The sequence below is a fragment of the Podarcis melisellensis genome (assembly GCF_964234715.1).
Source record: "Podarcis melisellensis genome assembly, chromosome: 1".
NCBI lineage: Eukaryota > Metazoa > Chordata > Lepidosauria > Squamata > Lacertidae > Podarcis > Podarcis melisellensis.
The window spans coordinates 113,897,336-114,039,308 of NC_138528.1; the positions used below are offsets into that span (position 1 = coordinate 113,897,336).

General features: G+C 45.7%; 8 protein-coding genes and 2 long non-coding RNA genes across 18 annotated transcripts; 1 reads left to right on the forward strand and 9 right to left on the reverse strand.

The window, feature by feature from the left end:
• Positions 1-17,933: 17,933 nt before the first annotated feature.
• Positions 17,934-69,934, reverse strand: HOXD3 (homeobox D3). Of its 6 annotated transcripts, none has more exons than XM_081891830.1 (4): positions 69,822-69,934; positions 53,638-53,664; positions 24,441-25,074; positions 17,934-20,786 (listed from the first exon to the last, which is right to left on the reverse strand). In XM_081891830.1, exons 3-4 carry the CDS (start codon positions 24,994-24,996, stop codon positions 20,038-20,040), a joined length of 1,305 nt encoding a protein of 434 aa, XP_081747956.1. In that variant the 5' UTR covers positions 24,997-25,074; positions 53,638-53,664; positions 69,822-69,934; the 3' UTR covers positions 17,934-20,037. The 6 variants fall into 6 exon arrangements, with proteins under 6 accessions (XP_081747956.1, XP_081747957.1, XP_081747958.1 ...); XM_081891831.1 differs by lacking the exon at positions 69,822-69,934 and adding an exon at positions 54,770-54,930; XM_081891832.1 differs by lacking the exons at positions 53,638-53,664; positions 69,822-69,934 and adding exons at positions 36,575-36,762; positions 37,750-40,361.
• On the reverse strand, positions 47,233-49,779 carry HOXD4 (homeobox D4). The gene is made up of 2 exons (XM_081899018.1): positions 49,030-49,779; positions 47,233-48,455 (listed from the first exon to the last, which is right to left on the reverse strand). Exons 1-2 carry the CDS (start codon positions 49,457-49,459, stop codon positions 48,145-48,147), a joined length of 741 nt encoding a protein of 246 aa, XP_081755144.1. The 5' UTR covers positions 49,460-49,779; the 3' UTR covers positions 47,233-48,144.
• Positions 69,935-70,076: 142 nt separating the features above from the next.
• LOC309363484 lies at positions 70,077-72,056 on the forward strand. Its single transcript, XR_014165365.1, has 2 exons — positions 70,077-70,254; positions 71,130-72,056. It is a non-coding gene; the product is annotated as an uncharacterized lncRNA (long non-coding RNA).
• A 2,702-nt stretch (positions 72,057-74,758) lies between these two features.
• Positions 74,759-78,840, reverse strand: HOXD8 (homeobox D8). Its single transcript, XM_081921274.1, has 2 exons — positions 77,925-78,840; positions 74,759-76,943 (listed from the first exon to the last, which is right to left on the reverse strand). Exons 1-2 carry the CDS (start codon positions 78,508-78,510, stop codon positions 76,642-76,644), a joined length of 888 nt encoding a protein of 295 aa, XP_081777400.1. The 5' UTR covers positions 78,511-78,840; the 3' UTR covers positions 74,759-76,641.
• A 3,706-nt stretch (positions 78,841-82,546) lies between these two features.
• On the reverse strand, positions 82,547-88,685 carry HOXD9 (homeobox D9). The gene is made up of 2 exons (XM_081907953.1): positions 87,035-88,685; positions 82,547-86,608 (listed from the first exon to the last, which is right to left on the reverse strand). Exons 1-2 carry the CDS (start codon positions 88,029-88,031, stop codon positions 86,367-86,369), a joined length of 1,239 nt encoding a protein of 412 aa, XP_081764079.1. The 5' UTR covers positions 88,032-88,685; the 3' UTR covers positions 82,547-86,366.
• Positions 88,686-91,086: 2,401 nt separating this feature from the next.
• On the reverse strand, positions 91,087-114,583 carry HOXD10 (homeobox D10; the record flags this gene model as incomplete). 4 transcript variants are annotated; one of them, XM_081895991.1, is made up of 3 exons in its annotated part: positions 91,087-92,793; positions 94,381-95,165; positions 114,442-114,583. In XM_081895991.1, the coding sequence occupies 3 exons, from the start codon at positions 114,456-114,458 to the stop codon at positions 92,516-92,518; spliced, it is 1,080 nt and encodes a 359-aa protein (XP_081752117.1). In that variant the 3' UTR covers positions 91,087-92,515. The 4 variants fall into 4 exon arrangements, with proteins under 4 accessions (XP_081752117.1, XP_081752118.1, XP_081752115.1 ...); XM_081895992.1 differs by lacking the exon at positions 114,442-114,583 and adding an exon at positions 109,932-109,935; XM_081895989.1 differs by lacking the exon at positions 114,442-114,583 and adding an exon at positions 104,356-104,459.
• On the reverse strand, positions 100,759-107,048 carry HOXD11 (homeobox D11). The gene is made up of 2 exons (XM_081898618.1): positions 105,946-107,048; positions 100,759-104,874 (listed from the first exon to the last, which is right to left on the reverse strand). Exons 1-2 carry the CDS (start codon positions 106,706-106,708, stop codon positions 104,639-104,641), a joined length of 999 nt encoding a protein of 332 aa, XP_081754744.1. The 5' UTR covers positions 106,709-107,048; the 3' UTR covers positions 100,759-104,638.
• A 480-nt stretch (positions 114,584-115,063) lies between the features above and the next one.
• On the reverse strand, positions 115,064-117,101 carry HOXD12 (homeobox D12). Its single transcript, XM_081900377.1, has 2 exons — positions 116,385-117,101; positions 115,064-115,886 (listed from the first exon to the last, which is right to left on the reverse strand). Exons 1-2 carry the CDS (start codon positions 116,995-116,997, stop codon positions 115,648-115,650), a joined length of 852 nt encoding a protein of 283 aa, XP_081756503.1. The 5' UTR covers positions 116,998-117,101; the 3' UTR covers positions 115,064-115,647.
• Positions 117,102-126,904: 9,803 nt separating this feature from the next.
• Positions 126,905-131,458, reverse strand: HOXD13 (homeobox D13; the record flags this gene model as incomplete). Its single annotated transcript, XM_081926699.1, has 2 exons — positions 126,905-128,983; positions 130,435-131,458. 2 exons carry the CDS (start codon positions 131,456-131,458, stop codon positions 128,733-128,735), a joined length of 1,275 nt encoding a protein of 424 aa, XP_081782825.1. The 3' UTR covers positions 126,905-128,732.
• Positions 131,459-140,093: 8,635 nt separating this feature from the next.
• LOC309367840 lies at positions 140,094-141,736 on the reverse strand. Its single transcript, XR_014167378.1, has 2 exons — positions 141,416-141,736; positions 140,094-140,780 (listed from the first exon to the last, which is right to left on the reverse strand). It is a non-coding gene; the product is annotated as an uncharacterized lncRNA (long non-coding RNA).
• Between the last annotated feature and the right edge of the window lie 237 nt (positions 141,737-141,973).

Consider the following 141,973-nt stretch of genomic DNA (forward strand, 5'->3'; position numbering starts at 1 on the left):
TGCATATATATAATGCTTTTATTATTTTACTGGATTCTTTACCCCCCAGCCATCACAACTGTGGCACTGCAATCTGGTAGGACTGAAGTGTGCTCTAATTTTAACAGTGTTAAATGTGAAATTGAAGAACATTTGTATTTTAAAAAATGAGCTTCGTATATAGGTTAAAAACTGTGTATATCTCACCAGATATACATATAGCTTAGAAATTAAGCTGTCCTCCTTAATGATGTTGTGGTATAAATTTGATGGGGGCTGATAGAAAGCTAACATTTATTTTCTCTTCAATACAGGAAGCTGATATACTCTGAAGAAGGAATGATGAAGCACGTGGATTAAATTTTTAAAAGAAACAGAAAAGGTGGAGGACAAATGGCTCACCATATGGTCAGCAAGCCCTACTGTGAGGGAAGTAGCCATTTGTTCAGATTTTCTCTGGAGTGATAAAGCAAGGCCTCAGTAAGGCACACATACATACAGGGGCGCCGACTTATAAAAAATATTGGGGGGGCCCAAGACCTCCAAACCGCTGCTGCTGGGGGAACGAAAGGGGCGAGCCCCGGGCTGCCCCGACCTTAAGTGAACCTGTGAGGGCCCGCCCTTTGCGGCAGCCGATTGGCTGCCGCCGTGGGCGGTGAATATTAATGAGCTAGGGGGAATCCCCGCTTCTCTCGGGGCTGACGCCAGCCCCGCGAGACTGTTGATGGGTCGAGAGCCCGCAACCCCACCCCCTCTCTAGATCGGGAGTGGCTTTGTTTTAACTCATTACTGAATGTATTTTAAAAGGTAACTATCGTCAAACAAGGAAAATAAAAATTACCAACATAATTTTGTGATTTTACAAAGCATAATATAACTAATAATTTTCTTAAATTATTGGGGGGCCGAGCCCCCCCAAACGAATTTTTGAGGGGGCTCGGGCCCCCTCAGGCCCCATGGAGTCGGCGCCTATGCATACATACGAACTTCTAAAAATATCCTATATGGTTTGAAGGAAGAGGAAGTATGTGTCCTTTGACACAACTGATGTAGAATAGAATTCAGCCGCATGGATGCTACTAGCCCAGAGATGGAAGGAAGAAACAATCCCAACCAGAGAAGAATGGCAAATCAAGTTGATGGACTATGCCGAAATAGCAAAATTAACTGGGAAGCTCAGAAATCAAGAAGACAAGAACTTTAAAAAAGAATGGGAAAAGTTTCTAATTTATACAATGGTACCTCAGGTTACAGATGCTTCAGGTTACAGACTCTGCTAACCCAGAAATAGTACCTCGGGTTAAGAACTTTGCTTCAGGATAAGAACAGAAATCGCGTGGCAGTGGGAGGCCCCATTAGCCAAAGTGGTACCTCAGGTTAAGAACAGTTTCAGGTTAAGAACGGACCTCCAGAACGAATTAAGTTCTTAACCCAAGGTACCACTGTATACAAGATCACTGTAAGCACATTAAAACATTAGCAGGATTTTAAATACACTTGTAATTAACAGAATGTATGGAAAACTTAGAAAGACAAAAACTTGGAGAAGCAGTGATATGCAGCTGAAAATAGATTCAAAAGGACCCATGGAAGTGGGGGTAGTCAGGAGATTCAGAGTAATCTTGACACTTGAATTTAGAACTGATTTTGTTGTATGTGTATATTTCTGAAAATCAAATAAAAATTTATTGGGGGGGGGAATAGAATAATAGAATTATAGTGTTGGAAGGGCACCCTGAGGATCATGTAGTCCAATGCAGCTGTCCCATATGGGGATCAAACCTGCAACCTTGGCATTATCAGCACGATATTCGAACCAACTGAGCTATCCAGCCTCTATATCACAAAAGCCAATATGGAACTAGAGAAAGGAAATGGGGCTAGACAGGGTGGAAAGCTTTTTCTCCCCGGCAAACCATTTTTGCCCTATAAAAAGTGTGAGAAAGTAAGTTTCCAAAACAAAACATCATTTCAGTAACAACAGTTGCATTGTGCACAACATCTGAGTCACCACTGTGAGTGTCCTTCTACAAAAAGACAGTTTGTCCATTGTGCAGTCCAGTGCGCAGTCTGATCCTTCACAAGTTTACTTAGAAGAGGACCCCATTGCATTCGGCGGCCTTTGCATCCAAGCAACTTTGCATAGGTTTGCAGCCTGAAAGTGCAAAGGCACATCCAGGGCCTGCTCACCCATGAGGCCAGGTGAGGCGACTGCCTCAGGCAGCAGGGTTCACAGGAGAAGCAGGTCCCGATGCAGATCTTTCTCCACCTTCACCCCTTGTTCCTGATGTAGATCTTCACTCACCCCTTCTTCGCTGGGCACCATTTTGTGGTTCACCTCAGAGGGGCCAGAATGTATTGGGCCAGCCCTGGTCGCAGCATTAAGGTTCCCACAGAGGAAATGAGCTTAGACAAGACTGGAACACTCAAGGTTGCAGGTGCAGATGCACAGAAGAGACCAAGAGTGAGAAGAATGTCTGGGATATAAAAAGCTTGCAGAACACAATGTGAGAAAGCCACAAGAGCCTGGTCTCCATGTGTATCACAGTGAGGTAGCAGAAAGGACAAGAAAGGGGGTGTTGCTTACATCCCAGCACTTCCAGCAAAATTAAACCGTTTGTGTGAGTGCTCCCTCTTCACACACAAAGTAGCCTGATATCAGGGCCGGATTTAGGCTTGATGAGGCCCTAAGCTACTGAAGGTAATGGGGCCCTTTTATATGTCTCACTGTCCTTTCTCAACAACAAATTGTCGCTGTTTTTTGTGTTGAATTTATGCTATATGGAAATTTATGGACTTAATAGGTATCTAAAGCCATTTGCACATGTTGCCAAGCAACCAGTCCATGCAGAATGTAGGTACCCTATGTATAGAAATGAGCAAACCAGTGATATTTTAGGGAGCAGGCTAGCAGGCAGGGCCCATTACTTATATTACAGGAGCCTACACAACACAAAACACTGTTGCTGTATGTAGGTTTTATTTGTTTTTTATCTTATATTTTGGAAATGTACATCCAGGTTTCATTTCCTTTAATTTTGTGGGGGGGCAAGAGAGTGGGGCCCTAAGCTATAGCTTATTTTGTTGTTGTTTAGTCGTGTCCGACTTTTCGTGACCCCATGGACCAGAGCACTCCAGGCACTCCTGCCTTCCACTGCCTCCCGCAGTTTGGTCAAACTCATGCTGGTAGCTTCGAGAACACTGTCCAACCATCTCGTCCTCTGTTGTCCCATTCTCCTTGTGCCCTCCATCTTTCCCAACATCAGGATCTTTTCCAGGGAGTCTACTCTTCTCATGAGGTGGCCAAAGTATTGGAGCCTCAGCTTCACGATCTGTCCTTCCAGTGAGGACTCAGGGCTGATTTCCTTAAGAATGGATAGGTTTGACCTTCTTGCAGTCCATGGGACTCTCAAGATTCTCCTCCAGCACCATAATTCAAAAGCATCAATTCTTCGGTGATCAGCCTTCTTTATGGTTCAGCTCTCACTTCCATACATCACTACTGGGAAAACCATAGCTTTAACTATACGGGCCTTTGTTGGCAAGATGCTGTCTAGGTTTGTCATTTCTTTTCTCCCAAGAATAGCTTGTTTAGCTTATTTAGCTTATACGTAAATCCGGCACTGCCTGATATTGTGGAGGAGAGCTGCAGTAGGAAACAGACAGTATATGATACAATCAGGGGGACTCACAATTGTGACAATATGGAAAGGCGTGGCTGTTCCCACTACCATTCATGAGACTGACAGAGGATTCCAAGAAGCAGGTAGGAATGTGTGTATGTTTACTGCTATTGCATAAATCCTCTGCATATCTTCCCAGGAGTTAATTTTATTCACTGGGACTTACCAAAAGTGTGCATAAGAGTGTATAGGATTTCACCTTCAAATATTTATAATCGTTCAGCAGTGCCTGACCCCTCTAAACTCCGGGATCCAGTAAATGTTAGAAGCTAATCAAGCCAGATAGCTTCCCGCATTCAGGTGATCACCTGGGAGATGGGTCATTAGGAGAACAAAGGAAAGGGGGCTCTGGGCCAGGTGGAAAATGAGTGGGGGTTCCTCCTGCAGCTCTTAGTTTGAGGGCAGAGCTTGCTGTGATGTGGGGGAGCTTCATGCTCGAAAGGCAGAGAGAGAGCCATGGGTGATTTCTGCTTGAATCCAAGGCTGCCAGCTCTGGGAGAAGCAGGACAATCTTTGGGCTGTTAATGCTGTGAATCCTTCCATCATGGCTCAGGTTGTATTTATGTGTAAGTAAACCATATATCATAAAGACACCACAGTCTCTGTTGTGCCTCATTCCCAAAAGGAAACATAAACCCTGGATGATCACTTGGAACCCCTGGAATCTCACACCACTTGGAGATTGGGGTGGCGTGCAACAATAGCCTTTTGTATTTAACTGATTTGCAGATAGATGATAGATGATAGATAGATAGATATAGATAGATGATAGATAGATAGATGATGATAGATAGATAGATAGATAGATAGATAGATAGATAGATGATAGATAGATAGATAGATAGATAGATAGATAGATAGATAGATACTTAGATAGATAGATAGATGATAGATAGAGGATAGATAGATAGATAGATAGATAGATAGATAGATAGATAGATGATAGATAGATAGATGATAGATAGATGATAGATATAGATGATAGAGATAGATAGATAGATAGATAGATAGATAGATAGATAGATAGATAGATAGATGATAGATAGATAAATAGATAGATAGATATAGATAGATGATAGATAGATAGATAGATAGATAGATAGATAGATAGATAGATAGATAGATAGATAGATAGATGATAGATAGATAAATAGATAGATAGATATAGATAGATGATAGATAGATGATAGATAGATAGATAGATAGATAGATAGATAGATAGATAGATATAGATGATAGATGATAGATAGATAGATAGATAGATAGATGATAGGATAGATAGATAGATAGATAGATAGATAGATAGATAGATGATAGATAGATAGATAGATAGATAGATAGATAGATAGATAGATGATAGATAGATAGATAGATAGATAGATAGATAGATAGATAGATAGATATAGATGATAGATAGATTAGATGATAGATGATAGATAGATGATAGATAGATATAGATAGATATAGATAGATATAGATAGATGATAGATAGATATAGATAGAGCTCCTATTGTTGTCTTGGTTGCTTTACTGGTTTATTATTTAAACCGCTTTGGGCACTTCACATTCCAATGTGGCTGCAGACTGAGGTATATGCCCCTATAATATAAATAAAGCAAAACCTTTATGTGAATCATTGGTCTTAGGTGTGATTCATTCTGGATAATTCAAAAATTTGCTCTTTCCTTGTAACATGAATGTTGGTCCTACTAAAATTTCCTCTACTGTGGCCCTTTGAAATTTTACTAGTGTTTCCCTAGCATCAGCTTCATGGGACTCTGAATGGCATCTTTCGGAACCTATTGTTTTTAGGCGTCATTTTGAAAACTTAAAAGGGTGTCAGAAATAGGAGAAAATGTGTGCTACATCAATTAAAAATAAGCCACTTTTTAATGCATTTTATTTATTTGCAAATATTTCCATACAACCAAACTGAAACAATTTCTACATAAATTTCTACATAAATTAAAACAATTTCTACATAAGAAGATCTAAATATAAAGAAACAAAAATTAATATTAATATCAATAACAATAAAACTCAACAAAGCACCGTAAACAATGCCACAACACAAGTCTGTTCAGCAGCTTTTGTAGTTGGAGTCAGTCAGAGCCCCACCTTCCCAGGCCTGGTGGGAAAAGGCCAACAAGGCAGGGATCAGGTCTTTCAGGACTCACAGCCAATATGGTTTATGGCCATGTCAGTAGCTTCAGCTTTGTAGCTGGAGTCAGTCAGGGCTCCACCCTCCCAGGGAAAAAGGCCAGCAAGGCAGGGATCAGGTCTTTCAGGACTCACAGCCAATATGGTTTATGGCCATGTCAGTAGCTTCAGCTTTGTAGCTGGAGTCAGTCAGGGCTCCACCCTCCCAGGGAAAAAGGCCAGCAAGGCAGGGAGCAGATCTTACAGGACTCACAGCCAACCATGCCTCAGGACATAAAGCTGATTTCATAAAATGATTATTTTTCAGGCTTATTGGGAAGTCCCACTCAGCTCAGTAGGACGGTTGTGTAAACATGTACAGGATCATGACCCATGTCTGATTTTGCAGAACTTCGTACACATCCTCCTTAAAAACATCTCTGAGAAGATAGGTGTTTCCATTTAAAAAGTGTGTGTGTTAAAAAAAAAGTGACTTAAAAGAAAGATTGTTCACAATTTCTTTGGTAAGATCTCTTCCTTCCCTCCTTTTCAAAATCCTGAGTGTTTCAGCGTTCAGAGAAACATTCAGCAATGCTAATGCTCCGGTTCTAAGAATGTGCTCTATCAGTTCATCTGCCTTCAATGCTGTTGTTATAATGACACATTTGGCACCCATTACACTGAGTCAGCAGTTGGCAAACCCCACCATAAGCACACACATGCTGGTGCAGCAAATTAGGGACTTCAGTAACATACATTTCCCTTATCCCTGTACAGTTTGGATGAGCAACAAGAAAAGGAACAGGCCTATTAACCAAGTGCCTTTTTAACCAGCAAATCTGTTAGTTAACTACATTAAATCATATTTCCATTCGACCATTGACTTATTAGAAGACTGCATGTTAGAAGCATGTTTCCCTAGAAGGAAGTCTCACTCAGTTCAGTGGTCCTTACTCCCTAGCAATTGTGATTAGGACTGCAGCCTAAAATGTGATCCTATGCCTGTCTACTTGTATTCAGTGGAACTCAGGCCAAGATTTGTGTGCGTAGGGCTTCATTATTCAAAAACTCCGTTTTTGAAATGCAAAAGGAAATGCGAGATAACTTACAATGTCAATTAGAAGGAAAGGTCACGGTTAATATTTTCTTCTTAATTCCCTATTTCTGTTAGCGGGGTTTAATGGAATAAGGTTTAGGGATTGTGATGCCGCCGAACATTTAGAATAGTTCTGTATTTATTTTATTTTTTATATGGTGGGAGGCTGTGGGTTGGGCTGAACACCTAAAGTGATACAACTTTTTGGAAAGGTGAGCCGGCAGAAATTATGTCACATCTCTCTGGAAAAAGCATATTCATGGGCATTTTAATGAATGATAGGCAAAAAAAGCCTATTTTTATTTTGTTTCTTCACACGTGGATTTTGTTGACATGTATTGGAAATCCTGTTAGTTGAAGCTGTACTTCATGTGGTATTTGGATTTAAGGGAGGAGTGGTATAGTGGTTAGAGTGACAGACTAGGACTTGCGAGTAAAGGTAAAGGTAAAGGGACCCCTGACCATTAGGTTGGCAGGAGCAGGGACCGAGCAACGGGAGCTCACCCCATTGCGGGGATTCGAACCGCCGACCTTCTGATTGGCAAGTCCTAGACTCTGTGATTTAACCCACAGTGCCAGTGCTCAAAAATCACTGCTCATCCATAAAGTTCAGTGGATGACCTTGAGTCTACCCTACCTCATATGGTTGTTGTGAGGATAAAATGGAGGGAGGAGAAGAACTACATACACTGCCTTGATCTCCCTGGAAGAAAGGTGGGGCAAGTTAATCAATAATTATATGTGTAAGAAAGAAGTATTTGGAGTAAATTGGATGGTGACAAAGCTTAGGGAGTTTCTTCTTCAGGGCTTAGTGGAGCTAGATGTGCCTTTTTATACCAAACAGAAATACCTTGAAACCACATTTTTCCTAGAAAAGATGGAAGTGTGGATCATTAAGCCAATAAATCCTTTATTCGGCTGAGAGTTCTAACTTTGGGAAAGGAAGAGGCAGGAAAGGAGGGCAGAGTCTCTAGTGCTTCCAGTGTACGGACCAAGGTACTGCAGCTCTCATATTCACCAGGGCTGTTGCTTCTCCTGTTGGCCTGTGGACTGTAGGCTGGGGGGTAGAACAGCCAAGCCACTTCCTCCTCTTAGTCTGCTGAGCATCATGGTGGTTTCGGGAAGCCCAACTCTTCATGAAAATCCAGACCTTTGCTGGAGCCAAGTGGGCTATGCCATATGCATGGCCACAGCCAAGCTGCACCCCACAACCCCGAACAAGAATCCTGACTACGCCCATGGCCACACACGCACAGGTTGTGTGTCCAATGAATAGATCTCCTTGGAGGTTACGTTCAGTATGTTTTCTCCCTACTCAGCAAGTCCTGAGAAGCTGTCCGGCCCGGGTTTGCAGTTTACAGTGGTGGAAAGTTCCCTGGGTGGCTTGACTAAGTCTGAAATTTCTCCCCTTTCTTCAAAACCACCCACCACCCCGCCCCGCTTACATCTGATTGTGTTAGCAAAAGAATCCGGTTGTACCTTCGCTGCTGCCTGCTGGCAGCCCAGGAGTCAAGAGATTAAAGGTAAAGGGACCCCTGACCATTAGGTCCAGTCGTGGCCGACTCTGGGGTTGCTGCGCTCATCTCGCTTTATTGGCCGAGGGAGCCGGCGTGCAGCTTCCGGGTCATGTGGCCAGCAGGACTAAGCCGCTTCTGGCGAACCAGAGCAGTGCACAGAAACGCCGTTTACCTTCCCTCCAGAGTGGTACCTATTTATCTGCTTGCACTCTGACGTGCTTTCGAACTGCTAGGTTGGCAGGAGCAGGGACTGAGCAACGGGAGCTCACCCCTTCACGGGTATTCGAACAACCGACCTTCTGAGCGGCAAGTCCTAGGCTCTCTGGTTTAACCCACAGCCACCCGCGTCCCAGTCAAGAGATTCGTAGGTGCATATTAGACGGCGCGTTCGTTTCTCCCTGGCTCCTCCTGGCCGTGCTTTCTGGCTGAATCCCATCTGGCCCCGGACGCGAGCGGGAGGAGGAGGAGGGGCTGCTGTCGAGTGAAAACTGCACACACTGAGTGATTGATGAACTCTTCATAGAACTAAAAAAAATATATATATTTTTAAATCCTCCCCATTGGCCCTCCTGTCTCACCGCGACTGCCCTGCTCCCAGCAGTAAGGAAGAGCACGCAGCCCTCCTTCTTTCCCACTGGGAAACGCGACTTCCCTTGGTAATAACCAAAGAAGAGATTTGTTTCTTGCTGGCGATCAACTTACCATTCAGTCTCTTTCCTGATGAAAGTATCTGAGGCCCCCAAAGTAGCGGAGACCTGGCCAAGCTCTCGCGCCTTTCCAGAGGCGGCGCTGGGTTAATGAATGAGCGCAGTGCCTGCCACGTGGTCGCACAAAGAGGCTCCGCCAACTCGTCTCGGGCCACGCAGCGAAGCGAGAGTGGAAAGAGCGATTCCCAACCCCGCACTCCTGCGCGCTATTGTTCGGTTTCAGGCTCCCAGCCCTGGGATTGCGCGAGGAAGAGACTCTTTCCAAGAGTGTGCCTGGCCTGGTGTTGTTGCTGGCAAACGTTTGCCATTCCAAGCCAGAACCTTCTTGATTTATTTATTTTTTAAACCATTGTGCCGTGTGTGGTTAGGGGAGGTTGTTTGGTTTTTGGAAAGAGGCTGGTTTCTGCGCCTTGGAAGGCAAAACGGAGCCTGGTGAAAGACGTCGGGGGCTTCCTTTTCTTAAGCTGCAATGTTTCTGCCAGGGTGGTTTGGGAGAGGTGACTGCAACTGCCACCCTAATCGTGGACTGCTGTATATAAGAAAAAGCAGCCTGAACAGGTTTATTGTGGCACAAACTTTGTGTGCCACAATAAATCTGCTTTCCAAGCACAGAAGCCAACTCCTAAGGGCCGAGGTCCCTTTGCCCCCCTAAAATATTTGAGGGGTTCTCCTCCCCCCAAAAAGTTGGTGGACACTGCCATTCAAACAGTGTGTGCGCCCCACGTCATGTGGGCGGGGCTTACCTGAGGGCCCCACCCCAATATTTTATTCAAGTTGGCACCGCTGCTTCCAAGGGTTAGAAGGGTAGTTCTGCCACAACGTTCTAGCGTAGCACTCTAGAAAAGAATTTTGTTGCAGCAGCAAGCGCGGAAGACCAGTGAAGTATCCTAACTCTGCACAAGGCCGTTGCCTTTACTGTATTTCTTCTCTGCACAGTACTGGAGCCTCTTCTTTTCCTTCTGTCACACCACAGACCAGCACGGCAGGGTTTTAAATGAATGGATCTGGGGTCCAGACCTCTTTTGGTTCCTATAGCAAGCTGACTCTGTTTTGCATGAATTGTATTAATTTGGAAATAATATGCATAATTTGTATAACTGGGTTAAAAACTGGAAAATCAATAAAAAAATAATTGGCAAAAAAGAGAGTTTTGCCTAGTCTACGTACGTCAGTGGTGTCCAAACTTTTTTCACCAGATTTGATGAAGTGAATGGCCGACCAAAGGGCCAACCAAAGTTGCTGAGGGTTTTTTTAAAGGATTTAACCCCAGGTTAAATCCTTAGGGACTGCCATAGGGACCCGATTAAACCGGATTAAACCGACCAGCGGGCCGGATTAGGCCCCCGAAAGGGACTTTGGACGTGCCTGACGTAGCTGATCCGGATTGGGACCGGATGGGTGGATTTCCATCTCCTGACATTAAGTGGTGTTGTGGTGCCCCTGATCAAAGGCATCTTGGCACCGATGGCTTTGCCCCACCCAAAGCACTAGACAATGGTCCTCTCTGCGCTCATTAATCACCACCACTTCATGACCACAGGAGTCCAGGACAGAATCCCCACGTGACGAGGCCCCAATGATTGGCTGAAAGGACAGATGAGGAGGTGGTGGAATCCATCTATTTACCACCCTGATTGAGAGTACACCCGGGCAGAGGTGCCAACTTGAATAAAATATGGGGAAGAGGGCAGGTAAGCCCTGCCCCGCATCATCGATCACAAGACGCTCGCGCCCTATTTGAATGGCGATGTCCATCAACTTTGGGGCGGCCACCCTCAAATATTTATTGGGGAGCTCGAAGGTACCTCAGCCCCTAGGAGTTGGTTCGTATGCACCTGGGTGGGCACCGTGCACATGATTTAGTATAGGCGCGAAGGCTGGAGCAGCGCGTAATCGTGGTCTTGCGCGGTTGAGTTTGGGAGAGGGGTGGGTGGGTTCGGTTTCCACGTTCTGCAGAATGGAACGCTGAAATCTAACAGCTAAGGTTTGGCCTGGACTACAGCACACCGGGGAGGAGGCATTCTTCAAGCATGCATTCAGAAGAGTGCGGGAATAAAATAAAACAGACCCCATCTGCAACCTCAAGTAGTGCAGCCTAGAAAAAGTTTTAGAAACAAATAAAATGCCTCGCATTCCTCATTACCGAAGAAGCCCCGCTTAGAAATAAATCATTCACTTGGAGGATTTAAATACGCGCGAACGCAATTAGACTCTTTCCTCCCCCCCCCCCCGCTCCGCCTACGTAAATAACTTTATAGGAAGGGTTACAAGTATTTACACATCCAGCCCTTTCAGCTTTGACTGAAGCTCTTTGGCACAGCCCAAATGAATGCAGTTCAAAGAGTCTTTGGCAAAGGCAGCCTTCCTTCCAAGAAGCTAAAAACAACAACAACTACTGTGCTAAATGACTTGGCATTTATTTTCTCTTGTTATTTTCTCCCCATTTGCTCGAATGTGCCGTGCCCTTCCCTCCTGCAACCTCCTAGCCCGTGCCAAAAATCCCCAGCGGTCCAGCTTAGCTCCACAGACTTTCCAGGACAGAAAATAATAGAAGGCAGCTGGCAAGCTAGAGACCGTGCACACAGCAGAGAGACGGGCGAGGGCAAAGGGGGCTGGGCTGGGGGTTAGCACTGGAAGTCTGGACTAGGCGATTGAGGTTGACTCCGACCTGAACACAGGCCCCTGTCAGTGCCACCCGTGGGACTTAACTTCCAAGGAACGTGCTCAGGATGGGTCATATCAGTTCCCCGGCCCCACCATTTCGAAACACACTAGATGGGAACTAGTCAGGGGGAAGCACTTTGGCACCCATATCCTATGCCTGAGTGGGCGTCAAGTAACTTCGACACAGAGCAGACCCAGTGAAATAAATTTACTCAGGTTAGCCATGTGCATTTTTTTCCTAGGGCCTAACATTGCATAAGGGACACGGGTGGCGCTGTGGGTTAAACCACAGAGCCTAGGACTTGCTGATCAAAATGTGTGGTTCAAAACGCCACGAAGGGGTGAGCTCCTGTTGCTCGGTCCCTGCTCCTGCCAACCTAGCAGTTCGAAAGCAGGTCAAAGTGCAAGTAGATAAATAGATACCACTCCAGCGGGAAGGTAAACGGCGTTTCTGTGTGCTGCTCTGGTTCACCAGAAGCGGCTTAGTCGTGCTGGCCACATGACCCGGAAGCCGTACGCTGGCTCCCTCAGCCAGTAAAGGAAGATGAGCACTGCAACCCCAGAGTTGGCCACGACTGGACCTAATGGTCAGGGGTCCCTTTACCTTTACCTAACATTGGATACAACCTCGCGCGTCTCTACGGGAAAGCATGCCCTCCTGAGTTCAAGTGAGCAGCTTTCTCTATAGCTCACCATGTCGTGACCTTTTGGTTGGTCCTAACAGACGCAAAGATTTTGGCATTATTGTCAAGCAAAAGGCTACTGCTTTTACGTGTTGCTTGTTGAACTCAATTGAATTCTAAATCTCTTGGGGTGGGTGGTTTTCAATCACTCTGCTCAGCCCCATTGCCTTTGGTGGAACTCTCCCACGAGAGGTATGTGACGATTGGGTGCCAAACCAGTACTTTCGATGCTAAGTACTGTACGCTTACTTGGCAATAGGTCATATGATATTGGACTCCGGTGGGATTTCTTCTGAGTAACTACGCGTAAGATCAGGTTAGAACAGCCAGAATGCTGCAATACTAAACGGAACTGAAACCCACTCTGCGCTTGTATCCTGTGGCGCAATGGGTTAGCGCGCCTGGCTGCTAACCAGAAGGTTGGTGGTTCGAGGCCACCGAGGGATGGCTGTGGGCAGGATTCGTCCTATTGCACAAGGAATTGAACTAGATGAACCTCGGGGTTTCGTTCAACTCTATGACTCTATGTTTCCCTGTCCCAAGCAAACTGACCACTCTCCGAGCCTACTTCTGATCTTTACTCTTGTGTTTAAGATAGGATGTTACAGTGGTACCTCGGGTTACAAACGCTTCAGGTTACAGACTCCGCTAACCCAGAAATAGTGCCTCGGGTTAAGAACTTTGCTTCAGAATGAGAACAGAAATCGTGCTTCAGCGGCGTGGCGGCAGCAGGAGCCTCCATTAGCTAACGTGGTACTTCAGGTTAAGAACAGATTCAGGTTAAGAACGGACCCCCGGAAGGAATTAAGTACTTAACCCGAGATACCACTGTACTTGGGTTTCACCAAGTGAAACATCCTTCTACATAATTGCGGGGTTTTTTTATTTAAAAAATTAAAAATATGGGTGTCTCCTAACAGCATCTAGTGCACATGCGTCTATGTCCTAATGCCTCAAAATAAGTGCTATTTTGAGAAGGGAATTTAATGAATATAGATGTTTCTACTGATTAAAGGACCACGGAGGGGCATTCATTACTGGGGACGTTGTCTTAAACGTGAATTGGGGGTGATATATGTCACTTGTATTTTGAATCAATAGAAACGTTATGATTTCTTTCCTTGCCTGTTTATTTTTATTGCGGGGGCAGCATCAAGAGATTTATTAGAAAGCTGAGAACTACCCTCACAGCACTTGCACGTGGAAAAAAAATCCAGAAAGGAGACCACATTTAATCTGCAGATGGACCAGTGGTCATTTGCATGCAACTAATTATTACCCCCAGTGTTAATCAAGATAGCGTTTAGAAATAATATTACTGGTGTAAACAGCCTTGTGAACCCTTTACAGAAAACCGCTTTTAGCTGCAAATAATGAATTTGGTTCGGTAATGTAAAGTATGAAGACTCCTGTCAAAGCCCCATTATATGCCACTAATATTTTCCCAAAGTTGCCTGGCTGCGAACTAGCGAACTTCGAACTGGCCCTGAGTCCAGTGAGTGATATTCCGATCCAGGCCAACTTTGCTTTGAAGTATATCCCCTAGATTTTAGTAAAACTGACTTCCAGGTTTTGGATCGCGATGTCAATCGTCTTAAATGACACGGCGATACTTCAGTTTATGTCCGCGGTGGATCGGAGCGGGTTTTCTCAAGCCGCCTTTCTTTCCAAGAGGTCGGCCACGTGACTAGCTGAATAAATTCTGGAAAAGCTGAGGAGACGCTACAGGGTCTATTTAAGCAGAGCTATTTTACCAATGGGAGCAAATAAAGCCGCACATTCGGTTACCATTGCAATTGATGTGAAATTTCAGAAAGGCTTATATACACCTTCGTTCGTAAACGGATGGCGTGATCTGCGTCTCGATCATTCATCCTTCCTAACTGAACACGCTGCCACTTACTCCTTGAGTAAACATGCATAGAATTGCGCTGCAATTTATTTATTATGCTAAAAATCGAAGAAATATCCAGCTATCTTCCTGCGCAGCCCGACCCCTATATGTGTTTATCCTGCTATGTTCAATGGGACTTAACGGGCACATTTACTTGGGAGTGAGCCCCAGTGAAAACAGGGGGCTTGCTTCTGACTAAACATGTACAGTATAGGATAGGAGAGCCTCGAATTACCTGAAACCAAAGGGGGAAGAGGGCTTAAATTTGACTGGGTTGTACCCAGTAATAGAACCCCTGCTTTAAGGGATTTTAACGTCCTCATTCACGCCCACCCGATCCAAAAGACATTGGGAAGAAGAAGCATTCTAAAGGCAGGATCCTCTCCAGCACTCCTCCTCCTCCTCCTGGGTTTCATGCTAGTTAGATGCTACTGAAGCCGGATCGGCGGATCCTGTGTATTTGACAAGGAAGGAAGCCGAGCGGAGTTCAATAGGACTTGATCCTAAGGAAGCGTTCGCCGGAGTGCAGCCTTCCACGAATCAGAAAGCAGTACTAATCAGCCTTGGCAAGTATCTGAAATGCTTTGTAGAACCCAAACCTAGGCATGTACACTCAGAATTAAGACCTACTGGGTTCAGGAAGCCATACTCTAGAGTAAGTACACAAAGGCAGGAAATACGCGGTCTATGCATGTATTCTCACTGGGTTCAGTGCGGCTTACTGCTAGAACAGTGTGAACGGGACAATGCACGCTTAGACTCAGGAGTAAGCAAGTATATAGGACTGGAGCCTAAGACTCTCTTCTGGTCGCGTCTTGGCTACTTCAGCCCTGTAGTGCGCACTATCTTCTGGAGGGCAAAGAGAAGGGAGAGCTGCCTTATGTGTGTTTTAAGTTCTTTTCACCGGCGGCTCCTTTCTTTTATTTTTATATTTTAAAGATCCTCCGTACCACAAAGGGAGGCCTCCCACTCTAACGTCTAAATGCTACGCCCCAAATAAACCGTGCGCGCTTTTGTGCCTTGCAAGCGGACCTTCTAAACCAAAGAGGCGCCTCTTTGCTTTGTTCCGTTGGCGACCTCTGCATTATTATTCCTGTGCAAAAATGGCTACCAGGCCCCTTTGTTTGCACACAGCTCTGTTACAGTTGGAGAGGGAGAGAGGGAGGGGAGGGGGAAGGAGCCAACGAGAGAAGGCAGGCAGGCGGGCAGGCGGGCAGCCTCTATGCAGCGGGTAGGCTGCTGTATCATCCACGTCGCCTTGCAAATAGCTTCAGCAAAGCGTATCCCCCACTGACCCCGTCGAGTGGTGTCCTATCCGACGGACGTTGCTTAGCTACAGGGTTTACTCCAAGCCAATGAGGAAGGAGACCCGGGAAAGATGCAGCGCCTCGTTTCTTTACCTAAGTGTGGGAGTATCAAAGCCCGTCTAGGCACAGGAGGAAGATTAGGGAACGGACTGAAGGCCCCTCTCCTCCCATTCGGAGGGGCTGATATCTGCGAATAAAAATGGGGAGCTAAATCTAGTCTAAATGTTTGCTCCTCGCTCTGCCTTCCTCCCCTGCTTAGAACAGCCGGAGCCCTGGAATCGCCTCCGAATCGACGGGCAGGAGGCTACTACGGATCCGTGTTGGCTGCTCCTTGGGTGTCAAAACATTAGGTTCAGTCCCATGCCCGCTTCTTTCCCGGGAGTAAGTACCACGAAATGGTACTTATTTCTGAGTAGGAATGCCTAGTCCAGGAGGGTGGGGGTGGATGCCTTTCTGAAGGGAATGAAGAGGAGAACAAATGGTGACTTATGTGACTTGGTGACTTATGGGGCCGATGCCAAGCAAGTTCACTTAGAAGTCAACCCAGCTGACTTCACCCAATATTACTTTCCAGAAAGCTCTCTTAGGACTGCACCCCTAAAGAGAGAACTGGGGTTGTGGGGGGGCATGTGCCTCTGATTCTCAGGCTCTCTCGCGCCCACATTCACACCCACGCGGATCTTCCCTTGTCGCCCTAGCCTCTTTCTGCCCACATGCAATACCACAATAAGCCACAATCGAGTTGACCACTTTGGGGTGCAGTGGGTAAGTCTAAATTAAAAGCGAAGGCGCGCCACGCAATAAAGGGCAAAAGAGGAAGACTATTTCAAAATTTAGACTTTGTTTCTCTTTAAGAAGGGAGAAGGGAGTTTGTTAGGGTAGCCTAGTCCCTGTTTTTCTTTCTTTTCACCTTAACCATTGAAAAAATGGGAGGGGGATAATGCTGGCGTCCTCCAAAAGCACATTCTTGGCTTTGGCCAGGAATCTGGCGCAGCTAAAATGAAGATGAGTTACATTTAAAGGCAAGTCCCCGCGACCTACCTCCTGGTGTTCTTGAAAAGACGTGGGCTTAGATGCTCCTGGGGAGAAGGACTGTTGACTCTTTGGAAAAGGGGTGCGGGAGGGGGAGAGAGAAATATTCTTGGACCCGCTTACAACACATTGTATTTGATTCAGATAACACCCCAGCAATTCAGGAAGCTAAACGGAGCAAGATTTATGTTAGGTGTGGAAACGGGTTGTATATCATTTATGACGATCCGAAATGCGCGCCAAAGCCAAAGGGAATGTTGTGCCAGAAACGTCTTTGAGCTTAAAGCAGAGCCATTAAAATCCGTGGGAGAGTTGCCATTGACTTCTATGAAGAGTCCCTCCTCTCCTCCATCTCTCGCTCTCGGGCACGGATCCCACAGCTGTTTACTTGGAAGTAAGCGCCAATTTAATCAATGGGGCTTTCTGGCCAAGTAATTTGCTTAGCCTCGGCGTGTTCCTCCGGGGCTGGCCTCCCGAGTCAAGGGGGGGGGGGGAGCCAGAAATAGAGCCAAGAGGAGACGTCGCTGCCCAGTAATTGGGTTACGCTTTAAATGGAGGCCTATGCCAATTCTAACAATATACTCCTACACAATCCCTGAAATGTACGATTTCGAGACTCACTTATGAAGGCTATAATGTATATATGTATAGCGCAGTCTGTTCAAATCCCCATTGAGAGGGTGCCAATTGAGTGCTATGAATATTTTGAGAAAGGCTATCCCAATTTTTCTACGTATGTACAGAACTGTGTGTGTGTTAGTTTATAATCCCTCCCAGCGATGCTTATAAATTATCGTGTCCCCTTTACTTGACTTTAAGAGGGAATAATAATGCAAGCCAGCCAAGGCACCATTTGAAGTCGAGCCCATTAAACATTAAGCTGTGCATAACACGTTGGGCCTCCCAGTCCCGCAGACTCAGCGGATGCCTTCTGAGTGACACACCAGACCATAAAAGGCCCACAGGGTTGGACTCTTTGTGCATTGTTTTGATTTATAGTACTATGTGAAATATGCCCTCACATGAAGAACATAAAAATAAAATCTACATGCACTATTTATTTATCAATTCAGTTGCCAGGAATTCCCTAGAAGACTTATTAGAAAATCATTTTGTTGTGGTTGTAGCAGCTCACCAGTTGTGCGTATTATTAGTTATTGTATTGTGATTATTGTTTTTTTTAATGCTGGAAGAAATAGAAACTGCCATAGAAAGCCACTTTAGATCTGGAAGTGGTTAAAATATTTCTTCATTTGAAGCTGTTTATTCTGTTTTGTTTACAGATCTACAACACTTGGGTAAAAGTGAGATTTAACAAAACGATACATTTCCCCCTCTTCTCTCAGTTAACAACATGGTATTTTTTAAAAAAGATAACGAGGTGAATATTATATATATATATACATATGTTATACTATATATATCCATATCCATCCTCGTTGTCTAGACAGACACAAATGTAGGAGTAAAAACCTCTCACACACAAAAAGAATTGCAGTAGTTGCCATCATAGGACGTGGAGAGATGGAGCTGCATTATTAGTCAAACTGAAAAGTGAGGTTTTGCTACTGTTCTGTGGGACTTCAAAAGATCTGAATCTTAACTGAGTGCTTTTTAAAGCGATAAGGGATGCTTCCTTCTGAATTAATGGGCATGTATCGCTTCTAACGTGTACCTAATGCCACTTTCATGTTGAGAAAAGCTTTATAAAACCCAGTAAGAGATTAAATGCAACATACAAATGAAGAGGAAGAGTGGGGCGGGGGAGGATGTTTGCGTTTCCTGTCCCTTCTAGGCTCGGGGCAGAAACATTAGTTTACACAAGGATTGTACCAATGTCTGCTACAGAAGAACTATATTAAATATTGATAGACCTAATTTCCTATCTCGAAAGCCATTCTGAGCATTTCAGAAGGACTTCGTCTCCTAAACCCTACCGCAGTCTTTCCTTTGTAGATACTTGATTGTCAATATTTCATTCAAAGTTTCTTCTTCTTCTTCTTCTTCTTCTTCTTCTTCTTCTTCTTCTTCTTCTTCTTCTTCTTCTTCTTCTTCCCTTCCCTCCCTGTTCAGCAAAAGTAAGTTCGCGTTTCCAGTGACTTGTACAAAATTGATTTATGGTTAGCATAAATATCATATCATATAAATAATAATAATAATAATAGTAACAAAAATAATAACTGAAACAACAGTTTTAGCCTGAATTGCTAAGAAAATCCTAATTACATCAACAGTATTATATTGCTCCTAAATGTCAGTCTGAAGGTGTTGCATATTTTAGACTTTAAAATTATAAACAAGCAACCAGGCGAAATGGTGTGTGCAACAGATAGGAAGGAACCCATTTATGTATGCAGAAGTTGGTCAAAGACCAAACAGTCAACTGGCCACTATATAGCAGAATATAACAATATATGAGATATAAGGTAGCTTTTAATGCTAAGTAAAACCATACCAAACAATCTGAAATAAATAAACATGTGATATATATAGATAGATTATATATTAAAATAAAAAATGTATCGGCTCTTTTGTGTAATGTTTCAGTTTTTGTATTAATCTATGACTTACAATTTGCTTAATCCTTACATAAACTACAAACACCAGCCACTGTTACAACTGTTCAAAACTACTCTTTCTATTTCAGACCAAATATACTAAATAGGTGAAAATGTATAGTCACCAAAGACCTGAATCAATCTTCCCAAGTTAAGGGGGAAAGGGGGTGTGAAGAAACTCTACAAATATCCACATAAATACATTGAAGACCAGGATTAAATAATCAATGATACAAAAAAAAAGAGTTCCTCTTAAAATAATAAATACATCTTATTTAAGTCCAAAGCAATCTTTCACATTACTGGAGAAAAAAAATCTTATAAATTATAACTCTCGAAGTAAGTCTCCGTTTTGGTCCCAAATGTTGTAAACGCCTCATCAGGACTCACTTTCGCCGAGTTCTAATGGATTTCTACAACTTACCTTCCAGTACATCGTTACCAATTATTACTCCCTTAAGGGAATGTTTAGATTTATTTATTTTTGTTAAGGATATTGCACTGCCATGCTTTTAAACGGCTAAAACATTTAAGAGGACAACAAGGGGTGGGGGATGGGGCGGAAATAATTCTCATGGACTCGGTCGCCAAACAAAACAAGAAATAGGTAGCTTCTACCGGGGACACACAAAAAAACCCACTGTAATACTCAAAGTAATACTGCAACGTCAGGGGCAAAGTGAGGTAATTTAAACGCGAATGCATTTCAATCTCTCTCTCTCTCTCGCTTTCTCTCTCTCTCTCTTTCTTTCTTTCTTTCTGAACGCGTTCCAGTCTACTACAGATGCGTCAGTTTGGGCGCCTCCTGAATCCTTCCCTGAGATGTGTGGTGAGAAGTGAGATCTGTGTACGTGGGATGGGGGTCACAAGGTCCATGGTGATGGTTGCCTGGGATCTGAGCAGCGCAGCTGTAGTCCACGCTGGCAGATGAAGGATGGGAGAGGTGGCCGATGTTGAACATGGGGCCAGAGGCTGGCATGGAATCAACGAAGTTCCCTCCGACATAGACGGGGCTGCCCTGCAAATTGGGGTTGGCGAAGCCGCCGTTGCTTTGCATGGCGTGATGGTCGTACTCGGCGCCTGGGTATCTCTTCTGTTGGGGCAAGCAGCTGCTGAGAGGCGCCGTGTAAGCCGCCAGCCCGTACATGTTTTGCTGCGATTTGGCAAAGGACGTCGGCGACGGGGCGTCGTAGCTCAAGCTGTTGACGGTGGGCAGCTGGCTGGAGTATCCTACATGGTTGGGCCCGCTCAAAGGCGGGCTCCGGTCTGGGGACTGCCCTACCGGGGAGTGCATAATTCCTTTCGCTTTTTGGTCTTTTTTGTACTTCATCCTCCGGTTCTGGAACCAGATTTTGATCTGGCGCTCCGTCAGGTTCAGCAGGTTGGCCATCTCCACCCGGCGAGGGCGGCACAAATAGCGGTTGAAGTGGAACTCCTTCTCCAGCTCCACTAGCTGCGCGCTGGTATAGGCGGTGCGGACCCGCTTGGAAGCGGGGCCCGGGGGGCTTTTGTCCTCGCAGTTCTCTCCTGTCCAAAAAGGAGAGAAAGAAGAAAGAGAGGGGGTTGGCTGGCTGGCTGGCTAATTTACAAAGCCTGAGAGTATTAACATTGCAGCGGCCGGGGGAGGGAGGGACGGCGGAGGGAGGGAAAATGCTTTGGCACTCTGGGGCAGCAGAGGACTAGGTGCCCATTTTGCGGGGCGCGGAGCGAAAGAGGCGCACAAATCGCTATTATCACGCAGTTCCCACACTGCGGGAGACCTGCCCGAATTGGTATTATCCTCTATTTGTTGAACATCTTTAGCTGTTCACGATCTTCTTTTTCCTGAAGGTCCCTCTCTCCTGAAATTCTAACCCACCCACACCCCACAATTCCACACTTTCCCTAAAGTATTAAATCTGGACATTCAAAACGAACTGAAACAGGATGGGAAAAGGACCAGGATATGTCTTCCCCGTGCACAATTGCCATTAATTAGCGAGGGTCGCTGCCTCATATCCGCACGGGAGAGGCGTGATTTAGGGACAGGGTGATCCAAACGACACTTCCCCCAAATCCTTCGATTTCATTGGATTTTATTTTATTTGCTTGAGACGGGCGGTGCTACAGTCGAGGTTTTCAGCTGCGGACAACACTCCCTCCCTCCGTCGCCCAGTGTCTACAATGAGAATGGGGTTCGATCTCTCAACTCCGGGGTTCTCAGAGGGTTAGGAAAGTTACAGTTCCAGATGAGAGAGCTGTAAATCATCTAACTTAATTGGAAGAATCGATCGATCCCTGACAGAGCCCAGGAAGGTTCTCTTGGCTGGTCCCAAATAGGAGCAGGCCCCGGCCTCCAAACTTGGAAGACAATGGAGCCGCCGCCGCCTCTGGTACAGCTAACAAGAGGAAATCAGGCGCGTTCATTAGCTCCGAGGCGGTGCTCTAACTAGCAAGACAGCAGAAGTGGGGATTCCCATAGGAAGAGCGCCGGGCGCGCGGGGTGGGGGAGAATCTGGGTTTACAACTCTCCACGCTGCCCTTCCCCAGGAAAGTTGGCAGCAGCCATTTCAAGACAAGGGAGAAGGTCGCAGTGGTTGGATCTGCGACCACGTCAGCGTGTCTGCATAATAAACACATGTTTTGTTAGACTGCGTGTTTGCATTTTGTACACACCTTTGACATTGCTCGGGTTTAGACAGTCTGTAAACTTTCTGCATGCCAAATAAGGGGAGGAATGCTTGGGTCTCCACCCTGTCACCACCAAGATGGTTTCAGGGGACAGAGTCGCCAAAAGCAGGCCACACACGCTTGGGGACAGAAGGTCTCAGAAGGTGATGGACCGCTACTGTTTATTTGTGATGGGGGAGTTATAACTGATTTGATACTTTTATTGCTTTATTGTGCTTATTGTAAATCGCTCTGTAGTTTTTTTAGAATGAAGAGCGGTCTAAACGCTAAGTAAGTAAGTAAGCAAGCAAGCAAGTAAGGGACAGAGGGAGGGACGGAGGGAGGGTGGTCGGTCCACTCTGGATCTGGAGAACAGCCCGGGATGCTAGAAAAAGATGGGGATTTATTGGTTCATTGTTTCTTGGAACCTGATGTAAAGCACCATGGATAAATTGCAAAATGGTGGGAATTGTGGGAAGAAGGAAGCTCTATGGTCTGTGGATGACTGCAATGTGCCAGAGGAAAGCTGGACACTTGGAATGCAAAACAAAAGAAATTCCTTCCAGTAGCACCTTAAAGACCAACTAAGTTAGTTCTTGGTATGAGCTTTCGTGTGCATGCACACTTCTTCAGATACCAATCTGAAGAATCTGAAGGTATCTAAAGAAGTGTGCATGCACACGAAAGCTCATACCAAGAACTAACTTAGTTGGTCTTTAAGGTGCTACTGGAAGGAATTTTTTTTGTTTTGACTATGGCAGACCAACACGGCTACCTATCTGTAACTTGGAATGCAAATTGGTGATATTGTATGTTGTATCGATTTTCATTTTTTATTGTGTTGTGCATTTGCATTTTGTACACTTTTGGGATATTTCTTATGTTTAGCAATTTTTAAAGTTCTTAAACAAATGACACTTTCAATAAAGAAGACACCTCTTAAAATAAGACTTCTAGCAATGCGTTTTGCAGTGGGGATCCTTGCGAGCCTAAACTTTGAAATGACAAAAGAGCGGGAGTTTGTCAAATTCCATTCCCCACCCTTGCACTTTTATTTAATTTTTCTCTTCCTACCACAGACTAAAATCCTTACTGAAAACCAATTCCCATCTATTTAAATGAGACTATACCCCTTAAATGCAGTTGGGTAACTAACCTCTTTGAGAAGGGGCAAGGGAAGGGCAATATTAAAGGAGGAAATCTTTCGGCTGGTGCAATTTCTATATGAAATCATCAATGTAGGCTTTGAAGTCGCACAGAATTCGCCCTCTGGCTGAACGTTCAAATGACAGCTGGAGGGGGAAGGAAATAAATGTTGCCAAGACAAGTCATTCCATTTACATGGCTCTCCCCAAGACCAGCAAGATGTCTTCAACTCACTTGTATCTTGCAGGGCTGGGGGAGTCAGATGAACGTCACAGCCTGGTCTCTGATGTTCTAGATGGATCTCCTCCCTTCAATATTGGGGAGGTGGGGAGTTAAAAAGGGGGACTGGGTACACCAATATTAATGACTACTAGCCATGAAGGTTCTGCACCACCTCCAAGTTCAGGAACAGTTTGCCAATTATTGGGTAAGATGGCAAAAGAAGGCTCTTGCTGCTCTGTGCTGCTTGGAGGCTTCCCATTGTCATTGGTTAGACACTGCAGGATGCAGCATGCTGGACTAGATGGGCCTTTGGTGTGCTGGTTGAGGGGAAGGGGATTAGATTCATAGACCCATAGAGTTGGAAGGCACCCTAGGCCAGGGTTTCCCAAACTTGGGTCTCCAGCCATCATCCCTTACTAGCAAGACCAGGGATGACCAGTGGTCAGTGAAGATCCCTGCAAAACAGGAATATGCAGCTGTCCGATATACGAATTGAACTTGCAACCTTGGCATTATCAGCACCATGATCACACCAACTGAACTATCCAGGCTTGGCCTTTTTTGTTACTGTTTTCAGGGGTTTTTTAAAATGTATGTTGTGCTTTTACGTTGTTGTTTTTAGCTTGTGAACTGCCCTGAGCTCTGCAGGTGACCAGTTTGGTCCATCCAACCCAAACCCAGACCACTGGGGTCGATCCACTTCATATAGGAGCAAACTCCTAAGGTCCATAAAAACTCCATAAAATATTTGAGGGGGCTGCCTTCCCAAGTTGATGGACATTGCCATTCAAATGGTGTGTGTGTGCACCGCATCTTGTGAATGATTATGCAGGGTGGGGCTTACCTGGGTGTCTCCCCCCTCCCACCCCAATATTTTATTCAGGTTGGCACCCCTGAAATTGCCTAAACCCTGATTGGCAGCAGCTCTGAACAGCACCACTGAGCGAGGCACTCGGGAATCGAACCTGCGACCTTCCGCATGCAAAGCGGAGCTACAGCCCCTCGCTTGGCAGGACTCCTGCTGCTGCTGCTGCTGCTGCTCTCTCTTTCCTGCCTCTTGCTCTCTGATTCGCGGTGTGTCTGGACTGGAGCAACCAAGGGAACCTCCCTTGAAGGGCACAGAGGGCCTTGCTGCTCCCCAGGAGGTGGAGCTCGACTGGGTACCTGCGGGGGCGCAGCTGCTCTTCTGCTTGGAGTTCTGGCGGGACTCCTTCATCCAGGGGAAGATCTGCTTGCTAATCGTGGCTGCCGAGCCGCCCGAGGCGTTGGCCCCGCCTTTGCCCTTTTTGGCGGGAACCGAGTGGGCGGAGTTGCTGCTGGGCGGCGAGGGCGACGGCAGCGCGGGGGGCGGAGCCTGTTGCTGAGGCGGCGGTTGCTGCTGCTGCTGCTGTTGCTCGGCTAGGCCCGGCGGCTGCTGAGGGCCTCCCTGGGCGCCTCCGGCGGGGCGCATACAGCTGCCGCTCAGCTCGGCGCTCTTGTGGGCCGCAGGCGCCCGGATGGCGGCGGCGGCGGCTCCTTGGAGCGAGCAGGCCGAGCCTGGGTAGTCGGTGTCCAGGGCGGGCTGGGCGTAGGGCTGAGGAGGGCCCGGCGGGTAGCCGTAGGCGTCCGCTTTGCTGTAGCCGCCGTAGGCCCCGAAGAGGCCCGCGTTGTCGTAGTAGGCGGCCTTCTGCATGGTGGGCTCCGCCGTCGCCAAGGCCTCGGCAGCCCGCTCAAATAACATGGGCCGCCGCCCACCCCGTCACGCGGCCTGGCCTCCCTCGCGCCGCGGGCCTCGGCCAGTCGCTGCCCCAGAAGCCACCTGGAAGAGAGAGAAGCGGGATGGGGGCGGGTCGCAGAGACAAGAGAGAAACGAGACAACCGTCAGTGAGGGAGCGGGGAGGGCGCGCGCCTGAGGGGAAAGCGGGAAGCGGTTTCCTCACACGTTGGCAACTACCTAGGGGGGCAAAGGCCCAGGAACAGCTGCCCTCTTATACAAACACACCGTTGCAGTTTCACCTTAACGACACACACAGACACTCCATTCCAGTTTCACCTTCTCACACTCCTTTCCAGTTTCGCCATCACACGCCACACAAACTGGTCCGACTTCACCTTCACACCACACGCACAAACACATGCCAGTTATATGTTCACAAGGCTACCTCATAAAACACTTCCGTGGCCTCATTTGGCACGCCTCTCACAAGTCTTATTAATTGTTTATTAATCAAATTAATACACTGCCCTCCTGCAAGGTCTCAGGGCGGCTCACAGAATAAAATACAAGATAAAATGCGAGTAAATAATCAAACCAAGACATCAAAACGATAACTCCGCCTTTCCATAGACATATTTAAAAGGCTGTGGAATATTAATCAGCCAAGGACCTGGTTGAAGAGGAGCGTTTTAGCCTGGCGCCTCAAAATATGTAATGAAGGCACCAGGCGAATCTCCCTGGGGAGAGCCTTCCACAAACCGGGAACCACTACATATTATATTCATACGTTCATGATCTATACTAGGGCCAAGCGCACAGGCTCGGGCACGTTCTGATCATATGGAACTCTTGACCGCGCCATGAAAATCACACACACGTGTACACTTGGATGGAATCCAGAGGCAATCCGTGCATCCTCTCGCCCCTTCTCAAGCGTGCACAAAACGGACAAAACTAGAGGGCTCTGCGAAGGTGCTGTCTCGGAACAGGTGCAAACTTATTTATAATGCTCACAGAAACAGTGGTCCAGCTGTGTTCTGAGATTCGAGCGATCTCCCCAACAGAGGGGGAAAGTTGCTTTGTCGCACACATGCATACACACGATCTTCGTACCCGTTCTCCCTTGCCAGTAAGGGTCCATAGGAACCAACTCCTAGGGGCCGAGGAGGTCCCTTCAGCCCCCCAGTAAAATATTTGAGGGAGTCAGCCCTCCTCCCAAAGTTGATAGACATTGTCATTTAAACAGTGTAGGCGCGCCATGTCATGTGATCAATTATGTGGGTCGGGGTTTACCTGCGCGCCCCTCCCCATATTTTATTCAAGTTGGCATCCCTGTTTCCAGGGATCTGAAGAGTGGTTCGGCTCTAGCGTAGCACCCTAGAAAAGCATTTTGTTGTGGCAGGAAATGCGTAAGGCCAGGGAAGTAGCATAACTCTGCACAGAACGGTAGCCTTTATATTTCTTCCCTGCACACAGTTCCCCATCCCCCACGGTTTCTTTCACACATGCACCACGTGGTAAACAACCCTCATACAGTATCCTTGCATCGCCTCTTCTGCTTGGTCCCTTGTCGGAAATCCTGCCCAGCCCAGACTATCATATGATTCCCCCTCTCCCTCATCACTGCTCCTCCCCCTCCCCTAGCAAGAAAGTAACTGGGTGCCCTCTCCTGCCAATTCCCACGGACGGTTTTTGCACGCTCTCCAATACAGTATAGTGCATTTCACCATTGGCCTCGATTGCATACAACCAATCATCTCTCCCTTCTCTCTCTCAAGAAGACATTCCAGAACAATTAGCAATGCACCCCGCTCTTAAACACAGTTAACCGGGGTGCAAGATCCATTGGAATCAATGGTTTTCTTCTCTTCCAGGTATAGGTTTCGAGAATCGGGTGTAAAAAAATGAGTGGTCCAGAGCCATTATACCACAGTGGCATGAGTTTTGAACTCTTGCACCTTGATGGAGAGCACAGGCAGCTGGAAGTGTACAACTCTGAAATAAATTGTACCGGCCTCCAACTAACAGTGTAGGGGGTGGGTGACTCTACAACTAAAGGGAATGCCCAAACCAAGCCGAATACAGTAATGGATAAACGGGTCTCTGACGAGTTAGGAAGCCATAGATCCTTCTGTACAATGTTCCCTTTGTCCAGCTAGGGTGAGGAGGAGTGAAATGTTTGCCCCTGATTTCCCAAAAACAGAGTGTTAAAGGATGGCTTTTCATAACTTTATTTTACTATTGCAATAAACTGATGTTATTCCCAATGTAATGGGTGTGGATGTTTGTTTTTTAAAGGAACAGATATTTTGCAAAGAAGGAAGAATTATCATTTAGCTTGGCGTGCTAAATTACCTTGGATCTGCTGTTACAAAAATAAGTTTGTTCAAGTGATTTCATTTCTAGCCTTCAAATTCTTACTGCTTTTGCATATATATTTTTACGGTGCTCGAAAACCACTTCTACAATATTATTTTCTTCTACCATATTATTATATATATATATCTTTATTTTCCCGGAGGCATTTTTTATGTGATCTACATTCGATCCCTGTGCCGTTTTGGTGTAAATATTAACCAACATTTTGTTGTTGTTCCTTTTTTGTCTCTTCACTCCCCCACCCTTGGGGTTTTATTTTTTTCCTCAAGTCACGCATGCGCGCGACTATTTGTGAGCCAGGAGTGACATGATGGATTGAACCAGAACTGGAACCTGAAAAACCAGAGAAAATTCCATCTCTATTGTAAATCCTGTCTCTTGGTGTTTTGCTTTGTTTTTCCTGGGAAGATTTCTACGAAGTTAAAGTGTAACTAAGGGCATTCAATAACTTTCATTTGCAATATAAAGAAGAAATACATAGGTCAGCTACCTTAGCTCCTAGTCTTTAGAGATATTTCAACTAAGGTTTCTTGCAGATTGTTTTGACGCAAAAGCTATCTAAAGTAGAGAGAAGAGCTTCCAGGGCAGGGTTTTTCGCTGCAAAGGTCTCTTGTTTGTTTACTACCATGCAGGAAAGATTCCTGGTTGGGGAAATCCCTTATTATTGTATTATGTAGCATTAGATCTCCACTATTTCCTGTATATAAAACCTGCATTTTGTGGGTGTTGGAAGAAGGGATTGTTCTTCAATTATGAGGAAAGACCACTTCCCACCCTTATTTTCTAGATTCTGATGAGTGTGCTTAGACATATCTGTGGCCCCAAATATAAAAATATGTGTGCGGTGCTCAGAGTTATGGGCTTAGACTGGAAAAACATGGGTTCGTTTCTCCATTAAACCCAGAAGCACCCTGGGTAACTTGGGCCAGCCACTATATCTCAAACTAAACTACTTTATAGGGAAATTCTGGAGATAAAATGGATTGGGGAATGTATGGAGACCCAAGCTTTTAGGAGCAGAATTCAATAGATAAATAGATAATTGCTTATCAGTGTATAGTTTGGATACCTTGTATGAAGCATACAGTATATTTTTAATAGGCCAGTCCATTGAATTTACATCTGTGCTTAGAACTGAGATGTCTAGGAAATATTTTCTGAAACTCCTAATTTCCAAAGATGAAAAGTGTCATTTGCAATTAGTGATCATTGGGTTCCTAGCACATCACTTATAAATGTACTCCTCAGAGAGATAAGACCGAATTAATTCAAATTAAATTTATTCACAAGTAAGTGATAAACAGTCCAATCCCATCCTTGTTTTATTTAGAATCTCTACTGAGTTTGTATGGGACTTTCCCCTAACAGTTAAAGTATGCACTGAATTGCATCTTTTAAGATCACAACCAGCACGTAGTTGTCAGCTCCAAATGCTGTGTGAAATGGTACCCCTCAAGCAAGTTTGCTAAAGGATGCAATTCATAAGCCTTTGAGCCTGAAGGCACAATTTCCAATTATTTAATTGTGTGGTTACAGCTTTCAACCCCTGCATTTTTGGTCCCCAAATAATCCTATGAAATTAAAATCTCTGTGGGAGCTGACTGAGTGCTGGTGAATCTGGATGTTTACATCCGAATAAATCAGCTTATGATCACAAAATGTAGTGTTCTGATAATGATACCAGACAAGCTGATGTCTGTCACTAGCAGCCTCCCCAAAACAGTTTTGCATTGTTTGTATTTATAGGATATCTCTTTTTTTGCCTTATATGTTTTCTGACTCCCCAATAATCATTTATGGATGTCATAGCTACAACTTAATTTATCACACAACATATTTATCATAAAACATTCCTAATTACTATGTTTTCTCATCTTTGTCATAATCTACTACCCTCACTTTAACCTACAAAACATTCCAGGTGCCTGCATTTTAAATTGGAGAACAATAGTTGGGTGGGTTGGTTGGTTTGGACACATTTCAGTTAGGTTTCTTACAGTGTAATCCTATACATGTCAGCTCAGAGGAAAGACCTTTTTAGGATAAATGATAAATGGTTCCTAGGTAAGGCAGTATTAATTTCAGCCTAAGAGTGGTGATTTTTTTAAAAAGGCAACTTTAAATAAAATACAATTTAGGACATATTCCATATATCCATGCCACCTCCTTCAGAAATCTAAAATATAGTGAGCACTTCTAGAAGGGGTAGCAGTGTTAGTCTGTTACAACAAAAACATCAAAGTCTCATGGGACTTTTCAGGCTGACACATTTATTGTGGCATAAGCTTTCTTGGTCTTGAAGTCCCCTTCATCAGATGCATGAAGTATTATCCTCAAACACTGGAAGAAATTTATATCTATAAACACACACGGTTTGTTGCAAAATGCCATGAAATACAAGAAGGATACGGGTTTTTTAATTTTTAACAAAGATGAAGAAAGACCAATAAGGAGTTACATGATTTCCTTCCATATATCTAATCACGTTGAATCACTTATTTATTCACGAATGATCATCTATAATCAGAAAGTTCAACCCTCAGCCATTTACAAATTCACTGGTAGTCTGCTCTGAATTGTTTTTGTTTATTCCAACCCAGCACCCTATCGCTGCCTCCTGCTTCATTCACCAAAACCAGGTTTCTCCCAAATAGTGCACGAAGCCTTCAGAGAGAATATTGCTGCAAATCTGAGGAGCTTTATTTCTTTTCTGAAATACCAACTGCTTGTGAACTCTGCTTGAACCTAACAAGGAGGCAAAGGGCCATAAATCACATGGACAATGCTCTACTGTTTGGTGGCTCATCTTTTTAGATCTACACGCGCGCGCACACACATTTTCTCCCTCTTTCCTTATTTTCTTTCCTTCCCCTCTCTCTTTTAAAACAACAACAACAACAACCCTAATGGCACGTTTTGCTTTTGCCAGGATGTCACAGGCTAAAAGCAATGGGGTTCTTTTCGTAGGTAACACCCAAGCACTTAGTGGTTTGGCCCGAACTGTTTACAAGCTGCGTGGGAGGCAGAGCAGAGAGCAGAATTCGCTCCCGAGCCCAAGGAAGCCACAAAATATCCGTGCCCGTGTTTCGAATTTCCTTTTGCAAGCATCTAGAGAGGTTAACCTTGTCTGAACCGTTGTGCTATTAGGCAGAGTAATGGATCCCATTGTTCCCTTACTACTACTCTCAATCCACTGCGAGGAGTAATCTCTCCAAATCAAACAGACTACGGGGCGTGGGGGCGGAGAATGAGAGTCTCAGCAACTACCTACCCCCTTCCACACACCCCTCTCTCTCTCACACACACACACACACCCCACCACCACGCACAAAACACCACGTGCCACAGAAGAGCCCCCAAACTCCGCTTCTGACAAGTTCCCGGGCGCTGACAATTGCGTTCGATCGGATCCCCAACCCGCATATTCATACGGAGCAAGTCCTCTACTAATGCGTCCACTACACTTAATTCTGCTGGGGATCAATACCTAATATGATCCCGAATAAATAAAAAGCAGTAAGATAGAGAGAGAGGGAGAGGGAGGCCGGAGGAGTGGTTAATAAGCAGCCGGAGTTCTCACTGCGCATATCAATGCACCTGTCACGGTGTTGTGTAGCAAAATTTATGACTTGCTGGCGCTAGGGCAGTAAACGCTTCAGTAAGGAATGAAAGCAGCGAAGGGGGGAAGAAGAAGTAGGAGAAGGAGAGAGAAAGAAAAAGAAGGGGGCTGGTGGGGGGGAGGGGAAAGACCTGGGCACCGCGGAGTGTAAGACAGGCTGCGTAGGAAGGGGAGACCGGCGAAAGAATGCCCCAGTCTGCAAAAAAAATCCCTTCTCTTGCAGCCTACGAGGGGGCAGATCAGTATATAAAAGGGCCGAGCCGTTGTCCTTTTGGCGCTTTCCCCGCTTCTAAAGCAAGGCTGATATTCACACCGCGCCGTGGCAACCTCTAAGTATGTTCGGAGTCCAGGAGAAGCCCTTTTCTACCGACGGAAGGACTCTCCGGGTCTTTGCTGGGAAGAAGTGCAGGGTTGAACCGAGCGATCCGCTGCGGCCGGCAGGAAAGAGCCTGAGGAAATGAGCTATTCTTCGAGGGAGGGGGAGAGAGAAATGGGTGATGGATGTAAATTGACCATAACTGCCATATTCTATCACCGTCCTACTGGATCATTTTGGCTATCACCGCCATGCTGGCAGAGGCATTGTGTATATTCGGTGTTATGAGCTTGTACACAGGAGCTCATGCGTTATGATGATATGTAGATGCTTCTCCTCTTCCTTCTGTTCATCTGTTTGTTTCCAGTAATTCGCAGTCTACAACATAGTCATGCTCTCTCAGTACATTGGCTCGAAGGGCATATATATACAGTGTGTGTGTGTATGTATATATATACTATATATATGCTTTCGTAGATTTTCACGGGTACAGGAGTGCAGGTTTTGGTGTCCTCGGGTGTCTTCCCGTGTAAAAGTTGGGGTGTCTAGGCGACGTTTCGACGAGGTCTCACTCGTCATCTTGAAGATGACGAGTGAGACCTCGTCGAAACGTCGCCTAGACACCCCAACTTTTACACGGGAAGACACCCGAGGACACCAAAACCTGCATACTATATATATATATATATATATATATAGGCATAGACTTCATCTGTAGCCTTGGGGAAGATACGTCGTGTTGGAAAGAGAGCTAGCTTAACACTATGTATGCTCCTTGAGTAAATCTACTTCGAGCGTAACTGTGTAGTAAACCTCGAGTTGGGGGGACGGGGCATGATCCATTAAAAAAAACGGAGCACGTTAAAACCTAACAGGGTTCAACGGCAGATATCTGAAATGCTTAGCTAGTGCGGAATCATGACTACATTTTCCTCCAGCCTTTGGTTTCATGTCCTTAGACGGTCGCTGGCATCTGCGTTTTGTGGGACCAAGCAGGATTCTTGTGGTACAGCTTCATCAAAGGCTTTTCCTAGCCCACCACCATCTTTAATAATGATCTACTGAAGCGGCATGATAGGATATCAATTCTGTTTAGGCAAAAAAAAATAACCTCCGTGGCAATAACCTTTTATCTATGTACTCCAAGTATTTGTTTGAGGCCACTGCATATTAACAATATATATTTTTTTGAAAATCGATTGTCAGTTACATTATATGTATTAGTGCTCCTAGGGGGATGAACTGCCAGGATTTCCCCCCCCACACACACACACAAATACACGCTTCCTGCTCCATTTAAAATCCATCATCTACTGGTAAACCTCACGTGGAGAAAGAAAAGTAACAAATGTAGCCGAAACCATATTTTTAAAAAAACAAACACTCACCACAGTTACGTTTTTTCTTGTACTGTATTTTATCTGTAACACTTTTGATAGGATCTTCAGATTCCTTTGGAAAAAACGTGGAGATGTACCTGGAACAAAGGGGAAAACTCAGTGGATCCCCCCCCGTCGCGTTTTTAACTAGGGGCATCATAAATAATGTATATATTAGGTAGAGCTATTCACTCTTACATGTATAATGCAATAGGACATGCTCCCAGATAGGTGCGCAGAGGGGCTGCAGTCCTCTTTGACTTTATGGTTTTAAGCGGGTTTCTTTTTCTTTGTTAAAAATGATTTCTAACTTTCTTTTTATTGAAATATTATACCCAAAGTGCTGGGGCAACTTTCTGAGCTTGGGATATACTCTGCGTGCAAATCTACACAGAATCAGAGTCACACGCATCCATGCACACATACATGCCTTTCTCCCCCTCCCCTTAATATTTAACCATTTGGGGAAATAAGGAATTGCAGAAGCCCTGAACTCAAACTTTCAGAATCTTTTTCACACGCACACATGCACAGGGCTCCATAGCATCTCTATGTGCCCGGCTGAGAATGGAAAAGGAATACCTCCCCCCAAATTGTAGTTGTTGTGAGCTGAGCAGGAACTTTACAAGCACCCACAAAAAACGGGTTTGGTGTACTTCAGCGCCAGTACACCCCGCGCCCCAGAAAGCCATATGCATCAGGCGTATGAAGACAAGGAAAACAGGATTGAAGGCAACAGCATTCTACTCCGAAGAATGGAAAGCTAGCAGGGAGACCCCCGCGCCATAACCCGAGGCTCATGCATTATGTATGGATGTAGTGAGCTTGGGTATGTCACAGGGAGAAAAGCCCGGCCATCACACACCCCTTCCAGAATCTTAGCAGCCCTTCTGCACTTTTCACACGAGGGCTGCTCCATGCAAGACGCAGCCAGATTATTATTATTATTATTATTATTATTATTATTATTATTATTATTTTGCTGATGCTAAGGAGTGATTTACCTACCCTCCCTCCCCAGAAAACCAGCTCGCGCCATTAATTTGGGGCTACCGTTACCATTTCGCATCGGAAATCTGCCAACTAAGAACTTTGAAGAACATTAACAGAGCTAGTAGGTAGGGCAAGTGGGCAGGCGGGGGGGGGGAATCCCTCCTCGATGAAGCCTGGGTCATTATAAAGAGAAATATCTAACAAGCATAAGCCTTTGAAATGACCTTTGGCTTGTATAGCAATAACTCACCACTTAATGAACAACCAGCGGAAGCCCCCTCCAAGAGCTGGCAAGGAATCGAGATTCCAACTTTTCTTCTCTTATCCCTCTCCAAGCCCAACTGGGAAGCAAAGCAGCCCCTTCCTTCCCTCTTTCCCCGAGCCACCTCTAATTTATGCCGACAAAGTGGAGTTTGTGGGGAAGTGGAGCTGGCTGGTCACACACGATGCTCTAACCAGGTCTTTGGTCTTCCAAGGCCTGTGCCCAGCAAACGTCTTATATAATACATCCACGTGGGCGGACGTCAACTTTAAGTGGTTTTATTTATTTTTTTCGCCCTAACCCCTTTAAAAACGCAGTCCATTAGAAATAAGCAGTGCCTCTGTGCGTGTGTACAGTATAAGAAGAAAGCTTAAGTTGAAGGGGGAGTGTGGTCAGCATCAGAGAAGCCCCTGAGTTGAAGGATCATTATTTGCACATACAAAAAAAGGCAGACATTGTTACCCGCTGTTGATTAACGTGGTAAGTTTTCATTTTGTGTCTAATTAATTATCGACTTCTGAATCCTTCTACAGCAGCAATAAGACAAGGCAGAAAGATGCTGATGGGAAACTCTCTCTCTCTCTCTTTAACAAAAAAAACAAAGAAAGAGTAAGCAAAAGCAAATGTTTAACATGTTAGTTTGGGGTTTGTTTTGATGCGCAAACTCTCGCCCGAGTTTCCTGTCTTCTGCCGCAGCCTTGGGCGCCTCCTGAGCAGAAGCGGCTTCCAGAAACAGAGACCTCAAGCCTGAGCTCTCCCCCAAGGGCTGTCAGGGATTTGCTGAGACCCCAGGGCCGATCTCTGAGGATTCCCCAGCGCGCGCCCACTCCAAGATAGAGAGAGATGATTGAAATTTTAGGTGAAGTTCCAAGCAGGAGACTCCTCCGCCTCGTAAGGAAATGAAATGCCGCTTGTCGTAATTGGATTCAGCGGACTAACTTGTCAGGCCCGCAGCTTGGAGGCAAAAGGGACTCGAAAGGTGCGTGGAATGGGGCGGGGGTGGGAAAGTCGCTTGCTTCGAAACCTCTTCTGATAGAGACCAGCGCAGAACTTTTACCAAATTGCTGCTTTCTTCCCCTTTCCATTGTTTAGCGAAAATAATACGAATTAACACTATGTGTAGGATGTGCGGAGTGGTGGAAACTTGCGTGGGGGAACGACATAAAGATCATGTGTCTATTCATTCCTTTTCTACATGATCATATGATGAGCAAGTCCCACTGAACTTAGTTGGACTTAACTTCTAAGTGAACGTCCATTAAGACTGGACTGCATGAGCAGAACGCTGCACGCTTACGATGCAGCATGTTTTCATTGAAATCGGTTCGATTATTCCAGGTAAAAATGCTGTGGATTCAAGAATACCGGGATGCTATTCGCAGTGCTAGTTGTAAATTCCCACTGAAATCATCTAGACTGAAATCCAAGTAAGACAGCGATCCTTTCCTTACTTACCTGGGAGTGATCTGCATTGAGTTCAATGTGCAAGATTGCTCTCAAAGTGGATTTAAACCGGAGTGGCTTTTAAGGCCCCTGATTTTAAACAGGATCGAGTTTCTTTGGATGTAAAGAAACGGAGTAAAAGACAAATGAGCTATCTACCCACTCGATATTTTTAATAATGTGATCCCTGCTTGATGGCAATTGGCCGCAGTCCAGCACAGAGCTCGGTACACCTGTGTTGCAGTCCCAAAGGCACCTAGGGAGTAAGTCCCGTTGAATCCAGTGGGATTTACTTCCGAGTAAACAGGCGGCGCAGATGCGGCTGCACTGTTTGTTACTATATGTGGGATTGGTTGCGCCTAACTCTGATGAGTTGTAGCTCTTATTTCTTTCGATTATGGGGTGATTCATACACACAGGCAGATACACAGACCCTAGGAAACGCCGCTGTAGATGGAGCCATGAAAAATATTTCAGAAGTATGACAAAAAAGTGGTTCCCCCCCCAGCATTTTGCTTTTGTTTGTTTCTTGCGGAAGGGAACAATTCAGAGAAGGTGGCAGATTCATTGTAAAACAAACGCGAAGTATGAAGGGCGAGTCAACGTTTCCAGAAAGAGCCACCAGAAGCAATAGGCAGTGACACGATTCCCACTAGTTGTGTTTAGAATAATATATATATATATATATATATATATATATATATATATATATATATATATATATATATATATATATCCATGTGTATATATACACACACACAGTGAATGAGAGAGAATTCCATTAAGTCTGACAGTCCCAGGCTAACAGAGCTGTCTAGAGCCATTGAAATACATAGGATGCTTGCCATAGGACATGAATCCAAACCCAAACTGTTACTTTTTGGTTTCTTGTTTGAACACAAATATATGTCTTCCTTTGAAGTGCCTAATGGAAAATCCTTTTTTCCCCCACTTCCAGGTCTCCCCAGCACTTGATGTCTTGGGTTGGGGAAATGCAACGCAGAAAAGTCCTAAGTTTACTACTACTACAGCCTCCACAACAACAAAACGTATTATTACGTCTATACATGCATATATATAGTTCTATAGACTACTAGCACGTTCTATTTCATCTCCCATTACCTTGGTGGTGGGGAGTGGGGGGCGGGCAGAAAAAAAGGGGACCTGGGATTCAGGATTCCATCTTTGTTCAAGCTCATGCAGTCGCTTACCTGTATCCTAAAACTGTCCTCTTCGGTCAGAAATTGCGCGCTTTCAGCTTGGAAGATATATCCTTCCTCCTTTGTTCTGCAGACAACACACTCCTAAACCTGATCTTGCGGGTCTGCTCGAGCATTTCCATAGACCAGTATTCCCGGTAGAATATATTTTTTTCAAGAGCAAGCCAAGATTGCAGCAGCTCCAATAAAAGAGGGCGAATGGATTCTGAGTTCGTTAGGTTTAATAATAATTTCGGAAATCCTTCACAATCAACCCCATGGAATAAAAAATAAAGCCAGCTGGTCAAGCTTATCGTTTTGCTTTGTTTGTAAATAACAAGCGATGAGGCCACATACGCAGCATCTTTTCGATTATAGCTATATATATTTTATCTTTTTAAAAAAAAGAGCCGCCGAAGAAGAATTCGGTAATAAGAAATACAGGCGCTGCCTTAAAATATAAGCATATTTGTTCACGTGATCCTGAGAGAGGAGATGGTTCTGATTAAGGCTGGAACTTTCACTCGGGTTATCCTCTGTAAATCCTCCCCCATGTATCCTCGGTCTAGGTGGCTGCGGAGCTGGGGTGGGCTAACCCACAGGGCCAAAGGCACCCACAAACCTTCCTAGGTGGGGCGGGGAGCGAGTCGTAATAACCTGCTCTAGTCAAGGTGTCCATTCACCGTCCAAGTGCCCAGGGGCATCACACACACAGCGTGGTTTTCAGAGCCCCCTTTAGAAATCCACATTGGCTTCATCACCTTAGCAAACTATTTCACAGAGTAGGTAGGGATGGTGATGAGGAGGAGCGGGCGTGGGGGGCGGCGGCGGCGGCGGCGGGAGGGAGGGAGAGATTGGGGTTGAGGTTGGGGAGGGGGTTTGCAGACCTTGTCGGATATTCGCGGCAAGTTGAACCAACATCACAGCAAATTTGGCTCCAGGATCTCTATAGGGTTATAATAACCCGCGATCAAAACGAATTGGGGGGGGGGGAGCCTCATGTTAATAGTAGGGGTGGGGCTTGTTCCCCATTGCTCCTCAAAATAATTATTATAGTTTCATAATGAAGGAAGATGTGTGGGCTTGCCTTGCTTTGCTATTTCTGTAAAATCCACTGACGATAGAGGGTGGCTGTAACTCTATCCTAGTTACCCTTCCATTGTATAGAATAATCTCGTTCTTTTCACCTTTCTTGTTGTTGTAGGGGACAAACAAATTCGGCAAAGTTGGGTTTGGTCTACGATGAAGGTTGAAGATCAACCTTGTCTTCATGGCTTAATAGAAAGCTCCTGGTGTTGGGGAAGCATCTGATCTCTGTCCTACTCTGTCCTAACTCTCGCTTGTATTTATGTCTGTGTAGAAACCTTCTTCAGATACAACCATCTCGCGAGTTTGTCACACAAATAATGTCCGAAGCAAGTCAGATTATTGCGCAGCGTTGTTGTTGTTACTATGATGATGATGATGATGATGATGATTACTATTACAGCTCTTTTGTCTAGTGTCTCTAAAAGTAACTTGGAGCTATAAAAGCGCCCAACCTAATCTAGAATCTCCTAAGATTTCATTACCATCCAAAGCATGGGGAACTTGACAGTAATGTATTACCTTACAATACGCACCATAAGTGTGTGGTAGCATTTATCTAAATTACTCTGCTTTATCCTGACTTTGCAAACCAGTCTTTTTTTTTAAACACAAACACACACACACCACACACACGGGGTGGGTGGGTGGTGGAAGAGGAGATAAATTGTAGTCCTGTTATCAAAGCTCAAGCAGAAACTCATATTCAAGAATCTGCTGTCACTTAAAACCTAAGGGCACAGGATCCAGCCGCGTTTTATGCATTTCTGGAGTCTGACTACATGCATGCTCACAGGGGAGTAAGCACCTGAATGTGAGACATAATTCCAGGTAAATCCCAGGTACTCAGGATTGCATCCCATTGCCTCCGATGGTTCCAGTGGGAACGAAGCATATGAGCTGAATTGGGAGCCCTCTACGCTTTCCTGTCAGATGTCTCTTCGTCTAGCTGTAAAACCTGTCGGCGTCGGAAATAAAAGCTGGTTCCAAAAATAATTTAACCTGAGAAACGCATACTAACAAAATCAAGCAGAGATAAAAGGAATAAGGATGCTGAAGAAGAAGCGGGAGAAGCGACTTCTAAATATTTTCAGGGGGGTGGGGTGGGGTGGAGATCGCACCTTCCAGAAGGGCCACCTATAAATTATGCGGCTAAAACAAACAAGCAAGCAACAACCCCACGAAATTAAGGCTGAAAACGCTCCAAGCCAAGTGTGAAGCTCACCGAGAGGGCGGGAGGTGAGGGGGACTCCCAGTTTGGCCGAGATGTGCCTCCGTAAAGGATCTAAGGCTTTTTCAGTCCAAACATATGTTCATAGAGCAATAAAATGGAAAGATTTACAGTCCTTGCTGGGCCTCCTTCTTTCTCTTTCTCCCCCTTCCACGTCGTACCACCCCTCCATCATGCACACACACAAACGCAGGCGATCAGCATCGCACCCTTCCAGGAATTACTTACGATGATTTATAACAATAAACCCGGCAATTGTCAAACGGATAAAATATACTGGGCGATACGCAGGAATCAGCGTTATCATTAAAGGGCCTTTTCCGTTTAGGTTCGGAGTTTATTTGCCTCTCTCCCTCTCTGTGTCTGTGTCTCTTGTTCTGTCTCTTGTGTAGTTTGGGGTTCTTTCTGGGACAAACCAGAAAGATATATATAAACTTTGCTCGTGTGTGTGCGCGCGCGCGCGGACGAATTCGGAAAGAGCAAATCTGATTCTTAAGTCACTATCCCAAACCAAAAGCATTTGTCATCTTTGAATAATTGAATTAATCTGTTATTGTTTGAATGTATAATTCATAACGCAGGAAACTCTGTCTTTGTCCTGACACATAGCGGAAGTAATAAAAAAAATGTATTATTATTATTATTATTATTATTATTATTATTACACAAGCTCTCCAAGTAACGCGTAAGAAAGACCACAGACCGCTTGCCAGAAACAAAACAAAGCGTTTCCAAAGAGCCAAAGGCTTAGGAAGATAGCTTTTGGCTTTGTGATATACACACCCATATATGTATGTGTGCCTTTGTATTTGCGTGTATAGTTCTATCTATGTGTACGCACACAAATGCATAGACAGACACACGCACTGCAGTTCAAAATTCCCACTTGCTAAAGCGAGTCTTTTCCCCGCCACCCAAAACAAAACAAAACCCAGACTGGCTGGGTGTCTTCTACAAAATAGTCAATGCCGACTCCAGTGGGACTGTCCCCATCTTCAGGTATCCCACCCCTCAGTGGTTCCAGAACGCCATCCCACCCCACAAATATAATGCCGAACGGAACATCTGAAATCACCCACGTCTTTGTGTGACGGCACCAGTGTATAGCCTAACCGGGTCGGGAGGGTGGCGGCGGTGGAGTGCCCTTAGAATTCATTATCTCTTGGTTAAAGTCTGCCTTGGGTAAAATTTCAACTCCGTTTTATAGCCTTCTATTATGACGCAAAGGGGAAAAAAATTTACGACCCTCGCTTGAAAAGAAGATCAGGGCCTTTTCTCACCATTTAAGAATGGGGCAGCAGATGCCCTGACAGCTATCATTGTTCCCAGTAAGATATAAACAACCAGTAAATCTTCACCCATTTCCCCACACAAGCAGCTTTTGGCCAGACCTCCCTTCTCTCTCTCTCTCTCTCTCTCTCTCTCTCTCTCTCTCTCTCTCTCTCTCTCCTCTCTTTCTCTTCTGCTGTGGAACATAGAAAGATCCTTTCCTTATTCAGTACCAGAATATCTCATAATAAAGAGTAAACATTGGGGTGTCTCTCCCCCCCCCAATATGCATACTACAGCTTCTGACTAGGGAAGAGTTGCAAATCAGGAGGAGAAGGGCCCCTATTTGTCAAACATTTGACAGCTAAGTTCATTAAGGATTTCGAAATATAAAAGGAAAGAAAGAAAATGTGTACCTACCAAGCTCCGCTTTCTTTCTTTTATTATTGGTAATTTCCCCCCCTTCGGCTGTAGCCAAAGAGCTAGGTGTGCATAGAAAGAGCCTGCGCCCCTTTGTATATTATATTCTTGGGATCTCTTCAGTTTTCAAGTCTGATAGAGTCCTTTGCTTGGCAGATTAATGACGACTCCGTGTTTCTTAAGGGACGCGCTGAATTAATTATTTCGCCCATCACGTGGTCAGGACTTGGAGAAAAATCTATTCTTATCATCTTCCTTGCACTTTGAGAGGCTGTCTGCTGTGACTCTTCCCTAGCAAAAGATGATTTGGGTCTACATGGTTAGATTTAACCCTCTCCTCCTCCTCCTCCTCCTCCACCTCCTCCACTACCACCATCTTCCTGACACACACACACGCACGAAAGAAAATAAAAGAAATCGGGGGTGGGGGGAGCTTTGGCAAACATGGCCGATGGAAGCTACTTGAGGCGCTCCATTGAAAAGTCCCTGTTTACTATACTGTAGAGAGGATTTGTTCTGGATCCTGCCTCTTCCCCCCCCCCAGCCCCGCCCCGCTTCCGCACCATAAGGACTAGCGGCGAGGCAATATACAAACTGGAATTGATGGCAACGGGAGGAGCACAAGGCAGCTGAGAAGCCTTCAGCGTAAATTTGTGTCCTGAATCTTTACCACTCGTGGCTGTGGCGGTGCGCTGACAAACAAACACACAACAATCCCTCATCAGTCTCTCCTGTCTAAAGGGGGAAAAAAATCATACTTCGCTCTAATACATGGATGGGGGTTCCTTGTTTTCATTCTTCCAGGCTGGATGATTTGGTTTTCGACTCCAGTTTTGGCTGCTCTTCCAAGAGAAGACAAGTCAACATGTGTAAAAGGGGGAAGAAGGCGGGGGAGCGAGGGGAAAACAAATCAAAATATATCCGATAAAAATAGCGCCATCGACCTCCTAGACAGATAAATGTTTTATTGCTGTCAGGGGTGTTTATGTCGGAAGGAAGGAGGAGCCTTTCATGTTAGAAGTCTACAGGAACTTTCTGAGTGCTCAAGTCGTCTACAGATTGATTCCCAAGGAATATAAGATAATAGGTTCCTAGGAACAAAAAAAGGGGGAGGCCTGTTTCTATCTGCAGAGTGTGGACTTCAAGTTTTGGCGGTTATTCCTCCACAGAATGATTCTGATTCATATACAGCAGGCTTTCCCAAACTTGGGTCTCCAGCTGTTTTGGACTACAATTCCCATCATCCCAGACCACTGGTCCTACTAGCTAGGGATGATGGGTGTTGTAGTCCATGTTTGGGAAACCCTGCTATATAGTAATACCACCTATCACACAGAAACAAGTACCATGGGTCCAACTGACCTTACATTCTATCAGTTAACACAGCAACAATAATGTGGGATAAGGCTATCAGTGGCTACTAGTCAAGATGGCCATGGGCTATGTACTATCATTGGTGTCAGAGCAGGTATGCCTCTGAATACTAGTTGCTGGGAATCTCAAGTGGGGAGAGTGCTGATGCAGCCAGGTCCTATCAGTGGGCTTCCCATAAGCCTCTGGTTGGTCACTGTGAGAACAGGACGTTGGACTAGGTGGGGCTTTGGTCTGATCAGCTATTATTGTGCTCTTAAGTACAACAGAAGGCAATTGATATCAATGTGTTGAAGGCCTCCATTTTTGATTGTGACTCCTCTGTTGCCAGCACATTATTAAGCCACATTAATTCTGGAACTACTCCATTCATCAACTGAGTGAGACTAATCCCAGCACCATTAAAACTGTTAAAACCATTAAAGCCAAGGTGAGTTCTGCCATACTTTTCAGCGACATGTAGGTTACATCTCAGTTATGTGGATTCTTTTCTAAAGTTGCAGTCCAAAAAAACCAGCTAGAAAATAAATTCCACTTATTAGTTAATTTTGCTAGAATTCTAATATCCAAATTCTGTGTGTGTGTTTACTCTCAAGCAAGTGAGTTCAGTGGTGTTCAATTAAACATAAGTCCCAAGTAAGCAGGCATTGGATTTTCAGCTGGAAAAAAACACCTATTAAAATCCATTACTTATAACACATCCACTACCCAGTTACCTGGGAGTATGTACAAATGAACCCAGTGGAACTTACCTCTAAAAAGACATCTACACTATAGGATTGCATTTCTGGGAAGCAATTCACCTGAGAGCAGGGAAGGCAAACTTTTTAAGTCTGAGGGAGTGTGTTTGCATCTTTTGCCAATCAAATATGAGATGTGGTGTGTAGAGCAATGTACCATAGTATTCAAAGCTTGTATCAGCCATGAGCTCATCAGGAGGCCTTAGGGATACCATCACCTTTCATCCTCAGGCTCCCATCTGTGACATTTAATAATGATATTGGGCTACCCTTACAGCTACTTGTGTGCCTTACAGTATATCCATACCGAGAATACAACCACCCACCCACTATACTCAGAAGTAAGGTAAGTGAGTATGGGTTTTCAGACTGAGACTTGACGCCCTAAAAATTGACTAAAAGGGTTTAGCAATAATTGGCACTCTAATCTTCAATACACTGGACCAGATCCAAAGAGCTTAATTAATCTCACCTAGGTGCTTTGTTGAGCTGGAGGGAAGTTGCTGTTTTTAAGTTGGGAGAGTTTGCATACAAACACACACAGAATGCTTTCAAAATCCCTATCAGCTTGTTATGAGATTGGAGGAGGGCCTGCTGTCTGAGAAAGGCCACCCAAGCTGCATATGCACTTAAGGAATTAGTTGCAAGTTTTTTGGGATCATGGCGAAAACTTGGAAGTAAGTCCCACTGAAATAAGTAGGATACTGTCAAATATATCTGATAATATTAAAGGCTTAGGAAAGAGAGTGAAAGGAGGCAAAGTCACAGCCTATTTTAACATGCTGTCATCTATTATATATTTTTATTTCCCCCCCTTCCTTTCTCCTATTTTTGTAAAACATCCTGGGAGCCTGGCTGAAAGGTGGGATAGAAATATGTAAAATAAATACACTTAAATGTAAATGGCGGTTGCCACAGCTTTTGATACCCATGCCCCCTCCTCCCTATCCACAATTAATCAGCCATAATCTCCACTGAAAACAGTGAGGCTTCATTCCAAATCTGACTGTGTCCCTAAATAAATTTATTTGGAAGCAACTGCAGCTGGGATTAGTGAAATTTACTTCTGAGTCAATATGCTTGGGCTGAACTATAAAAGGTCCTATGCAAACTTACTTGAAAGCAAGCCTGTGGAACCCAGTGGGTTTAATATAAACATAATTGGGTTTCCAATGTAAGGCAGCAAGCCTTTGCACCCTTACTTGGAAATGAGCCCTATTGAAATCAGCGATACTTAGGTACTTCTCAATACAGGATAGGATAAGATAGGTTCTTCCTGCATACTTCATTAGCTACAGTTTGTAGAGTTCTACTATGAGATGGCAAACATGTCAAGGAAGGATATTAGAAGATAGCATGCCTCTCTTGGGTCGCTATCAATTCAAAGCTTTTTTGATCGAGGTACAATAGAATACCAGTATTTATTTCGGTGTGTGCGTGTCAAACATGTATGCTTAAAAAGGACTTAGACGGAAAACAATTTGTATAAATAGTTCTTTAATCAGAGGCAGCAAAAAAAATTGGCAAAGTCTAGAAAACATCTCAGGGTCACAACTGCCGTAGAGACAACGCAGCTTAATCACAGGGGTCATGGTAATAATATACAACTTTGTGTCTCCAAGGGGAAAAGAAAAGATTCCCCTACAATCTTCAGTGTGGTAGCAGGACGATCTCTGCATAGTTCAAAACAAGTACCATCATTATAATTACTTTCATCAACAACTCCACTCACCCCCAGAAAAGTGAGAAGAGTTTGTAGGAAATGAATGGGATGGTAAGGTTGTGTGCGTCGTTTTCTTTTAAAATCATTTTTGGCCAAATGTTTACATCAAGCAGAAACCCTTTGATACTCTCCCACTTCCATCACTCTCTTTCAAGAGTGGACCAACATCACTGCGACCAAGATTTAAGACTTCAAGAAGAAGAAGAAAGAGCTCAAAGGGGTTTTTTCCCCCCTAACACAACTTTAAGAGTTTGAACCAAACATTTGTCCAGAGGACATTTACATTACAAAAGGACTTTGGCCGAGTTCTGCCCCCACCCCTTTCTTCTTCACACGTTCTTCAGTTCACGTCATTTGGGTTGGGGATGGATGAGCTACATTGTGAAGTCAAATTTGTCCTACTGACAGCCCCACTGGAAACATGTTTACTCGGAAGCAAGTTCCACTGGGTTTAATAGGGATTGTTTCCTTGCAAGCAGTGGAGCATTACTGCCTCTTCCCTTTTGCTAAACCAACCTTCAGCGGCAGCGTGGCCATATTTGCCATAGATTGGGCCCCATTGAAATCAGTTACACCTACTTCTGAGTAAATATACAAAGGATTCGCGAACGCAATCCGAGCACGTTTAAGGAAGAAGTCCAGGCCAATAAAGCCGATGGACCAGAACTTCCTAGTGAAACGTGTTCAGGATGGAGAGACACGCAGACACACAAAGGAAATCCATTTTCTCCTTCCCTCCCGTTTCCCAGCTTATCCCCACCACCACCAACCTTACTTACTTTCTAGGATATTACTCTGCGCGGTTACTAGAGAATACCCCACTGAACGCAGGATTTACTTCCGAATCACCGTGCCCAGGGACCAGACGTTTACTAAGCCCCGCGAAGCTCAGGCAGTCTTGCCTTGGGCTTTAGACTGCAAGGAAGCTTGAGTTGTTGACTTCTCTTTCCCAAACAACACGCTTCCATGGGACAAAACGACTCAACACAGGCCATATGTAAACAATGGTTGGTTTCCCTGTTTTTAAATCAATCTAACCTAGAGCTTCTGTTGAAAAGAAGATTTCGAAAGGGACGTGATGAAATCTGAGCACAGTGAAAATCTGGGGTTAGGAAAGATGCTTCCCCCCTTTAAAAAAATGATTTTAGGGTTTAGATCTCCAAATTTGAGGCTAGGTCTTGACAACAAGCCCTGTTTTTCTCTTGGTACTTTTTTCGGTGCCAGCAGAAAAGGAAGGGGAACTCCAGGTCCAAGAGGTTAAGGGTTCAGAGGTCATTCCTCCCGGCTGAAATACGGCGAATCGAAGGGGGAAAAACGTGTCCTCTGGATGAACCTGTTTCTACAATTTAGCCCGAACTTCAGTAAAATACCTTTTCAGCCTCTCAACGTGAAGGCGTCAGAAAAGAAGACGTCTCCACTATGTATGAACTGGGCGCTTTTTGTCATAGACAATGACGCGCAGTGAATGCAGGAATATCCATCTTTAATATCACGGACGGGCAGATATTCAAGGGGAGCCCCCGTAAGAGTCTGAGAAGTAGACTCAGCTAAAAAGAGAGAGGAGCGAGAGAGAACAAAGAAGGGGCTTCAGGACCCAACACAAAAGAACACAGTCTTCTAAGACCCCGATCCTAAATACCTCAAAGTAAGCCCTACTGATCGTCTAAGGACTGTCTTCCAAATAAGCCTGCTTGGTTACTTTGGTGGGGAAAAAGCACAAAAGAAACTGCCAAACTGCCGTGACTTCCATGATCCACTACATTAAATATGTGCCTCTCGTCCTATTATTTAGACACATCCATCTCTCTTCTTCTCTCCCCTCCCATCTCTTTTTCTAATCAAGGAAAGCCTTCAGAACTTGGGCTATGCGATTATAAGATGAACCCAATGTGGCTATTTGGCATGGAGGAAACAACACAGACCCCATTCTAGAACACAGAAATGTCAGTTCTTGGAATTCAGAATTCTCTTGCAACACTCGGTAGGCTGAGTGGGTTGGCGATCCTATGCACCCTTACCTGAGAGTCAGTCTTATTGAATTCTGCGGGGCTTACTTCTGAGTAGGCAGGTCTAGGGTTGTGCTAGAATTCTCGTCGAAATCAACATGCCTGGGCAATGGCTGTTCATTTAAGAGGGATGCGAACTTAACAAACAAGCTGATCTACCTTTCTTCTTTTTTCTTAGCATACTGATTGCGGGGAGGCGTGTTATAGTTACTTCGTTCCTATCCAAAGTTGTAATTGGAAAGGACGGCGGTTTTAGCATCGTTTATGTAAGGTTTGCATTGGTTCAGATACTTTCAGCCAAATCTGGGTTGATCTACACAATAGTATAAAAGGTATGGATGGATGCCGAGGTATGCTATTAGAGCATATTCTTCCCTCACTAAGCCTACCCGCTTCCTCAGAAATTATATTAAAACAGATCCAATATTTCCTATTTAGGTGTGAATAAAAAAGAAACACAAGCATTTCCATCCGAAACATGCAGTTGATTCCTGGGCTTTTGTTTCCTCTGTTTTGCTTTGAAAAACCAACACGATGGTTTAATTCAAAACATTATAGTAATAGTAAGCACCATGCCATCTTGTTTGTTTGTTCCCCATATCACAAATTCACTTCATTTTCCCCGTTTTGCTTTCCTTTTGTTTATAATTTGCTCTGTCCCTCCTCCCACACAACACCCCTCCCTCCAACCCCGCCTTGGCTCAAAGTATAACGCGTGAACAAAAGGAAACGTTTTTAATCCATTTCATTTAAAAACGATAATAATGCTTTGCTCCTCGTCTCTAAAAGCTAGAAAACATTTGCCTATATACAGAAGAAATTAAAAAAAACATGGGGTCAGGGAGTGGGGGGGAGAGAGAAAGATCTCTATTTTTATGGGAGATAAAAACACTGAATAAAATTGAAAGGAAGGGAGAGTACACGCTTGCGTTCTCTCTTTCTCTCTCTCTTTTTGGTTTGTCTCTCTAACTTTTTCTTTCTCCTAAACAAGAAATAAATAAATACGCTAATACAGTACAAAAAATAACAATAAAATAACCCGTTTCACATCATATTTGTATTAAATATTTCTGAAAAGTTAGAAGGATGGAAACGCTTTCCCCTCCCCTTAAGAAACAAACAAAAAAATTAACGGTAACAGCGGAGATGAGCGGGGGACGAGGGGAAGAGTTCACAGGTTTTCAGAGACTTCTGTTTAGGATTTTCCCAAATGCACAACCCGGAATGGCATTGGGGTGGGGTGGGAGGAAGAAATAACGAAATTAAGAGAATCAATTCCACCACCACCCAAAAAAACCTCTCTCCTTGGAGATCCCAGACGAAACAACACAATACGATTCCGTTTGTAATGGTGCAATAGCTGTGTGTCGGCAGAGGAGTTTTATTTTAAAAATATTTTTATCTATCTTTCTCTCTCTTTCTGTATATATATCTATATATATATTTATAATTATCACTTTCTCACCACCTGGATGCAGAGTTTGTTTGAGTGTGAATGGTTGTGCTGTTTTGCATTATTCCTACGAAGTCCATAATATCGTTGGGTTTGTCTTCAGTACCTTAAAGCAGGATGAGGACAATTTGGGAGTTGTTGGCTGCTACGTGCAGGTTTCTGCTTTTAGCCGGCATGTGCGTTTGTTTGGGTGCTTGTTTGTATATTTGTTTGTTTGTTTGTGTATCCTGGACAGTTCAGTTCCGAATCAACCGGGTCTGAAACGGACCATCTTCCAAGTTCCCTACAAAGTTGTCAAGTCTGTCTGATGCTCCTTGGAAACAGTCTGTGAGTGTTGGCTGGGGGCCGAGGAAGAGCTAGAGGACCGGCCCTTGGTGTTGGGCAGTTTGTGGTCTTTTTTCCACTTCATCCTCCTGTTCTGGAACCAGATCTTGATCTGGCGTTCGGAGAGACACAAGGTGTGGGCGATTTCGATCCGCCGGCGCCGAGTCAGGTACCGGTTGAAGTGGAATTCCTTCTCCAGCTCGAGGACTTGCTGCCTCGTGTAGGCTGTCCTGGAGCGCTTCGGTTCTCCTCCGGTGTAATTAGGATTCACTGAGCGGGGAGAGACAAATCACAGGCAGGACTTAACAACCAACCCTCCAAAACAACAACAACAACAGCAAACCCACAGCCTAATCTTGACTTTCTCATTAGGCGTTAAGGAAGAGAGCGAGAGAGAAATGGGAGTCTCTGGTAACCATGTGGCCGTTATATACACCATTACATTTGCTAATAACAGATGGCCATGCTTTCTTCCTCTCTCTCTCTCTCTCTCTCTCTCTCTCTCTCTCTCTCTCTCTCTCTCTCTCTCTCTCTCTCTCACACACACACACACACACACACACACACACAAACACTAACCCCCCTCCTTCCCTCATAGAAACAGCGGACCTTTAAATATCTCTAGCATCTTTCTGAAATGGAATATTCTCATGCCCACAACCACATGACCAAGAGGCCTATTTCCCCGGCCATAAAAATTTATGGCGAGTGTAATTGGCTACCTCAATTTCAACCCGCGTCGCGAAGCCTGGAAAGGACTTTGGAGGGGTGGGGTAATGAATCAAGAAGGGGGAGGCGGAGTGGGGTGGGGTGGGCGAGGTGGGTAGCAGAAGGGGATGCTTACCTGAGTTAACGTGGACTTTCTTCATCCAAGGGTAAACCACCGCTGGCTGCTTCATTGCTCCTGCTGCTGTTGGTGGCGATGACCCGTTGGGGCTTTTGAGGCTGGGCTGCTGGTTGCAGGTCCTCGTGGCGGGCATTGGAGGCGGGGGGCAGTGCTCAGGCTGCCCGGGGAAGTGGCTCGCTGGGCCGGATTGCTCCTGCCCGTGACCCCGCGGCTGCACTGCCGAGCCCTGGGCATTGCTACAACCGTAGGGCTGCTCGCTGTAGTTTGACCGTGGATAGATTCCCTGGTGCTGGAAGTCAGAGCCTTGCGAGGCACCGTAATAGTCTGAGCTTTGCTCAGCAAGGTAGCTGTTCTGCAGATATTCCTCGCAAGGGGGGAATTTGGGGTCCACATACTTAGAGTTCACCATATACGAACTCATGGCCATTAATTTCGGAAGGTAGAAAATACTAATTTTTCTCGTGTTGTCTTTTTTTCTCCTTCCAGAGAGCCCTCCTACTTGCTGTCAACTGAATAAAGTTAGGCGCCCATGTGACCTGCTCAGCCAATCGGGAGGCAGAGAGGTTTATCACCGGATTTGTGTGTGCACCTCATAATTTCCACAAATTTCACTAAATAATATACGGGTAATCAAGTGGACCCACATGCTGTCTGATGATTCGCGTGGTTTCCCCCCTCTCCCTCCCTCCAAAAGGAGATATGAATACCATAAAACACGATTCATCAATAGATGGCCGTCTCCCTGACACCCACGCCCCAACCCCATCTGCCCTCTTCCCCCCTCCCCCAGGTAAATCAAAGCCTTTTGTCTCATCTGACTTTCGTAACCTTTGATGCCCCTTAGTTTACAATTTCGGGGATCCTATGAAAACATTAGTTGGTTACATTTCAGCAATCAAGAGCCAAAGCGTTAAGTTCAGGCAAGGGGAGCGAAGGAAGCGCCGAAAACCAGGGAAAGGACAGAAAATCAGAAGAAGACATCAAACAAGAGGGCAATATGATGTACAATGGATCTCCTCTGCCTTTGTTTGGCAGGGGTCAACCAAAAGTTACCAGCATCTAGTTGGGCAGAACAAAATTAGGCAATAAGTAACTAGCTTCGAATTTACATTGCAAGTGTCGAAACAATCTGTTTTTGTAAACTCCATACAGATAACAAACTATCCTGAGACCTCTAAAGTTCAACCTAAAAAAAGATTTTTTTTTAATGGCTGGTTTTTTATTTTAAAAAATGGCTGGTTTTTTTTTTTAAAAAAAGCTTTAATAAGATAATTCCAATATTCAAATTGTTCATAGCCTTATTTCAGAGTACAAGAAAACGAGGCGACTGTTTCTCTTGGCGTCCAACGTTAACATAAAAATCTGGAGAAAATTGGGGCATGGGAACGAATACAGAAATCGGTATTATCAAAGTTACTTTAGCCACCCTTTATTATTATCTGCAAGCACATATTAACTGGCCAATTAGCATTTTCACAAATTATTTGCAGACTAATTATATTAATACGAACAGGTTTATGGTGAGATATAAATAACTGTAATATTTTTTAAAAAAATAAGCAACAAATATAGAACTATTCTTTTTAATGTCCTAGTATACCAGAGTGAGGCAATAGCATCCAACATGCATGTGTCTTTGAGCATCTTCTATGTTTATAACTTATAACCATTTGCAGAAAGGTGAAGTTTTTGCATCGACCATATATTCCCCTAGAATCGAATCTGTGACTATGTAAACACCACACAAATTCGGTTCTACAGGGTATATATAGACAACGTAATAACATTTTGCTTTCGTCTACAGAGGGTTGGTAACAAAGGCAGCGTCACTGTAGCGTCCTGATCCCTCTGACTCGCTCGCGAGGAATTCATACTACTCTCTGTTGGGGTAAAGGTCTGAAATTATGGATTTGAAAAATATAATGATTTCATAGGAAAGCATACCAAAAAAGTGTCATTTTTGTGACTTTGGTCTTTTTCAAGATGTAACGAGTTCTTACGACGGGATTTTCAGATAATCTACGTGACAATCGCTCTGGATTCTTCAGCATTTAAAGCACTTGCGCTTAAAAAACACACCATTCAAATAATAACTGTACACTTTCAATAAAAAGAAAGGCTGTCAGCTAATTTATTTTTGTCAATAGCATGATGTTGATCTAAACAACAATCCCATAATAAAAGTCTTGGTGCAAAGAGACCTTTATATAGGAGAAAGCTAACTATTCGTTTCTGAAAACAACTAAATGGAATTATTTCTATTTTTGTATTTTTACCTTGATGGCACTAGCATCAAGCTGAATATTCGCCTAACTGCGGAGAGTATCTGAGCCTTATAAAAAGAAGGGGGGAAAAAACCTCCACACCACTGTCCTTTGGTTTTCATGCAGTAGTGTTGATGGTGAAGGGCAGGGCAAGAGGTCATTTTAAATCATTTACAAACATATCCCAGCGTTTCATTATTTCTACTTTGTCGACGGCAACACACAGGATTCCAAAAGTTCATGCATTGTGGCTGACCCGGTTCCTCTGTGTTGTCTTGCGGTCAGTTCCCTTCCATTCTCCCTCTGTTGGGTATTCTAAGCAAACCAACTTGGGATAAATCAGAACGAGAGTGAATGGGAATATATGTACGTGTCTGCGTGTGTGTGCATATATGTATATGTGTATGTGTGTGTGTACACATATATGTATCTATAGACATGTATGCATATATATCACTAAGCATCTGGCTTTTTAAGCAACGACCTGCTCCTTTTCATGGAATTAAGGGTGGCTTTTTCTTTCCAGAAGGTGGTCTCCTTGGAACAGAAATGGAAGAACAAGTGGATCACTTTACGGATTTCTGAATCAGTACCTGCTCTCTGAGCTGGCTAAAGAGGCATTCTTATTTCTAATGAGAAGAATGCGTGGGTACTCCCCACTCTTGCTCCCTTTGATGAGTAAGTATTTGAGCAAGAAATGCAAAACGGTCCAATTCTACAGAATATACGTTTTCAAATGTTACTTCTAGGGGAATGCGGAATTAAGGGGTGGCCTGGGACAGGACTAATCGGAGAAAGGGCTTTCTTTAATTTAATTTAAACAAAACAAAACATTTTAAAAAAAGAATCGTTCGAATATTTTGTGCAATAGCCCAGATTTTCATATTTGTTAGACGCTGTGACCTGCGTTTCACCTTATTGCGCGACTTGCTCAGACAGGTCAAAGCCAAAGGAGTTATTGATGAACAAAAGCGTTAAACATTCACCTCGTGCTCAACTGCCCGTACAAATTCTTTTGATCCACCAGGCCGTTTTTGTATTCTGGTTCATAATCAGTATGCTGCAGCTAAGTTTAAGGAATATTTTTTAAAAGAAGAAGAAGGAAGGAAGGATAGAAAATGAAAAGGTGGTGCTTATTTTCTTGTTAAGGCTGGCCAAAGAAAACTGAGGCAAGGGCAACAAAAAGGGGGGGGGGTTTCAGTAGGAAGGAAGAAAATGTGGGAAATCCCAGTCACCCTCTTAGTGGTTTAAAGCCATCCAAAAGCAACACACAGCACAATATTGTGATTTTAAAACAGGCAGATCGATGTATCAGGCTGGGATTTAAAATTAGCAAAGTAAATGGCTCAGAGCTAAGGAAGGAAAGCATAAAGGAGACAGAAAGATGTTGTGCCGAAAATAATCGCTTTTAGAGGTTGAGTAACATATGGTTATATTGGTTTCCCTTTTTCTCTTAATAGGGAGGTAATGTATTGTATCCCAGGACAGCAGGCTAGAACTCATGCTCCTCATATAATTATGCCACATATACTTGCAACCATTGAACTAATCATAGCCTTTCTTCCTTTCCCCTTTCTTGAAATCTAGCCATCCCTCTCGTATTATTTTTACCTCCTGTTTCCCCTAAGTTCAGACAGCAATATTATCTGTATCTGCTTTCTTCCAGTATTTCATAATGTCAACCACTCTATCTCGGGAACACTTCACTGACACCTAACAATAACGTCATTAACACAGCCTTGGTTGCGATCCTATGCGTATTGACTAGGAGTGCACCTTTCCCTTGCAGGCAGCAGGCCTTTATGCCCAAAATAAAAGGGGAGGAGATACAACAGCATTTAGAGCATAACTCCTCGTTGGAGCATTAGTTCACCCTCAAAGGCTGCAGTACCGAGAGGGCAAGCGCAATCCGCATTTTGGATCTCCACCAAAAGAGGAGCCAGCCAGTAGAAGTGTTTGCCCTGGTACATGATAGATTCAACATTTGCACAGGGAAACACGGCATGACTTTATCCTGTTAAAATGCTAATCCTGCTCGTTAGCTGGAAAGCGCTTAAGAGAAGCACAAGATGGGCACCTTCACCTGCAATTATCTTCCCAGAAACTGCACAATCAGCGTTTGCTGTGATCTGCAGCCACAGACCGCAGGAGGATGGGAGAGGGAGACAGAGAGAGAGAGAGCAAGCTTGAAGCCCCACGAGCCGTCCAGTACCAAACAGCCTTGCAGAAACATCAGAAACACACCATCTCTGTTTACAAACTCAAACGTTGACAAGGCGATGTTTGGAAGCCCCAGCACATTTTGCACACACGAAAAGGAGAGGAAAAAAAGTGCACTTACTGTAGACGCCCTTCCATTGTCCCGAACCTGTTGCAATGGAGGGAAAGAGGAGAAAGAAAATAAACAAAACCATTTCGTATTGTTGTTTTTCCATGTATAGATGACACTGATCATAGTTGGGGGGGGGGGATGCACGCGTTGGATCTCTATTTAGCTATGAGAATGTTAAGGACACAGGCAGGCATCGCATATAAAGGTGACAAATCAACACACTCCCCCCCCCAATTGCTGATTTGCCTCTTTTGTTAAATTCTTTTTGTAATAAAAGCCAGCCCGATTAAATATTTCAGTCAGAGTTATCATGTAATTGTATACGATCATCCTTACTGCTAGTTTCAACTATGTTTCTATAAAATGTTTTATCTGATAAAGATATAAAGGATTCTTCCTCCAACTGGGTTAATCCCAGAGTGACAGAAACCTTACCAGCGTATCCCTGAAGCGCCCTGGCCAGTATTTAGTCAGTAACCCGCTTGCTTAAAAATCCATACCGTTTCCCCAACCTGAACTTATAAATATCATCATTATTACAGTAAATCTATTTTATTGTTTACTTAAACAGATTTCCCTTTTTCTGTCCGTGTCTTTCTTCTCTTATTGTAACAAATGAATTCTACATTATCACCCACGTGGAGAGAGAGAGACTGCTTAAACAATGTTTTCAAAAAGAAACAACCAAGGTTGAGCTATTTTGCAAAACATCCCCTTCACTTTTGCCTGCGCTATCCCTGAGAAGGGCTGTATATACACCCAGACCAGCTTAAAGCAGGGAGCAATCATTCCATCGATGTATCGTCTTATCTCTCGTTCCGTTCCTCTCTTCACTCTCCTTCTAGAATAACAGCCAGAACGCAGTGCCCTTGAAATCTCTGCAAATTAAACACTTAATGAAGGATCTACCGGCTTAAACCGAGGTTGGTTTCTTTCACAAAATTAAAATTAAAACCGTCGACGTGCGATTTACTGACAGCTCTCTTAAAACTTGGAGCAAATCCGAAAGAAATGCTATTCCTATAATACTTCCGGGCTTCCCTGGATCTGATCTTTTCATTCACATATACAGGGAACACTCAGACACACGGTCACTGGAGAGAGGGACTCGGTCACATATGGAGCGCAAGAAGAGACTTACTGTGAGCTTTGCCAAAGGGAAGAGGAAGGTACCCCCGGGAGAAGCAGAGGTCCTGGGCGCTTGGTTTCAGCCAGAGGTCTCCTGCCTAACACTTTCCCTGTCACTGCTCCCAGGAACTAAAGCATCTGCACTTGTATGCTCTTAAACTAATTTATGGTGGGAATTATATTTTGGCTTGTCAACTCTCAAGCCATAAAACAAAGTTTATTGGAATCACGTGCTTCGAAAGAGCCACTCAGGACTTATCTCGACGGAACAATAAATAACCTCTAGCTTTAAACTTTTATTCACTTATATAAAGAGGGCCTGGAAGGAAGGGGGGTTAAAGAGAAGGGGGGAAAGGGGGTAACCCCGCCACACATCCTGCGTTCTATGAAATTTAAAGTAGTCCAAAATAGCGAGGGCCAGGCACTGGAGGCCTTGCGTGTCTGTAGCGTTTAGGCCAGGCTCTTTTTTAAATTAAAAATAATAATAATGAGTTGTGCCAGGACAGGCCCCAGTGGCAGTTTAGATCTCCCCTTTAATGAGGAAAGGAACGTGTGAATTTCGCTGTGAGTACCGATTCAAAATTTATTTGAATGAATATGTATGCGGAGTGGTAGGAGGGAGGGAGGGAAGGAGGGAAGGAGGGACGATTTTAAGCAGCACCAAAGGCCATCACGTTTGTGGGATCCTCCCAGCTAGCCCACGCCCAGCCTCGTCTCTATGGTCAGGCCCCAGGCCCCAGGTTACGCGACCATCCAGACGGCTGCGATGCACACACAACTTTGGAGCGAATGGTGCCGTTCTGCAGGATAAATGGTTCTGTTGTCTAGGGTTTGTCAGAGGAAGAACGTGTTTATCTATGTCTGTTTGCTAAGCAGCTACGGAAAGTGCTGTGTGTGTGTGTGTGTGTGTGTGTGTGTGTGTGGAAATGACCGATAGCAAAACCTCCATGTGCAGGAGCAGCGCAGCAGACGTTGGGTGGGCGCAAAAAGAGAGGAAGGCCATCATTTTCAGCTCCTGCTTGGGAACTTCCAAGAGGGATCTCGCTGGCCACCGTGAGATCCAGAATGGATCTAGCAACACAGTTCAGCAGCTCTTTATCAGGCGGCCTCTTCTGGGCCCCTTCACACTAACCAAACTGTTTCACAGCGCAAGGAGATACACGGGACTTGTAAAAGTGACAAAGCAGCTCAGCCTATTCGTGTCGTCGTCCCCCTCCGCCGCCTCCCGAAAACTTTGATAGCTGAAGCTTTAAGTAGAGGAGTCATAAAGCAATAAAAAGTAGTCTGGTGTGAAGGAAAGGTAGGAGGGAGCAGAGAGAGAAGGGGGGAGAAGGAGCGGGTGAGTAAGTCAATTTGGATTTTAAAGAAACTAAAATTCTGAGACACCGGAAGTCAAATGTCCCTGGGAATAACCTTTTGGATGCAAAGTTGTGTGTGAGAAAGAATCTGTATAGATATATAGATATAAAACTAGGGGTGGCAGGGTTAAATGCTTTTCCAGTTGTGTAGGTCAATGGACAATTTTTTTTGGTAAACAATACTCCAAAATGAAACAAATAAGATAAAACGGCAAGGCAAGATAAAGGCAAGTCCCTTCTGACATTTAAAAGGAGCAGAGCAGAAATGTTTGAATGGAGAAGGCCCCGCCCGCCACTTGGCTCTCCTGCCATGTGAATTGATCTTATTATTACAGGGAAATGATTTATGAAAATGACTCCAAAGCATGGGTGTGCATGCGTCGCTGTAAGGCTGTAAGGTTCAGCCGAGGTATCCGAAGTCATTAGGTGAGCAGGACTTTTGTCATATCCTCCAGGGGAGGCCAGGATTCTTAGGAACAAATGCAACTGACGTTCACCTGCTGGAAAGGCTAGATTCTTTCTAAGGTTCCTCGGACCAGAATAACTTCCCTGCAACTAGTTCAGGCAAAGTGTTTGGAAGTTTCCATACTATTTTAAAGCAACGTTCTCTCACCCCCACCCCCTCGTATATACATTACTTTAAAATAGTAAATCTCCCAATGGAGGTGGGTGGGAATTAAGAGGGATTTTCATGTGTGGAGGAAGGGTGTTATTTTACTGCAATGTGTGCAGAAATTCAAAACATAAATTAGGTCTCTCGGTTTAACAGGCTTACCAACCACTTATGTTGAAAAAGTAGCCACACTCAAATCCTAATTTTACTTTACGTGACACCTTCGGTAATATCGTGGAATAGGGGTTCAGAATTTCGGGCTCTCGCAGTTTTCTAAGATGTTGTTCAAATTGTATAAATATTTTTTAGAAAAAAGTAAAAAAATATCGTTCCAATCCAAGCGAAATTCTGCTCAGCTTTCCAGAGCAAATGAAGACTCAGATAAGCCAAACGGGACAAAATTATAGAAACTTTTTCCAAGGGACGGGGAACACAAAAAGAAAAAACACAAGCAAATATTTATGGGGCACGGATTCGGATCACTAAGCCGCCACGAGGCTGCCTTGCAAATCAAGCTCCCTGTTACACTCATATCCCCCAAAATGGTAATCTGGAGTACTTGAATTATAGACAGTTTAAACACGATCCATGTGGATCATGTGCATTAACGGACATTATTGATTGATTAGACTTTAATTTTTATGGAAGTTGCCTTCAGAAAAGTGTGCTTAAAGCCTTGCGTCTGCCGTTTAGTTCAGCTGCTTTAGCTATCAAACTGAATTGAAGCTCCAGTGACTTGCATTAGTATCCTAAGTACCTCTCTTGGGGTAGAGTCCTACAACTGGACTTAAGCAGCCCAACTGCGAGAAGGACTAACATTGTTCTCAGTGTGTCTGGTTTCAATGACACAAGTTTAGAATACACTTTCCATTCAAGTACTTCCTCTTACCTTGGTGATTGATTCTGTGTGCACTCCTGAAGATGAGGATTTGTTCTGAGAACATATTATTGACATTATCACTAAGGTTTCTACTATTGGACATAGATTCTAAATGATGGCCCCCTTTCCTGATCTTCATTTGGATAGTGTGTCCCAACCACTTAACAAAGTAGTATTTTGTCCCTTCTGCAAAAAATCCTTCTAGCTGTGGTCCAGGTCCCATGACATCAAATTTCGAAGCCAGGGTGCTCAAGGTGCTGCTCTCCATATATTTTGGGCTACAACTCCCATAAGTCCCAGCCAGCATGGCCAAGGGTCATAGATGATAGGAGTTCTCATTCATAACACATTGAGGACACCACATTGGCCACCCCTGTTCTAAGTGGACACATGGACATCTGAGGTGCTTGATTTCTGCTTTACTCAATGCTCAACCTGTGTCTGGGCTGTACTACTTTAGAGTCCTAATCACATGGGGGCTCAAGTGATTGAACATACCTCCATACCCTCCACCCAAAACCTGCGTAGAAATGCTAGGACCCAAAAGAAAGTTTGCTGCTTTCTGTGATAAGTAGAACAGAGTCAAACGGTACAGCAGAACTGTGATAAGTAGAAGAGTCAAATGGTACAGTCTGTGAATACAGAGCCAGTAAGATTCATTATCTAATGCACAAGGCTAGCAGCTGGTTTGTCTCCTGTTTTTGCACACCACAGAGACTGGTCACTCATTGTATGGTCTCCCATACAATGCACTGCAAAACACCTTAATTAGCCAAGACATCTTCATGCCTGGTGTGCACAGCAGCATTTTGCCAGCTCCCACTCCCCCCATCCCAGTGAAATTACTTAATACCCAAGACCAGCTATGGTTTTTGGACCTGAATCAGGAAGCCCACTTGCAATAACACCCCCTTGCACACACACCCTTGCAATAACAGCAATAATGTAAATAATTTAAATAAACACTTTGCTGCACCTTCATGACATCCAAAGCCAGCTGCCTGAGGCTGCTGCATCATTGTATCCAATGGCAGGCCGGTCCTACCTTCAGTGCTAAAATTAGAGGCGCCGGGTTTCAAATCCCTTTGAAACTTACTCGCTGCCCTAGAATCACCTCTTCCTAAACTCATACTTGTACTGGTTAGTTGTTCCTCGGTGATTCAACAAATGTGCTCTGCACATGTTGAGAGACATTCAGGTCTTCACATTTTCCTGGCTCATCCAAAAAGAAAAAAAAATTCCTTCCAGTAGCACCTTAAAGACCAACTAAGTTAGTTCTTGGTATGAGCTTTCGTGTGCATGCACACTTCTTCAGATACACTGAAGTGTGCATGCACACGAAAGCTCATACCAAGAACTAACTTAGTTGGTCTTTAAGGTGCTACTGGAAGGATTTTTTTTTGTTTTGACTATGGCAGACCAACACGGCTACCTATCTGTAACTCATCCAAAAAGCTCTGTTTTCCAGCCCTGGAGACTGGCCTCAAATCAAATGCTTTGTGACTATAAAATAGCATTTAGACGTGTTTCTGTTTTCTCAAAGTTATAGGAAGCACATCACGAAGCTAGTAAAAAGTTTTAATCCGCAAAAAAAGAAGAAACAGGAAAAAACATACATTTTACATTGAGTGCCACAACTAAGGAAATGACCTGCCATTTTTTAAGTGGCCATCAAAGATAGCATAGGCTTCACTGGTGACGATATGCACCTAGAAGGGAAATGAGCATAGAAAATCAGATTAGGAACGGAGGGGTCCAGTTCACAGGTGCAAAGCCTTCTTTAACAGGCAGGAAGAAATACGGTCAGAAATAGATTCCCCCTTTCTTCTTCTTCTGTACAAACTTTGCACTAAATCAAAATAAACTCGTACTGGACCGTGATCAAAATGCCAGCACAGATTACTTGGTTATTTCTCAAAACGAGAAGTACAGAAGAAGTCGGTTTCAGCTCCTTGGCGCTAGCCCATACAATTTAGGATAAATGCATCCACTGGAAATTGGCAAGGGGTTTAATGCCCCGAAACCACAGAAAGGAGGAAATAAGGCAAATGAGCTGTAGGAGGAGATGACGTGGCCTTTCATTAAATGTGGTCAAGGATACATCAGCAGAGAGGGAAAACGGGGAGCGTTCTCAGGTGAAAAAATAGACGTTTGCAAAATGGCTCGGTTCAAAGCGGGTTAGTGCTATGCGGAGCCTTCAAAAGTCCTGGCCCCAGAGAAGGCGCGTGCAAAGGAGAGAATAACTTCGCTTTTATCCCGATTCTCTGCAAGGAAGCAGAGCAGAAGCCCCTCACCCCCGGATATGAACACAGTAAGGTCGAGTCAAACTCAAGCCGATAACTTGCATTTAATGTAAACAGGACTCAAAGTAAGAACTCTTATTCAAGAGATTGATGCATTTATTTACCACTCGGTAGCTCCATCCCGAATACATTTCACCTGGAAAATAAGTCCTTTGGTTTTAACTGCCGTCAGAAACCTGGGGTTTTGCACCTCAGAACCTGCTCTTTTGCAGCGGTGGGTGGCAAACAGGGGTTGTAGCCAACTAAGTCATACTCCGAGTAGAACCACTGAAGTCAATGCTCTTAACTTACTTTAATGATGTGATTTCAAGCCGTCTATTCTTGGGATATCACCCCAGATCCAAAGTGTGCATTCATAGCACCATAGAATTGAAGAATTGGAAGGGACCACGAGGGTCATCTAGTACAACTACCTGCAAAGCAGGAATTGTTTTTGCCCAACGTGGTGTTTAAACCCATGACTTTGAGATCCTTTGCTGACGAACTTCTACAGCTGCAAAGAGGGATGAGTTGAGTGAAAGTCCTACTGAAGCGTCGTTTGCTTTTTTTTGCCCTTTGTAGGACCTGATTTCACCTCAGGTAGCTGTCATTCCCCTGATTTAAATTCTACAATCTGATTTCATCAGCTATACACATAAAACGTGTGCTGCCACCCTAATCTTAGCTACTAAGAAGTAAACTCGATGGGTTTCAATTCTTAGGATGGTGACCCACGACAGGAATGATATGGGAATAGGTTCATTTGGGGAAGTTGGGTTAGCCTCTGATTGAACGTGCATGGCTGATTGGGCAGGATTCTGTAGCCAGAAGAAGGAGACAGGTAACCTTTCTTCATTGGAAAACATTAGGCAGGTTTGGGGCTTCACAGAGCTCTTTCTCATTCCAAGAACTTTTGATAAGAAGGCAGCATAAGAGACATAAGAACAGAATGCAAGTCTGTTGGATCAGGTCAATTGGCCCATCTAGTCCAGCATCTTGTTCTCAAGGTGGCCAACAAGATGCATGTGGGAAACCAGGAAACAGGATTAGAGCACTTTGCCCACCTGCAATTCCAAGCAACTGATATTCAGAAGAACCCTTATACAAAAGCCCTGTACAGTATAGAGCAGGCATAGGCAAACTCCAGCCCTCCAGATGTTTGGGACTACAATTCCCATCATCCCTAGCTAACAGGACCCGTGATCAGGGATGATGGGAATTGTAGTCCCAAACATCTGGAGGGCCAGAGTTTGCCTATGCCTGGTATAGGGAAGCTTTTTAAGATTTAATGCTTTACTATGTTTTTATATAAGCTGGAAACCACCCGGAGTGGATGGGGTAAACCAGTCAGATGGGCGGGGTACAAATAATACATTATGATGATGATTCCTCTGACAGTGAAGGCAGTGACCAGTAACCGTTGACAACCTTCTTCTTCATGAATTTGTCTATGCCTCTTTTAACTTCATAACTTCAAAATGTACAGTGGTACCTCGGGGTTAAGAGCTTAATTCGTTCTGGAGGTCTGTTCTTAACCTGAAACTGTTCTTAACCTGAAGCACCACTTTAGCTAATGGGGCCTCCTGCTGCTGCTGCTGCGCTGCACGATTTCTGTTCTCATCCTGAAGCAAACTTCATCCTGAACCAAAGTTCTTAACCCGTGGTGATATTTCTGGGTTAGCGGAGTCTGTAACCTGAAGCATATGTAACCTGAAGGGTATGTATCCCGAGGTCCCACTGTAGTGTATTTGACCAACAAGAATTTGTTTTGATCACCCAGTCACATGGCAAGGAACCTTGCATTTCTTCAGGATACTGTAGAATCATGTCTTGACTGTGGTGGCCATTCATGTTGATCAAGACCACTTTCTCAGGACAAATGAACTGCATTGCTCAATTAGACTAAGGCGTTCTGTTTCCAACAGTGACCAGGCTATGAAAACTCATAACCAAGGGATTAAAATCTTGGCATGTCTCATAGGCACCTGGTCCAACACCTGGTACTCAGAAGTATGCTGTTTGAACATGAAGAGTTTCACATAGCTAGGAAGATAGCTGTGCAATGCCTACCCAACTAAATGAAGAGAGAAAGCCAACTTAGTGCGAGATGTGACATTTTAAAGATCTAGGGGCTGCAGTCCTATGCACCCTGAAGTAAGCCCCATTGAACTCAGTCTAGCTTACTTCTGAGTAGACACAGGAAGGCAGGAAGCTGCTTTATATTGAGTCATTCCAGTGATCCACCTAGCTCAGTATTGTGTACACTGCCTGGGAGTGGCAGAGGACATTCCTAGCCCTTCTTGGAGATGCCAAGGATCTTCTGGGTGCAAAGCAGATGTTCTGCCACTGAGCCATAGCCTTCCCCTGTGTATAGTATTGTGTTGTATAAGTTTGTGTTATGAAGGCAGGTGCTCTGACTCAGGAAAGAAGAAGATGGCACCATGGATGGAGACCACAAGTGTGAAGAGGATCTATTGCACATGCCAATGGGAGACAGGGAGACAGAGAAACGGGGGGGGGGAGAGAGAGAGAGATGGTTGTGTGGCACAGAAGGTCAATCTAGGCCAAGTACTTGTGTCATGACTGTGGAAGGTGAACCTTGAAAGAGTCCAGTGAATGAGGTTGGGAGTTGTGGGGGTAGGGAAGGCAGACAGAAATAAAAAGCTAGACATGCAATTTGCTTTTATCACCCACAATTGGGAAGACTACAAGCCAATGGACTGGATGCTTTCAGCCCTGTTAGAAGTAAGAGACTTTTGAGAGGAATGGCTACCATTTTAGGGGCCATCAGAGATCAAAGGGAAAGCAAAGGAAGCAGGAGAAGAACAACATCAAAGATCAGACAGATGATGGTCCCCTGAAGTAACTAGCTGTGACCACTTGTTTGCTATGATACAAAAGGCTGTCTATACAGCCCCATAAACAGGGACTGCACTTGAGGGTGAGGAGGCTGGCTGATGGTATTTTAAATAGCACTGGTCTGTGGGAGACCCGGGGAGTGTAGTGAGATGATTATGGGCCATTTCAACTGTGGTTTTTAATAGGTAGCTGTAATATGTCTTTTGTCTGGTCTAAAGAGGTCTGGCTGACTGGCTGCACCCACAGGTATGTGCATAAGACTGAAAAGAAGGGGTGGAATATGAGCACTACTTGTGGGGCAGTCCTGTGCACCCTTGAATTCATTGGGATTTACTTTCAACTGAACATAGATAGGATCAGGCTGTGAAGTGCATGAAGGAGATGAACAAATATGTAGCCCTCCATTGACCTCAATAGCTTGCCTTGGTAGATCTAGCCTTAAGATCTCAACTCTGACTGATCCTATCATAGTTACTCAAAAGTAACTTTCATTGGAATCTACTCTCAGTGCAGTGTATGTAGGATTGTAGCCTTCCAGCTCAGTCTTGCAAACTCAGTGAGATTTAGGCTGCAATCCTATTCCCATTTACTTGAGAGTAAGGCCCTCTGAGCTAACTATTACTCACTTCTGGATAAAATGGACAGAAGAAGGGGACCAGGATAAACATGTGTAAGGTTGCCCTGTTAATAATACAACTTCCTTGAGTAGAGTGCCGCTGGCTTCCAGTTTCAAATGTTGGGTCAGAACTAGCCAAGTGAAATTCAACAGAGATTGAAGTAAAGTCCTGTATTTGTGTACCAAGAATGAAAGACACAAATATAGGATCGAAGCAGCCTGCCTTGGCAGCAGTACATAGGGAAAGGATCAATAAAGGATCAATAAGTTGATCATAAGCTAAACATAAGCAGTATGATGCAGTTGCTAAAAAAAAACGCAAAACACCTAAATGCAATATTAGGATATTTTAAAAGAAGCATAATGTCCTGATAAAAGAAAAGCAATAGTTCCACTATATTCCATGCTGGTCAGGCTACAACTGGAGTACTGACAAAATGGAGCATGGACAGAGGAAGGGGACCAGGATGGTGAGTAGCATGGTATCCAAGTCTCATGAGGAACCATAAGAGAAGTTGCCTAGTTTTAGTCCGGAGAAAAGAGAATTAATGATCACAGCCTTCAAATATCTGAAGGACTGTCATGCAGAAGAAGATGTAGCAGGCCTGTCCTCTGTTGGTCCAGAGGTCCAGACTAGAACTCATGGGTGGAAATGGCAAGGAAGTAGTCTTTATCTAAACATTAAGAGAGAGTGGCAAGTGCTGTTCAAGAGTGCCATGGGCTGCCACCAGAGGTGGTAGCATCTGGGGTAGCCCCTGCTGGAGGTCTTTAAGTAGAGGGTGGACTGCCATCTGGCAGGGATCCTGTCAATGAATCCTGCACTGCAGATACTGCACTGACCAGGAGACTGGACTGGATCACTTCAATATTCCCTTCCAATATTATGGTTCTATCAGGGTCAAGAAATGTAGAGCGTTCAGAAACTATTTAGGCTCCTCCCCTTCCCTAAAAGGGTTGTGGCTTGCTTTCCAGAATGCTGAGAGTCAAGAAAATCAAGAGTGCCTTAGCGCTCATGAAATTGTTAAACGTGTAGTTTAAGCATAAGATTACATTAGCCAAGTATAGGGACTGTTGTTGTTGTTGTTGTTGTTAGTATTATTTCATTTGATCTCTTGTGACAATTGCTTGGGGAGGGCAAGAAAGTGTCGCAGAGACTAGAATTTCGTGAATACTTTCTCCCTCGAACCTGCTTGCGCGGGGCGGGTTAAGAGAGGCTTTCTGGGCTGCCCTTGCAGATTGCGGGTCCCTGCCATGAAACAGATCAGCAGAGTCGCTGCAGCCACTCTCTGGCTGAGGGCAGGTCTTAAGATGCACAGGGCTGCGAGGCTTGTCCTACAGCGCCTTCTCCTGGACGAGCGGCCAGACGACAAAGTGACTCTTCACATCACAGGGGCGGGGAGGGGGAGGGAGGAGAGGGGCAGGGTCTCCATGTGACATCTGCTCCCAAATCAGATAGAAGAGGATTAAGGAGAGGGGGAGAGAAAAGGAAGGAGTAGGGAATCCCTTCTGGGAAATAACAACAAGGATGAACCGCACCTTTGTGGCACCCCTCGACTCAAATATCAGGTGTGCAGATTACTGTATAGATGGTGTCCCTTCAGACTCTGAAATGTTCCTACCATCCTGAGCGCAGTCATGCGAGTGTGCGCGCGTTTGCACAGTCGCAGGCTTCACTCTCAAGGGATCTCCTTACGTAAAGCACGTATACGTAATATTAAACAGTGTTTTGATGTTGAAGAAGGGGAGGCATCCCGCCTTAAGTCAATATTAAAAGAGCTATTTATTTAACTGCTGAAACTGAAAGGCACGCCCGCCCCCACCGCCTCTGAATATGTTTGCTGGACAGGAAACGCGGAGCTGAGCTGTTTTGTTCTTGGCCCAGGCTGAGGGTCTGAGAAAAGCAGCTGAGAATAAGTGGAGGTTGTTTAAAGGGACGGGAGAAAAGGAAGCTGGCAGTGTGGACGGAGATCTGAGGCTGCATGGGGGAGACTGCGCTAGCCAGGCTGTTCTGCGTCCAGCACAGGAATGCAGAGGGACACACAATAAGAAGGAACATAACGAGCGACTAGCAAACAGGAAGGCAGAGTAGGCTGGCAACGTTTCAAAGGCAAAACGAGCCTCTGACACCACTCAAGGCGAGACCCCAGACTCTTCACATCCTTCCTGATCCTTGGCTGGTTCTTTGAGCAGAACCATTGGCCTCATAGCAATGCGTCCAGGCACGGTCGGTGACTAACAATGTGGGAGTTCTCTGTTCTGCTCAGAGTGAAGAGAGGCCTGTTGCTTGGCCGATTTCAGAGCCAGTCGGCCAGGCAGAGACAACAAACCAGTTGCCAAACAACCAACAAGCCAGCATGGATGGCCCATTTTCTCTTTCTAGCTAAAGATCTAGTAAAATCGGTCTGGCATCCAGGAGTTTTAACCCAGGCCTAGCCTTGTGCCGGATTGTGGCTAAGGGCTGCTCCATGAAACCCGGTGACTGCAGCCTGGAAGCCACATGGATTTTAAAGGAACTGCGCCGACCTTGTTCTTAACCCCACATAGCTCCTGCCTCCACGTCTTCCTGGTGGTGCTTTGAAAGGGTCCAACATAAAAAAGGTCTCCGATTCTTCTTCTTCTTAAATCTCAAAGCTGGGCTGATTCATTCCCAAAGCGCAGATTGCTATCAGTTTGGAAGAACTGGTGACTATCCTGATAGCCAACCCAAACCCGCAACTCTACCTTGATACAGCTAACCATTTTTCCATTTTCATTTCATTTTTTCATTTTTATGTCTGCAAACAAGAGAAAACCGGAGGGCAATAATGTTCTCCATAGAAAGCTTTAGCTAGCGCCACAAAGAGCTCTAAAACAATGCGTTGCTTTTCCTTCTCCTTAAAGTGCTTGGACCCTCCTCTCACTTCCACCTTTTTTTTATTTAATGAAAGCCCCTCAACCCATTTTTCCCCTTCCCATGCTGAGATCATGCAAGTGTTTGTGTCCTCCCCACGCACCCCCCCTCAAACACTTTAACTCACACATGTTTCATGTTTGCTGCCCTCAGCTTCCTACTTGGAAGATTTTGAAAGGGGCGATTTTCTCCCTCGCATCCAATTAAACTATACTTCCTCTTTAGGAAAAAGCAGGTTTTTCAAAAGCCACTCGGCGTAAGGATTTTTAGGGAGATATTTATCCCCAATGTGGTGTTATTTTCTGTCTTAAGCTCTGTCCCACTGACCAAATGAACTGTTTATGGCGATTCCTTTTTCCTTTCCCCCTCACCACCCCACACTCACTTCCTGTTTTTTAGCTCTTAACACTAGCAGTAGCAGCATTCAGTGCCGCAATGCAGTAGAGCTGTAAATACCTTTAACAGCTGCCTGCCAACCAAAGAGTGAAATACTGTCTTTGTTCGGATTCTCTCTCCCACCCCTAGCTCCAAGCACTCATACAGCAGCCCCTGAGAAATATAGTTCACTGGTGTGTGTGTGTGTGTACACACCACGATTAGATTTTTAGAGCTTTGGGTGAATGGGTATTTAAGGGCACTGAACCCACCACCAATGTACAAAAGATCTAGGCAACATATGAACGGGTGGGTTCTTCTTCACTAAGAACATGACCATTTCTGGGATGATTTTTCCTTAAACAAATTATTGCCTTGTTCTGCATTTTCAGCTAGAAGTGATTAAACTATCCACGTTTGACCACTGGATGAATTCTCCTTTCTTGAGGGGGTCCTAACGTGTCTATTTATGAACTCTCTCCTTTTTTTAGGGGGAAATGAAATGAGCAGCCCCAAATACAATACCCCCCAATCAATTTGATTTCAGTGAGCTTGGGGGCAAACTCTCATAAAACTCAGTGGAATTCACAATGGTAGGGTGGTCGAGCCTAAAGCTGTATGCCTAAAATTGCGGTTTAAGGTGGGAAAATGCGCTGAAATCAGTGCCCCTTTCTTCCAATGAATCGAATGCATTTAGAATCAAGAGTCTGGGTTTTTCAGCACCAAGCACTCTGGCACTTTAAGTCGAAGAACGTGAATATATTCTGTAAAAAGAACAGTCATCCAGCAAACGTGATTTTGTTTTGTTTTGTTTTATTTCTTTAAATCCACGTACTTTGTAATGGGTTACGGATCTACGATGGGTTAGATCTTATGGTTAAAAAAAGAAGATGTGGAAATTAAGATTTCAAGAATGCAAAGGCAAACAAACCAATCAACAATGTGTCTCCAACTTAGCTATAATAAATGCAGTCTAACTGGGAGGGAGGGAAAGGGAGAAGCAATATACCAGAGGGGAAAGTGGGCGGACTTATATATGCACACATGATTATTTTTATTTAGGATGGTTTGCGACTTTCTGCTATAAACTGTAGCCATTAAACTGTAATCAACAATCACCTTGCAAGATTGTGATGGTATTTTACTCCCACCCAGCACCCAGCCCAATAACTTTCCCTAGACTGATTGCTAGAAAACCAGAACTCCACATTCTGTAGACTTGATCGAAAAAAGAGGGGAAACCGGATTCGAGTGATTAAGTGTTGACTTCCAACAAGTCGCAAAAAGGATATACGAAGTAGTCATTCTTTACAGAATAAAATTTGAGTGCATTAGCAAGATTGAAATTTATTCCTATCACCGATAAGTTATTTTAAATTGTGGGGTGATCAAATATTTATGCATAGTAGTACGGCCTTTAAACAAAACTGATGTATAAGCAACATTACATTAATATATTTAATGCATGTATAAATCACATTATGCAAACCAGTTTTCAGGAAGACCATAACATAATAAACATTAACATAACATAACATAATAATATACATTCCGGAAGAGATAATCGACCCTTTTTTAAAAAAAAATATGATTTGTCTAGACCGGACAACAGCCCTGCTTTAAAAATAAATAAATAAATGGGGTGATGATTCAGCGTAACATTTTAAATAGAAATAAAGACGCCTAAGGCTACATAGCAACAACAGCAAAGTTATAGGGGAAATATATTAGATATTTGTATCCAGTCTGAAATCTTATGCCATATTTACTTAGCAATTGATTCCCACTGTAAGGAATTTATTCACTGCCAAGTAAACATGGATAAGATTGGACTGTCTTGAGCTATATGGATTATTCCCCTTCCCATAACTGTTGCTATGAAAATAAGTGTATTGAATCCTCATGTCACCCCGCTCACAGCCAGAAAGACAGACAGATAATCTCCCTTGGTTCAATTAGGCCTGATCGATATAAAATATATTTTTGAAAACGTCTGAGCACCACGGTGATGTCATCCTCGCTCTAGACCACAATAATCCTCAACGCCTTTACTCCAGAAGTCGTTGTCTTGCTACATAAGAGTAAGTACCTGCTATGTTGCAGCCATATTGGTGTCTGCTTAAACCTTCCACGCGTTAGCTACCGTGGAACATGCGTCTGCTCTTTATGACAATGCACACTAGGAAGTGTTTTGACCGCCCTAGAAAAAACCATCTAGCCGCTGCTCGATCCATTCCAAAACTGTTATATATATCCGACAGTATGACGCAAACATTCCTTGCCATCCCTCCCGCAAGGTACAGTTTTAACAATCCCCTGATGTTTTCACGACTGCAAACGACTGCTTGCTTTGCAAGCAAAATCCTAAAACAGGGTCTTGTTTTCTGTTTAGGATTTTCCCCCTCCTCCTCCGCCCTCCCAGTCATCTTGGTTGGATTAATCGGATGAAAAGTCGGACTCCCCAGCACAGAAGAAACCACAGATCGTAAGCCAGTCTCCCTGCAGCAAATCTGGTCGTAGGAGCGCTCAGCTTTGCTCATTATTAGTGACCCGGATGGGGAGACACACACACACACACACACACACACACACACACACCTGTTGATAATGAAAGGCATGCGGATGGAATCCTGCTGTTAAGAAAAACCACTAAAGGGGGGGGACGAGGCAACAGCGCACAAGTAGAAATTGCAGGACATCTCGGTCCAAATAGCTTTGCTAGGAGTTTTTGTTTGGGAATTTTTTTTTTAATTCTGCTTCGGCAGTTTCTCTTGCTTCCAAACCTACTCTTGCCTCCCCAACCTCAGAGGCATTCAATTCCACTAGCGAGCCACGCTAGTGGGGCGGGGAGTGCCTATCTCAGCCTTGTTCTCCGTGGCATGGAAGCCTCAAAAACCAGGCAGGTGGCAGCAGAAGGCGGCGAAGCGCTTCCAAGCCTAACCCACCGCACCACCTCGCCTCTGTTGCCTCAGCTTGGGCGAAGGAAAAAAACCACAGGCGCTTTCAGTGATGGTGGTGATGGTGATGGGCGCCCGCCTTGCCCACTTTCTTTTATGACTTACGGAGTCATTCTCCGGCGCCTGAGCGAAAGTAGGAAGCCCTGCAGCGATGCAGACGAGTGAGGAATAAAATGGGGGGAAGGAGGAGGAGGAGGAGGTGGTGGTGGAAAAGGAGAGCTGAAAAATCCCTTACCCGTTCGCTGCCCCGGTGGAAGGGCGTGGAGCCCAGCCGCATCCCTGTAATCCATTAGGGGTCGCGTTCGGTAGCAATCCGAGTCCCATCCCGATCGGAAAAGCCAAAGGAGGCAGGCAAGGCAGGCAGGCAGGCAGGTAGGGCTGGGAGGAAAGAGAGCTCGCTAGATAAACAAGCTGCCTTGCTGGCAAAGACAAGGGAGCTCTGCCCCCCCCCTCCCAGTCCCTCCCCGCCCACCCTAACCCTTCACCGCACTCCGCGTCTCTGCTATGACTGGAAACTGGCAGGGTAGCAGCGGTGGAGGGTGGGCGTTTGCGTGTGTGCGCGCGCGTGTGTGTGTGTGCGAGCGCGTGTTGTTTTTAAAACCCTTGGACCGGACTGGATCGGTACTCAAACATCATAGCGAGCGCAATGCACCTTATCGGAGACAAAGGTTAGAAAAAGAAGGGTTGAGGCTGTGGGAAAGACAGAATGCAAAAAAAGCGGGGGGGGGGGGATTCGCCGGGGAAATCAGGAAGGGGAAAGGAGGGGGAAGGCCGTGAAAGCCATCAGCGCTCGCACATGACCAGGCGCAGCCAATGACGTGCCCAAATAGGTCATAAAAGGTCTATTACGAGTTGTAAATTCTCTTCAAACAAAAAGGAATTTACTGCAATTCCTTGCGGATTTTTTTTTAAAACCCAGGCTGCTACAAACAGTGGGTTTTGTTTTCCTGGGTTCATTTCTTTCTGCCTTCTCTCTCTGCTGTTTGTCTTTACGCGCTACCAAGGCTCACCACCACCTTTCTGTTGCCTTGGCCTGTCTCAGGGAGCAGCAGATCGGTGGGAATCTTCTGAATGATTGACGCAGCCCAGTCCTCAGCCCAGTCCTCAGCCCCCTTAACCCGGAGGCCAAACGCTGCCGAGTAGAGGCCCTGATTCGATTCGGAAGCGTTTAGCCCAAACATAGGGGCCTGAACCCACACCCTACCACTTGCCTGTGAGCAACGCAACAATGCGTAAAAGTCCATTTGCTGCGGGGGCGGGAGAAAGTCCAGCAGGCGAGGCCCCTTTTGCTAGGTCTACATTATGTCTAGGCCGCTGGGCTTTAGAATTGCACTGCCTCACTCCGACCCTCCTTGCCCTGCGCTAGGAAGGCTGAAGGGGTTGGGAACGGGGAACATCGCAATGAAACTCAGCTCCTGCAAATCTCGAATCTACTTTACTCCAAAGGCTCGTCACGTTCCGGAGCTCCCGAAAGCTCCGTTTGGAGTAGCAAATAAAAACCACCCGCTTGTGCGAATTAATGAGCGTCTCTTCCTTGTTGCAGGAAAAAGCCTCCCCAGAAGCTTTTCCGGCCCTGGCTGCGGATGGAACGTTGACGAGAGACAAAGCCTCCCTTGGCTGCCGATCCATTGATTTGTAACGTTCTAGAACGCGCTGGGAGTTCTGCGCTCTGGAGGAGTAACCAGGCGTTCTACCGGATCTGCAATGGCAAAAGAATTCGAGACATGGAAGGACGGGTGGACGAGGGAGACAAAGCATGACTCCAGTGTTTAAAACGGCCTCCCCTTTTTGAACGTAAAATCGAAACCGACATAGATACACCCAGGGACGTTTATTCTGGTTCCGTTTTCTTTCATGCAGCAATTGGGACTGACTGACTGCACACTTAAGGGTACTCACTTAAGGCCCCCCTGGACTCAGTTGCGCACTTACAGCTGAGCAAATGTGTGTACAAATTGTATTATTTGGATGTTCAGTGCGGTTCACTTTCTTCCGCTGAAGATAGGCTGGAAGTGGTGGGGAAATTTGCCGCTGTCTGTAGTGTGAGATCCAAACTCTGTTCACTTGAATTTTGTTGCTTCCCTCCGTAACCCAAAGGCCGTCTTTAATAACTGGCGAATTCATCCGATTATTTATGGCCATTTATGTGGTATTAGGGTTTAAGCGCCTTCTGTTGGAAAGCGACGTTCCGGGCGGCTTGACAGGTTCAGACTCACTTGAGATTTGCTTCCAAGTCAGCTATGTCACTGGGGCCGGTTTGAATATCTAAGATGTGGGTTTCTCGCCTTGAAGGACCGCATAGCGACTCCGCAAGCTTGATTTCCACCCAATTCCAAAATGGCCGCTTCCTCGTAAATAATCAGGATCGACAAACTCTAGGACAGTGTTATGTTTGATGGTATTAATTAGATTCGTCATTCATGATGAATTGTGGATGTTAATATATTGATTAAATACATTATAAAGCATACTGCGTTGCAATGTGCACGTATATATAAATATATTCAGGAGAATGTGCGCAGCAAATATTCGGATTTCCCTCCTCCAGAATCAATTGTCTTCAGACATTTTAATCCAATTTAGGAATTAGCGTTGGATAAATATCGGATAATACTTTTTTCTAGTTGAAAGGGATTATGGTTTAAGATGTTCAAAATGACCCCTCCCTCCGCTAGGGCTCAATTGAACTAAGGCTTTGCCCTTCGTTGCAAAGGTATTGCTACTTTACCAATAATGTCTGCAAATATTTAACTTGTATATTTACATTCAAAATAAAATAAAATCACCATCCCTTCTATATAGGTTTCTGGAAGTTCGCTTGTCTTAGACCCGCATAACCAATCCCAGACTGACCACTGAGACGTTTTGCCGCATTTATGCAAATCAATGCACCAAATTGTTTTGCTTCACAGTTTTTGCCGCAGTTCCTCTACGTGAACGGGTTCCCAGCCCACTATGGCGCTTGTAGAGGAATGCGGTGGCCAAGGAAGGCGTTTCCGGCGGGGAGGGGCTATTTTCTGAATTCGAAAAGAGCCTCGAAAATTATAGGCGCTGAAGGTATATTCTGCTTTCTTCTTAGCTAGCTGATTTCACAGCTAACATAACTGCTGAAATGTACATATATACTAAGGAAATAATTAGACCAGAGCGAATGGTAACATACACATGCACAAAGCAAGCAAAACAAAATGAACAAGACCCTTTCTCTCTCACCCTCCGTGTGTGCGTATGTAGGTGTGTGTATGTCTATAGAGGAATCTTCTAGTTAAGGCTAAATCCTCCGGATTCTGGTTAGATGAGAGCAGACTTTGACCTGGTATCTGTTCACTCATTTCGCCTTATTCCACTTCACCCTCTCTTTAAAGATTTAAAGTGAATTTGTTTCAGGGGCTTTGATATGGGCAAACAAGAAACTATTGACTGTCTCCAAGACTGATAATAAGAACAATGGGAGAGATTCAGCCACAGGACTTCAACACATTTCAGTTCTACTGGTCTCGCAAGCGCAAGCGCACAAACACACACACACACAGAAGTCCTTAGGACTTACAGCGACCTAATTTTGGTTGATAAAAGTGTTCCGAGTTAACACGACTTGCAGGGAGAAAAAGGCTCGATGAACTGGTGGACAGGGTACCAAAACAGTGATGGAGGATTGATGCAAATATAATGCCTGTCAGTTTTGAGAACTCTGTTGTTCTACATGTTACATATAAAAGGAGCTACCAAGAGGTTGCTGATTTCCTGCCCTTTGGGGTCTTTCGGGGTTTCTGTCTACAGCCACCCATCTAACAGGATTTGGTCCCGCGGAAAAGCGACAGAACTGCGCTTAGTTGTAACTAACTGAACTCGATTTCTTACCCACTACTAATTTTTGATGAAGTGTGGCTTCTTCTGCATATATGGGCCACTTCATACACAATTCCTCTGTGTGTGGTTTCTGGGGGCTGCGGGGGGAGGGCTCCCCACACCATTTGAAGGCCGTTATTTCCAGCGACAGACAATTTGAGGTTTCTTGCGCGAGAAGGCTCTACCTTTTTAATTATCTGCATGATTTAAGATTGAGAAGCCACCTCTTTGAAATTGCCAGGAGAATTCTGGTGGTTTCCTTGCACTTTGATGTGGAGATATGATTACCTGATTCAAGCCAGCGCCCGTGTGAAAGTCCTTAATAAATCCCGTTGAAGTGAATGGGGTTTGATAGCATTAAGGGCAGGCAAGATCACCCAAAAGCCGAGAAATAAAATCACACACACACCTTCAGTTTTCTCACCAACTAAGCCATGTGTGTGTTATTTTTTTATTTTTTTTACTGGGGAGAAAATGTCGAAAATAAAGCTAATAAAGTTAATGTGTAAAAAAAATGTGTAAGCCAGTGGGAATCTCACGCGTTATTCAGAACCTGGGACAGTTTTTTGTTGTTTTGCTATCGCTCCATGAAGTTTTTTCAGTCATCTGCAGGACTTCCATGCTTTGATAGTCTTAAATTGCCCGTTTTCTGCTGAATAACACCTACAACAACAAACCTACCACAGACATTGGACAAAATCCATAGAACGCTGGCACGCCTGGACCCCACTGGAATCAATGGAGTTCTGGTCGCAAGTGTACTGCACACGCGGACCACAATCCAGCGATGAATTAAGTACTCTTGCACAGGTGCCTTATTTATAGTGCTTAAGCACTCTGATCTTCATCCTGGGATTATAGGCATTAACAATGCATAGGCCCGTTATATCTTGGGATTCTATGAACTAATGAACCCAAATAGCGGTGTGTGTGTGTCCCGCTCGCAAGTTATATCCATCTGCAGCGATTTCAGAGTTGGCTACTGGAGCCGCGCAGGGTTGAATCCCATCCCTGCCGTTAACTCAGACCTCGTTCCAATCCCGTTGCAGCCACTAATACCGCTCAGTCTCATCTCCTTTTTACTGTGGGGATAACACGGACCTGCTGCCTTACAGTGCTGTTGCATGTATGGCACAGACAGCATGTGAAAGCCTACTGCTCAGGGTGATTTTTATTACTCCTGTAAACACTAATTATCGCAATAGCTAAAGTCTGACCAAGGTGAGGATGAGGAACTGCACCTCTCCAAATGATGGGAAGAACACGAAGACAGTCACTGCTGCACACACGATTTTTAAAATAATAATAATTCAGCCATAGTGCTAGTAGTAAGAACGGCAAGTTTTTTTTATAAATATAGCACAGGCACCTCTGGGAAATCCTTCAAGTTTTAGATGGTCAATTGACAAAATAATGCTACTAATCAAACTTCCGCTTTATTTCCAACCCAGACTAGAGATCCGCAGGGATGTTGCACGAATGACATAACATAGTGTGTGTGTGGGGGGGGTGTCTTGCTGAATCCTGCTAGCCCGCCATGCTTTCTTCAGAGAGCGGCCTGAGCAGCTTACATCAAGCAAGGCATGAAGAAATGGAAAGAGGCATCTCGTGCTGTTTATCTAGTAATATGGTAGACTATGACGGGGATGGGTGGGGAAGGTTTCTGCAACACCAGGCTAGGACTTTCCATTAATTTTAAACCTCCTTGCTTTGATGGGTGTCACACTGTGCTCACTGCCGCTTCCTCGCAAGTGTCCGTAGGACTGCAGCCTCTGGAACCCAGAGCAGAGAAAGCTGGTTGCCCCCTTAAGCCCCTCACTGAGACCAACATTGCTCCATTGCTTCGTATTGAATTTTTTGCGATTAATTTTAAACTGGACTGGGACCGTGCCATATTCGGGATAGAAACATCACGTGCCTTGTAGCACAATCCTAGGCATGCCTACTCAGAAGTAAGCCCCGTTGGATTGAGTGGGGTTTACTTCCTAGTCTAGGATTGTAGCCTGGACGACCTGATCCGGCCTTCTTCTTCTTCCTGTACTTGGCAATGCAACCACTTCCAAGGGTCAAGCCTAAAACATGCTTCCTTGAAAGAAACCCGGTTGAAAACTGAAACACACACGTCTGTGGAAGTAAGTGGACTGAAAACAATAGGACTCCACTTCATGTGCACAGGGCAGGCGTTTTCCACAGAGAACCGAATAAGCCTCCCATAGCAGATAGCAGCTAAGCGCTCGAATACTTTTCATTTATTTTTTCAGTAGCTACCACAAGGCTAATGCAACTCGGGGAATACTGCAGCAAATGCGTAATGAAGCTGCGCGTTAGAGCTGTACCCAAATCCTGCCCGCTGAGCGCCGAAGGAGAAACCTTCGTGCAGTCAATGCAGGCAAAAGCGAACGCTGTATCCTTGAACGCCTCGGCCTCATAGCTGTTGGACGCTTGGGCTATTCTCTCAGCAAAACCGCGCAAGTTTGCTTGGAGTAATGTGACCTACGTTTTCTAAGTCCCGCTGCACTTTTGGGCTCCACAGAGAGGTGGTTGTTGTCGTTTTTATTAAAAACAGACCAACCAGCCAACAACAGGAACGTAGGAAGAAACCTGACCATGGATATTACAGTGGAATCACTTTTGTTTTATTTCGATCAATTACCGATCATTCAGTATCAATGTGCCATTAAAATATCTCCTTCTTCTTCCCCCTTTCCCACACCCCCGCAAAAAAAAAATCATTATAATGTCAAAATTAATTTACTTTACAAGAAATAAGTTGGAAGGAAAGTTTGGAGATTACAAGTGCACTTGCTTGATTCGAGCATTTGGGTTGGGTTTTGGCTTTTCTGTGCTTGGGAACAGGAGAGGAGAGGAAGAAAGGAAGAAAAAGACCGAGGAGGGGACGCGTACAAAATTGCTATATAGTTTTCGGTATCAAATTCCACGTGAAGGGCGAAATGGAGAAAGATGCAGCAGCAGCAGCAGCCAGCTGGGACTCGGCTTAGGGCGCCCCGGGTGCAGTAACAAATAAAATAAAACTCTCACCTAAGTACAGAAACATCATAAGGTAGCTTTAAAAAACAAACAGACTGACAAGGTCGGGCCCTTGTGAAAAAGGTGCCTGAGTAAGACCCGTGAAGGCCGGGAGGAGAGGCCGCTGGTGCCCTCGCGCGCCCGCTCTCCCAGGCATTGTCTTTGGCCAAGGAGAACCTTCAATTCGTCGGGCCTTCTGCTCCTTCTTCTAGAAGGTCCTCCTGGGCTTCTGTCTTGGCCTCCTCTCCTTCCTTCCCCTCCTGCCTGCCGGCTGGGAACTTGTCTTTGTTGTTCTCCTTTTTCCACTTCATCCTCCTGTTCTGAAACCAGATCTTGACCTGCCTCTCCGTGAGTCCGAGGGCATGGGAGACCTCGATCCGCCTTTTCCTGGTCAGGTAGGGGTTAAAAAGGAACTCCTTCTCCAGCTCGAGAGTCTGGAAGCGGCTGTAGGTCTGTCTCCCTCTCCGCCTACCAGGAGCTGCTATTTGAGACGAAACAAAAAAGCACAGCGTTTCTTTAAAACGAAACGAAACCCCACAAATAAACTGAAAACAAGCAGGACTCCCCCCCACCCCGCGCGCACACGACGCGTGCTTAGAGATCTGGAGAACATCCTAAACTGGTTTACTGGGAAATAAGTCCCACGGGGGTCTTCGTGACGCCCTAGGGAATAAATGTCATCTAACTCCGTGGGATGTGCTTTCTACTGCATGGCCAGAGGCTGAGGCAAGTCTATTCGATCCAGCTGTATTCCAGCGAACAAATTTAGCGCAGGCACGTTTATCCAGAAATAAATCCCACTGCACTCAGCAGGGCTTCCTCTCCAGGGAGGAGGTTGAGGAATCCCCTTTAAATCAAAGTACTCCGAGTTATCTGGTCTAGGGTTGATTGCCTCGCTTGCGCTTAACGCGCCACAGCAGCGCCTCCCTGAAAGGAGACTGCTTCTAAAGACTGGTCGAATTATTTGTTTGTTTGTTTCACCCCACGATTCATAACATTTGTGGCTTAACGGCCTCCAGTCCGTGGTGGGGCTGATTATCGGAGGGGGTGGAGGGAATCGTGGAAAGTGTGCTGGAATCTGGAAGTTATAACAGCACCGCAATAATTGCATGTCAATTATAGGTGAGGGAGAGAAAGAAAGAAAGAAAGAAAGAAAGAAAGAAAGAAAGAAAGAAAGAAAGAAAGAAAGAAAGAAAGAAAGAAAGAAAGAAAGAAAGAAAGAAAGAAAGAAAGAAAGAAAGAAAGAAGCAAGCGGGGATCTGAATTTAGGGATAGATGCTGGGTTGTAATTTGTTTTGGAGAGGAAAGGCTTGAGACGCACAGAGGGGAAATGGGGCTGCTGTAAAAAAAGGCAGGAGAGGAAAGAAAGAAAGAGAAGAACGAGAAGAAAGAAAAGGAGGCAGCGACTGGGTTGCCGCGGCGCCAAAGCCAAAGGGAAGCGGGGGTTTCGCTCGCGTCCAACCTTGTGGTCTCATCCAGGGGAACATTGGAGAAGGAGACGCGCCCTGATTTAAGTGCTCTGGGTCCTCGCCAATATTAGCACTGGACGATTTACAGTCAGGATACTGGACCAGCTCGGCCTCTTGGTGTGTCGTAAAAATCGGCTGTCTCTGTAAGTTATCGTATCCGTAAAACTTGGCAGGCTCTCCCGGACAAGGCAGGCCGGCGCAGGGGCCCTGCGGGGCCAGAGGAGGCGGCGGCGGCGGCGGCTGGTGGTGGTGGTGGTAGGCTGAGGGGCTTCCTCCGGCTAGGTGCCCGTGGTGCCCGTGGTGCTGCTGGTGATGGTAGTATTCCGGGCCGCTGCCGCCCGAGCCAGGCCCAGGTGGGAGCTGCGGAGGGGGGAAGCCCGAGGCGGCGGCGGCGGCCGCTGCAGCAGCGCTGTTCCCGTAGAGCAGGGCGGCCGCGGCCGCGGCGGGCGCAAAGTGACAGTCGTAGTAAGCGGGATTGATGGGCTGCTCGCCCCCTCCTCCTCCTGCAGCTCCTGCCGCCGCCGCCGCCGCCGCCGCTTTGTACTTGGAGTAGAGCGGATTGACGAAGTAGGAGCTCATCGGAGGGCGGCGGCAGGGGGGGCGGCGAGCGGAGGCGCCACCACCAGCAGCAGCTGCAAGAGAAGGAGGAGCAGCAGCAGCAGCAGCAGCTGGGCCAGCCGAAGCCCACGAACCACTGCCTCGCTACTCCTTCCTTACTCCTACTTTACTCAGCCGGCCCGCCGCCGCTGCCCCGGCCACCACTGCGGACGGCAGCGCTGGTGAGGTCCGGAGCTGGGATCTAATCGCTGCCCGACTGACTGACCTGCCTCACTGCTTTTACTATTTCCTATTAGGCACACACAGGCAGCTCCGCCGCCGCCGCCGCCGCCGCCGCCACACACTCACATGGGCCGGAGTTCAGGGCAAGGCAGCAGAGCCTGTTGGCTTCGGTTTACACTCACCTCCCGGAGGCAGAAAACGAGCCCCGGGAAATAAATAAATAACAGCGCAGCAGCCCCATGCAGCCATCCATGCAGCCGAAGCTTGCCCCACCGGCTGTTCAGGCAAGCGGCCTCTTTTCCTTTCTTTCTTTCTTTTTCTTTCTTCCTTTCTTCCTTCCTCCTTTCCTTTCTCTCCCCACCCCCACCCGCTTCAGCCTCCACACCCGCAGCCCTATGCATATTTTCTCGAAAACTCACCAAGCAGAAAGAAAGTAGGAAAGATCAGGGTGAGATAAAGCGCAAGCACTGGGCTGTTGGATGGAGAGGCCTAGTGGAGTCCAGCCTGGGGTGGAGGGGAGGGAGAAGAGGTGATTTGGCTGGTTTGGTGACAACCCCTGCTGTAAGTTCTACTTTTATTTTTATTTTTAAACAGAGGCTATTTCTAGGCCAAGCCTTGAAGCATACCCTCCAACATTTCTCCGATGACAATAGGGACATCATTTTATTTTATTTTATTTTATTTTATTTTATTTTATTTTATTTTATTTTATTTTATTTTATTTTTTATTTTATTTTATTTTATTTTATTTTTACCCTGCCCATCTGACTGCTACTTTAGGAGGCTTCCAACATACATTATATAAAAGCATAATAAAACGTTGAACACTGAACAACTTCCTTATGCAGGGCTGTCTTCACATGTCTTCTAAAAGTTCTATAGTTCCCTTACTTCTCTCCTTGGCTGGGGGAGGGGTGGTGTCGCATAAGCCATCATTAGGTCCTTAGAGCCCTGAGACATGAAAACATCATGAAGGAGGACATGTGTCTCTGGACGCGTACAGAGTTTTGACCCAACTTCCACACACACCAGAGCTTCCACTTCCGGGATCAAAGGGCATGGCTTTTAGGCAAGCCCTGAGCAGTGGGGCCGCTTCCTCACCCCCATAAAGCCATTATCCACCGGCATTGGAGGAGTGGGTGTCCTTCCTGCGCTCAAATCCAATGGTATTGGTAAAGTCCAGGCCCAGAAGGTCATAAACCATCAAAGGCTGGAGGGGGCAAGGGCAGGGGGAGGCCCAGGCAAAGGGGGAGATGCTGGGCAGCAAAACTAGGCGGAATCAATGGGTGTTTTGCCATTGATCTCAATGGAATGTGGATTTCCATGAGACAAGCAAGTAAATAAGTAAATATAAGTAAAATAAATGAGGCTGGGAGAAGCGAGCTCAGGCCAGCAGGCCGGTTTCAAACGCGGTGCCCATTTACCCTTGACGCACTGCGCGCCTGGCTGCAGATCCCGGATTAATTGATACTTAATGGAAGTCATGTCCATGAATATGCTTTCCATCATTTCACCCTTGGTGGACGTCATTAGCCAAGCCGAGCCGAGCGAGGGAGAGTGGCGGGTGGATGGCAGTGAGTGAGTGAGCAAGTATGGGGAGCAGTACCGGCGAGCGCTAGCATAGCTGGCGGGGCTGGAATCCCAAATAAATGAATGTTTTCCGAAGTGGAGGGGACGCAGAGAGGGAAGAGGCTGAGGGGGAGGAGGAGGACAGCAGCAGGATCGCGCAGTAGCCTTTCCCCAGCTCCCTGGATAGTACAGGCCGCTGCGCCTTCCTTTCCAGAGCGGGAGGCCGAAATTTTGGGCAAGGCTGGCTCCTCTTTTCTTGGTTTTGGTCAGCCACCCGAGAAGGTCGCGTGGGACTGTCCTGTTTTCCCCTGATGCTTGGGGTGGACCGAGGAGTCTGGTGAAAGGGACCGGGGTGATTCAGCCTGTTAGATCCGAGGCAGGAATTCGAATACACACGACCTTTCTTTTCAGGGCAGTTTCCCTGTGGTTAGAACCAAAGCGGCTGAACAGGGGTAGCCCCGTGTGGAATGCAATCGTGTGGACAGATTCCAAGATGCAGTCGCGTTTGCCCTCATTGTTTTAGGAAGGGGGAAAGGGACGGGACGGAGGCTATTTTTTATTTTTATTATTATTATTATTATTATTATTATTATTATTATTATTATTATTAACCGCACACTTCTTTATCTCACAAAATAAATGCCATTGCGTTCTGGACTCACTGCAAAACTAAACTAATAATAAATTATATGGGTGAAATAGTGTACAGAGCCGGACAGAGAAGCGTGAGAAGACAGAGACGACAGTCTGGTGTGAGTTCAATAAAATTATTGTGGTTACATGACATGTCTCTTTGTCGTTGTCCTTTCACAAGAAGTTGTCCTCTTTTTTTCTTTTACAAATACTAGCATCTCTCCCCCGCCCGCCACGTTTATTCACGTAACCCAGCCGCATAAAATGTACGCTGTGTAGTTTCCATTTTGCGTTTCCCTTTTGTAGTTTTATGTTGTGAACCGCCCTGTGATCTTCGGGTGAAAGGCGGTATACACATTTTATTAATAATAATGATTAAAATGTACAGCATTTAACTTTAATAACAAAAGACATGGTGTGGGGAACAGAAAATTCCATAATAATTTAAGGACTCCAACATTGGAGTGTAACTTGGGAGACGCGAGAAGAAGAAGAGCGCTTTGAGGAAGCTTCTCCATCCAGTTGGGTTGAGGAAAGAAGGTTGCAGTATTGCTGAATCACTGCTGTGGTGGAGCTTAGACCAACCAAGCTCTGCTACTTACGCTGTGAAAATACGTTCCCGTCTATGCAATAAAACAGGCACCCTACTGATACAGATGGAATCATTTTTATCTGCAGAAACAGATCCGGGCCTTATAAGCTTTTCTCCAGCCTTGACAGTGTAGAGTTCGCTCGAGTGGAGTTACCTGGTCTCTTCAGCTGTTGCAACTATTTCAGATTCATCAGAGCGAATGTTGAAGCGCGGAATGAAAGACCAAATCCAGCGCTTTCTTAGCGTGGTCTCTTGGGATACAGGGAGGTCCAAATTCTCCAGTGAATTCGTTTTCTCCTATTGACTTTCTATAGTCTAAAGAAACCCCCTTTCTGTTTATTAAGCATATCTGATAACACCCTTTTGAGATGTTTTGTTAAGATGCATAACTGCGCGCGCATCTTTTTAGATTCTGAAATCCTACCTAGGGGGTAGGAGAGAGGGATGTGTGCGTGTGAGGAAATCAAATACAAGTTTAATGGCAATGCATTGGAAAACCCTTTTGTCGCAGCTGAGTCTCTTTTAGAAAAAGAGAGGTCCCATGTACGTTCCCACGTCCAAAGAGAGGCCTCCTCATTGTTTCTCTTCTTTCCTTGTGCAGTTCTTAAACCTAATCCGAATCTATATTTCCTGGGTTTGAAAAAGGAGGGTAAGAACAGACGAGAAATATACTAGAATACCTTCCTGGATTTAGAATACTTTCTGGTGGTAGTTAGAATAACAATCAGAAAACAAGCTGCGGCCGTAAGATGTTCGATCAGCGTTAATTCTTCCTTTTTTGTAAAACGTGCTTTCTATACGCATACATATTTATAATTGAAATGAGGTGTTCTCGTCGAACTTTTTGTAGAAATTCTAATCATAAAAAGAATGAATTGATTTCGCCTGTAGACACAAATAGCCCCCCGCGCGCTTTTATTTTACATGCCCATACTCTGCAGAAATTAAATTTGGTGTCACTGGCAAATTTATACGGGTGGATACTTTTTCAGGTGCTGACTGCGTACATCTCGCCACTTAATTAGTTAGATCATAGTAAAGGACGGTCATGTTCGTTTATTTTTAGCTACAAACACAAAATTCATTGATTAAAAGAAACAGCCTGTACATATTTTAAATAAACAAATAATCCTGGCCGAATACAGAAAATTATCAGAATATGGAGCAACACCGCCCTCTAGTGGTGAGATGAAATCTTGTTCGGCAACCGGGTTGACGCCACATGTTTATGCTTTTTTCTACGATGAATGTGAAAGAAAGATATTTGCAAGGAACACTTGGTTGTTGTTTCTAATAAAATATTTCTTTTTCGTTGGCTAAAGACGATTAAAGTCATGCAAAAAAAAAAAAATTCAAAGGAGCGTGCAATTGTTACAAAGAATGAGAAATATCCTTCATATTTACAAGTGAGAAGGGGTATATGCCAAGTCCTATATCTTGAATGACGGGGAAATGTTTACAATGACTACACAATGCTGCCTTTTGTTATCAAGAGCATAGGACTTTAATCATAGGGATTTTGCTTAACCAAAGACACAACTTCTTTCTGCCTAATGAAGTCAGATTAAGTGAAAACACGAACGAGGAAGCACGTTGCTGTTCCAGTGCAGTTTGCATAAAACCAAACCTCCCGTTTCTGCTTTGTTTCTGTTCTATGCTTCGATTTCAAGCTCAGAAACCTTCCTGCCTTGAACTTGCCTTGTCATTTTATTTCTCCCTTTCCCCATCGGAGAGCTGGTCAGTTTCGGCTTGCGCACTTACACTTGGAATCAGAACAACATCCACGGTTCTACTTTATTGTGACACTCAACATATCCAAAAAAGAAACGGACTCAAGCAAATGTTACTCGGCTTATTGGAAGCGGAGGGCTAGTGGTTTAGGGATGGCAGCGTTTCCATGTTTCCAAGCAGATCCAGCTACATAGCTGGGCTGCAATGGCATTTTGAAATAAATAAACGTGGACTTGGGTTCAAACCTCGGCAAGTTTAGATTCGGTCCCGTTCCAGCCAAGGTGGACCTTCCCCAACGCTAAAGTCTCGCCCGTTTCAAGTTCTATGTATTGCCCTAACCTTTACGGGTGTTGTTGCTCTTCCACTTTTTGCACACCAAGATCTTCGTCTTGTTTTTTGTTTTCAAAGGAACCCCTGACTTTCTAATATATGGCTACTTCCAGGTCCATTGGCATACCCAGCCGAATTGGCCTTAATCTCCTCACTTTTCAGACTTCAGCGGCGTCCAAACTGCTGTCTCGCCCAGCCGGGGTGACATATTGAAATTTATAGTACGGATTTTAAGACCTGGTTTTGTCTGCATCGGTGTTCTGTCCTAACAAACGCAAACATCAAAATAAGATGGTCTCAAAGAGAGAAAAGCGCCATCGCATATCGTAAACTCATTAGGTCCAGACGTCTAGCCTTCTCAATGGTTTTATTACGCCTTGGTTCTTCCTGTTTTAAAAAGAATTATAGGTATAGGGTTGACAATGAATGGGGAAGCAAGGCAACACCTTTTCCTAGGCCTTAATCGCTGTGGGTCTTTCTGAGGGGAAGGGAGAAGTGATAGCATCTACAGACCCCCAGGTCTCGGTGCCTGTTTCCCTTCACCTTAAATCTTCTTTCAAATGGCTTGAGAGGCCATGTTTTCCTCGAGACGCTTAATTAAAATGGTGTCTCACATCAGAACAACGCTCCTCTCCTTCTCTAAAATATCCCAGAAGCCTGCCGCCCAAACCTCAATTGCATTGTGTGTGTGTGTGTTGGTGTATTTAAATACAATGTACATACATGATTCAGCTAAAGTTTAACACTTGGACATTCCATTTATTTCCATCGACGAGTTATGCATGTGCTGAAATCTCTACATCAGGGTGGCTTCAAAGTCCTTATCAGAAATTCACATATGCACACACACACACATACAACGCGCATATATCTGGTGATATGTGCCGATAACCGTATGATCGAAAAGGACGTACATACTAAAGCAGCTCTTGACAAATACCGACAGAGCTGATCATCATGTCTATCAAGTGTCTTTAAGGTCCAAGAATTTGAATGAGCGACATGGCGTCATAATTATGAACTAACTTCAGTCTTATTTGAGGACCTCTATGTTTTCCTTACATATCCCCACACCCCACCCCTGAAATTGCTACATGAACTTTTCGGGGGTTTTGTGTGGGGGGGGTTATGTTCCGGATTTATTTTTTTAAGAAAGACTACGAAGCTTGCGCCACGCACCGCCATCAAGTAGGTGCGTCCACCACTCACAATTGCAACCAGGAAATATTCTCAGAAAAGAAGGTCGTAGGGGCTATGAACCCGGGGCAAACGCTCTCGACCTGTTCTAGAATGTATCTCCGCATATTTAGATCGTGGCTTAAAGACCAGCTCTTTTGCTCGGTTGCTGGCAGGGGGGGGGGGGAGAGATTTGGGAGCAAGTCAGGTTCAAATAGAAAATATATCTAGGAGGAGTGGGGAAGGGAAGGAAGCAGGTCGGGCGGGGGTCATGAAGGCCTGCTCTGTACTAGCTGTTACACAGTTGACCTGCTGAAACCCTTCCTTCATTTCCAGGATTTGTATAATAATATTCAGGAGTGGAGAATGATGAACCTGTGTCGATGGAGACCGCCTGCCTCTCTAGGAACAGAGGAAGCGTCCCTTCGTCTGCAAATGGCTTCCTGCGGGTTATATGCGAGGCATCTTTATTACAGAGAGCGCAGAAAGACTGGGGTTTTCTTTTTTTCTTTTCTCTCTCTTCTCTCTCTCTCTCTCTTTCTTTCTTTGGAGGGGGCGGCGGTTTCGTTTATAGTCAGGCGCTGTCTGTTTATTTCCACTTTGCAGAGAGAAGTCAAAGGCAAACCGCGGGCGCGTTTGCACGCACATTACATCTTATTCCCCAGCACACGCAAACCCCCATCTTCCCAGTCAATTTATTATTACTGTTGTTTCACCAGCTCAGCCTTTATTATAATAACCTATGACAATTACATTATTATTATTATTATTATTTTAAAAATTAAGTCCTTAGGTAGAGTTCCAGGCCTCGGGCAATGGGGACGGGTGCTCAGAACTGTTAAGCCGCGGGGCCTGTGGAAGTTAATACTGTTTCAAGTACCGCTTTTAATACAGTGCACTGGAGAGGATGAAACGGGCAGCCAGGGGGGAGATAATAAAAAATATTTTATATTTTTTTTAAAAAAAACATTTCACAGCCTTGATCTGGCAAGACTCTTGCTAAGCATAACCTGCAGAAGGAAAGCGATGCACAGGGTCTGGAGTCCTCCCCTCCCCCCTCCCCGCTTTTCCTTTTTGGAAAGTCCGAGGTAAACATACTATTCCCATCAAGGTAATCCTCGCTGTCATTCAATATTATCGTCTTCATCGCCGCCTTTGCCTTCAGTTTGGAAACGCGACTGTCCCCCCTTCTTACAACCCCGCCACCCTCTCTCTCTCTCTCTCTCTCTCTCTCTCTCTCTCTCTCTAGTCTAGGGTCACTTGGAAGTAGCATGTCAAACATTTAGTATTTAGTATTTAGATAAATCCCCCCCCCCAAAAAAACCCCTAACGTGCACTCACAATATCTTAAAACCAAACTGGAGGCGCGGGGAAAGAAGCAACTTTTACCAAATACATTCTCCACACCCAGCCCTTTCCTTTCCAAAATACCTGACATCGACCACATTACTGCTATCTAAAGAATAAACCCACCAGTCCAATAGGAAGTTTCGAGCCAGTGGACCTGGCAACATAATAATATTAATAATGACAATGACAATAATTAATATCGATACTTTTGTGTGTATCTTCATAGAAAGCCCAGCACATTTCCACAAACGCACGCACGCACACCCTCAAGGCGCTAGTCCCCTTTATTCCCTTTTTCCTTGTTCATCTTTTTCATTTTCATTCTTCGGTTCTGAAACCATATTTTAACCTGTCTCTCGGTCAGGTTTAAAATCCTAGCCACTTCGTAACGGCGGTCGCGGGTGAGGTACATATTAAAGAGGAATTCCTTTTCCAGTTCCAGAGTTTGGAATTTTGTGTAAGGGCAACGCTTTTTTCTGGTGGAACGAGCGTGAATCCAGTTCGCGGCGGGGTTATCTGGAGAAGGGAGAGCAAGAAGGGGGGGGGGAGAGAGAAGGTCAGGGTTCGGAGGGAGAAGAGGGGCAGGCATTGAAGTAGGGGAGAGGGTTGGGGAGGGGAGAAAGGTCGTTAAATTAATTTAACGGAGGATGCCTGCTCTTTTCACAATTGAGGAGGAATTATCATAAAACCTTGAATGGCCCGGTCTGTTTACTGTACAAATGATGTCTTCTTGATGGCCGTAGGTGGTTATGGGGAGCCTTTTTTATGGCTGCTTGTTGCCGCTTGCGCTCGAGTAGGCGTCTAGACGTTTTTATAGGTTAGTAAAACTATCGGTTTTGCACATTGGAGCCTTACAGGTTGGGGTAATAAATCAAAGCGGGTGCAATTTCTTTTCTTTCTCTCTCTGGCTCGGATTTTTTTTTTAATTTTTTTTTAACTTACTTGGGTCAAGGTGCTGCTGAGGCTTCTCCTCCTTCAGATCGCTGCTGGGGCTCGCATTGCGGCTGCAACCAGACGCTGGCTTGGCCGGGGTGGCGGTACTGCCGTTGCTGCTGGTGGTGGTGATATTGCTGGTGGCGGCAGCTACGGCGGCCGCAACCGGGTGAGAAGAACCGTTGCTCACTGTTGCTGCCGCCGCCGCCTTCTCGCGGGGCTCTGTCAGGAAGGAATTGCACGTGTACTCGGGCCCATTGACCCCCGAGGGCTCCCTAGACGGCGCGCACTCAGTTCTTTTGGAAGGAGACTCGGAGCTGCAAGACGAGGAGGAAGAGGAAGAGGAGACGGTGGCAGAGGAGGAGGAAGGAGAGGGCCCCACCGGACCGGTGGCGGCGGCGGCGGCTGCCCCGCTCTCCGGCTTGACGATCCCGTAGTGGCGCGCGCTGGAGGAGCCACCGCCGGCGCCGTTGGAGGCGATGCTGGTTGTCGCCGCTGCAGCAGCAGCAGCAGCAGCCGCGGCACTAGCGGCGGAGACGTTGCTGTTGCCTCCGCCGCCGTTGCCGGGGCTGCTGGGGAAAGAGGCGAAGGGCTCAATCCAGGAGCGCACGTATCTGCCTCCGCCGCCGCCGCCTCCGCCGCCCTCGCCCGGTCCGCCTAAGTGCGGCTGGGGCATGTAAGGGTGGTAAATGCCGGGCATGGGCGCCGGAGGCTGAGGGTGCACGGCGGGCCACGAGGCTGGGAAGACGGCCGACTTGGGCGCGAAGCTGCAGGAGGAGAAATCCGAGCCCTCGGCCACCACACCTGAGGATGGCCTGGGGGTCGCATGGTGACCTCCCTGCAGGAACCGGGCAGCCCCTCCGACGCCGCCGACGCCTCCTCCTGCTCCTCCGACGCCGCCACCGTACACTTCCTCGCTGTCGTGGCCTATGAGGGAATCGACATAGTAGTTACTGAGGGTGCCGCCGGTCGACATTTTTTGGAGGCTCCCTCCGTAGCAGGGCATATGATGGGGGGAAGGCAAAAAAGGTTACTCTGTTAACTGTAGATGATCGCCTGGCCCGGAGAACAATCGTAGTATTTTGCAGGCGGCCAGGCTCAGCCATTGGTCCCTCCGCCCACGTGATCATATTTACCAATACTCCAAGTAAATCAATCCGCTAAACTGAAGGGGTTGCTGTGATTCAAGCGGAGGTGGTGGTGGGGAAAGAAGGGAGAAGGAAAAAGGAAAAACCCAAGAAGGCAACAAGCTAAGAAACAACGTCCTTAAAAAAAACACCTAAAAAAACAAACAAAAAACCCTCATTCCCATCCTCTAAGGAAAACACTAGTCTCCAAAACGTGTAATTGTATACAGGCAGATAGAGAGAGAAAATCCTTCCACTCTCTTGCCTTAAGCTTAGCAGGACTCCAAGCGGGCGTGGCGCGCTACTAGCAGAAGCAAGTTCGGGGACTATTTGTTCGCCTCCTTGGAGAGGTTCCTGCCATTCATTCCGCTGCTGCCATCAGCCTCAAGCACGGAAGTTCTGCGAAGGCTTGGCTTGTCCTTGTCTTTGGAAGCTGCCGAGGAAAACCCCCATTGAAATCATAAGAAGAGAGAGAGAGAGAGAGAGAGATGGGGAGGGGGGGAGCCCAGCGAGATCCCCGCCTGTGAAAACAAACCCTGCCAAAAACTGAGAGTGTGTAACGACTCCTCATAAAACAGGGAAATGTTACAGTAAAAAAAAAAATGTGCAACAATGCAGGAGAGGGCCACTTTTCCAGAGCAGCTCTTGGTGTCGTTTCCTTTAAAAAGGAAAAAAAAGGGAAAACAGCAACACAGGGGCAGAATTGAATGATTGAAAAGAGAGAGAGAGAGAGAGGAAGGAAGGAAAGAGCTGCCCATTGTGTTGTTTTAAAACAGGTGGAAGACCTCTCCGCAATGATTTTATGCCTTTCAATAAAAATTTTATGAGGTGCATTTGATTATAGATTAATGTGTCCCTCTAATAAAATGGACTGATGGCCCACGAGGAAAAAAAATCTCAATCTCTCTCTCTTTCTCTCTCTCTCTCAACACCAGTCTTTACTACAGTTTTCAAACTTTGGATTCAAACGGGGGCGTTGTCATTACTTCCAAGGTACTCCAGAGTTTGGGAAGCTGAAATGCACGAAATGAATGAATGAATGAACCCCGAAACGCCGCAGCCCCATGGACAAGATCTCGTTGCAAATCGAGTCTGCTTTGCAAACATTCTGCGAGAAAGACAAAACTCGAGGCACCAGTGGCTAGAACTTATCCCCACCTCAACACCTTCCATTCCTTAATTTTATTTCCTGGATATTTCCTAGTAAGCAGAAACTCCTCCTCCGCCAACCCCCACCCCACCCCACCCCCGCACCATAGAAGTCAAGGAGATTCAATCTGGTTCAAACACCTTTATTATTTACTATCAGAGACCAAGTATCCAGAGTGGGTTTTGAACCTGAAGCAAACGCTTCGCCGGGGATTTCAAGCCGTCTGAGCCATTTATTATCATTCCTCCTTTTTCCCCTCCTGCTTCTTCTTCTTCTGTTTGATTCTGAGAAAGCCTGATATGACTGACCGAGGAGAGAACGTGCAGGGCTACTTCAAATCCAAATCTTTGCTTGGAACAAAACAAAGGAAGACAAGAAACGCATCGAGGGAAGCCGACAGGACTGCGTTACATATCTGGGCGCTGGGACCAGATTTCTAGGAACCCATCTCTCTCACTGTTTGGTCTCTTTGGGTTTTATTTATTGTAACTTACTGTTTTCTTTATGTGCGGTGGAACTCACGCCCCTTCCTTACCTCTCTCTTTCTCTGTGTGTCTACATGCACTCCATGTTCATGCTCACATACCAGTTCAAAACAACCTAAGTATGTGGAAGGAAGCCATTGCCCTCGATTCTAGCTGAATTTACTTTCAGAGGAAAACGAGTTTGAATCATAGCCGTCAGTGCCATTTTCTCACGGCAACATCACGGAGTGTTTATTAAGAGCGAGTAAAAAGGAAAGGGAAAAAAACGCCACCACCAAATATCTGTAGTTGTCACAGTGAGGGAGAGACGCTTTTATACTGAAGTTATGGATATTACAAAACAAAAGCACAAACCCACAGCTCTGCATAACATCTCACAAATATCCAACGACCTGGTGTTAGCAAAGACACAGAGAGTACAGTATATCTATCATCTGTGTACATGACTATATACAAATACATACACAGGTTTTGTGCGCGCGCGTGCATACATGGCATATTCTGTACGCCCTTTGAATTTAGATACACACAGTTTACTATTGATAAATCAGTGTCCCCAAAAAAGCATCCATCTATATAAGAACAACTTTATCAGACAATTAACCAAAACACTGGGGGCGGGTTGGAGAGATGTGATGTCACTCGTTCTTTCATGAACTGTCTGGGTGTCATTAGGTTAGCAAATATTTCCAACATGTTAGAGGCAATTTCCTGATTTGGAAGTCAAGGAGGGGCATTTGTTGTTAGTTACGAGCCCATTTCTCCAGAAGCTGAGCCGGCAGTTTCTCAAGCTCTCTCTACCCCCCCTTCTTTCTTTCTTTCCTTCTTTCTTTCCTTCTTTCTTTCTTGAAGGTGAAAGCATTCCCAAGTATTTGGACTTCAGCCTGGAGTCATGTTCATTTGCAAACTCCTTTTAAGGGACTTTCTGCTTCGGATCTCCCCACTCCACCCCACCCGACGCCCACCCCCGCCTTCCTAACCCCTTTCCCAAGATAAAGTGGCTGTGAGCAAGATTTCGCAGCGATGTCCGGGGAGGGCGTTGCGGAGAGTCGTGAACTTCATTATCCTGATGTGGGCTACAACGGAGGAACCACAGAAAACAAACACACGCACAAAGCAAAATAACCCAGGATTGTCAGGAAACCAAAACGTGTGAGCGTTTGGAGACGAAGCGGGGAAAGGCCCTGCAGACAGAGACTAGGCAATATGGCTTCCTTTATTTATTTTTACAGCACTGCAAGTAGGAATCAATAATAATAATAATAATAATAATAATAATAATAATAATAATAATAAGTGTCTAGGGGGCATGAAAAGCAAGGGAGGTGAAATGGAATAAAACAACTGAATTTATTTCGCACGCTGTATTTGTAACGATATATACAAACTGTAGTAAGGATTTGCAATAAGAGCACATTTAGGCTGGCAATCGGGGCTCTGGGCGAAGGCTCGTTACGGCTTCCGTTTTTTCCTTCCTAAAAGTCAACTTACCGTTTATGATTGGGTGGGATAAAGGTGTCCACTTTCGGTCGTAACATTTCACTAGCGTTTTGGCGCTCCCTTGTCAAGACTGTCTGTTCCCGACGCCCTAGGCCATTTCCTCGCGACCCTAGCAATTGCTAAAGGTATTATTAGGACTGACTGACACAGACAAATCTACCCCCTTTTTTAAAAAAAATATCTACCAGCTCCCACACCAGTAGGAGGATTTGGGTTGGGGGTGTGGGTGTGGGGTGATGGCGGGGTGCGCGGGAGGGAGAGTCTTTGAGCGCAAGGGAATGGCAAGGAGAAGCTGCGAAATGGGCGAAATGGTGTCGTGTTCTGGTTCGGTTTGGATTTGGAAAGACCAACCAAAGGAGCCTCGTGAACTTTACAGAGTTTATTGCATTATACATGCGAATAGGACATGCACAAAGAAGAAGGCGTAGGAAAAAGAAGAAGACATATTGCTTGTTATACCACTACGATTCCACGTATGCACCACAAGGGGAAGAGAGAGAAAAAAATGTCTACAGTTGAGGAAGAATGAAGGATTCCATTGCACGCACGAAGGACAAGTTTGACGCACACGGGAGAAAGGGGAGTGTTACATCTTAAAATGTGCTTTTTAAAATTCCTTTTCCTCTCACTCTCGCTCTCGCACTCTCACTCGCTTTGCCTCCCCCCCCCCACCTCTCAAGGAAGAAAAAATGCTTATTTTTCTTTCTTTTAAATAATTATTAAAAGTATTGTCATCTACTCAAAATGGCATGGCCCGTGTAACAGCCCCCCCATAAATACCACGTGGTGAGTTTTAAAAAAAAACATGGAAAAAGTCACATTATCTGGATGTCCAACAGCTCCAATAAGTTAAGACCAAATGATCATATTGAATCAGTGTTTACCCTGCATTACGATGAGAAAAATAATAATAAATTACACGTGCTAGGCTATATATATATATATATATATATACATACACATATATATATATACATATATATGCTCGTCGTAGGAACATACATAAACACTTGCAGCACTAAAAAGAATGACAAAAGGTCACATTCTATCAGAAATAAAAAAAATGGAAAATGAAGGGGGTCTACTTTTGTCCCCCCCTCTCTCTGTCTCTGTTCCCCCCAAAGTCTTTCCTACATATATATATTTATTATATATATATATTTATATATACCAACTGGTGGTAACTGAGCCCAGGTCTCAATCCTTTCAAGCCCCCAGCTGAACCGGTTTATGAGAAGGTCAGATTGGCGGTCAGTTCTCGGATCCGGTTCTCTCTGCTCATCTTCTTGAGCTTCATTCTGCGGTTTTGAAACCATATCTTGACCTGCCTGTCAGTGAGGTTTACGCTCTTACTGATCTCTAGGCGGCGCTCTCGAGTGAGATACATATTGAACAAGAACTCTTTCTCTAATTCCAGTGTTTGATGTTTAGTATAGGGACACCTCTTCTTTCTGCCACTCTTTGCAGTTAACCAATTGCTGGTTGGAGTATCAGACTTGATTTCCTCTAGCAACATCAAAGGAGAAGGAAAGAAGGAAGGAAGGGAAAATAAGAAAGAAAAAGAAAAAAGAAACACCTCAGTCTGTTATAGAGTACCCTTGGCCATGAACCTACTACATCCATTGTGTCTCGCAGATATGGTGGCTTGTGGGTATTAAACATTGCTAACGGAGGTGTGTACATTGGGGCAGGGCGGGTTTTTTTTAATATAACGATAATGATGCAAAAAATGGTGTCCACATTCGAGTTAAACAATGCCAGCAGCAACACTATTTTCCACTCTCTGGGTTATTTCTGCAGCTTTCCCAAACATTATCTCTATGCATTCTCCCTGCTAATCCACATATTTCAAAATAGCCTGTGACATTGGGAGCAATATGAATACTGCCATCTTCCCAGTGGTTCGCATTTTAGTGGATGTGAACTGCACAAACCAACCCCCGCCTTATAAAGCCACTTGTTTGGGAAATGCCTCAGTTAAAAACAGTACTATCCCCAATCATGTTGAAAGAGATTCAACTGCATCACTCATTAAATTAAGGAAACACCCAAGGCAGGGGGAGGGGAGGGAAGTGGCCTTTTTAGTCCTCAACTAACACCAATATGGGGGGGGGGCGAATACCTAAAAATCAACCGTATTTATCGTTTTCGCTTTTGATTCCCCATCTCCTATTAGATGCAAATGCCAGACCTGGGCTTAATAAACAGGGTCTGTATTGTTCTGCACTTCCTACGAGTAACAAATGCACAGTAGAGATTGACAAGTTAATTTTTACTAAAGGCATGGTTTCTGAGGGGCCCCCTCCCCGCTCTTCCACCATATTCTCCCTTCTCCAAACGAAGCCCCTGCGGTCCTCCCCCATCTTGAAATAAACAATGCAGTTCCTTCCATTATTTCATAACAACCTTCAAAGCCTAGTGAAATTAGGAGACCCAAACCTGTCTTGTCTATAGTACCTTATCCCAAATTTAGACTTCCTTCGAAGAAAGGGCCTTGCCTTATTCTCCTCATACTTTATATGGGCTCTGCGACACCTCCCTGTTTTATTTTATCTCGTCAAAAGGAAAGCAACAACCCCACAACTTTTTATTACCATGCTTAGCAATCGACTGTGCTCTTCACAGAGAAGATCCACAAGAAATATTTGATCCCAATTTGACCAAGGGGGGGGGGGGGAGAGTAACAGTGGGTGTAATTTAAGAACCTCTAATCTGAAGGAGCTGCTGGAGCAGTTCTAATGCAGCAGCCTTGGCAAGAGAGAAACGAAAAGACCCTTTTCCTGGCTGAATCTCTGGGATTCAAAAGGCATGAAACGATGGGTGTCACCAACATCGTGGCCAGGTCCTAAGGCATCCATGCCCTTCTATTTCCTTTTTGTTTTTCCAATTGCAAAAAAAAACAACAACAACCCAGCACCTGCAGCAGCAGCAGAAAGAGGTGACGGGGGGGGGACCCTGTCTGCTGAGCAGTTATGGCTGAGCTTAAAGCATTAAATGCTCCTGTGGTTTATGAGACTGGCGTGCCCAAGTTAGTCTGCCACCACGTTCGGGTACCTGCCCCCCACAGCCGCCAACTTCTGCGATCATACCGACCTTTGCTTTCCTTCTCTTGGGTTTCTGGGCTGGAAACGGAGGCTTCAGCCAGGCAGCTCCTGTCGTCTTGCAGCGTGGACTTAGACTCGGGACTTTCCACTTGAGAGACTTTGGCAGAGTTGTCTGAATGGTGGCTGCTGGTGCTGCTGCTGGTGTTGGTGGCGGCGGCGGTGGCGGCGCTGCCGCTGTTGGGGTTTTCATTCATTTTCTTCTCCATCGGAAGTTGCGAAGCTATCTGCGGTTTGGAAGCGCCGCGAGGGTTTAACTGCAACATGACAGTTGAACTCGTTTCGGGGCTGTTATGGTACTCTTGGGTTTTCCCAGTGGCGTAGGTCTGGCTCAGCCTGAAATATCCTGGGACGGGGACCTCGGGGTTTTCAATGGAGCACGAGTCAGAGACCAGCCTCTGGTAGGAAGGGACGTCGGACGAAGACACCAGCTTGGATCGCTTATCAGAATACATGCAGCAATTGGTTTCTTCCTTAATATTTGTCGTGAAGGAGCAGGTGGGGACCTGCTGAGTAACAGGTTGCTCTATTCGGCAGGACCTGTTCGGATCAGTCCAGTTGTCTACTTGAGGTATATAAGGGTGTACATTCATACCCATATTTTGATGGTTGACTTCTCTCTTGGCCAGAGACGGTAGAAGTCCACAGGTTTGCATCCCATAAGTCCCAATGTCTGTGCTAGGTGGCATGTACATACTGGCGCTGTTGGAATAGAAACTATCGCTCCTGCAGGCACTGATCAAGGAATCGACTAGGAAAGTGTTGGCGGCAGGAGAGCTGTTGGGAAAGGACATTTTGGGGAGGAATTTGAAGAAGAGAGATTGTGTCCTTTGTAGGCTGACATCTCTACGAAAACATTCCCTGTGTAATTGTGGATGCCTCTGCACAACCACATGACAGCTAAGCCAATGAGATTTGAAAATGGCCTTGAGCCGCTACCTCCCCGCCGGTCACGTGCTCCGCGGGACACTCCGGGCTGCGGCGCAAAGGTGGTCAACAGCGACATCTAGAACGTCGAGGAGAAAGTGCGCGCGCTCCTCCAAGCCAGGGAGCTCCAGCGGCGGCGGCGGCAGCAGCAGCAATATTAGTAGCAACCTTTTTCTTTCTTTTTTTTTTTTGGTCCTTTTGCAAAGCCAGCCCTGGCGCACTGCGCTGATTTAAAACAAGGAAATGCGTTGAACTGATCTGACCCCCCCCCCCATAGCCCCCCATCTCGCAACTCTTTCGTTGTTGCTGCTGGGTTGTTGTTGTTTTGTTTTGTGTTTTTTGTGTGTTTTTTAACACCACAAAGGAGTTACTGTCCGAATTCAGGCTGATCCTGAGCCATGCCCCTTTGCTTCAATATCAATATATATATACATATATATGAGACAGGTACTTCAGGAAAATCCCTGGCTGGCTTAAACAGAGGCAAGGGGGGTGGGAGATGGACGCAGAGGCGCGCGCAGACACACAGAGAGATGGAGGGAGTGGGAAGGGGAGACGCATGCAATCCTACAAGGCGAAATATGTGGGTCTTCTTCTCATTCTCCCCACCTGTGAATAGTAATGGTGATGATAATATTGATAAAAGTGGTCTCCCCCATCTCCAGTCCTCATGGTTGCCCAACATCTCCTTTAAGTTACATGAATTGGCGGCAACTGACGTCCTTAGAAGAGACGTCCCTAAGTCTCAGCCCTGGACAACACATCCTTCTCTTCTCCACTACTTCCTCCTTTCACTTCACAATCAAACACTTTCTAAAACAAAAGCCACAACATATAATAAAGGTCCCAAAAAAGTTGTGTGTAGTTGTTGTTGTTTTTTGAGGGCGAACAGCTGACTATGTCTGAAGGCGATCTCCAAACGTGTCATAATTTGGGGAAGATACAAAGGGGTGGTGGTAGCGGTGGAAATAATGTTACCTTTTATGGATTTTGTAAAAGCATTGGTTCCTGACAAGTGCAAGGTACAAAAGGTTGTGGAATTTATTAATACAGATTAAGAAGAATCAGAGCGATCAATAAAATTCTCATCTACATTCTTGAGCCACTTGGTAATTTTCTTGCTTCTGAAGCTTTTTCAAGAGTTATACCCTCTGTTGCCACACACGGGAAGATATTTTATTAACAAATCAATCGAGACTTTGTAAAGGATAAGATTAATAGTTAAGATTTAGCATAATGGTGTTCGCGTTATGAATTATTGAAAATTATACTATTGATTTTTCCTCTTCGCTGCTAACCAAGAAGGTCAATTTTTGTTTTAATACAAATCGTCAAATATTAAAAGCTAGAAAAAAAAATTTGGTCATAAGTTTGGTTTTATAGCTCCAGCAGATTCCTAAAATAAAATAATTAATAAATAAGATGAGGGTCCTTTCTCATAGTACACATGTGAAGAAATTCTCTTTGCCCACGAAAATGGCACCAGAGAAAAGGTAAAGTTTTCGTAGACGATGTTGCTGAACTTCACACAAAAAAACCCCCCACATATGCACTCACAACGCGGTAGCCCGCATCCCACAACGGAATCTGCTGGCTTCTTACATTATTTCATTACCCAACTTCATATCTATTTCAAAGGGCGATAATAAACACCTGAGTCCACCACTCCCTAGTTCTTGACCACAGGAATCGTGGGCAACTCTACCTATGGATAAATTTGGACGCTTCTTTCAAAATAGATTTCCCCACTTCGATGTTCATCCTTTCTTTTCCTTATATTTATACCCGCATCACTCCCTTTTCTTGAAACACAGGAGGAGACATATCCTTGAAATTAAGGACTGTTCTCCCCCCCCCCTCTCACCTTCGGGACTTTAAAAACATTCATATTTTCCCTCTCCTCCCCGCTTGTTTGGCAGTGTGTTTTTACTCCAAAGGTGTCTCTTTATTCATAAAATGTCACACGCCGCACGCCACACAGGAACCATCTACTTGAGGTTAAATGTTGCCTTGAGTCCATCTATTTATTCCAGGCCTTGAGCTCATCCCTATCAGCAAACCTCTCCTTTGAAATAAGAACCTCGGGGAAACCAAAACAGACCCTTTGAAATGGCACCCACGGCCTCTCCAACGACTGTAAGAAGCTTAATTTTCCGTCCTGGTTTTTTCACCCTTATGTCTTTGGCACTTTGGGGGGGTTGCTTCACTTTCCCCCCTCTTCTTCTTCTTCCTCCCCTATCCATTTGCCGAAAACAACCCCCTCACCCCAGTTTGAAATCTCGCTGTGGCAATGAGACAGACCTTTTTGAAAAAGCTTATCGCAGCTGTTCAAATACAACATCATTGTCAGGTTAAGAGCCGGTGGGTTTTACGGCTCCAGCCGCCTCTCTTCTCTCCCTCTGTCTCGCTCTCTCTCTCTCTCTGGCTTCTGTGTTTGTCGGGGAGTCTCCAGCTTACCTTCGTCAAATAAGCTACATTCCACCATCACCACCCCAGACAAACATTTTCTCTCTTTCTTCATGGACCCCTTTAAATTGCGAGTCCATAAGCCATGCCCTTGTCCTGGACAGGGGCTTAGAAATAAGGGACATAGCACCGCAAGGGAGTGGTGGTGGTCCCAGTGTAGGAGAGAGGATTTTTGTGTCCCCCCCCACACACACCTCCTCCTCCTTTTCTCCAATTTGAGATCATTATCAGAGCCATTGCTAAGATTTTGTCTGAGCTGGAGAACAAACAAAAGTGGAGGTCACGATGCTCCCTCTTTGGGGGCCGGCTTTTTATGTCCTTTCCAGCAATTTCCCTTCCTCCCCCCCCCCTTTCCCTCTCCCCACAGAACAAGACGCCAGACAACCCACCGAGTTTAAAGCAACCCAATACTATTTTCTGGTCTGCATTTTAAGACTTGACTATGAAATCTAATCAGGTTTTTTTAAAATAATACTAATAATAACAATCCCCCTTCAAACGGCCTCCCGTAATTCTTATTTACACTTTAAGAAGGTGCCCTAGAAATCTCCCAATGGCCGCATCCTCTTTATTTTATTTTATTTTGGCTATATGTTGCCCAGTTGTAACATTAAAGCAAGCCAGACTTTCCCCCCTGTTTTCCATCTCAGGGGTGTGTGTTGTTTAATGAACTGACTCCGAGTCCTCCCTTTAGAGTTAGGAAATTTCGCTAGATTTGAGGCGCAAGATACTAATGCCGCCATCTAATGACCTCCAATTATTTTGTTAGATAAACCATGTGTACGGTTAAGGCTCTCCAGTTCTGAAGCAATCCCTTGATCATCACCAATTACTACTTTTAATAAAAAAAGAATAAGGGTGAGGAAAGAATTTGAGCAGGCTTGGGCAAATATATTTAAAATGTGTGGGGTGGGGTGGGGAATGGCACTGAAAACCGAAAACCTTAAAATTTGTGTGACACATCTAAAGGTTGAATAAACATCTCATTGGGAAATGGGTTACTCAGACCTTGTGTGTTTAAGGCCACTTCAGTTTTAAATCATATTAAGATGGAATTGTAGTAATTAACATTAATAAATAAATCAATATTGTGCCATAAATGAGATATACAATCTACATTAATGTAAAGGTTTTCCTCTTTTACTGTCCCATATTTTTTCTTCAAAGGGGGTGAAACCCCCCAAAAAAACTCCATTTATAACTCGATTACTATTTGCAGTAAAATATATGTTGACATCCCCCTTTTCTGCCTTAATAAATAATAGAAAATAAAAACCGAGAGGAAAAGTCGATACTTTAAACTTTAATTTTAATCCTTCAGATTTATTCGACATTTTGTGCCTGGCCGTTTGATGCCCTTTTTGGGCTTTGTTTTGGAATGTATGTAGGGACGTATTAAAAGATATTCCTCCTCCTTTTTCCTCTTCTAACTGCAATTTGTTTTATTCTCTTCTCATTATTAAAGGGATGGGGGAGGGGAAGGAGCCTACCCAAAAGGGGGGGGGCAGATATTTTGCAGCTGTGGACTCTGAACTGGACTGACAAATATTGTTCAAAAGACTGGCATTCAGACGGGCTCCCTGGAAGCCTATCTAAATGTTCCCTTCCTCCTTTCATCTAAGTATTATTTAATCTGGAGGCGTTTACACATTGATTCAGTTTATTTCATTCCATACCACTGCAGAGCAGAGGCGCTGAAAGGTATTCCTTTTAATTAAGAAAGGAAATTAGTGCCATACAGTATCGTGGCTTTTCGTCCCATCATAACACAGCAATTAAATGAGCCTCTGAGCCTCACGTTGTTATGCGGAGCAGAGACAACGTCCCAAATATTTGGATTAAAAAGACGAGGGAGATGTGTGGTGAGACCATCGCTCTTGGTAATGTACAGAACATAATTTAACTAATATTAACTATACTACATGAGATATGAGGGAGAAGTCAACAGCACGCCCTCCCTTATTTTTGCTCTGCAGATATTATATGCATCTCTATAGCTATATAGGTATCTAGGTCTATAGATATCTATAGATGTACCAACTGATTCAAGTCATAAACGAAACTCCCCTGAAGAGGATTCACGTTTTGTCCATTGTTTATCATAAGCCTTTTGTATACAAAAGCACGAGTTCAATTTCAGACGCTCGCAGCCTTTACTAGAAGGGTCTGGCCAGGTTAATGTCTTTACACCATACATCCTCTACTCTCTCAATTAATTAGAAGCTCCGGAGAGACTTAGTACTGTATACAATAGCATTGGGCATAGTCTTGAGCTACAGTTATTTAAAACATGGAAGTATCAATACGGCATAAGCTTTAGCAGATTTGGCAACCTTGAATGGAGGGATGGATAGACAGACAGACAGACAGACTTTTGTATTTTTTTTAAATTGCCAACGTTTTCTGCGCCATCTTAACACTCTCAGATCAAAAAGGCTTTGGGAAATTGCTGAAAATCATAACCAAAATGAACTCCCGTCCCCACACCTCCCCAGGTCCATCACACGTGCGTGAAGGTTCCACAAAGAACAAAGGCGAGATTTTAAATATCCAACTAATTTAATGAGCAGAGTATATATAATACGCATATAGCCCCAACCACAATGTTACATTTTTTTTTAATTTTCAAAACAAGGTCTTAATATAAATGGGAGGGGAGGGGGGGTGAGGGAGAATTCTAACCGTGTAGTTTAGTCTTCATGCGGTGTCTGACAAGGCGTGCGTTAATTTAACAGTGGGGGAAAGCCCCACACCAAACATTAACCTTTTCTACATTATTCTTTCCCAAAATAGATTCATCTTACACCATCCCGTTTATTATGGATCTAAAATGACAAATATTAATTCCATTTGTGTTTCAACATAATGGTGTGTTTTTTTATTTAAAAAAATCATTTTATTTCAGAACACTTCCGTTTATTTCAGGCGGAAAGGCTATTCTAGGTAACTGGAGTAACAATGAACTCCTTTTTATATATAGATATAAAAATTAAAAATCCACTGGAAAACAATGCGCCCAACATTCATTTGGTAGGGATGACTTTGAATGTGTCTAGTTTATTGGATTACACAATGCCAAATTTCGAATTCATATTATGCAGAAGGAGAAAGGCGGAGGAAACCAGCTCTGATCTTTGGTGTTTTTACCTAAAAGTGCGTTTTCGGAGACAACTAAGATCTCCCAAATCAGATGCCCTTTTTGTGGAAGGGGTTCCGTTTTTGTTTTAAACATTTTAGGGGTCCTTGGAATACATAATTCTTTCTCCGTTTGTATCCTTTCTGTGGAGAAGGAAAATTAGTTTCACAATATCGGGTCAAGGTGACCAAATTATATCCACCCTAAGCAAAATGCCCGACTCTTCTCTGGTAAATAAAGCTATCTCTAGAGAAAAGGCACCCCCCCTCCAAAAAAAATACTCAGCAGCCCATTTTCCCACTGATTAAAAGTACACCTTCTTTTTAACATTGAACTATCTGCCTGCGTTGGTCTTCTCATGAAAAAATCTCGACCTAAATATAAACTGGCTTTGATCACATTGGTATTCTTGAGGCGCTATGATTGCGCTGAAAGAGAAACAATTAGAATTTCGTTCTGTTGAGTTAAACCAGGAGATAAACTACCCCGTCCTAAAAAATTACTAGTTTAAAAAAATTCTTATGCATCATATTGTAAAAGATTATGACCCAAAATAATTTTTTTAAATGAAATACGTCTTGTTCATGTCATGGTCATGAGTTACTTGTTTAATAAATCCTGTTTATGCTCTATTTTCTCATTTCCCAAGCCCTGAAAACTTATAGTTGCTTATATATTAGATATTTTATTAGTAGCAGGGTGATTGGGGACGGGGGTGGAAATACAGTACACTTGAACATCAGGACAATTAGACATTCTGGAATATTAGCGCGCCCTCTTGTGGAATTTAGCAGTCCGGCATGCAGGGAATTTTTTATTTGAAAAAAACACTGCATGCTTTCTTCTTGCATTTCTGAGACATTATTCTGCTGGGTTTTTTCTTCGAAAAAAAGCTTTTATATTTCTATTCCTATATATTAAAGCTTTTTTTCGAAGAAAAAACCCAACGGAGTTGTCTTAGAACAACTGTAGTTGGTGAATTTGAATTGATTCGCCTTTTTGGTACATTCCTGACTGAAGAGTAAATGATAAGGAAAGTCACCCCCTTTTTAATAAAACAGTTTAAGGCATCAGGAAAGCACACAATATTTTCCTATAACGTTAAGAGGATATTTTTTTCAGGCGCCTTGAGATTATAAATTGAATTATTTGGACGTCCTATGGGCTCCAAACCACAAGTCAGTTCTTTTTCGGATAATCTGCGTCACATTGAATTCCATGAACGAATTCTCATTTATTTTAGTGGCACTGAGTTGCAACTGTTGCTTTTGACTTTATTTATTTATCTATTGGGATTTAAAAAAAATGTATTGACCTGATTTCTGTATGTATATCACTACCAAACAGTAAAAGAAAAAATTGGGAAGAAATGGTGGCTTATGCCTTGCGGAGCGGGAGGGTGGCGAGGGACAGAATTCTAAATATGGTTTCAGGAGGAATTAGAAGAGGTTTCACAGCAAATAAGCTGTTAGTCTGGAGAAACTGCAATGGCGTTAGTCTGGAGAATTCTGCAAATGCCCCTGGTAAGAACTGATGAAATGAACTATTTCCTAGTGGAAGTCGAAGCGCTCCAAAGACCTACGTGGTGGATTCGCGGGTGTGGATAGCTATGCAGTAAGAAGTGTGTGTGTGTGTGTGTGTGCGCGCGCTGGGTGGGTGGGTGGGTGTGCGAGAGAGAGAAAAGCCAGAGAGAGGGGGGAGGAAGTAAGAAATGGGGGAAAGAGGCACACAGAGAGAGTGGGTGGTGGTTGAAAATAAGAGAGGAACCTTTAAGGCTCCTAATTATTCAGAAAGGTTAAAGGTGATGACCTTGACATTTTGGAAGTTCAAAGGCAGACACTTACTGTTTTCCTTGCTTAAGAGTTTCAAAGTTTTAATTTTTGGCCATGTCTACCTGAAGCCTCGACGCTTAACGTTTGCTTTATATGTTTCGCTCTCATTTTATCCGTCCAGTTTGGCCTTTAATTGATGCAAAATGGACCCACCGCTTCTCCCTCCCCCGCCCTGCTCTCCTCCTTTTTTTAAGCCAAATTCTTTTCTCACTCGTCTCCTTTATTGCTCGTTGCGGAAATCTCTTTTTCTGCCACCAGAAGGTGTACAATATAACCCAATTAAGCTGTTTAGACCCTGAGCTTTTATGGTGTTGTCTAGACAGTTCAAGGTTTTGTAAACAGCCTAGCTAGGTCGAGCAATATAAAAGTAGAGGCGAGGACCTCCACCAAACCCTTCTCGGCAAAAATAGTAATAATTATAAGAATAATAATGATAATGAAGACTGGGCAGCTTGGTGGCTAATTAGATTATTTCTCCCGTTCCTTTGTGTGCGTGTGTGAATATAGGGTGGGAGATCAGGAGGCACCTTTTAAAAGAATTGCCCTCCTTATCCCAGTACCAGTCACCCATCCTTAATTAAGTTCAAGTTTTGGAGTGGGAAGTTTCGTTTCGACTGGAACTCTAAGTCGCTATGCTAGTTCGCTTCGCCTCCCCAAAGTTCATTAGAACTTTGTACTACAGTGGATCTGTTATCCACTATAAGTCGGATCAGGATGCGCTTTACAATATAGCGCATTTTTAAAATACAGGATATGTTCCAGACAGCGTTTTAAAAGCAACACCTTTTACCTCCCACTTATTCAAATGGAATAGATTTACACACATATTTTTTCCCCAGGCTGACATGTTGAGTTTTCCCCTAAAAATAACAAAACCTGGGTAAGCCCGCCGGGGACGTTGCTCCTGTTTTTGGGGTTGTTTTTTTTAAAAAAAATTATTCTCATTATAGCGGAGAAAAAGAGAACGAACAGGTTTTTTTATTTGAAATGTAGGGGCATGAGGGGAGCACATAACGGTGGGTCGGACCACACTCACAGCTATTAGTCGATTTCACTTGACACCAGCAGGGACCTGACTATGGACCTTCAGAGATGGCACTGCTCATAACGCACGCGGAAAAGGCAACTTCAACCTTACTAGGAACCATTTGTTCACATGGGCACGACAGTGTCCCGTGCTGCTTATTTTTAAAAACAACCCCCCCCCCAAAAAAAGGCAATGGAAACCAGATATCTCTCTCTATACTGGTGTGCGTAAAGGTAGCTACCGAATGCACAGAACCACCTTTTCGACAACGACAACGAAAGGAGGAAGTTGAGAGGAGTCACTCTCTCCTATCTCAGACCCAACAGAAAGCGGGCCCAACACGGCTGCTTCATAACGCGCTTCTTTCTTAACTACCATCTACATTCGAGGTCTAGTAGCGGCCTCCGCCAGGAACTAAGGAGAAGTGGGTGGGGAGGGAATTAAAGCAACACGGTGGGTAGCTTCACCAAAGAAAAAGAGAGGGGATGGAAAGGGAGTGGAAATCCAGACAAAACGACAACCCCCAAACCCAAAACTCCAACGACACACAACAAGGTTAGAATGGACTATTGGATTTACCCTCTCGGTTTCTGGTCCCCCTTTAGAGGATTCCTCTCCGCCAAGCGCCCCAAGACCTCTCGTGGACACAAGGGCTGTTTGGAAGAACCAGATCTGTTGAGCATGGGTGAAATAAAAACAATAAAAAGAACAATAAAGGGAACTTGTCCGCAGGGTGGATGTCGTGTAAACCTCTTGATTGTTATTTTTTTGATTATTATTATTAATTTTTTTGCACTCAGGTGGCAGGTTGGACCAGGGAGGGAGGTCTCCTTCGCCTCCTTCCCCTCCGCCCTTAGTCCTCTCAAAACAAGGGGTTCCCCGTGAAATACTGCAGTCGATCTCTGTTCAGTTTCTTTTCTTTCATCCGTCGATTTTGGAACCATATTTTGACTTGTCGATCCGTGAGGTTCAGCATCCTAGATAGCTGGAGTCTTTTCTCTTTGTTTATGTACACGTTGAAGAAAAACTCCCGTTCCAGTTCTCTTATCTGGTATTTCGTGTAGGGACATCTTTTTTTCCGGGATCGCTGGGGAAGTGCTGGACATTCAGGAAAGGAAGGAAAAAAACACAACCCAATAATGATGATAATAATAATAATGAGGGAAGCGGGGTGGGAGACAGAAGGGGGAAATTAGGAACGAAGAAATTAAGAAGCTGGCATATGTTGTCCCACTCAGAACACTTTCAAGCAGAGCTACACTTCCTCAGGACCTACTGTAACTATTCCCTTACTCCCTGGGAAACCGAGCACTGAAACATCCAGGGAGTTTTCTGCCTCACGCAAGTCAACTTTGTCAAAGTGGTTTTTGGAAGGTGTGGGTGGAAGAAGAAAAGATGGAAATATAATAATAATAATAATAATAATAATAATAATAATAATCATCGACGTAATCCCAAGCTTATACTACCCAACTCCATTTACAGGACTGAGAGAAGGGCGTGAGTGGAATTGTTTGAAACTGACTTTGCAAAGTACACCTCTACCCGTTCAGTTGGGACCCTGGTTTTCCCCCCTCCCTTTCCACAGTAGAATGGTTTGTGGAAAAGAATCCTGCCTCTCTCAAATGTCAGTCCCAAGTCCAGCCCAGACAGGATCCCCACTGATTTTATACACACACACACACACACACACACATATATACACACCATATATATATATATATATACACACACCAGTATATGTCTGAACATTCCCCCCAAAAAAACTTTGGGAGCTCTCAGCCTCCCAATCAACAGTTTCGTCACAATTAACATCCTCCTCCAAGAACATCTATAAGTTACCCTCAATGGGTTTCCTATCGTAAACACGCTTTACAACGGTGAGGGAAACCTTATAGGATATATAAAAGCCCTTCGGATGCTTATAAAATCTCACATAAAAAAGACCTCGGGCTTGACAAAGTGGTGGCCTCGTGCTCCCTCCCTCCCTCTCTCTCTCTCTCTCCCACCCACCTACTCACCCATCCTCCCTCCACCCACCCCACCCTTCTCAATTTTTGGCTTTCCTCTCGCTCCCCGCCTCCCCAACTTAGCAAATAAATAAATAATCAACAGCTCGGGAAAGCGGGGCTGGTCGTGCGGCTCTTCGGACTGGGCGCCTCTCCTTACCTGAAGTGCTGCTGTTGCTGCTGCTGCTGCTGCTGCTCTTGTCCGGCCGGGCCTCCCCCGACGGCGACTCGGCGCTGCCCTCGCTTGTCACTTTCTGTTCCTGGCCGGGCCGCGGGGAAGCTTTGCCACAAGTGTTGCTGGCGAGCTTGAGGTCGCCCTTGTCGCCCTCTGGCTCCGGGTAGGGGGTGCCTCCTCCGCCCCCGCCGCCTCCGCCATGCGCCGCCTCGTAAAACTGGTCGAAGCCCTGCGGGAGGATCCCGTTCCTGCCCACTGCGCTGTAGAAGTTGGCGGCGGCGGCGGCGGCCGCAGCAGCTGCGGAAGCGGCGGCAGCGGCGGCGGCCGCCCCGTGGTGGTGGTGGTGGGCTCCGCACACGGGATCTGCCTTGAAGAGCACGTCTGTCCTGCGGGTGGCCGGCTGCAGAAAGTCCCTGCCGTGCATCACCTCCTCGTAGTAGCTGCTGGGCGCGTAGCTGCCGCCTCGGTAGGGCCACTTGCCGCCGCCGCCTGCGCCGCCTGCGCCGCCGCCACCTCCGCCGCCTCCCGCGTAGTCCCTGAACGCCGCCGCCGCCGCTTCGCGCACCGGTTGCACATGGGGAGGCAGGTTGGAGGCGTAAGGGAAAGTCATTTGACAGGAGGGCGACTGGGACAGGAACGGGGGCTTGCCGGAGAAATCCGAGGAGGAGACGTAATAGGCGGCGGCGGCGCACCCGGGGAGGTACATGCTGGATGCCCCGTGGCTGCCGCAGTCGTCAAAGTCACTCATGTCTTCTCCTCCTCCAGCTGCTGCTGCCTCTGGGCGAGGGCGAGCAGGCAGCGGCAGCAGCAGCCGAGCCAGCGCGTGGGAGCCGGAGGAGCCCCATCTATCTGCGCGCGAGGCTTTGGGCAGGAGCAGCCACCACCAAGGGGGGAAAAATCCCACCGTGTGCTGACGTGCAATTCATCTTGATTGATTCGAGTGGTAATTATGTCACGTGACGGCAGGCGATGGTAGAAATGTCCTTATATCTAGAAACGGCTCCCCTTTTCGCCCGCCTGCCTTCGCCAGAGGTTCCTTCTCTCCAAGAATGCCCTTCTTCCGAGAGCTTCCCAGTTCTCTCGCTCTCTCACACACACACACACATGCGCGCGCTCTCTCTCTCGCTCTCTCTCTCACGCGCAAAACAGGCACAGGTTTGGACAAATAGGACCTTTTCCAGCTCTTTCTCTCTCTCCCCCACCTCCCCAAACTCCACACACACACACACACACACACACTCCCCTTCCCCCCCTCCTCCTCCTCCCCCCGTTTCACCCCCCTTTCACCAACCAGGAGTCTCGATAAGCTATAGGTAGGGCAGCAAATCACCTGGGAATGCCATCCTTTGCCCAGATTCCTGCGCGCATACATCTCACATGCAAAGCCCAGACCTATATATCCTAGCAGAATCCTCCGCAGAACTGGAAGGGAGTCAGGCACACAAAGCCATGTCCTGGTTTGAGACACAAACAGGAATAGTTTGCATTTCTATAAAAAGAACAAGAACAAACAGTCGCCGGAAATGCAGTCAGGAAAGGCTTAAGGGCCAAGAAGGTGTTTAGGGAGAATATCTCTCTCTTTCCAGACTTTGCAAAGCAACCGCCAATATTGGCCCTGATTGGAGCATCCTTTCTCCTTATTAGAAAAAAGCATGTAGGAGCTTGTTGCTTCTCTCTCACATACACACACACAAATGCTTGATAGCTAGCTAGCCAGCCAGGATATCATGTAGCAAAACCAGGACGTTCCCCCTGTTTCATTTAATATAACGCAGTTTTTCCAACTCGAAATTCTCTTGCTTGCTTCCCTTCCCTACTTTCCCGGACAGAAAGAAAGAGAGAGCGAGAGAAGAGAGGGAAGGAGGGAGGTAATATGGAATGGGGACTAGCTCTATCTGTCTAATCGATGCAGAGTCTTATATATAGGCATCAACTTCCACCGCCACCCGCGTTTCATCGAAGTGTGAGCCTCGTTTCCGAGCGCTTGTTGGACTGACAGAACCCTAGGCTGCATCAGACATCTTAGGGTGGGGCAACTGCCCCAGAACAGTCGCTTCCTTCTGAAAAGCAACAATCAGATCCACGCAGAAACACACCCCAGCTTCAATGTCACTTGAAGGGGGAAGGGACGGCGGAAAGACACAGTATTTGAGAATTAAATTCCGAAACACAGAACCGCACACAGCACCTTCACCTCGCGGTTGTGCTGTTGGAATGGCTCCCTCGCCCTCCTCCCTTTCCTTTTCCTTCTCCTTCTACACATTCAAGGCGCATGAAATGAGCGAGGACACATTAAATCAGATGCACACCGAGAATCCCCACGGAAGAAGAGGCACATTTCTTCTGACAACAGGTAATAACAGAAGACCGGTTCTTCCCTCCCGGTTCTTTCCCTTGGCTGTAGTACAATGTCAAGTTTAACCCCACAACTTTGTTTCTCCTCCTAGTACCAGAACACCGTCGCTTTACTAAAGACTGGAAATCCATGTCTCCCACTCCCCAACTACTGAGGGCTATTAATAAAAATAAAATAAGATAAAGACCACATCTAAGATACAAGATACTGATAGTAAAATGAGATGGAAATTATTTTCTCTTATGAACCATAGCCAGGAGCACGAAAAAGAAACCAAAAAACCTCGAAAGAAATTGGATTTCAAGGCCATCTAATATGACTTTCTGAAGGGGGGGGGAATGTTTTTTTATTATTATTATTTTAAAAAACACACGCATTCCGGTCTCAACCTTGTAACGTCCTATACATTCAATCCTTTAGAAGCACGAAGGCGAATTAAAACAACGAGGCTAATCGTAGTCAGACGGGTTTAAAAGCCTTAGTTCAGTGTGGGCTTTCGAGCCGGCTAAATAGGTGTAGGATTGGAGCAGTGTGTGTGTGTGAAGATATGTGTGTAACACACACACATAAATACACCTCCCAAATAGGAAGAGAATACGAGATATTATTATGATATACTTTGTTATATTGTTTTACATTAATGAGAGGCTTATATGGATATATAACGACACATATTCGTTTGATGTCCTCGATAAACCCCAAAATGACCAAGTATCTTGTACAAGGTTCCCTCCTGATTGACATCCGCAGTGACTCACAAGTCCTAAGCCGTCTTTTGCACTTAGCTCTAGGAAGGAAGCTGAGAAGGTAGGAGAAATACCTTCATCTCTAAAGCCTAACCAAGCCAAGTCCCTGCTTCCCCATATATGAACCCCTTTCCTAATTTTAAAAAAGAAAACAAAAGGGGTGGGGAAGTAGAAGGAAGGGGAAGATCATATGCCCAAATGGTATCCAGATCTCCTTCGAGTGTCCACCATTTAACCTTGGTTGCCTTGCTTGTATGACGCCCATCCACGAACCACCCCTACAAGCTCACACCAAACCTGCGCAACAGATCCGGGCATAAACCAGCCGCACCACCCAATGTCCATTTAGCCAGACACAGTTCCATCTCCTTTCTTTCGAATGCTCATGCTTGCTTTTAGGTTTTGCTGCAATGAATGGGCTCCCCTCCCCTCCCAAATGTTGACTGCGCAGCTAAAATGGCCCCTGCGTCTCCTATCGCAATGGAGCGAGGCAAAGGCTTTCTCGCTTGCGCGGTTGTCTCCAATATATCCTCCAGACCAAGCGCCTCAGGATCATGCGGAAAAAGCAGACGATTCCAAAACAGACGATTTCCCCCCTTATTCGCCACCACCCATCGACGCACCCTCCAGTAACCACACCACAGGAAATCAACATAAAGCTAATAACCAGCATCCTGTCGACCCCCGCCCCCACCTCACCTCTCCTTTTCAAAAACCCTTGAATCAGCTACATATCTGGATAGGAGGCAACTAGTTTCCACCATTCCAAGTTCAAGGACACGGTGGTCGTTTGTTAATAAGGAAAAGGAAACCAGCGCGGGGGGGAGAGAAAAAGACGCCCTCCACGATTCTTGCAAAAGACCACTTACAGTCTGGAAATGCCTATTAAACAAACCACAGCAAAGAGAAGAATCCGGTGTCCTTGAGCCGCTCAAGGATTCCTACCCTGATTAAGACGCGAAGAGAAATCTGGGACTTTTCCACAGACGCGTCTTCAAAATGGGTCGCCCTTGTTCTATCCGGCGCGGTAGCATTTCAAACCCGGGAACAAGCAAACCAACACCCCACCCCGCCGCGCCCGCCTCGCATCGCGCAACATAGCACAGAAGGGTGGCTTTACCGTTCGGCGTCTTGCAAGGTCTGTCGTCGTTGCCTCCTGGAACTAGTCGGTTTTCCACTGCGAGTGACATCTCCAAAGAAGCCTCCGTGAAAAATTAGGACGGCTGGCATAACGGAGTCGGAGCGAGGGGGTGGGTGGGGGCGGAAGAGAGAGAAGCAAAATATGCCTGGTCCGCCCGGAGAGAAGGTGCTGTATATTTGTGCCACCCAAGATAAGACACTAACTTGACCTTAACTTTGTTATGGCGCCCCTAGTATCTGGAGAACGTGAACAGACACTGTCTGGCAGCTCTCGTAAAAACTGACTGGAGAAGCGATTCTGAGTCATTTCATTTATGGCCACTACAGTTCTGCAAGAAAGCTTTTCCTCCCTGCCAAACTTTAATTATTTATGCTCTTTTAGGAAACACAAAAGCGCCCAGAGCCATTTAAAACAATCAGAGGGACGTTCCTTTTGCCTTATCAAACTCCCAGGCATTGCAAAAAGCACCCCCGGCTTAGCCTATCAGAGCGAAGGACTCGTCCCCGCGACGCCAACAAGATGCGGATTTGGGGATTGACTCCAGGAGGAAGATGTATGTGGACATGTGTGTCGCTAATGAAGCCATACAATCATGTTGGCGATGTGTGTGTGTGTGTGAAGGGGAGGGAGGGAGAGAGAGAGAACCTTATTTTCTACACACCCCACCCTCCAAATCGCATCACACTACATACACACACACACACACACACACACACACACACCACACACGCGCGTACATACACACCCCAACGCTGAATGCGGGTCATTTACAACAGCACCATTTCTTTCTGTGTGCGATAAACAGAAAGAGAACAGCAGTCCTGTATTCATCCGGCCAAGGATGGGAGCTTTAACTGAGATGCCCCTCACAAAGCATTTAAATAAACAAATAAATGCATGATTAAGTTCTAGGCCAAGTAATGCTGCAATCCTACGCACATTTACCTCCAAGGAAGCCGTCCTGATGCCAACGGGATTCCAACACGCCTCCATGAGCATCGCGTTGATTCCTGCTGTAAGAGGACTTGCTTCCCAGAAAACGTGCTTAGGATCGGAACCGGGTGCAAATCCCATTCGGAATCCATCATGGGCAATTTGCCTATGGATTCCGACAGCGTGTAAATCGCAGCTGATCAGCATGTGAGGATGCGCAGATACAACGTTAACTCATGTGTGGTTGTCGCCATTTTCAGGTTTTTTTCCACAGCAGCTATAACTGTTCCGAATTTAATGTCTAGTACCCTGTCTATATATATAGATACCTCCAAGATAGCCCCAACCTACCCCGTCCCTATGATCTTTTCCCTAGCTACAGTCACATACACAGGCATATATGGTGTCCAACTACCTAAAGCGGCCATGACACCGAGCGAATAGAATCTGTCGCAATGCGCTTCTCTAGTGATATGCATTTTTGGAGCAGTTTACCGACCATTGTGTGTCTTGAGCGCTTGTACGCCTCGGAACCAACAGTTGTTGTTTTTTTGAACACGTAAATACCAGGAATATTTATTTCGGTGGCTTAATTAAAAAAATACATGGACACACTACATATAATGTGCATATACTGATACCGCTTCTTTCTCTCACTCATTTTATTTCACTTCACACAGACTAATTGCAAGTCCATAATCATCCACAAATGGAAACCAATTGAACTGAATAAAGAACGCATCGCCGTTTCTATATTTTCCGCCGCTAATGGTGCAATCTTGCACCACCGTTGAGCCTGGTGTTTGCAAGGAGTTAGTGAAAGAGAGAGTAAAATAATAATTATCATAAAAAAGAGGACCATTAAAGGACGCCCTTCGCTTTTGGGTCAGATGTGCTATTTGCGAGGTAAATCGCCTGTGGATGCTAGCGAAAAGAATCTCAACATGGAAAGAAGGTGGTTGTATTCGTAGGATTGATTTTCGTTAATTCAGTCTGTATTTTATAAACATTTATTTAGCGACTTAGAAAACTAAACAAGACCTTGATTACCTAATCAGCTCTGTTGTGGCCTCCGTTGTCTAACGGGAAAAATTTGGGAATAGAGATGGAAAGGAGTCGAGCATATAATTGAAAAAGAATCATCAGCTCCTAGTCATTCCATAACCATCATTGTTATTCTGAGGCACCATTAAATATTTATCCTGTTTTAATTATATACATACAGTGTGTGTGTGTTATCTGTTAGCTTTTTCTCTATAGCAGTATTCAGATATTTTAAAATATAGATTCCTTCTTAACCATACTTATCGCCTCAGACTTCTCCAAAAAAAGGGGGGGATTGTAGATAATCATTTTAAAGACAATAATGCAATGTAAATACCGCATTTCCCCCCTTGCAAAATGGAAATTGTTTAACACTTCTGATAAACTGCTACGGCCACCTACAGTTAAATAACATCTCCGCTCAAAACCATGCCTGGTTGGGAAACATCTGAAGGAGGTAAAGTTCAAACATTTAGTTAATACTAAAAATCTAGATAATAAACATGAACGTCGTTTTAATTCCTCATTTGCGGGGTATGTGTGAATGAATTAATGCCCGCTTTTAGCTCTGGAGAGATCCGGAAACGTGAAGGATCAAAACAAATCACTGATCAAGGGTTTAATTTGAAGATCAGGGAAAACAAATTTCATTTTATCCTTTGTGGGAAAATATATTTCTTTCCGCATTCGAGGCGTCTGAATTGTGAAATACTCTTTCGCTCTTAGAAAACTATTATTACACACCGTTATCAGATGAATATGAAATTATACCACGACCTCCACTCACATAAGCTTCATTAGTATGTACCTATAGAATCACGGTGTAAAGGGGGAAAAAAGCCCCCAAGGTAGATCCCTGGCCAGTTGTGCTTAAAAACTTGCTGGCTTGGCGAGGAGTTTTGTTTTGTGATGTGTGGCGTGAGTGTTTCTGAAAGCAGGGGCTGGAAACAGGCGGCCGAGATGGAGCAGAGGATATTCCGATTGAGTCGCATCCTTGATTCCTTTGTGTCTTCCCTCCCTTTATTTTGCGCGCAGCCTTTGGACAAGGCCAAAGTCAAGCTAAAGAGGAAGGAAGGCTGCGAGCAGCCGAGACAGAGCGCTGAGCCAAGGGCAGCCGGCGAGAGGGGCGAGGGGCAGTTTGGGGCGGGGGGGGAGGCAGAACAAAACAGAAACAAACCGCAAATGGCAGACAGAGTGTCGGAGGTGGGGGGGGGGCGGTAGGGAAAGGAAACGAAGATGTTTGGATATGCCTTTGGAGGCGCGGGCCTAAGTCGTGTTCAGACAAGAAAGAAAGAAAGAAAGAAAGAAAGAAAGAAAGAAAGAAAGAAAGAAAGAAAGAAAGAAAGAAAGAAAGAAAGAAAGAAAGAAAGAAAGAAAGAAAGAAAGAAAGAAAGAAAGAATATCAGAAGGAGACTGGGTGCCAAAGGTGCGCCTCAGGCATGGCGGGAGGCAGATGGAGAACAAAGAGACCTGTGGCACCGTCAAGACGACAATCCAGACTATTTGGCAAGACGGAAGTTTCTGTGAAGTGCGGTCTACTTCGCCCAATGTCCTACATAACGATGGTGGTGAAATCTCCTGGGACTCAGGATCCCATTTGGTGTTGTATCTGGCGAAGGGTTAAGAGAGTGGACTGCTTTAAGAAAAGGTGGACATAGAATAATAGAATTGCAGAGCGGGAGGGACCCCGACGGTCATCTAGCCCAACCCACGGCAACGCAGGAATCAACTAAAGCATACAGAGCAGATGGTCGTTTTTAAGGTGTCACTCTGTTTCCGCTCCTCCCCGCGACATACTAGCAGGGCGGCCCCTCTGGAGGCGACTGCAGCGGGAGGCGCGTGGACGCTGCTTATTAGCACACACACGCATGAACAAGTATGCTCTCCGTTTGCTTGTGGCGAAGGCGCCTTCCGTTCCAGTGCAGCAATCGCGTGAGGACCAAGCGACAATGCCTGCGTCTGGAAACCGAAGCAATAAGGCAAGAATAGTCGTGAAGCCACTCCTCGCTGTCAAGGGACAAAGAACTCTGAACGGGATCCACTAGGAAAGGCGGCTTCCTCCGCCCTCCCCACTGCGGCGCAGGCCCCACCGCCACGCGCAAAATAAGACCCCGGTAACATCTTCACCGCTCCCCACCAAAATCTGCATGAGAAATACTAACGATCCAGGGAGCCTAACAGCCTAACACCCCTCGAGCATTTTCAATTCACACAGATTTTTTTTGCTTCAGGGCAAACAGACACAGCCGCGGTTTTGTCACCTCCATCTTCCTTCCATTCCTGGGAGAAACGCGAAGATCTTTCCATCTTCTGCTCCCAACCACCTCCCATCTCTCTCTGTCTGCTCCCCCCCCCCACTTTTATCTAACAATCAGGGCTCCAGAAGTGGGGGGAGGGGTTGCTCGAGCAATCCAGAGACCACGGAGGGGACTCAGGCAACGAGGCCAAAACGCTGGAACGCCTTGCGAAGTAACGGAGGAAGATGACAGCCAAGCCTTGACTGCGAGGTCACGTGCCTTTGTCGCAATAAATACATGTGTGCGCATATGTGTGCGTGTCTGTGTGTAGCTATTTCAAAAAATATATATACATTTTATTGTGAACCACTTTAAAAAATATATGTTCCAGCGCTTCCTTGTTTTGTGGTTTTGGTAAAACAACCCCCCACAACAGCCCCCCCCACGCACACTCTGCGTCCAACTGCAAAGTAGCTGGAGCCATACACGGATTACCTGCCAATGCAACAATTTTAGGGCCTTTCCCATTCAGTCATACGCAATATTCTCCCTTTGCTTTCACGCAGATCCAGGCGGCGGGCGGGCGCTCGACGCTTTTCTTCCCCCCAACTAAAGTCTTGGTGAGGGTGGAATGAATGTTAAAGAACATAACAAAAGAAAGAAACAGACGAGGGGGTAGGGTGGGGAGAGCTGACGCCACACATTTCCTTTATTATAGTTAGAGTGGTACCTCGGGTTACGTACTTGATTCGTACCGGAGGTCCGTTCTTAACCTGAAACTGTTTTTAACCTGAAGCACCACTTTAGCTAATGGGGCCTCCCGCTGCCACTGCGCGATTTCTGTTCTCACCCTGAGGCAAAGTTCTTAACCCGAGGTACTATTTCTGGGCTAGCGGAGGCTGTAACCTGAATGTAACCCGAGGTACCACTGTACTTCCTTTCCCCTTCAGCCAAGAAGTGAGGCTTTTGCCGATTTATAAAGCCAAGCAGGTTGATGGGGGGGGGGGCGGAGAGCGAATCTGGCTGCTTGGGCTAGACCCCTGTCAACGCTCCCCTCCAGATTGTGCCTGCGTTTTCGCCTGGAATCCGTAGTGGTTTCGCTTCGCTTCGTTTCGCGTCGCTTTGTTGTCCCTCTGCTGAGCCGGGAGACAGCCGCTCCAGAGGCAAGTTCATGATTAACAGGGAGGAAGAGCGCCAGCCCCAAGGCGCCCCCCTCCCTGGGCGGCGTCTCTAGTAGAGCGAGAGCGCCTGCTCGCGCATCACCACGCGCTTCTTCTTCATCCGCCGGTTCTGGAACCAAATCTTCACTTGCTGGTCGCTCAGATTCAGTCTGTTGGACAGCTCTTTCCGCTTTTGCCGGTTGATGAACTCGCTGAGGAGGAACTCGCTCTCCAGCTCGGTGATCTGTTGCTTCGTGTAAGGCTTCCGTTTCTTCCTCGACCTCCCTGGCGTGGGGCACCAGGGCAAACCTGCAACAGAACAAGACACATCGAGAAGGGGTTTGTGTTTGGTTCGTTCTTGCTTGGCGCGCTTCTTCTGACCCAGCTGGGTCCCCGGTGCTCTGGGTGGTCTCACGCAAGCGCGGAGGAAGCCGCGCCTATGGCAAGGAGGTAGGGAAGCCTATTTCAAGAAAGCCAGTTTTTAATCCTCTAGCATTTAAGCCTGAAGGATTATGCGCTTTGGGGTGGGATGGAAGTCCCATCCGGAGCAAGCGCCACTGAACCCAGGGGGACTTACTCCCGACGCAGGAGCAGGCCTAGCGTGTTGGTGGCTGCAATCCTACCCAGATTTTCATGGAAATAAAATTGGTGAGGCAGATAGGCCTAACAGCTTTACCGTGGAAGTAATCTCACCGAGTGTACCGGAGTATGGGTGCAACATTTGTGAAGGCTCAGGGCCTGGGTTTTATTGGCTGGGGAGGGTTGGGGGGGGAGGATTCTCTCCTCTAGCATCGAGAAGGCACATACCGTCCTGCAGAGGAGGTCTGAGGTTTGGCTGGGTTGCTGCGGGCGGGAGTGTCAGGTTCAAGTTGATGGCGTGCTTGAGGTCCTCCTTAATAAAGCCCGGGGCGGAAGAATCCGCGTTCAAAAGAGACGCTGATGCGCTGGGCAGGCTTCTCGGCTCATACCTGAGCCCTTTGGCCTGAGTCGCCGCCGCGGCAGCCATCCTCACCATTCTCCCGCAACTCGAGTCGTCGGTCAAAGATTCCCGGCTCTGCCTGCCTCTCTCGTCCTGCTTGGGAGCGGCTTCGTGGGCGGAGTACTTGGGGTGGTGGCCGTCCAAGGCGGCTTTGCTGCCGCCGGGGTTGAGGCTGACGCCGGTGAGGGAGCCAGTGGCTGCGGCGAGGTAAGACGGAGGCTGCGTCGAGCCGCTGAGTACGTGGCTGGACGGCTGAGCTGGACAGGAGCTGGCGCAAGTCCACGCGATGGGGCTCCTCGGGTAGGAGAGCGCGGGCAACGAGGCGGCCAGCTGGTGGCTTCCATTAGCTCTCAGGTTGGGGAAGTAAAAGGAGTCGGCGGCAGAGGGCAAGTTCAGGAGGGAGCCCACGTAGCCCGGCCGGCAGAGGCTACGATCGCACATTTTCCAGCGCGAACGACGTGCGCTTCCGCCGTCTTCATTCAGGTCGGTGTGCGTGGAACTGTCGGAAGAGGACTTCTTCTTCGCTCAGGGGTGCTCCCAAGCCGGGCATTTCCAGCGCCTCTAGCAGACGAGCCTCCTTCGCGAAAAGTTGCAGGAGAACTTCTCGAAAGAAGGAGATGGACCCCCAGTGCAGCGGAGGAGGAGGAGGAAGAGGAGGAGGAAGAGGGCGGGAGCGGAGGGGGGAAGAGATGGTAGACTCCAGTCATGGGACGCCCGAGGGCAAGTGGACGGGGATTGCCCTGGTGGCAAAGTTTTAGAAGACCCACCTCCCCCGTTTCAGGGATTCAACCTGCAGGAACCCCCCGTTCTCTGCTCCCTCCCCGGCAGGCGCAAATTAGTCGGGTTCTGCGTTTTAACCTCCATCATGGCTTCCCTCACCATCATTTATTCTTCCAAGAGTTAATTAAGACCGTGTGTGTGTGTGTGTGTGTGTGTGTGTGTAATATTACACACACGCACACACTTGCATATTTGTCCTTTGCATAAGTAATATACAAACCTTGCCTTGATGAACTTTGTCTAAGTGCAGTACCTCAATCTATATACAAAGGTGAGGACGTGCTGCTTCGGCAAGGCAATTGTTTTGTTATTTTATGCGCGCATATTCCGCATATATTTTGCCTTCTGTCTATTGTGAGATAGCAGGAAGAGGAATGAGCCGCAGTCCCTCACATGAGGATTTGAACTTGACACACCGCGTGACTCTAAGGTATTTCTGTAAACATAAATGTGCGGTGCAATCTTTACTCAGAAGTAAGGCTTACCGAGGTTTGCTCCTAGGTAAGCATGCGTTGGGTCACAGGCGCAATGCAATTTCGGCAGTTCTGAATTCTGAATTAACAGTTCCCATTACCGATATATTATGTAGAATATTAATTAATACGTTCTACCTGTATACTGAATGCACGGAGAAGTGTCCTATTTACTGTATCTGTGAAATCGAATGAACACATTAGGGTGAGGGGAGGGAGATATGTTTATTTTAATGAAACTTATCCGTTCATACCTAGTGGAGGCTGCTTGTTAGTATAAGTTCTCCTCATTTTAAAATTACAACTTTTGGCGTCTTTCTCCCAGGATTTCCAGTAAAAGCGAGTTCTTGCTCCTTCTCATACGCCATTCTTTACAATAAACTGCATATATATGATATAATGTATAAATTATATAATGTATAAAATGGATATACATTTTTTAAAAAAAACACAATTCCTGGAAAAAAAATATTGTGCTGAAAGGGAAGGGAGCTCAATTTTTCCTGTGCTCTCGTGGAACCTTACCTAACTCGCTTCCAAACCTTCTGCGTGGTAAGGTGTCTCTGGAAGTTTCTCCCATTGATTTCCTTGGGACTGACTTTGGCTTACCGATAAAGCAACTCCCCGCAAAGGAGCGGGCCTGCTAAGGAAGGTCTTCCGCGAAGATCGAGGCCTGCTTGCTGTGAAATCAACGCTTCGCTTCGCAGGAAGGAAAAGGAGGAACCTGCTAACGGTTCGGCAGAGCAGAGGGGCGCGGATATGCGTAATAGCCGCTATGGCGAGCCTTTTAAGTAATGACCGCCTAATGGACAGTGCTAATTTGCATGGCAATTACACACACACACTGAGGCACCTTGGTTAGAAGCAGTGAAGCTGGAAGGGGCCTTCCAACCTATCTTCCTTTGGGAGGCAGGAGCAACAACCACAAATGACTGCGGGACTTCCGCGTTTGAGGCTGAATCTCCACCTCACCCACCCCAAAGCAGATTTGCTTTGTTGGCTATTTGGACCGTACCGTCAATGGACCGGAAAGGAAGGACACTATTCCTCAGAGAGTTCCTTACCCATTAGCCATTTCAGGCAGGTATATTTTTACTTAAGAAAACTTTGTGACCGGCTCTATGACGGAGACCCGACGTTGTTTTGGGAGACGCCTTTTTAAAAAATCGTCCCCAAGTCGTCCGCAGAAGCCATTTGTCACCAGACCGGTCTCATTTAAACGCGGAATGCGAGGGTTACCCTTAAGAAGTGCCAGAAACAGATTCGCAAGGAATACCGGGCTGGCTTTGTCCCCTGTCCGCGGAGGCCCTGATTCTGCGCGGCTGGAATCGACCGAGCCCTCGAGGACGCAGACGCTCTCCAGCTTCGTGGCTGTGGCCGGTGGCCTGCGAATGATGGTCCCTTCCTGACCGAGGAATTGGGAGCGCAGGAAAGCCCTATCTAGAGGCTTGGGGGAAATAATTAAAATATGGGACAATTCGAACTTTTCGCTTCAGGCACCAAAACAGGCATCAAAATAGTGTAAGACAGCAATTCGGCCTCCAAGATGCATTTCTGAACTGCGTAAGGATCTCACCCTGCGATATTCTGAATTTCAAACTTTTAGCGCATTCAGCTTCTATCCAATCTTTTGGAAAGCGAGAGAGAGCATTGGTTCCTCCTCGTCCTGTTGTTGTTCGCTTGCTTGTCTGATTGTTTTAATTTTTTTTTAAAAAAAAAACCCTGGAAGATTTAATTCCTTATGTTGTATTATCTTATTGGTCCAAGTTCTCTTGGATTTTCCCTTGGAGATCACAGGCGCGGCTCTTTCCTCTCTGCTTTGATGGCGAGGCACCCCCAGCCTAAGTGCACCCCCGCCAGAGAGCAGCGAAACAAAACAAAATCCCTCGGCTTTGAAATAAATCTTTAAATCATTATTCCCCACATGATGCTGCAGACCACACCAGACCACACAGGCACCGCCGGAGGATATTGCTCACCACTCACATTTAATTTTTATTGTTTGACTTATGTCTACCAATTGAGTTTCTCTTATTAACTTGGGGGTTTTGGCTTTCTCCAGCAGGTCTCATCCAACGGGGAACAGAGCTCAGAAGTTTCTGGCAAAAACCACACTCTAAAAGACAAATTGTTACTGTTCTGCTACTTAAGAAAATGTGCGTTTGTTTGTGTGACTCTCTCTCTGTGTGTGTATTTTAGTTCCTCTCTCTCTATTGCAAGGTAGACAGAGCAACAGATAACCCTCTGGTGCAAAGAGGGCGTGCAATCAGTCACAGAAATTTACTTTAAGCGGCAGAACAGATATAACATATAATATAATGCTCTCAGTTTTTCATATAGATGTACACAAATGACGGCACATTTAAAACTATGGCTATGCAGCCCGGCTGTTTCAGTGTATTCTTGAAAATAAATCCCACTTTATTCGTTGTTCTTTTTTAAAAAATTGTTTATGCGTTATTTCAACTGGTATATACATAATACAATATCCATCCATTATCCTTTAACCTCGGACTTCCCAGTCTATCTCTCCATGGCATTCTAGGTAAACCTTTGTCGGCTGCATATTGTATTATTCCACCCATTTCCGTCTCAAATCTTCCTTTATTTAGTATTATCTGCTGCTCATATGTTCATTCCTACTTGTAGGTTACGTTGGCTGTTGTGCCCTCTAAGGTATTCTCCAAAACGCTTCGACTCATCTCTTATCCGTGACTAAATCCCACTTTATTCCATCGGAACTTACGCCAAATCCATTACCGCCTTGCGCTTCTGCGCCTTCACATCGGAGAAGCCTGGAGCGGAGAGGGCTCGCTGTCCAAGACAGTATGAGTCCCTGAAACCCCTCGAAGATATTGCCACAATAGCAAGTGGTCCGTGTTGCTTAGCTATGAAACTTCAGGACTTGACAGTGCAAGCCTATGCGTGTTTTCTCAGTAGCAACCCCTCACGGTTTTCAAGAAGTGTGTAGGGTTACAGCCTTAATGGACAGCGATTCTTCCACCCCTCGTTCCGCTTACAGAGATGGGAAATTTCCACCTATGCCTTAAATACACAGGTACAAAAAGGCGCATTCACCCCCCTGTCTTACATATTCTATCAACGTCCTATCCCATCCTCTATCCTTGCTCAAAACCAAGGAGGCCATATCGATGCAGTTCCTCGCAGGTCTACTGAGAAGTAATACCCACTGAGTTCCATAGTAGGGGCGCAAAGGGGCGCAGCCTTAATTCTTCTATCTAAACTTCATGTCTATGTGTGTTATATTTTGGTACCGAACTGACCAAATGTTGCTTCCTTTGACTCCCATGAGTTACTCGTGGGAATCCTAGGGCGATGGTCGGAATGCACGCGAGAGGCACTCAGTTTGCTGGGTAGGTCTGGTCTATGCCCAACTGGGAGACCTCCTGGCAACCTCAGGTCTTCCAGTTTGGGCTCACGGCGGAACGACGGTGGGCTATAGAACGGCATGGAAATTAGCCAATGGACTGAGTGATAAAATGGGAGAGCCGAGAAAGTCTTTAGCAGTGCTGAAGTCCCGAATAAGTGTGCGTAAGGCTGTCGCCACTACGCCTTTCCCATTGAAATCAATTAGGAAGTTTGACTTTGGGGGCGTCTGGCCTTTAGACTGGAAATGCCGGTGAGAAAATACTGATGAACTCGTAATTAAAACAAGTTAATTACACTCTCGAGAATTCGCGAAGCAAGAGAGACTATTACCATACATTCACAGTTCAATGTTGAACGTATTCAGAAGTAGTCATGGTTCAGTCCCAGGAGAGACGTGTGTTTATTAGATAGATAGAGCCGCTCTATCAGAAGGGAAACAGAAAGGGCTGGGTGTTAAGATGCGGTGAAATGATGTCACTATTAAGAGGTCCCATAGCATTACGCTCAAAATGTGGATCATTCTAGCAGAAAGGACAGTGAAAATAGAAATAATAAAACCTTATACTTGAATATATACAGGTACAGCAGTGAGGACGCAGCTAAAAGATAAGTATCAAACCAAATTATATACCTTGCAGCAAGTCTATTTGTGCTGGAAGTCTAGATGCAACTCAGATTTGCAGAAGACAAGTTTGCTTTTATTCACAGGACATTTATTTATGCAGTGATTGCACCACATGCAAAACAAGCTCCCTTACTCTGTCGCTGAGACTGCCTGCTTGCAGCCTCCTCATAATCTGAGGCTCTAAACTGTAGGTTACTTAACTTGCGCATAAATCCAGCTCTGGGACTAGAAATAGTGTGTAAACTGACTCAATGTGTAAACTGAAAATTAATTCTGGTTCTGCATTGCGTAGAGTTCTGTATATCTGGCAAGCTTACACAGTCCGGCAGAAGTTCTTACATCAAAAACATGCCGCCTTATCTGACCCTGATCACGTTTACCAGGAAATAAATCACATTGACTTGAATGTTACTTACTTCCAAGATGTAGTGCATGCCCAAAAAGGGACAGAATAACAGATCCAGAGCAACTTGCAGGATGTCTGACTCAAATTGTTTAACAACAGCAAAAACTAAAAAGTTTTCACCCACCCACCCAATAATAGGCTGCTGAGAAAGAACGTTTGGGTGGTGCTCAGATTTGGTTTATATGTGAAATGTGGGGCTTAAACTCGGTTCTGAAATGCACTGCAAAATTATGAGCAAAACACATGCCCAGAGGCACTCTGGCCCATATTCCTCCAGTCTACCTCTTGGACCTTGGAGGGTTTTTTTGGGGGGGGCACAAAATAAATCCCACAAATGTGGCCCCCTTTATTGAACAGAAATCACAGTCACACAATGTGACCCTCTACATTGTTTTATGATAAATAAATCCCACTGACTTTTAGAGGAGCTTATGTCACCAGGATGTAAATGTTAGGCTGGAGAGAGTAAGGTTGCAATCCTAACCCCATTTACCTGGGAGTAACTGCTATTGACTTCTGAGTAGACATGGATAGGGCTTACTTTCTGTAAACAGACTTGACAGTCCTAAAGGTATGGTCTCAGAATCAGTGGGAAATAACAGCCATTTCCAGTGTAGTAGGACAATGCAGTCCTACCCCTGTCTCCTCAGAAAAAAGTCCCAGAGAAAGGGTGTACAAGATTGCAGTTTTCTTTCACTTTGCTTTTTTAGTTTCCAAGTTCAGTGAACTAGCGATCAAACTGAGCCAAAGGGGTGGGTGAAGGAGGTTCTTTATTCCCCCCCCCTTTTGTACACACACACACACACACACACAAACATTCATGGAAGAGGAAAGGACAGAGGGTGAAGAAAGAGCTGTAGTTCAGGCATGGCCAAACTTGGCCCTCCAGATGTTTTGGGACTACAACTCCCATGATCCCTAGCTAACAGGACCAGTGGTCAGGGATGATGGGAATTGTAGTCCCAAAACATCTGGAGGGCCATGTTTGGCCATGCCTGCTGTAGTTAGAGGGGGCCCTTTCCCCATCCTTTGGACCCCTTCCCTCTGGGAAACTCAACAAACCTGCTGCACCTGGGACTGGGTGCGGAGAGTATAGATGAATTTGACACAACTATGGGCAGCTTGAGGAAGCCCCATCAACTCTGGGGCTGCCCATAAATGCCAAGTAATATAGTAGCGTGATGTCTGCAATCTCCAGGAATGCTTCTCATGAGACTTTTGTGGGTGAGCTAAGAGTTTATTTGGACCCTGGGTGAGAACCCGGGAGCTGAGAGGGAGGATGTGTCAGAAGGAAAATGAATTGATACTCATGTGCACGTATATGTATTATTAAGGTAACTTTTTTATATGTAGCTGTGCGTTTTTGTAATATTTTGTTGCCTGTTGTCTGTTGTTGCTTCAGTTTTTTTGTACACCGCTTAGATATATTTTTTAATATATTTAGCAGTATAGAAATTAAATAATCAAAGACAAATAAAAACTCCCCCCCCCCAGTGCACATACCAATGAACTACCCAGTCCGCTGCCAGAAAGAAAAGTGACTCACTCTTCAAACTATTTTTATAGGTCTGAAAAAGCACAACCCTTAAGGAATCAGTAAACTCTTAGCTAACCAATTCAGGCATAATATGTGAAGGAAATATAGGCTGATTCAAGGACTTGGGTGAAATAACACTATTAGTGAAATGTTAACTATAGTTGTAAGCAAACCGTAAAACCTACGCCCGCAGATGGCAAAATTAGGCTGACACTCTCGGGAAAAACAGCATGCACCAGAGTAAAGCTATTTTATTTCCTAACCTGGTTAGGATCATGGCCCGGCCATATTCCTGACCATATTCGGAAGTAATTCTCAATGAATCAAATGGGCCAATTACAGAGCCTCAGTTATCTAAGCTGAGGCTTCAGAATGAAGAATCTCATAATTGGGCCGTTTGGAGCGTTTATTTTAATATTACAGTTTAAAATGTGTTGGCTATCCAGGAAACCGAGCGCGAACATTCCACAGGAATCCATCTTTCCCCCTTTTCCCGCTTTCATTTTACGGGCATATCCTTTCAATTACGACATGAAAGTTGTGTTCATACATTGCTTGGAGTGTTGCGAATAGAGTTTCTCCTCAGCTCCCCAGGGCTATGCTGCAATTCGTCCAGCAGATGGCAGTATTGTTCTACATATTGAACGGTCTCGCTTAGCAGCTGCAGGAAACCAGCGACCAACCCCACGCAGCCGCAATGGCGGTCTTTGTGTAATTTCCCCTACAAAATATGGTCCACGATTCCCGATTACAAGCAAACGACCGTGCATTTTCGGACGGCTCCCACCCTCCCTCCCCGCCGCCTCCGCTTAGGCGCTAGCTGCCCACACACTTAACACAAAAGACGTTACTCCAGATAGTTAAGACTTCAGCCAATTTTTAAGGAACTGGAAACGAGGTCAAGAGCTGCTAGATTTGGCGGCCCTGGATAATCCCGAATTGCCCTTGAGCCCTGCAGTCCACGCTTAAACTCGCGAGCAGACCTATTCAAGTCAAAGGAATTTCTCTGGAGTAAAGCACGCTGGGTGTCTCTTTGCAGCCGAAGCACAGTGCTGGGAGAGAGGCCTTGATTTTGTACAGTACTTTACTAGCTTTCGTGTGGGGGTGGGGAATAGAGATTATATATATATATGATTTAACCCGTTAGCGTCCCCCGCCTCCAGCTCTCTCCCGCCAGCCTTTCTAATTAAATTTGGCATTTGGTACACTTTCGGTTCCTTTATGAGCAAAGAGGGTGCGGGGAGCCCTTTCGACGCTGTTGATTCAGCAGCCAGTTCAAAGTTCATTCCCCAGGGTTCCCTCCGCGTTTGCGCAGCACAAGGCAGCACTGCCCACAGTTGCTCTGGACTGAGTTGTGATTCTGAGACGAGGGCAACCTTATACATGCCCACTCAGAAGCCAGCCGCGCCGAATCGAATGGCACTCATTAATTCCTGAAAGGGGGGGGCGCGTTTTGCAGCCTAAAGTGATTTTAGGACCCCAGCTAGGGCTTGCATTTACAGTAGCGCATGGCACGAGTAGAGAGCGAATCACTTTAGCGCCCCAAAAGTTGTTTGAAAGTCAGTTTGACCATTGACCTCAATGGAGCTTCTTCCCACAGAATTGCAACTCAATTCTGGATGTTAAAGAGGTGAGTTAGCGCAGTACGAAAACAGGTCTGGATTTATTTCAGTGACAGTAAGGGTTAACACTATTTCAAAACTCAGCACGCTGAGCAGTGATTTCATTTGCTTATGAGTATGTGTGTGTGTGTGAAAATATTGTTCACCCTCCAAAGGAGGAGATACCAGAAATTTTAAAAAACAACACTATTATATTATTTACTTCCACTACGAATACCTAAGCCTTCCCAGACGAACCTCCACCAACTGCTGCTACATAATATGGACAGTATCCAGTCAAAGTAAGAACGTCCGGATCATATGCTACGGAGAGTTGGACGCGTCTTAAGGACCACAGTGGAGGAGTTGCTGCGTTACAATTTAAGGTGCATCGGCCTAATCTAATTTTCTATTGCAACTTTTGTTACGTAAGTTCATATACAATGTAATATAGCACAACACATATTTATTCCATCAGTATAATCTTTTGCAACTTATTTCAGGAGTTTGTTTACCTGTCTGCATTAACATTAAAAAAAAAATTGTTCATGCCTTGGAAAACTTTTCATCCGCTCTAGTTGAGTGTGCTATTATTTTGTGTGGGATTTAAATCGAGAGAGGTGTCAGAATCTAGGGAGGAATGGAAAAGATGACCATAGAAAGATGCTCTTCCTCTCTTCTCTTCTCTTCTATTTTTCTTTTCTTTCTTTCTTTTTTAAAGAAGAAGCTATTTGCGTCCAGCGCCAAACCGCAGACCCCAAGGAAAGGCGTCCAAAACGCAGCGCGGGGAAGGAAGTGGGGCAGCGCACACGTTGAGGATTTCCAAAGACCCAAATCTTTGTAGTGAACTGAAATACACGGACACGGCCCTTGAAATATAATACTTGCATTTCAAGTGTTCGACATATGTGCTCGGACTCATCTATTACTTCAGCATAAACCGAAGGATAAGACATATTACACTGGCATGGCTTTAGATACTTAAAAACAGAACAAAACCCCAACATCACACACGCTCACTGTTTGAAAACAGACCCTTTTCTTTTCTTTTCAGGCCCTTTCTGACAAATACACACACACACGTCGTTTTCTTTCCCTCTGGACATCGAAAATAAATAAATCCGTTTATTCGGGGTAGTGTAGGAAGAATATGTCTAACAGCTTGTGAGATCAAGCCTTTTAACCAAGTAAAAACGAAAGTTAGCCGTGGAGCAAGAGTTTGAGAGCAGGGTGGGAAACGATTTTGAAACGCAAGGGCCAAAGTTCAATATTTCCTTTTCCCCGCCCCGCCCACTGGATTCAATGATCCTTTATCATTAAATGAGTTCAGGGGCTTCTGCTCCTGAGGGCTGTGTAGCCTTAAGTCCCTTGAAGTCCATTCAAGAAACAGATCACTCTCTCCCTGCCCCTGCCGCTTTCCTCAACGACGCTATCGGCCCGTGAGATCTACATGTATCCCAAAAGCAAAGCAGAGCCAAACACGAGGTCTCAGTTTAACCAAGTAGTTAAGTATGGGAGCGGCAGGAAGGAGTGCGGGTCGCAGGGCTTTCGTTTCCTACCCGAACCTAAAGAAAGGAGACCGACAACAGGGAGTCGGATTCAGATTCACTCCACAGCAAACTTTTCGCCTCTAACCAGGCGGGCGCCAAACTAGTTTCCCTTTTTGAGGTTTTGCGCAAATCTGCTGCGACGCAACAACCCACCTGGAAAAAGAGATACTTCGCCATTGTATCTCCTCCGCGGCGCCTGGAATTTTTGCTCGATTATGTGCACTCTCTTGTTGCAACCGGGGGAGGAAATAAAATTCCAAACTCTTGGGACTACTTAAAGTACTAGGACTCTTTTTAAAAAAACCATAACCTATTTTTTGTCATTTATTGCTTCTTTCACTAACACCCGTTTCATTTAGTGTAGTTTACAAAAGCTACCAACCCCCAGCTCCCACTCCTCTGAGCAGAAGCCTGTCCGTTCCCAGGAAGGGTTAAAAGCGAATGCTTTTTTGTGATTGTGGAGGAGGAAACAAAACAGAAGAGTTAACAGAACGTCCCGATATTTATATAAAAATACGCATCGATTTATACACACCTTTATACAAACTAAACATATTAGGCACAGTCGGTTTAAAAACCCCGGAACTCCAGGCCACTGTACTAAGTTGAGAATTCAGCCCAGCGCGTGAGGTGCCCTAGCTCTTAGTACGACAATAATAGAAAAGAGCTTACGTGTTAAACCTCGCTTGCAGACTGCGTGCAACAGCGAGCAACCCAACATCACCACTTCCACTTCACACACGCGTACACACACGCACCCCTCAAAAAATTGCAGGCAGGATCCGGCCAAAATTTAAAGCACTTAAAAAACCACGTTTGGTTCCAATAATCCAGCATACATGGCAGCAAACCGACACGAGACTTAGTGGAACTAACTTTGCCGTGCGCAAAGTAGGTTTCCTTTCGGTCGGATCTTGCCTTTCACTACTGCAGGAAATCAGACTCCATTGACTGTACATAAAGCAACCGATTATTTCCCCCCACTACCCGCAGAAAATGTGTGGGAGGTGGGATACCTAATCACAATGCATTTTGGGGTTGGTTTCAAAAAGATTATTTATAAACCTAAGAACCGCCCCATTCTAAACAGATGGACTTGGGACGAATCTCGAACTCGTTTCTACAGTGTATACTCCCCTAAATGAACTTTGCTTAAGCCTGGAACGGTAGGTCTTCAAAACTGGGACCCCCTGACTCCGGTTTAAGCTCAGTGGGGATCGGTTTCGGAGGAGGCGCAAGGAAAAAATGCAGTCCTCTTTTTTAAAAAGTAATTTCACATTAAGGTCAGAGGTCAGTGGCGACCCTCGACTTCATTTACCTTGGCGTTGACGTCATCATCACAACTCCCTTGCACATAATTATTGTCTTCTGGTCCATTATGAAAATTCGGGAGATTGATGATAAGGATAGACTATATATATAGATAGATTATACATATCTATCTATAATCACACCTTTTAGCACTTAGCATATTCTTAAGGCTAGTTTAGCGGTTTTTCAGGAAGGCCTCGTGGGAGGGGGAAGGGAACAGAACCTAGCAAAATACAATGAAGGACAATGACCTTTTTTTAGGGGGGGGAGGAAATTTATCACTTGCAAGTAAATCCGAAAAAGAAATTGCGAACCTTTTTCCTATAAGCACTTCAACAAGGTTCCTCCCTTCCCCCCGGGGGGAAATATTAAATATATTTCAAGTCTTTCCAAAAGTCTTTTTGAGCCGATAGTGGATGGTTTGCAATTAATATATATTTATATATATATTTATAGATAGAGATAGACCCCCCCCCCAAAAAAAACACCGATTTGGGCCCGGATCAGGAGACATTGTCCTTCAGCTTGGAGACTATCTTCTTGTCCTTGACCCTGCGGTTCTGAAACCAAATAGTGACTTGTCTCTCGGAGAGGTTAGTGGCCGCGGATATCCTCCGCCTCTTGTCCTTGTTTATGAATTTGTTCACGGCGTACTCGCTCTCCAGTTCCTTGAGCTGCAGTTTCGTGTAAGGCACGCGCTTCTTCCTCCCTCGTCGGTAGACACACATGTCCGGCTGGTTTAGTGCAACGTCCCCTACGGAAAGAGGAGACCAAGGGGCAAGTTAAAATAAAAAAGCAATTTTTTATTTTTTATTTTTTACCATTACAGTACTACTTATGCCTTAACTTAAGGGCCGACAACTCTCTTTGGATACAATGCAACGCAAGAGCTGGTTTGCAGCTATTTCAGTGAAGATTTCTTATTTGGTTTACTCTAACTCCTCAAGAGCATATGGTTCAAAGGGGAAAGGCACACTTGCGCTCTCAAGCAAGCAAACAAGCAGGCGCGCACAGGTTCCTAAGTTGCAACTTCGAAATATCTTCCTTGCTTGATTTGCATGTGGCTGGCGATGGGTGACACGGGATACTCGGCGCCCCCCGCGGCTTGAGGGCTCTGGGGCAAGTTTGCAACAGCCAACAATAGTAAAACGATCACGGCCAGCCTCGGAGAGGCCCGTCTTCATTAAGGCCAGAAGGAAGGTCTCCCCCTCCCTCAAATCCTCAACTCATTTCCTCTCCGGCTTTCAGTCCCTCCCATTACTTTCCAGCGGATCTGATTTTATTTTAAAGCTGAAGGCTGCAAGAAGCCCGCGAGGGACTTCCTGAGAGAGTAACGTAAAGGGTGAGGGGCGGCTTTACTTCCGAGAAAATACGCTCGGATCAGGCGGCAGGGCTGAGATCCTCACCCAGTCTGCTCAGAAATAAATGGCGAGTATTTTAGTCGAACTCGTTCCGATGCTTTTTCTGGAAGTTAAAACACACACACACACACCAATGCAAGCCTAGGGGACCTTCCTGGATTTGGGTTTTAGGTCTGGGGTGTTTGGGGGAAGGAAATGCTTTCACCCCGACATATTGCCGTGTGGCTTTTGCACGGGCAGTGTCTACATAATGACAATGATTGCACTAATAGTACAATCTTATCCAGAAGTAAATCGCATTGAGCTCAATGGGTCTGCTATTCTCCCTGGAAAGTGGGTAGGAGAATTGCAGACCAAGTCCCATAGATTTCATAGGACCCTGGGGAGGGTGTACAAATAAAAGCCGGCCGTCGAACAGGCTTACTGGGAAGCTAATGCCCACTGAGTTCAACAGAACTCTCTACAGCCTAAGACTAAGTTACTGGGTCGGAAGTTCTTTTGAAAGTCAAGGCGATTACAGGCTAGGCGTGCCGGAGATCCCTGCAGCCCAGGAGCAAAGACGTGAGAACATGGAGAGCGCAGACCCTTAAGGGATCCGCTCCACGGCTTTCTGTGGGGCTTCCTTGAGGGTCTCTGGGAGCTGCAAAAGCGAGCAGGCCGTTCTCTGGCTCCTGGTAGGTCTAGCGCGTAGCTAACCAGCTGGAGGAACTTTCCCCTCCTCTCCTCCTTCCCCTCCCCTCCCTGTGGTTTTAGGTGGGCAGCTACTTCTCCCAGATGTCAGCTTCCTGTCCGGTTGACCTCCTCCTCCTGCTGCTGCTGCGATCACCACCTGGCCGTGCCATACCTGGGAAGGAGGATTTCCAAAAGTGGGAGCCCTGGGCCTGGTCTTTGGCGCAGTACACCTGGCCGTTCCACCCGTTGGCCAAAGTCCACGACTGGTAGCCCTCCATGGAGATGTACGTCTCGTGCCTGGGCTCGCCGGCCGCCGCCGAGCCGAAGGTGGAGACCACGTCCAGGTAGCCGGCGGGCACGTGCTGGTAAGGGCCGGCGGCGGCGGCTGCAGCGGCGTAGCCCTGGTAGAAAGAGACCTCCTTGGCTCGCGAGGAGACGTCGCTGCCCGACGGGACGCTGGTGCTGGCCAGGCCGGCCACGTCCATGTACTTCTCCACGGGGAAGGCGGCGTGCGGGGAGGCTTTGAGCGCGGCGTTCTGCTGCAGGCAGCTGTAGTAGCCGTTGCCGAAGGGGTGGTAGCCCGGGTGGTAGCCAAGCGCGGCGGCCGCGGCAGCCGCGGCCGTGGCCGTCGGGGGCCCACCGCTGGAGCAGTCCTTGGAAGGGGCCGCCTCGGACGACGAGGACGACGAGCGCGCCCCGGCCGACGAGCCCGAGCGCTCGTAGGGGAAGCCCGAGGAGGCGGCAGGACCCGCGGCTCGACCCGACGGCGGCGGCGCCGCTCCGAAGACCGGCGGCGAGAGGAAATTGCGGCACTGGCCCCGGCCGCTGCTGCTCCCGCCGCTCCCGCCGCCGCCGGCGTCTGCCCGCAGCGCCTCCATCTCCCAGCCGCTGCCTGCGCGGCTCATGCTGCCTGCGCCCAAGAGCCTCGCTGAAGGCGGGCGCGCCGCCGATGCTGCTGCTCCTTCTCCTCTTCCTGGCCTGCCTCCTCCTCGCCTCGGCCCGGCGGCGGCGGAGGCCCCCAGCAGCTCATGGCGCGCCAAGCCACCGTAGCCGGGGCGACTGGTGCCTGGGACGGAGCGCTGGACGGGGCGGCCTCGCTCGCCCCCAGCTCGGGATGGTTTATAAAAACTAAGGCCACGCTGGGAGGGGGGACGCGGCGCCTGGCTTCGCAGGGAGGGCCAGCAGGGAGCCCCCATTGGCTCCTCACGCCCACGTGATGGTAACCCGGCCACCGGGAAACTGAGCCAGAGAGAGAGAGAGAGAGAGAGAGAGAGAGAGAGAGAGAGAGAGAGAGAGAGAGAGAGAGAGAGAGAGAGAGAGAGACCTCACCCCTCCCTCCCTCCCTCCCTCCCACCTCCTCTCCTCTCCCTCTCTAAACTTTGTTTCCCTAGGTAGTTACGGTTCTCAGATAAGGGGTTTTGTTCTATTTTTGGGAGGCGGGGGTGGAGAAGAGGAGGACTAATAGGAGGGGGCAGAGAAAGAGGGGCTTGAATAAGACTGAAATATTAATAAATGCCGAGCACCTTCCCCCTTCGTCCTTCTCTTTGACAATCTCGGGTGAGGGGGGGCGCTGACATCAATTTCGAACCAGTCAACAAGGAGAAATTCCAGTTTGGGATCCTGTTTACAGAATATCAGAACGCACACGCGCGCACATTTCGGCCCTGGATAGGACCTCTGTAGAATTATCTATTCATAGATAAAGAAGGAGACTGAGGCGGGAAATATATACCCTATCTACGCTGCGTTTAAATGTTATGTGGACATGGTTCTCAGCTCCAGGTCGCCCAGGCCAGCTAAGATACCAGGCGGTAATTTGAGGGGGGAAATGTTCTCAACAACAGCTCATCTGTCCTAGTTCTGCTTTCCTCTCATGCCTCGACCCAAACTGTGCTCTTCAATGGGGTTTTAATGGTAGATGTGCTTACCAGAGTTTCCTGAAGCGTAACTTGTCCGAAATGCACCGATGGCGCCACGATTTTAAGCTGAACACCGATCCTAACCCAGTTTGCACCTAAGTAAGTTGCACTGGTTTCATTAATTCCCCGTCCCCAAATTTGTTTCACTAAGTGCTTTCGAGCTGCAGCCTAACTTAATTGTTAAGAGCACGAGAACGTGTATAGGCGTGAGAGGCCATTATACATTAATTCGTATAACATTATATATGTATTTTGAATGATAGACATATCTCTGCACAGCAACACTGTATTGCACAGGCACAAACGGCAGCAGGTCTACCTCTCAGCCCGCAGTATCCCTGCATTAGCAACCAAATCTGAGATTCACTTTCTTGGGCTTTGGATTTGAATCACTGGGTTCTAAGGAACCGGTGAGTTTGCTTAGTTTCCAGATGGGTTCAGCCCTGGGTCTAAAAGCAACAAAAGAGTTGTCTTTTGAGTGTCACAAGTCTCTTCGTCGGGCTTCTTTAGTGCAGCTTTCAAGAGGGTGAAGATTAAGGAGAATCTTCCTGCTGCTGAGCAGGAGCTGGAGCTCAGAAAAGTTAAAATGAGAGTGTGCGCACCGGGTTCATACAGTGAAAACAGTGCCAGAGCTCTCTATTTATTTATGCGGTTTAAAGGCGAGGTAGGGCTCTGTTTACGCCTTCCTTACACCTCGATTTTCAGAAAGCTACCTGGGAGCAAGTCCCGTTGAACGCAGTGTCAGCTTCTACTCAGTCGACCTACGTGGCTGCAAACCTCCCCGGGACTTTAGTCCAGAGACAAAATTCGTAGGATCGAGCTGCTGTGCTTCAGCTGTGATCCTAGGCATGGTTGCCCGCGAGTAAATCCCGGTAAATTTAACCTTAGCAGCCTTACTTCGTCCCCTTGGCTTTCCGGAGTTGCCGGGGATCTTCCTAAAGCCCGCTCTTTAAGCTGCAGTTCCCACGAGCATCGCGCAGATAGGCGGGTCTGGGGTGTTAGATGCGCACAGAATCGAATAAACCCCCTCGCTTATTTTACCCTCCCTGGTCGATGGACTTTCTGGTTGTAGGAGCTTATCAGCAGGCTATAGAATAGGAAAGAAGGAAGGTAGGAAGGAGGAAGAAATAAATAAATAAATAAATAACTAAATAAATAAATAAATAAATAAATAAATCCCTGGAATATAGCAAAATGCTTTTAAAAGACACTCAAGTCTTAAAACATGTCTTAAAAGTGCTTAAACCATTGTAAGGAAAAGGGGGGTGGCTCCTTTCCCCCTGAGTGGAAAGAGATATTTATATCCAAGCAGAAAGGCTAAAATAGGACTGCGAAAAGACTCCAGCAAAGGGTGTGGGTGGACAGGCGCTTGGTTCGGCTTCGGATCCGAAAAGAATTCGCGACGAGGGAAAGAGGCCGCCTTGTGCAACAGGAGAAGAAAGAAACCTGCAGCCGCGGCTTCTGAGAATCCCTCGGCAAATGGAAGCAGCAACCGGCCGGGCGGGTCATGAGAGGTCTATTCGCCACGGTTTGCAGCCCTCCTAATAACTCTTGGCAGTTTCCGAGGCAAGAGCGAGGAATGACAAAGCCGTGCCAATAACGACAGCAGCAACCGGCTGGGAGCAAACACCAAGTTCACGTTCATTAAGTCTCGATCGCTTAACTTCACTGACTGCCGATCCTCCTAATCAACGGAGCGCGCCAGTAAGTGAAACTGACAAAGGTCACGAAGTTCACTCCTGTCTAAACCCGATTTCTGTTTGTTTCCAAGACGTGTAAAGGAGTCGGTAATTAGGAAGTGGTTACTAAGGGCACGACGTAAAAAAAAAATATTTTTAAAAAATCTACTCGGCTGAACTCCACCCCCCTTTCTTTCTTAATTGCATACAGTTAAGGAATCATTTAGATTCCGAAATAATATAAATATCGGAACAGAATAAGGTTGCCACCAAATTCAAGCTGCAACCTTTCTACGGCTTGCCTGGATGTACGTGGTTAGGATAAAGGTGTTTATGTAACCCAGTTGCAATCCTGCTCAACATTTGAGTCAGAAGTAGGATAAATACATTCCGGACACGAGGCAGCCAGAGGTAGGCCTTTGAAAAGGATTCAGCCGGCTTACTCGGGGGCAGTATTTACTAGGACTTAAATATTTCCCATTGTGTTCAATGGTGCTTCCTCCTAGGGGCATAAGGACTGCAGTCTTCCTTGGAGAGGGTTACTTTCCTCCAATAGAATCATTAGGCTTCCCAGAGCTTTAAATTGTGTCTGGATCGTGTCTTATCATTTTGCTATACGTTCTTCAGTGTAGGAGAGATCGTCACTGCCAGCGGTCGTGGTTGGGGGAGTCTTTCCCCGCACCCACACTTTTTGGGGGGACCATCTATTCCACAAGCCCCGAACACGGCTTGACCTCATCCATTCCAGCGAGGTGATAAGGTAGTTTTATGAGGTGTGGGGAGAACTGAGGGTCTGACCACGCGGGTGCGGGAGACCGCGAATGGGAATCAAAACAATGAGGTCAACCAGGCAAAGGTACTTTGTAAGGTAGGTAGGAAAAGCACCCGGCCGCCATTCTCATTTGAGCAAAACCTGTTGCTCGGACTGGGGCTGAGGCTCATTCCAGAGGAGTCAACAGCCGCTGCAATGATCCACAGGTTACTGCTGCAGAATGACAGGCCGGGTCGTGTTGACCTATGGTTCTGCGCGCGCAAGGAATGGGGCTGGCTGGCTGAGATTACGAGGAGGCGGCAATGCTCGGAAAACAACTTGTCTAACAAGACTGGCATATTTGAAGAGGCACCAGGGCATTCTGGCGGAGCTTTATTCCGTTTGCAACACCCCCTTTCGGGAATCCCTTTCCGTCCCCTCCCTCTCCCCTTTGGCATTAAGTCAACGTGTGTGCAGCTGACATCATATCTGCCTTACATTTTCCATTTGCAAATGGCGCAGGCATCAGAAGAAACGATTTTGTTGGGGACGCAGTGAAAGGTACGAGAGGCTTCCTAGGAAAAGAGAAACACGCACACACACAGCCGCGAAGAAGTTGTGATTTGTGCTTCGAGGAGAAATTACCTCATTTTCCCTCCCTAATATCTGCAGCGACCTAATCCAATCGCTATGCAGAGCCATTTCCTAATTAAAGGCTGTTTTAAGTCTTTCGGCGACCCACCCCAAGCACATCCCTCGGCTTTTATCTCCTAAGCACAAGTTCCCAATGGCTCCATTTAAATTGACCCGTTTCCAAGTGAGTGGACCCGGAAGCGCCGCCTCTTGCTGGGACACGCAACAAAAACCCGAGCCAGATAACTTCGTGCGCAAGAGAGGATCGAATGTCCTGCCCGCTGCCAATTCATCTTCTTTGTGAAAAGTATTGACCTTAATTTCGATCACCCGCGTCTTAAAATGCATTGCGGATAAGTTAGTTTAGGAATTATGTCAATGGGACTTTTAAAATATATTTATTACTTCGGTGCAAGTGGTTATCATTCACCAGCGCAGGAAGGTCATTCCGTTTATTCAGCAAATCTGATTCAGGGATTCCACCCTGACCAAATTTTGTGTCCTACTTGCGCAAAACGGCTGAGTCCCCCCCCCCAACTCCTGTATGAGAAAGGATGGGTTGCCCTCAGTAATGTAGTAAGCAAGGGAAAGGAGGAGGGGTGGAGGAGGAGGACTATTGTAAATATATGGTTGCTTTACCACACTCATGTATTTGTTTGTTTGCTTATTTATTTGTTTGTTTGCTTATTTGCAATCCAGTGCAGAATTCTCGCTCTGAAGTGGTTAGGATTTTCACTACCTCTATTTCCATAAACTTCCAGTCCGCTGAGGTGTAGCTAAATTGTACTACAGTGGTTCCTCGGGTTACACACGCTTCGGGTAACAGCCGCTTCGGGTTACAAACTCCGCTAACTAGGAAGTGGTTGCTCCAGGTTAAGAACTTTGCCCCAGGATAAGAACGGAAATCGCGCGATAGCGGCAGCAGGAGGCCTCATTAGCGAAAGCGCGCCTCAGGTTAAGAACAGTTTCAGGTTTAGAAGGGACCTCTGGAACGAATAAAGTTCTTAACCCGAGGTACCACTGTATATTGGACAGACAACTGTAAAGAAGAAAAGCTAGCGGTCCAGCTCCCATATATCTTGTGTCACTGATATATTGCCGCTACATACATATTACAATGTCTGAATTATGACTTACGGCGCGATCCTATACATCCCTGCTAAGAAGAAGGCTGCGGCGACTTCAGTAAGGTTTGTGCCCAAGCAAGTGGCTGTAGGCTGACATCAGCAATCCTGATTTTTAAAGAAAGGAATAAATCGCTGTTTTTTAAAAAGGCAGACGCGTCCACACCGACCGTTTCTAGGTGTACCACCAGACTAGGCGTGCATGGCAAAACTGACGGTGCAAAACGGTGTAAGACGCATTGGTGTCAAGACCCGCTGGTTTTTAATGGGAAAGTCTCTCAAGCGTTTTGATCTCTCCCAGCTGAATTCAAGGGAACTTAGGAATGGTTTCCAAAATTAAAGCCGCCTAACTTCACAAATCCCGTTTTACTTGTTGGGGTTGTGCCATATCAACAGGGGATCAACCCTGGTTACTGTCCAGCCAAAAGGCCGCTTCATTTCGAGGGGAGAAGTCAGCGCCCTCTTCACCCTCTCTTAGAAACGGCTTTGGCTGGACTGTGTCCTGATTGCGACCCCAAACTAAAGTTCGCCTGCAAATCCTGAAGTTAGCAGTTAAGGTAGGTAACTCAGACTGAACTGGTAGAATTGACGGAAAGCAGCAGAGATTGGCAATACCTCTGTTCCATGCATGCTCACTTCATAAATTTAAGTACCATGGGGCTTCTTCCCAAGTGCACCCACGTGTATGCATTCACCTGGGAACTTTGGGCAACATTCTATACATCTGATGAAGCGGATGCCATTTAAGGAGGTAGCATTATTCTGAATATCAGCCGAAGAGTCAGAGATGAGAACGCTCTTGCGCCTGTGTCCTGCTTGCCGGCCTCGTATAGGTATCTGGTGGTCACTATGAGAACGCAGGATGCCGGGCCTGATCCTGCAGGGCTCTTCTTTAACGTTTTAGTTCTTAAATGGTTTGTGTGCGCGCGCGTGTGTGCATAGGATCTCAGCCTTCTGAGTTATTCCCACCTCAGTATAATTCGGCTAAAATGTTTGCTGATTAAGACCTGTTTCCATCTATAAGCATTGCAAGATATATTAGAATCCTCTTCAGCACCTACCCGAAGCGCATTATACCCCTCGCTGATGTGCAGTTCCCAGTTCAGTGCGAGCCCCGCCCTACAGAAGTCAACACCAAAACCTCCCATGGATATGGATCTGAATGTTTCCGGATCGCACGCAAACCAAGGATAATGCCTGCTATTGCAGAACGCATTAATAAAGAAGCGTAATCGTGCAGCCCCATATACGTCTACTTAGAAGTAAACTTAACCGAGTTCAGCGGGGCTTTCTCACAGGTAACTGTGTATCGGATTCATAGGAGCCAACTCCTAAGAGCCAAATAAAATATTTAAGAGGGGCCAGGAGCCCCTAAAGTTGATCGGCATTGGCATTCAAATGGGGTGTGCGATCGATTATGTGGGGATGGGCTTACCTGTGTCCCTCCCAGTGTTTTATTTGACACCCCTGATCGGATTGCAGTTTTAAGTTTCCGCAGAAGTCCAGAAAACTCCTCGGCATCAGTTTTTCAACACACGCTCTGCGTCTCTCTTTCTCTGTGTCTGTGTCTGTGTACATACACGCACGCACAAATACATATCTACGGCTTATTTCCTTAAACTGAGGTGGAAGACTCTTATTTGAAGTCGGACCTTCTTCCAACCATTCCATTAGAAGCCGGAAGTACCCAAACCTGACCACTAGATGGCCCTACAAGTTCTCCTGTAAGGGTTCGGAATGTTGGTGGACGCCGGCTTGTGCTCGACTGTCCTGCTAGCAGGAAACGTGAAGCCTCAAAGTTTACCTCGGTTACTGCAAGAGGAAGAAGAGGAAGAGGGCTGGGGGAGATGCCAGAAATTCTTCTCTATCCTTTGTCTTCCAATAAATCAACCAAACCTCAACCTCTTCTCCAGGCACTGCAGGATAGATAATCGCGTGTGCATCGACAACTAACGCTTACCTCTAATTAGAGGAGAGAGAAGGACAGGGAATCAACTGGATTACCTTGGCCTTCCACCTGGAGTCTTTGCTCTTGCATTATTATTGGGGGGTTTTTTTGGGTGTTTTGTTTTGTACTATCAGAGAGTTGAAGGAAGCAAAAGCCGCTTCAGAAGTTTCATGGTGGCTTTCCTAGGCAGGGCAGAATTCTCCATCAGATGCACGAAGTGGACAGAGAAATAAGAGGTTGTGTGTGTGTGGAGAAAGCCAGGGGAGGGGTGCCAGACAGGCCGAGTGATTGGAGAGGCAGTGGGAGAGGTTTGCGTGTGGTCCTTGTCCCAGATGTGAATGTTATTTAGTCTATTGAGAGCTAGTGTCTTGTAGTGGTTAAGAGCGGTGGACTCCTAATCTGGTGAACTAGGTTCGATTCCCCGCTCCTCCACATGCAGCTGCTGGGTGACCTTGGGCTAGTCACACTTCTCTGAAGTCTCTCAGAGTGTTTGTTGTGGGGGAGGAAGGGAAAAAGGAGATTGTTAGCCGCTTTGAGACTCCTTAGGGTAGTGATAAAGCAGGATATCAAATCCAAACTCTTCTTCTTCTACTGGTTTCTGGATTCCCTATATTTATCATTTTTAAAAATATATCTCATCTACTTCTCTCACTCATACACACGCACACATATGCATATGCAAACATAAATAAATATATTTGTGGGCGTGTGTTTTATATGCTTATTTATTTAAACAAGTGGGCTGCTCTGGTGTTCCCTATATACCAGCGTCCTTCGTAACTGTTGTGCAGTCTTTGCGCCTATACGTGTTTGTGAGCGTGCCGTGGTTGGCGCGGGTGTGTGCGCCTACACATCCCCACGGGCGCTCCTGTACTCGCAGCCCCGGGCGAATAAATTGAGAACTGAGGATGCAGCAGCAGCCCCGGTGGTGAAACGAGAAAGTAGAAACATAATCTGAACGCTTTCGGGACCCTGGAAGGGTGAATGTTAAAAATCCTATGAGCGCTGAGCGCCTTATAATACCACGGAGAAGGCGCGGGTTTCTCCTCTTGTCTTGTGTGGGGGGGAGGGAGCACCTGACCTATCGCCCTCCTCCCGAGGTTGAGAGAAACCCAAGCGAGCTTGACCCCCCGTTTGACCCGTCCTGTTCTTGCTGACACTCGCGGTGAAACCAAGTTCATCCCAGACGGTCTGGCATTGGAGGGTCTAGACAGATGTAAACATAGCCAGAACTTCCAAGACAGGCTTCTGTGTGGAGACTCCGCTGCGGGGACGCCCCTGTTTATTACCTGCTCCAGAAGCAACGCTATGCAGTTCACCTCAAAGGACCCGCAGTAAAGACGCGAAACAAATATTTACTCAGCCTCCCTTCCTATGAACACTTCGACTCTTTAAAAGCTGCCGGGGCTTTCTATCCCACTTGAAACCTGCGCTCCATTTCAATTAAGTCGGATGAGACCTCCTCAATTAAAAGTTAACAAACAAGGGTCGCTTATTCTTTGATGTCTCAGGGCTCAGTTTTTGAGAGGGGGTTATTTTAAAGCTTGGCTTCAGGCCGTAGCAGCTACATAAAACTTATAAGGACAACTGAGTCAACACGGTGCAAGCAAAACCAGCCCTGTACATTTGTCTGCTAACATTCCCCATTTCTAAAATGTCTTTAAAAACATACACACACACAACAAGAGCAACAACTTTAAACCCCCAGAAATAGTTTCCTAAACGAAGAATAGTTCTAAAGAGCCTTCGAGCCCATTAATCGAGTTGTCTAGGAATATAAAACATCAAATAACGACTTTATTAGTATTATTTTGCTTTCTTTCTGGAGAGTAATGACCAGCTGCCATTGGCTGCGGTCGGCGTCGTTACGCAATATCTACTTAGCTGATGATTATTAAACTGCCTTTTACGGCGCGCACTAAACTTTCCCCTCTCACGAGAAGAGAGCCAAACTTTGAAAGAGGTCTCACATAAACTCGAGGACTGCTATTCTTTAAAAGGTGCAAAATATAAAATAACACTAATAAAGGGGAGTTGGGGAGTCCAGACGATTGCAGCCCTCCTTCGGCTGAAGGGTCTCAGTTCGAAACGCGCGCTCGGCACCGCAGCTATTTTCCTCGAAAGGAGAAGGGGCCAGGAGACGGCTGGGTTGGAAATCAGTTCGGAGGTTGGGGGGGGGGGCTTCGTGATTCTAGGAGAGGGTGCGGAAGATGTCGGTTTTCTGAAGGTTTTAGGCTGGCGAAAGAAAGGGGGTGCGGGAGAAGAAGCAAAATAATTATATAGCGCGTGTTAACGCCGCTGAGAAAACGGATGGGGGCGCCAAACGACAGCAATAAAGCCGCCCGCAGATTTCCGCTTCCCATTTTATAACTGGTTGGTTACTCACTCCCACGCGGTGGCTAAAGCTTCCTCGGAAATCGATATGCATGTCTTCTCCAGCCCAGAGCCAAACCGTGTTTCTTGCCTGTTTAGGGAGGACAGCATCGCTCTTATAGTATTTATTATTATTATTATTATTATTATTATTATTATTATTATTATTATTATGTTTAGGGTTTCTTTTGCTGGCGATCCTCTGATATGCAAAACTCGGAGGCCTAGTCTACAGTCAAGAGCGTTCACGCGGAAATCTGGCGGATTCCAAGTTCTGTGGAATTTTTATAGGATCCCAGCAAAAGAGAGGGAGGGAGGGAGGGAGGGAGGGAGAGTTGTGTGGACTCAGAAAAACAACAACTCGGAACTGGTTACTGCTCCAGTTTAAAACGGGAGAGTGACTGCCAGAGAGCAGATTGCTGCTGTCGTCGTAGTTTAGTCACCGGGTGGGCTCTGGGACGCTTGTCAGGATAGGGGCATCTGGTCAATCAGACAGGAAGAGGTTAATTCCTAACCGCACCGTTATCCGCTTCTACTTCCTTGTGTGCTTTTGAGAAAGGGAGGGGTTTTAATAGTAGCAATAGAGGATCGCACAGAAATGCAATTTTTGCACCTTGAATGTTGCTCAGTAATAGGAGATCCTGTTCTCAAACGCCTCTACGGACAAGCGCATGCTCTGTTTCCAATTTGTTTGCCATTTTCATCCTTTCCTGTTGTAATACGCACCCAGGCTTCGACAGCGAAACTCGCACTTCGGGGAACCACCGAAGGCTCGCCTTAATTGGTTGGATGGGGTTTAATGAACAGCAGACCCCCTTAGAGAGCCTCAACCGATCTCGAACACTTGACCTGGGAAGGGGAAGAAACCCAACAAGAGCAACGAAGATAGCTCCGTCAGCAACTGAGCAAGAGACTCCTAATTTCAGGGTTGAGGGTTCGAGCCCCATATTGGGCACTGCAGGGAGTTGGACTAGATGACCCTGGTGGCCCCTTGCAACTCTACATTTCTATGGTTAAGAGTCTTGACTAACACACTGATTGTGGCGGAAGTTTTCATGGCTTAGAGTCCTCTAGCTTCTCAAGTCCAGGAAAACTTATGACGTAATAAACGCTAAGGCGCCGCTGGGCTCTTGGACTGCCTGCGCACCATATATTTAAAGAACACACCCCTCCCCAAAAATAATAATCATGGGAACCGTAGTTTGCCCACCAGAGAGCTGACATTCCTAGCACCCTTAACAAACTACAGTTCCCAGGATTCTTTGTGAGATGGGAGTTATGTGC

Coding starts and splice junctions, on each gene's coding strand:
- HOXD3 (XM_081891830.1), bottom strand. CDS start 24,996: ATGTTATTTGAGCGGGCTGCCGAGGCCTTGGCGACGGCGGAGCCCACC. Junction 20,787..24,440: donor GAGCAGCTGCGCCCCCGCAG/GTACCCAGTCGA, acceptor CTTTTTGGACAG/GAGAGAACTGCGAGGACAAA.
- HOXD4 (XM_081899018.1), bottom strand. CDS start 49,459: ATGGCCATGAGTTCGTATATGGTGAACTCTAAGTATGTGGACCCCAAA. Junction 48,456..49,029: donor GAAAGTCCACGTTAACTCAG/GTAAGCATCCCC, acceptor CTCCCCGCTCAG/TGAATCCTAATTACACCGGA.
- HOXD12 (XM_081900377.1), bottom strand. CDS start 116,997: ATGTGCGATCGTAGCCTCTGCCGGCCGGGCTACGTGGGCTCCCTCCTG. Junction 115,887..116,384: donor CAGACCTCCTCTGCAGGACG/GTATGTGCCTTC, acceptor GTTCTGTTGCAG/GTTTGCCCTGGTGCCCCACG.
- HOXD11 (XM_081898618.1), bottom strand. CDS start 106,708: ATGAGTGACTTTGACGACTGCGGCAGCCACGGGGCATCCAGCATGTAC. Junction 104,875..105,945: donor CAGCAACAGCAGCACTTCAG/GTAAGGAGAGGC, acceptor CTGAATGTCCAG/CACTTCCCCAGCGATCCCGG.
- HOXD8 (XM_081921274.1), bottom strand. CDS start 78,510: ATGAGCTCCTACTTCGTCAATCCGCTCTACTCCAAGTACAAAGCGGCG. Junction 76,944..77,924: donor CCCCTGGATGAGACCACAAG/GTTGGACGCGAG, acceptor CGTCTCAAATAG/CAGCTCCTGGTAGGCGGAGA.
- HOXD9 (XM_081907953.1), bottom strand. CDS start 88,031: ATGCCCTGCTACGGAGGGAGCCTCCAAAAAATGTCGACCGGCGGCACC. Junction 86,609..87,034: donor TCAGCAGCACCTTGACCCAA/GTAAGTTAAAAA, acceptor TCCCTTCTCCAG/ATAACCCCGCCGCGAACTGG.